This window comes from Coptis chinensis, unplaced genomic scaffold (assembly GCF_015680905.1).
Source record: "Coptis chinensis isolate HL-2020 unplaced genomic scaffold, ASM1568090v1 utg2290_pilon_pilon, whole genome shotgun sequence".
Classification (NCBI taxonomy): Eukaryota; Viridiplantae; Streptophyta; class Magnoliopsida; order Ranunculales; family Ranunculaceae; genus Coptis; species Coptis chinensis.
In genome coordinates this window covers 181,376-289,992 of record NW_028238124.1, presented here as the reverse complement: position 1 = coordinate 289,992, position 108,617 = coordinate 181,376, and the positions used below count along the sequence as shown (strand labels likewise).

Here is a 108,617-nt window from a genome sequence, read left to right as displayed (position 1 = left end):
ATATATTTAGGAAAGAGCCGTGAAAGAATGCAAAACACAAGAAGTTGGTTGAGTGAGCCTTAAAACGATACAAGAAGCATTGTAAGAAAACATAGGCTTCTAGGTTTTATTTTATTCCATAGAAATGGTATGGGCATCCTATTTCTAATTTTAATTGTTCCAATCACACGTAGACTCAAAGTCTTGCAACCGGCAGTTGTTTGATCCTTACATAGACTTTGTTATGTTTCATATTTAATTTTCTTTTCCAGTATGCTTAAGACTATACTTTTCATGGTTTGTCGTGTTGTTTCTACATGGGTCAGATTTTCTTAATTATATCTGTTTGCAAAAATAGTATGGTTTGAACTAAAAGAACTATGCCCTTTGGGTTGCCATAGTATATAGTGGTCGTGTTTGCATACTAAATTGTGTATTCATGAGAGGCAAGTTGGTAGTTGAAAAGGTTGGCAAACATATAAGCGATACTACCTAAGCAGAGGCGGACAACACAAAGCATGGGGTGGTAACCTTAAAACAATAATAGCTTAAGCGGGGTGAGCAGGAAGATAATAGGAGAGGATTATTGTTGTACAAGGGATACTCGATCTCATCTCCTAATAATTGTAGTGGCCGCCATTGTTTCATGTTTAAACCAGTAGGTCTCCGTAGGCAAATTGTTATCAAAAACACAATTTGGAGAGCCTAGAACACCAGGCATTCCCTTTCACCTGATAATATTGGATAGAAATACTCATGTTCCTTATCTCAATATGTTATTTTCTAATATACATATAGCTTAGTGGGGTTGAGGCATTTGGGTGTCATTTATATTAGTTTGTTTTATGTGGTTCACATATGGTTGAAGAATGAATTTGTTTATTCATAATATGACCAATTTTGTACTTCGTGTTTTTGTGGTTTAGCATTTTTTTGTGTGTGGATGTTCATTCTAAACTTTTGTTGAATCATATACTTTCAGGCATAGTACAAAATATCAGGATATGGGTATTTATCGATATTCAATTTCTGGATATGTATCGTGGATATATCCCTCTCTTTGGGGATATTTGACATTGTTTCACATGCAAATATCATGGATATATCTAAAATATCGACAAATATCGTGGATATTGTGGATATTTCTTGATATATCATGATACATTATTTATATTTATTTGAAATATAATGGTAAATATTAAATAAAATTGTTATATACACAAAATATCGCCAAATATCTCTAAATATCCCCAAATATCATAAATATCGTCGAAATATCACTGATATTTACAGTCGTATATATCTCTGAACATATCGTGATATTTATATATCTTTTTCTAAAATCTGGATAGATATCCCCAAATATCGCGATATATCGGGATATTTTGTACTATGCTTTCAGGTCCACATCTTTAAGAATAATAGTTTATGTATGCGTTTAAGATTACAATCGCGAAGTGTTCATGCATTGAGTGCTGACATACTGTGTTTGGTCGAGGTTAGCACCAACCTATTATTGATGAATAGAGTTATGATCCTAAATTAATTGCAAATGTTTTGACTTTGTTTTTATATAGCATGTATCCAAGAAAATGGTAGGAAGTACTTTTGTTTTCTTTGTCAGCACATTTTCAATTTTAATTGCATTGAGGGTCATCATATAAGCATAATGGTTTGCCCTGATTTAGTTAGAATTTGTTCGTGGAAGAAGTAGTGGCTAGCATGGTAGGTGTTAATGATTCTTTCTAGGGTATTTTGAGTAGTAGAATATTATATGGACCAGAGATATATAAGAAGCTAGCAATGGCAACATGTCTATAAAACCAATTTTTGGTTCGGGAATGATTTGTGTGTATTCATTGTAGTCACTCTTCACCATTTGAAGTCAGACTTTTTATTTTCCTATTTTTTTACAGGTATGTTTGTGACTTCCACAATAGTGGTTTTCAAGATAAGGGTCATTTTCTTTTCTTTATAGATTTTGAAATGGAATGAATGTGTTTTTTTTATCGTATATGCTAACTAATTTGTTGAAAGGATTTCATTTTTGTGTTGTTGTCGTTACTCATCCTCCATTGTTGGATTAAATGGTTTCATGAGTGGTGTCATGTAGAACCAAAATTTTCAGAAGGTAGTGTAAATAGGTTTTCACAATCCCCATACCTAATTTGGGACTAAAGGTACACATTTGCATCTCTTTTTCACAATACAATAAGAATCCCTAGGGCTCTTCTCAAGAAAGTCGGGAAAAAAATCTATGAATTATAGAATTCTTATGGTATTTGAAATCGATACAATTTTCGAATCAACTGGGAACAAAAAACAGTTATTGTAGTGCAGACTTTTTGAGATTTGACTAAGTTGATGGCTAGGAAGAAAGACAACACTATTGTTGATGGCTAGATCTATTTTTATAAGTACTTTCAAATAGTGGAAATTTCACTAAGCTAAGTTGACTTGATCGAGCTTAAAGTCGAGCGATGTTAAATTGCTCTTTTTTTCCCGATAATCCTAGATGAGAAATTTAGCCTCCTAAAGTCTAACATTATTCTTTTCCACAGGACTGCAACACCTAGCTAATGCATATATTGGAATGGGTATTCACCCAGTTGCATCAAACACACGTCTCAATAAAAAATGCCCAAGAGAAATTAGTATAAGGTGTTTGCATTGGCTTGACAACAAGGTACCACCAACCTTATAGTCCATCTAATACAAGTGGATTGTGGAAATTGAGTGGGTTTAACTTAATGCATATTTGGTTAACATTGTATTGTTGTGTATTTTATTTCATCACAGTTTTTTACTTTTATCTGTACAAAGAGTAGACACATCTTTAATGAAGTTTATTGAAGGTGATATTTGGTGGGAGTCATAGTTGTACAAGTTGCATTGCTTGCAAATTGTAAGCATTAAGTAGCTCCTTAACCATATATTGTGTCTTTGTATGCAATATATTTAATTAAAGAGGTCTATTTTGCAAAATACATATACCATTGTCAAGTTTCTAGACATATTCTATGATTTAAAAAACTATACCAATAAGCATGGCCACTAGAGATGTAGATCAATTGGATATAATAACATCATTAACAATTAGCTATATTTTTTTTATTTAAAAAAAATCCTACTAAAGTATCTAAATAAAAATATGTACTGTGTTGACCATAAGAGCTCATATTAATATAATTAAAAATTATTCAATTAAGTCAAAAACTGCAACTACACATGTTAAAGTTGACATGTCTTATAGGAATATATGTTTTTTTTTTTGTGAACATTAAACAAATTATATTGAGTAATTATATATATTAACTTTGTTTTTTTAAGAAACCTAAAGACAACCGTGCCGAAGGCACGGGTTATACCTAGTGTATTAAATAGATAAAAATGGTTACCGTAAAAGATAATCCGATTATAAGATTCAAATTTCCAATTTTCTTCTAAATTTTGCCGACTCTGAATTTTACGATTTTTTTTTTCCAATTTTTTGAAATTTCCAAATATGGAGAAAAAATTTGTATATCCGAAAAACAATTAGTTCATAATTGGAAAGAATATTGACATCCGAATTAAAAGAATAAAAACAAAATAGAAATTAAAAAATTAGAAATTTTGGAAAAGATATTGCCATTCGAAACAAATCGAATTTTTTTCGGAAAGACCTTGATCCGATCCAAAGTCAACCTAAGGGTTTCTTATATCCCTATAGAATTCAATTCTCACTCTTAAATTTAAGCATATATGGGACCGGACGGATAATGACGGGCAATTGGGCATATTTAAAGGATATATACGGGACCGGACATATAATGAGCAATGACGGGCAAGTGGGGATGTTACCCAACTGTCCAAAAATGAAAACCGCCCACTGAAAACTATTTTCCCACACAACTAACTAACCTGTAAAAAGAGGCAAGGGAAAAAAGGGTTTATGAAAAACCCTAACTTCCAAACCAAAAAAAAATGGAGAAGTCTCTGATAAATTTAGATAAAGGAACAAACTGCTCAGCATGGAACTATTGCGGGCAGAGACTAGCAACGGGCTCAACAGATGGGTCTCTCTCCATTTTCGATTCCATTGACCCAAACTCCTCTTCTTTCTCCTGCACTTCCAAATCCAAGGTTTGTCCAATTTGTTTGCTTTTCTTTTTAAAATTTGATTCTAATTTTGTGAAATTATTATGTAGGCCATATAAAGATGTTTCATTTGCTTATTGTGTTGGTTACACTTTGTTCATTCTGAGTTACACTAATTTTGACCAGGTAAGTGAAGCAGGTATTTTGAAAGTTGTTTGGGTTCCTCCGGAGTATGGTGACGCTGTTGCATGCATTTGCGCGGACGGAACTTTATTACTGTGGGAAGAAGTTGGAGAAGGTATTGTAATCCAACTCAATTTCTGGACATGGTTAACACTGTATATTTTATATTGTTAAGATACAGTATTGTCATGAATCTGATGATACTCACAATTATAGTAGTGATGCTGCTGTTGAGATTGTGAATACAGAGTTAAGTATCGTGAACATTTGCTTAAAACTAGGAATCCACTCTAGAGTTGTTGATGCAAATTAAAGTCTGCTTTGTGCATAAACTCGTACTCTTTTAATGTTTTGGGTCGTGGATAAAAAACATCGGACTACTTTGTGTGCTCTATCGAACACAATGGGAAGGGTGCGAGGTGAGGTGAGCATGAGTTATCAAGTAGCATAATATCACTGCAAAAGATCAGACAAAAAGGTAATGTTGGCTTTTTTATTCTTGTTTTTCTCCTCTCTATAAGCTTCACATAATCTGCTTACCCTGTAGAACTGTATAAGTGGAACCTAGTGTTCTATTTAATTACAGTAATAAGTTTATGCTGCTCGAATATGATATGCCGGTCTGTACTTTGGAATTACTATAAAAAGGCACTCATGATGTTATTATTTTGTAGATTCTCAATCAATCAAATGGATTAAGTGCAAACACTTTGAGAACAATGAATCTAAGGCTTTGGATCTTCAATTTGGAGCTTCTTTTACAAGTTTGAAATTGGTGAGTACAAGCACTGAAAATTCTGTAGGTTCCTTCAATATTATTCACTAGGAACTGCTGAAAGACTTTGCTGCCAATTGGTAATGAGTAGAGCAAACCCAGGAAGTATATGTAGTAATTCCCCCAGGAAGTATATGTAGTAATGCAAGTCTTTGATTATTCCATGTAGAGCCTAACATGTGGACAACATACTTGGGTAACGTGGAGTAATTAAATGGGCCCTTTTGGCCCAAAGACATTATCCTGCTTTGATACAATCGTAAACTATAAAGCATCCAACTGAAAACCAATTGGTGATGTGTGGAGCGGCCCCAAGAACTATACAATAAAGTGATGGCTTTAACTACCCCATGTGGGACTATACTAGCATCTCAACAGTAGTACTTGTAGTCTATGCCTTAGAATAAGCATTATGTTGTATTTTTGCTTACTGATGTATAGCATGGGTTTCACTTTTTATAGGTTGCTGCATATTCAAACGGTTTTGTAAAGGTGTACGAGCTCCAAGATCCTTTGGATCTGAAAAAGTGGCAACTTCAGGTTATATCCAGATCTGTCTTATGATTTATATATACTTTATTTGTTTGGCCCAATTATCTACCTTTGTTTTTCTTTTTGGCTTGATCTCATGTGCATTGCTCCCGTTTGTAGGTTTTATTCTTTTCTCTGACATAGTGACATGCATACTCCTTTTGTTCTAACTGTTCTTTTTCTTTGTCATCTTGTTGTCTTACAAAATCTTTGACGAAACTTGATGTGCGTTCTTAGTTTCATTGCATTTCGTGGTTTCTCCCAACATCATACAATTTGTTTTCTGTTTTTATTTATTTATTTTTTTCTTCCTTTTGAATGTTCTTTTCTTCAAAAAAAGAAACAGAGAAAAAAAAACTTTGTTTAGGAGATTGAAATCTGCTCCAATGTTTTTCACTTTCTCCTATACCCCTTGATTCATCATTTGCTATTAATCAATATAACATTGAGCAAATGTTGAAGTACATTTCAAGATAGTATAATGCCTAACTATTTTTCAATCTTCAGTATGAATGTTTCTTTTATCACTAAAGATGTATTATATTACCTTGGCCATGGAGGAAGTAGTAGGATGAAATGTCCTAAATTTCTGAAAGTCAGAAACAGCAGAACACAAGCACAGAAAACAGCCTTTTGTATAATTTTGATGACTGGATATTACTTAACAAGTTTGAATGATATATTTCATCGATTAATATCAAGTGTTACAACAGTTTACAAAAGTGTGTCTTGTAGCAAGATGCCACTTGACCATTCAAGCGTGCAGATTCCCCTCATTACATTGAAACTGTTATCCTTCGCGCTTTTATTATCATGATTATATTATTATTGTTTTTAATTTCTTCTGTATTGATTATTTTGATTTATATTTCTTTTCTACATGGTAGAATATTGTAAATGAGACTGACCTGTCACCTTCAAATTGATACCTTACTCAGTTGAGTTGGATCTGATTCTTAGAATTTCTGTTTTTTAAGTCACCGCACCTTTACTTTAGAGTTATGGGATGGGAGGGATGTTCATATATAAGCATGACATACTGGCTTTCAGACATCAATGCTGCATTTATTCCATTGGTTGAGACAAAATATTGTTCATTGACAGTGTTGTCCTTGTTGTCAGGCAGAATTTCAAAATGTTATTGATTCAGTACCAATGATGGGGAAGCCTTCATGCCTATCTGCATCAATTTCTTGGAACCCACAAAGAGGTGAAAACAATCAATCAAGTTTTTCCCTGGGATTTAATTCCGAACTTCCCCAGTTTAATTCCTCTAAGGTACAGGAAGCTTAATATATTTATTTATTGTTCTAGCAGACCTTTCCTTGCTTCACTAGCATATGATAAATTGATTTTTTTGGAGAAATTTTGGTACCCTTATTTACGGAAATATCAAGAGTCGCTGGAAATTGGATAGTGAAGTTTTGTTTCCTGCATCGATTTTCTATATGCCAGCATGTATTGCTACAATGGAAAATTTTGTGTCATTTGTTCTGTGTGCTGGATGGCAACACCTTCAAATAAGCATATTATAGCTAAATTACATTGACACGAATAGGTGTGTCTGTTTTCGACACGGATACAGAGTCTCTGACATGGCGAAATATAAAAAAATTGAGGTATATCACTTGCAATATGTGTCTGATATGTGTCTGACATGGATTATTTTCAGAATATGGTGTGTCCATGTAACATAGTATTATAGGGGTCGATCATCTTAGGTGTTCATTTTTTAACCATTGTAATTCCACCTTATATGTGTTCACATAATTCATCTTTTTAGTTGTTATGTTGAAAAGGATCTCGGCATAATGGTTGGAAGAACCTTTCATCCATGCCTAAACTATACCTAACGGGACCTGTTGTTGAGTGTGTCTAATTAAGTGCTCATGTTGTCTAGCCATGACAATGGAATAGACACCTCTATTTTCGGCACTGTTTGTATACCTGCACTTTTATGTCAAGGACTTAAAGTATATCATCTTTAATATGTTAAAGTGGCTTACTGGTTAAGACTTGGGAGGTTGGACCCAAGGTCTTAGGTTGAAATAAAAAAGTTCATTTTTATCAAATCCAACTCCCTTTTATTTGCTTTATGAATGATATATTTGAGTTTACAGGTTTGGGAATTTGATGAGGCCCACCAGCGGTGGCTTCCAGTTGCAGAGCTAGCTCTACCTGGAGACAAAGGTGACCAGGTTTATGTTGTTGCATGGGCACCGAATATTGGCAGGTATCGACCTATTTAATGGTGATCTTTTCATACGGCTAGCAGCTATAATCAATATCCAAAACCACTTAATAGCTAATACCGGTAATTTGACTTTCGGTTTTCGGACCTTGATTTCTGAACCAGATAGCAATATCTGCTGAACTTACCTGACCTCGAGTTATTTTTTCTTTAGTTATCTTAAATTTTCCTTCAATATACGACAATCTTCCTTCATGCAAATAAGTGAACGAGCAAATTGGGATAATTTTAAAGTAGTTTGAGCTATTCAACTGGCAGTAGTGCTTTACCTGTTGTGACTTCTTGTAATGTAGTGGGTGAAAAAAGGGACAATTCATGTACCCGCTGTGAATTTAAGAAGGCAGATTTCCGCCAGTCAATGCTTTAAGAGATAGTCTTCCCTTATGATATAGGTTTACAAAGTAATCGGGATTTCAGCAGTTCATATTGCAATCTTCAGTATTGTTGGATCTGGCAACCTAGTCCACTGAAAGTTCTTTTTCCCGTTATTTTGGGCATGCAGTACCTGAATTGTTCCCTAGTCAACTTTAAGATGCGACACCTATAGGAGAAGCCCTAAACTGCAGCTCCATGTTGTCAATCCTAGGATTCTTCATTCTGGTACCATGAAGTTTTTAACGCTGAATCAGTTAAGTTCAGAAACATATTGCAGAGCAGAAGAGATGCTGAAAAAGGAGAAGTTTGCTAACAACTAGGGTCTATTTTGTTTTTAATGTAATTTATTGTTATTTCATAAAGCTGGTTACTGTACTCCAGGTCTTTGTTTAATATGTATCACTGGGAATTTTCAAAACTTCCCTGAGCTTATCATGCTACAGTGCTACACCAAAGACGATATAGAAGCCTTATTCCAATGTCAGAGGAAAAGATTAATTATTTACATAATGCTCTTGATATATTGTCCATGAACTTTGTCTGCCCAGTAACTGATACTCAATTAAATTGATATATAACTATACATTCTAAATTTGTTAACTTTCTATCAGACCATATGAGGTAATAGCGGTTGCAACGAGCAAAGGGATTGCAATATGGCATATTGGGCTGATGCCTGACACAGATGGAAAGCTCTCGGTGGAGAAGGTTGCTTTACTCTCTGGTCATGAAGGCGAGGTGATTTTTTTTGAAATAGCATGTTTATGTTCCTCTTACATTCGAAAGATTAATATGGGGCTATGGACGCCACTACTTGTCGTAATTGCCACCTCCCTGATTGTTGGCATTCTTTTGGGCACACAATTGTATTCATTCTACTTCAAAACCTCTATCTTGGAAACAATTTTCAATAATGTTGAAAATTAATTAAGACATTAACCTCTGTTTTTAAGGTATGGCAAATGGAGTGGGACATGGGAGGAATGACACTGGCAACAACTGGAAGTGATGGGGTGGTAAGATTGTGGCAGTCTAATCTAAATGGGGTGTGGCATGAGCAAGCTACCCTTGAAACTGCATCCTCTTAGACATAAAAATTGAGTGGGGTATCTGCTGTATCTGTAGTTTGATTGGGGTATCTACTGTATTTGTAATTGATGAATGATGAAATGCCTCATTTTCTGCTTTTACACTATCACACATGGATCTAAGTATCAAAATATCACTCCTAATTTTCTTTTTAAATAGTAGATTAGTAGTCTGTGTTAGGTAGGGATTTTCTAATTTTTTGGCACAATTGCAGTAAATCACTGTGTTAACGTAAATTTGATGATAAGAATATACTTATCATTATACTTTGTTCTAATTTTCTAGATCCTTTGAATTAGTTCTTCAAAAGATGAGTAACAAAGGTTGGGCCTACTAGGCCGTGCCGTCAGGGTGTATTGTGGTCCTTTTAGATCAAGTTAGGCAACTTTAACGTGCGCTGTCAGGTAGTATGCTATCTGACCCGGCATTTTATAAAATTTAATTGCAAATGAAAATTGGATTGGCATAATCAATTTTCAGTTAATCATGAACAAAATTACTACAGATGTTTTACTGCAAAATGGATTTGCATTGTAGGATTTGACAGTTAAATTGATAAACAAGCACTTTTACAATTTTACTACAAAAGCATTGAAAATAAAGTCCCTGTTAAAATGATGTGGCCACATCGCGAACAGTGGAAACGATCATCCCTGAAAAATTCCTGAAAGAGTGCTAATCTCAGAGCCACATATAAAAGTTTTATAATAAAACCAAACTGTTTTGCCGTAATACCGTGTGCATGCTGCATAGTTGAAAATGCTGTGATATTGTGGAAATTTCTACAATAGATGCTAAGAAATTCGCCATCAACTTTCCCTGTGTTGACTGTGCAATCTGCTTACGCTCTCTTTGAGTATAACTGATATGATTTCAAGGGTCGGCAGAAAGATTCTCAACTGTGTCAGTGTGTGTTCGAAAAGGGGCCGGTTCTAGAGACTCAAATTTTTTGGACTCAAAGTTTACTCAATTTTTTGGACGGCTGGATTAACATCATCTAACGGTAAACATGCAAAAACCAATCTATTATCTCTGTTGGTTGACGTAATGTGGGACTCACCAATTTTACTTACTTCAATTTGTATTGTTTGTTTGACTTGTTACACGTAACTGTTCTGAACTCCATACACTTCTTCCTATTTTCTCGCACCTTCATTCTACTATTTGCCTTGGGTGCTGTTCGCTCCTTAGCACCTAACTCTCGCATATCTTGCCTTGAGACACCCCAACGCTCACTCATGACGTCGACCAATTCCACATCCAGACTACTTCATCTGTAACAAATTACTTGAATGAGGTTCATAAAAAAAATGATTGGGTACGAGGCAAGGCCCAAAATTTCGATATCGGTTAATATATCGCTGTACCCAAAAATCGAGATATATCGGATATATCTTTTTTTGGTGACCAGTCCAAAGTTTCTAAAATATCGGATATCTCACCGATATATCTCGGATATCTCGCCGATATATCTCGGATATATCGGATATTTCGGAAATTTCAATATTAAATTATTAACAATTGGTCAAAAAGTCAACTGATATATATCGATTATATCGGCGATATAAACTTTCATATCGGAAATTCCGATATATCTCGAAAAAAAAAGGGATTCAATATTCGGTGGATATATGTCGGAAATATCGATATCGGTGTACCAATTTACCGAGATATCTCGGTGATATTTTGGGCCATGGTACGAGGTATCAAGCCCCTAAAACCCGTAAAAGTCATTTTTTAATATTCAAAAGCTAAAAACCTAAAATGAAGTCTCAATACAAAGGAATAAACAATAATCAAATCATAACACCAAAAAAAGAAAGTAATCGTGATTCTCTCGGTTGGTTGTTGTTTTTTTTTTTGTTATTTTCCATTAATAGTGATACTGAAAGGGTAAGGTGTTGTGACAGAAAGAAAAGTGGGAGTGGTTGGCTGGTTGCGTGGTGCTGTAATAGTAATGGGAGCGGAGTGAGCATGAGAGAGAAGGAGAAGAACTCTGTTGCAACTTTTGTTAGCAATTTGCCGAATTATTCGCGAATAATTCAAGAATCGAATTTTTGAAGGGCAAAACATATAATACTTCCGAAGGTTTGAAAGATTCGCAATAATTCGCGATTTTTTGTCTTGAAACGAATAATACGGATTTTGCCGAATTTTTCAAATTCGGCTAAAAAAATATATATATAATAATGAAAATTTGATTGCGTTTTTATTATTTTTTTATATACTTTATGTTCTCACTCTTACTTTAAGTTCCTCATTCTTACATTTTTAGTGATAAATTAATCCAAAAGCTTAACTTTTATATTTTTTGGGCAATATTTAAATTGTCATGTTGTGTGTGTATTTTGAAATTTGAACGGTAATTTTAATATAAAAACAAATAAATGAAAGTACTTATGTGGACCATTCAATTGGTTTCAATGTTTTTGTAGCTAAATTGTTTAGATATATTTGTTATGTTGTAAAGAATGACAACTATTATTAATATTTACTAACATAATATCACGAATTTTTGACTTTTGAATTTTTGCAACCAAACGTTTAAAACGCGTATTAATTAAACACCGTATAATTGCTGTATTGCGAATTTTTTACCAAATATTTGACCATACCGTTTTTTTGAATCACCGAATAATTCTCAAATTATTTCCGTACTGAATTTTTGCCGTATCCCGAATTGCTAACAAGGGTTGCAACCAATTAAGTGTGACGTGTAAATATGTAAATAAGTGATAGAAAAGAAAATGAGTAAACAAAGAAAAATAAATTGGGTGAGTCCCACATGACATTATCCAGAAAGAGGAAATAGAATTGTTTTACCTATGTAATTGAGAACCATTAGATGATGTTAATATGGCGGTCAAAACATTGAGTAAATTTTGAGTCAAACAAACTTGAGTCCCTAGAACCGGACCGTTCGAAAATGTCTAAAGGTTTGATTGTCTGCCATAGCCGAATTTTGATCTATGGTTATTTTTCGCAATAAGGAATATATATAACTAGTTGGGAATAACACATTGACATCGTATTATCGTAATAAAACTATTGCTCTTGTATTAGTAGAGCGGAAGATATATTGGATTAATTTTTATAATTTTTAAGAAACCAACACCCTCTCTTCACACAAAAAAAAGATAAAAAAATAAATGAACAAATGTGATATCGCCAATATATCAATCCATTTTATCTCTGTTTTACAAGAATTTGCCTTGACCATGAATGTACTGTTTCATGAATGAATGATGGGGTGTTTAACGCAAACGAAAACTGAATTTGATATATATCAGAAATATATGTCTAAATTTCAATAGTCAAATATATCGGATGATATTTATATTTGGCACTTTGAATTACAAGAAAATGGAGCATGCGTCTGTAGATTTAGGATTTCAGTACAAATATGATATGAAGATGACATTAGATGACAACGTGGATCACACCAGAAAGCTTGGTGCACTTCTATAGCATATCGTGTGCTCACAGACTATGCCACTTCAGAAACACTGCTGGATTTAAATTAGAAAAGGGCAACAAGTACTTGGCACTTACAGAAAATGATATATAAAGTTATTTGATATTTTGATCCACAGATGATGATGTGTGTTCCATTCCAGCGATTTGGACTTAAAGTCCTTTCCGCACGAATCAAAGAATTTGGCATATTACAAAGAACAGTCCGACATATTTGTCAGCCAACAAAGAAAAACGACTACAATCAAAACTGATAACAGTACACCAAGGCCCAAAATATCGATATCAATGAATATATCGGTGTACCCAAAAACCGATATATATCGGATATATCGGAAATATCGGATATATCTATTTTTTTTGTGACTAGTCAAAATTTTGTTTTGTATGTCGATATATCGGAAATATCATCGATTATATCGGAAATATTGTCTATTATATCGGAAATATCAACAATATATCGGTCAAAGTCAACAATTTATATCAGATATATCGGATATATCGGTCAATATATATCGTCATATCAGAAATTCCGATATATATCGGGAAAAAAGGGTTCTATATTCAGTGGATATATATATCGGAAATATCGATGTCGGTGTACCAAAATACCGATATATATCGAATATATCGGCGATATTTTGGTCCATACCATACACTACTAAAAAAAAGAGTAAGCACAACTAAAAAGTGAGATATTAGAGTTTTTACCTCGGTTTTCTAGTACACAGAAAACTGAGATAACATCCACCGAAATAATAGAGTTCTCTAAAACCGAGATAATAAACTACTAAATTATCTCATAAGTTTGACATCTTAGCTAAATCTACTATCTCAGTTTTCTAAATAAAACCGAAATTATATAGAAGAAAACTGAGATGAATTGTGGTTGAAACCAATTAGTATAGAAAGAATCTGAGATGTTTTCATTGAAACCGAGATAATATACACAACCTTTTATCTCATCTCTTTATTTAGCCGACATAGTTTGTAATTTTTTTATTTTTTATTTTTCAATTGTGTTTGCACTGTTCATTTTATTATGAGAAGCTGACAACCTGCATATACAAACCACTCCCCAAACAACCACATTCCCTTTCATGTTTATAAACATTAACACCAATCAACAAAAGCAAGCCAACACAAGTAAATTTCTGTGAAGAATCTAATTCCATTAAGATAACAATTGAATGAACAATGTCAAACACTAACAGAACTAATTGTTACATCAAGTCATAAAGTAGCTAAGCTAAAAAGTTATTCACATATTTTCCAAAAAAGCTAATAGAAGCTCCAACATCTTCTCTTTAAAATTGGCACGCATGGAACCTATCAAGCCAAGATGAAGATATTAAATGATTAGTTTGACAATTAACATATTTCAATAATCTAAATACCAAAATAAGTTTTATTTCTCTCACTCTTTAACAACATATAATAAAGTATAACAAATATTTACTCTTTGGTAATTGAAGTATAACAGATAAAACCAGTGTAAAAAATGCTCACCATAAACCGAAAGTTTATCATGCCCAAACGCCTTCCACCACTTCAAATTTAAGTACCTTTTGTTCTTGATTTTTATGCATGATCATCATTGCAAAGTTCTTGACTTGGTTACTGTGCACAAGGAGAAATCTCAAGTCTAGCCTCATGCATATATGCTCTTGCTCTCATTATCCATTTCAATTTGAAAAACAAAGATAGACTAATTAAACTTTGATGGTTGTGTGTTAAATAAAACTTTTTGATTAACCAATGACTAGCAGGGGAAGCTAATATTATGTATATGTACGAAAATAGAAAGTTGACCTGTTTGCCTATTTTGATAGCATCCCTTCTAGTCTTCTTTGATGCAAAAAAATCATCCGTTTCCTCCTACAAGAATAAAAAGAAGTCAAAAAATAAAGAATTCGATAAATGCAAGTCAACATGAAATATCATTATTTTTCATCAAATACTTTACCATGCATATTGCTACGGTATGCATGTAGAGAAACCTAACTTGAGAAAAAAAGTTATACCCAATTGTTACAATTAGGCAAATTAAGTCGTGGCTTATAAAATACGGTGTTCACATGCCTTTACCTCGATAGTCGCTTTTAACTTGTGTGTGTGCCTTGAGAGCTAGTCCTTAACCCATCTGTACGTGTTTAATGCACTAGAAGCAAAAACCTGCATGTCAGATGTTGGTTAATATGTCACCTGATGAAAATTTTGTTTATATAACAATGGCAATAAACTAACTAGAAATGAAGTAAAAACTAAAATCAGTGTCACACCGTACCCCAATTTTTCAGACAAATGTTCAGATAAAATTGCTCGATCCGTATATTCAACAATATAATAAACCAAGACGTGAGTGGGTTTGACTCACACGAGTCCAAACTAGAACTAAAATATAAAGCAACCTCCGAACATCGCATTTTAAAAAAATTCGATAGAGTTTTCTCTGTATTTCCAACATTTTATAAATTTAAAATCAGTCAGAACCAGAAAATCAAATAATATACTTCCATTTAATATATTAAAACCTCAGCCGTAAACCTAACTACTAAAAGATACTGATTCGTAGAATCGGCTACTTAACCATCTCGACAAATGCTAGTTAAATCAAGTAGCCAATCCTCGAATAAAAAGAAAACAATTTATATACGAACAACATCCCAGATACCCTTATATATGTCTTATACAATACAAATAGAATTATGAAAACAATAAACCATTATTCAAACATAATATAACTTTCTCCAATTTCATTCTCCATGAGCCGTTAGAGAAAGTGGAAATTGTAGGTGGTAGCTCGCCAAAAACCACTTTCATCGGCACCTTGTTGAGTTCTGAAGAGCGCCAAGCTCTAATACAGTTCCTCCGAAAGCACAGAGATGTGTTTGCTTGGTCATTCGAAGAAATGCCAGGAATTGACCCCCACGTGGCATGCCACCAGCTCAATGTCTGCAGTGATGCAGTAGTAGTCAAGCAGAAACTAAGAAGGATAGGTGCTGACAGATCCAAAGTAGTAAAAGCTGAAGTTGAAAAACTAAGGGCAGCTAATTTTGTTAGGGAAATCAATTTCCCCACCTGGATTTCTAATATTGTCCAAGTAAGAAAGAAGAAAGGGTCGTGGAGAATCTGTATTGACTTCACAGATCTGAACCGTGCATGTCCGAAAGACATCTACCCTCTGCCACAAATTGACAAGTTGGTGGATGCGACGGTTGGACATGAACTGTTATCCTTCACAGATGGGTCGTCATGCTATAACTAGATCCCCTTACATGAGGTGCCAGTTTCACAACCGAGGATGACCTGTACTGCTATCAGGTCATGCCATTCGGATTGAAAAATGCAGGAGCCACATACCAGCGTTTGGTAAACAAGATGTTCGAAAGATTAATAGGCGACATTGTGGAGGTGTATGTGGATGATCTCCTGATCAAGAGTCTGAAACGGGGAGATCACCTCTCCCACTTGAAACGTACATTTGACGTTCTTCGAGAATATCGTATGAAGCTCAACCCTGCGAAATATGCTTTCCCTGTATCCACCAACCCTGCGACAAGTTGGTGGATGCGACGGCTGGACATGAACTGTTATCCTTCACAGATGGGTCATCAGGCTTCAACCAGATCCCCTTACATGAGGAGGACCACAAGCATGCTAGTTTCATAATCGAGGATGGCATGTACTACTATCAGGTCATGCCATTCGGATTGAAAAATGCAGGAACCACATACCAGCGTTTGGTAAACAATATGTTCGAAAGATTAATAGGCAACATTGTGGAGGTGTATGTGGACAATCTCTTGATCAAGAGTCTGAAATGAGGAGATCACCTCTCCCACTTGAAACGTGCATTTGACATTCTTCGAGAATATCGCATGAAGCTCAACCTTGTGAAATGTGCTTTCGTTGTATCATCAGTTACTGCGAAAGAACACCTCCTTCACATGGACGGAAGAGTGCCAAAAGGTGTTTGATCAACTCAAAACATACCTGGGGGCACTGCCAATCCTTTCAAAGCCTATTGAGGGAGAAGTCCTGGGTCTTTATCTATGTTCATCTGACTACGGTATCAGTTCTGTACTGATACGCATGGATGAAAAGAAGGTTGAAAAACCTATCTATTTCTTGAGCCGGACGCTCCTACCAGCAGAAACAAGGTACCCTAAAATCGAAAGAGTCGCTTTAGCACTTGTTTTTGCCGCAGAGAAATTACGACCGTACTTCCAGTCCCATACCATCAGAGTGATCACAGAGTACCAATTGCGATTAGTTCTAGAACGATTGAACAGGTCAGGAAGGCTAGCTAAATGGTTTGTGCAACTGTCATAATATGATATTATTTATGTCCCCAGAATCTTAGAGAAGGGTCAGGCACTAGCAGAATTCTTGGGAGATTTCCCAATGACCTACACAGGGTACGATTCAACCACCCCGAGTTCCGATGATAGCATCCTTCCTGAATCTCCAAACTCCCGTCTAGACCCATGGGAGTCGAGCTCCGGATGGCGACTATTTGTGGATGGATTAGAGGTGCAGGAGTTGGAGCTGTGTTAGTTACTCCCAACAATATGTGGCTGGAGAAATCCATCTGATTAGGTTGGAGCACCTCTAACAATGAGGCAGAGTATGAGGCGACACTTGCTGGCCTCACAATGGCCCTTGACCTGGGCCTAACACACCTCACAGTTTTTAGTGGCTCACAGCTGGTTGTGTTCCAAGTTGATGGAGGGTATGAGGCCAGGGATGAACGAATGGCCAAATACCTGGAACTGGTAAGGGGTCTTCAAGGAAAGTTTGAGAACATTCAGTTCTATCAGCTACCTCGATCCGAAAATCGACATGCAGATGCTTTGGCATATGTTGCCTCAATCTTTCGGGCAACTTGGTGAGTTACGTTCCATCCCTATAGATTTCGGGGAGAAATCTAGCATTGAATCGATTACAACAGTTTGTGTTGTTCCAGCCATTACTTCAAGTTGGATGGATCCATATAAGTCCTACCTCAAAGACGGAACACTCCCTGAGGATAAAAATATAGCAAGGCGTCTGCTTGCAAAAATACAAAGATTCACCCTCATTGGAGATGAACTGTACAAGAAGTCCTTTATGGGACCTCATCTCAGATGTCTCTCCCCACACCTCGCTGAACAGGTTATGCGAGAAGTTCATGAAGGAATTTATGGCAACCATGCTGGGGGCAGAACACTAGCTCTCAAGATCCTATGGCAATGATACTTTTGGCCTTATATGCAAAAGGATGCACATATTTTTTCCCGCAAATGTGAAAAATGTCAACGATATACTCCGCGCTCCAACAACAGAACTGCACCCATTGGCCAGTCTATGGCCATTTGCACAGTGGGGAACTGGCATCATGGGACCTCTACCACCTGCTCCTGGCAATGTCCGATTCCTACTAGTTGCGATGGATTACTTCACCAAGTGGATAGAAGCAGTTCCCCTTGTCTTCATTTGAGAACATGATGTCAGAAAGTTCATTTGGAACAACATTGTCTGCAGGTTCGGCATACCCAAAGTTATCATCTCAGATAATGGGCAACAGTTCGCTAGAGGATTGGTCGCTGAACTCTGTGAGAAGTTTCACATTACCCATCTGTTCTCAACTCCAAGGTACCCACAAGGCAATGGCCAGGCTGAAGCCTCTAACGGGGTCATCTTGGATAACATGAAGCATAAATTAGATGACACAAAAGGTTTATGGGTTGAAGAACTGCCTAAGGTCCTATGGGCATACTGAACTACACCCAGACGATTAACTGGTGAATCCCCATTTTTGCTGACCTACGGAACTGAAGCTGTCATACCTCCAGAGCTGGTAGCTCCCACTCAGAAGTCTAATGTTGTGCACACTCTAGACAATGAGGAGTTGTTATGTAAAGAAATGGATCTCCTAGATGAAAAACGAGAAGGTGTCGCACTTTGCTTAGCTGCTAACCAGCAGATTCTAAAGAGATCATACGACAAGAGAGTGCGGATTCGATCTTTCAGATCAGGAGATCTAGTTTTGCGTGAGATCCCAGAGCCCAACGGCAAGCTTGGGCCTAACTGGGAATGACCATACATCATCGACAAGGTTGGTCGAACTTGTTTTTATTATCTACGCACTATTGATGGGGACGTTCTTGTCAAACCATGGAACGCGCAGCACCTTCGCAAGTACTATCAGTAAATTGTTATTTTATGATTTTCTATACATTGTTCACTCCTCTCCAAGTCATCAATAAAGTGCTTCATATTGCCTTCGAATTTATTCCTTGCATTAGTTCTTTATTTATGATCCACAATGGACTAAGCCTTTAGGAAATTATCTTCTCACTATCTGTTCAAGAATATTGTATGCCAATTTGCTTTAGAACCAGTGATACTGAGTATGAGAAAGTTGAACTGTACGCTAGATCCTTTTCCATTCCCACGCAGCTGGAACTGTACGCCTTTTCTTTCAAACTGCGATTATCCTCGATGGGTTAAGCCTTTAGAGAATCCGAACACACTAACTGTTCAGTAAACTGTATGCCAGTTTGACTTAGAGCAAGAGATAGTGTTCTTGAGAACCTGAACTGTATGCCAGTTTTTACCACTCTCGAAACATCAACACAGGAGTTGTTGGAAAGATCTGGGTTGGATCCAGATCCTAGCAAGCAAATCATGGGCCTGGAACTGTATCGGCATGATGGCGATGAGGAAGACTCCCCCACTTATGTTCTGGTGATAACCTATTTATTTTTTTTAATAAATAGAACCTATCGTTATTAAACTGCTCATGGCACCAAGTTACTTTCGCAAAAACATATGACTATCTTGCGATCGAACTCCTAATTACAGTTAACTTGAATGGCTCTCATGATATCCTGATCAGATTCTGGTCATGCCTCATTTTAATCTGTTTAGCCTACTAAGGTCACCTATTGTTGTTCCAAATGAACTTTGGGGGCATCAGGGGTAGAGTATGCATAGTAACACATGTCATATAACATAAAGTGCTTCTAATGTATACATAAACTAGAAGAACTACAAAGCTCAGTAAGTAAATATTACGCATGCATAAAATAGAAGAGCTGCAGAGCTCAATAAGTAAATTATATATGAGCTACATAGCTCAATATTATAGATCCATAGAATAATTGTTTAAAAATAATTGTTTATGTGAATCATCAACTGAAAAGCTTATGAAGTAGGGGTAAAATCAAACTTCGGTTCACCATCAGTGCTTGCTGTTGCACCATCGTTAGGAACTCGTGTTTCACTCTCAAGAACAGACTGTGTGGTTAGATTAGCTGGAACGGATGAAGGCTGAATAGAACACTCACCTAAAACTGGAACTGGCAGAAAAAGAAGTTGAACGGGAGGCATGTCATCATCGGTGTCTTCTTCAGAGGATGAGGAGGCTTCAGGCATAAGTTCTTCCTGGATAGCTGAGATACTGGTGTCTAGATCAGGTAACAAGATGAAATGGTTGGTTACTCGCCCCTGAGCATCCAATTGAGAGACATATCCAGTAGCCTCAATAGCCTCCTCAAACTTAACTTGTCTGGCAGGATCGAAGGACTCTCGAGAAACATCAAGTACACTTAGAGCAAAGGGAATGACATTTTCAGCTGACCTTTTCTTCACCTCCTTCACCACTTGAGAATAGAACTTAGAGGTCTCCGCCAAGAGGTCATTTGCCTTCTTATCAGAGCGAAGACGTTTCTCTTTTAGAGCCATCTCATAGCCTGACATGACCTCATTTGCATGGGCAATGGCTTGCCCAAGGGTCCTTATCTCGGTGTTCCTATGGTTAAGTTCCCCTTGGACTTGGTCATGTTTTGCTTGCAGGGTAGTGAAGTGGGCGCGCAGTTCCAAAAACTTCACTTTCCAAGTGGTAACATCAGCATCTCCTTTTTGGGCTTTCTCTAGAGAGCTCTGAAGGTTGGAGATAGTGTCTCTCATATTCTTGAAGCCAGTATTAGATTTCTTCTCTTTCGCCAAAAGCTGGTCAACCTGGATCTGCAGCTCCGTAGTTCTCTTCTCAGCAGCCTCTTTCACCCAGATCAGCTCACCGATAGCCATGACATCAGTGGATGAATAGGTGGAGTCCGTAAAGAAGGGTTCTTTCATAGCCAAAAAGTTATTCACTAACTAGCGGAGGAAGAAGTCCGGCATCCTGATCAACAGGAGGAGGAAGTGTTGTGCGCCCAGAATTCACAGTATTTATCCCAAAAAGGGAAAAGCCAGGGACAAGTTGCAGCAATTCTTCATTAGACATGTTGAAATATTCAAAAAGATGGGTGGGATCAAGAACTATCACCCAAGGCATCCTCTGTTCCTTGGGGATCTTCTTGATAATATCCACCGTAGCAGCATCAGTTGCAGTTAGTTGATTCCAAGGGGAAGAGTCATCTAAGGAATAATAGTAAAGATATTCAGGCGAAAGACTCTTATATCAAATTATAAAGTACCTGAGTAAGAAGACTTATTGGTTGGAGCATTGGTGTGTTTTCTGGGAACAGGAATTCATTGGCTCACCATCAGTATCGGAGGGGCGAACGTCCCACGCATCACCCAACACACGAAGGTGGTGATCAGCCCAGCCTTCGTCACTCTGTTTCCCCTCAAAAATGACGATTGGAGAATTCTTATCTCTGGTCACGAGGTAATAGTACGATTGGCCTTGAATACGCTGGACCTCATAAAAGTAACCGAACACCCAACGGTTTAGAACAAATCCATGTCTCTTGGCAAGAAGGGCAGAGTACATAATAGTTCTGTAAAACAAGAGTGCTGCCTAACCAAGAGCAAGATTGAAGTGAATCAGACACTCTCGTAGCAATGGGTGGAGAGGAAGAGTGAGTCCGGCCCTAAGCTGACTAATAGTGATGAGCACTACCTCTTTGTAGGCCAACTCATTAGATAACCTCCCCCACTCTAGGCCGATATCTTCAGGGATGTGAAATTTCTCGCTGATCAGTTCCAGGGAGGAAAGATCTCCAAAGTTTACAAGTGACCACTTGGGATTCATGATCGAAGAAGAGGAAAAGTTTCAAGCTTTGGTTAAACCCTAACGGGAGATCAAAAGGTTCAGTATGCAGAAAAAAGTAGTAGAAGATATAATGAAAGTTCTCTCACCAGATCCCTTATACACAAATAAGATGGACGGTTAGGATGAGCCCAAGCGGTGCGTCTTTCCGGGATGGAACTGCCATCATTACCTTTTTCAGGAAACGGCGTGTCTATTCGAGCCGTCTTTTCATAGCCTTAATTAGTTGGGTACGTCAGCAGTTCTAATAACAGTTTTGGAAAAGGATTCTCGCGCCAAAAGCAGCGTCGCTTCAAGCGCCCACGTGCTAGATGGCATGAGAGGGGGCATCTGTAGTGGGGATTTTCCATCACTGAACAGATGACACGTGTATGTGAAATAACCTAAGACTATAGGTGTCTAGAATGAGACAAGGACTGTAACGCCCGTATTTTTAAATACGTATTTTTCTATTTATAAATTAATTTAATTTATTTATTTTCAAAATTCGTCGGATTGGACTCGGGATACGTGGGCCTGGTTTTTGGGCTCGAGTCGGTGTTGGGCTTGGGTTTCGGACCCAAGTATATAAACACATTGTTCTAGAAAATAGGGTTCAGAGATAATAAAAATAATAAAAATGGAGGCAGAGAGAGAAGTTTGTTTGCTGGAGCGTGGAGCGCGACGGCTCGGACTCGGAGAAATTCGTAGGAGCTGTTCATTATTGTGAGTAGTTAGTTTTCTACTTCACCGGTATACAGTAGCTTATTATATTTTTGATATTTCTTTTGTTGTGGAGTTTCAATAATCATAGATCTTTTTGTGGTGTTCGTCTTTTACAGTATAGTGCATTTTCCTATATACATCTTGTAGTAATTCTTGTTGTGGTTTTTTTGTGTTTGCTGGTTCTCCACAAAGTTTGTTTTTATTGTTTAGTTGTTTGTTACATAACACTACATTAAGTCTCTTCGTTTTTGTGGACATTACAAGTTAAGTAAATTCTTTGTTGGTGGGGTTGTTTGAAACAATAAATTTAATTCTTTTCTTTTGGATCATCCTCAAAGAAGCTTCAGGTTGTTTGGAACTAAGTAATTCTTGATGGTTGATAAGACTAGAAAGAATTTTTCAATCCCTTGCTTATACGCCAATAGGAGTTTTACTTAACTATATATATAGTCAAAGGCGATCATGCGGGGAAAAAGAATGCATGATTACATTAAGAGTGAAGATCTAGCTCTTATTCATTAATTACGAATATGGATGTGATTTGGTTTGATGAAATTTGTATGGATGGTCGCATTACTAGTATTGTGGCGGGTCGGATCCGGGATTTGAGGGATGGCTTAAAACCGGAAATCCGGGAGCTTGGGGGAAAGCCATTAATGGAGGCGAAATTAGTTCCGGATCTAGTTCGCGATGTTGGATTTAAGGATTGGTGATTTTCGGTTTCTTTAAAGTGGTATGGGTTGTTATGGGGAGTAAAACCGCTTGGTTAGATTGGTGGTTGTGTGGAGGAGTGGTGGCCGGATTTTTGGTGGCTGTTGGTGGAGGGGAAGATGAACAGTAACCATTTCGGTTTGGGCCTTGGGCCAAAACCTTTTGGTTTTTGTTTGGGCCGGTTTAGATGGTTGGGCTTTAGGTGATAGTTGGGCCGAAATGTTTAAGTGTTTGGTTTGGGCCAAATTCTAGTAGTGGCTTGGCCGAAATTTCGATAGTGGTTGGCCGAAATTTCAGTTTAGTTTTATGTGGGCCAAAATCTAATTTAAGTGGTTGGGCCCTTTTCTTTTTGTTTTGAAAATTTTGGACCGAACCACTTAACTGTTTTTGGGCCCGTATCTAATATTGCATGGACCAGTCCATAGGACTTAAAATAGTTCTAATTGAGTCTTTAAATGTTTAGACTTTCGGGTTCTAAGGTTGGGCTTAGCCAGTTGGGTCCGAACCAGGACCGTGGTCATGAGCCCATGAGCCATGCACCTTTGCCTTTAGCCATGAACCATGGCTATGGCCTGAACTGTCGAACACCTTAAACGGCGGTTGGACTTTGACAATGATGGCCGGTTTGACCGACCATGGCGTGTTGAGTTTGGCGTTGACCATGATGTGTTGACTTTGACCATGATGGGTTGACTTTGATTTTGACCATGATGTGTTGACTTTGAACATGATGGGTTGACTTTGATTTTGACCATGATGGGTTGACTTTGACCGTTGACATTGGACTTTGACTTTGACCATGATGTGTTGGCTTTGACCATGATGTGTTGACTTTGACCATGATGGGTTGACTTTGATTTTGACCATGATGTGTTGACTTTGACCATGATGTGTTGACTTTGACTTTGACCATGATGTGTTGACTTTGGCTTTGACCGTCGACTTTGACCGTTGACTTTTCCAGTTTTTCACATATTTGACTATATGGATAAATGTAATAATAAAACGTTGTCGAATATTATATAATTTGGGTTTGTCATTATCTAATTTAGATTTGACGTGAGTAGTGGGTAAAGCATATATATATTGGGCTTTGATTGTGGGACCGTGGATTTGTTTATTTGTCTTCGTTTATGTGTATATTATATGGACACATATAGTAATAAAATGTTGTGGAAGCTGGTATAATTTGGTGGTCATTATCTAAGAAAGATTTGACCTTGATGTTGTGTATTTTTGACACGTGACGATATTGAGATATTAGGAGATATTATATTCCTAATACGTTATAATAAAAATGTATGTGATACGTTGAAGCATTGTGACATGAGATAATATGCTGGGATATTTATATTAATGCAATATCTTGGAGAAATGTATATACACTCCATTATTTTATATGTGAGATGCTAATATAGTATTGGTGAATATTTGCCCACGGGAGTGTGGTGTAGTGCAATAATATATTGGCACGTGAAAGAACGAAAGTGACTATGAGATATAATTGAGATGTTTCTAGATATTATGGCTTAGTGCAATAAGGTAATTGACCTGCACGTGATATAGTAGAAATGTTTATGAGTCATTAATGTATGACACCTGAATAAATTACATAACGAAAATCCTAGAACCCCGACTACCACAACTCATGTGATTGGCCCTTCCGGCGTTTGATTAATGGAATGGCCGGCCCTTTCCGGCGTTCAGTTAAAATTTGAATGGCCTTCGGGCGGCCCTCCTGGCGTAGCCGAATAGTGGCTTGATTATTCCGTTCGCAAAATAGAACGATGATGCGCAATATTTTATGCCGAATAGTGGCAGTGCTTACATAGATTTGGCTTCCGTGTGAGGATTTACGGTGGTGCGGCATCCATTTCCGGTGGTTACGCACGGAGTGGCTCATTATGTAAGGGAGGCATGTGGATGTACATGTTCGGCGTTGGGTTGCGATTGTGGTAGCCAGGGAAACTAGGTAAGACATAGATACGACGTGATTTTAGGGACACGCAAAGAAAGTCTGAAATAATCTAATTATGGTAATATGTTGGTTAATGACGTATCTTTATATAGATGATTGTATATGCTTGGCTGGTTATAGTTTAGTTAGAACCTAAGACGCCTCGATGGAGGAACTACATGCCTTATTTATTATGAGTATAGTTTGTTGTGTGGTTAGGGGAAGTTAAAAGCCTCGATTGGAGGAACTACACGCCTTTAGTTATTGAATTTAAGGATGTTGTATTAGTCGTTGAAAGTTAAAGGCTTCCGGTGGAGGAACTAAGCGCATTATGGATTATGTATATATTTGTATAAGTATATGTTGTTTTTAGGGCTACTCACACCAGCATTTTTATAATGCTGACCCGATTTGCATGTTTGCTTATCGGGTGTGTTCATTCAATGAACATAGTTGATAAGTTTTGACAGGTTTAGTGTTGAAGAAGGTTGGCTGCTGCTTGTGGTTTGCATTAGCGTTACATCTCCGGATACGTTTTGTTTTTCCCTTGAGGTGATATAGCTTTTCAGTCTAGACAATGTTTTTGTATTCTCATTTGTATATTTTAATTAAAGAGTTATTGAAAAGAGATTTGTAACCTAATCTTAATTGGGAATTTTTGTATTGAAGAGGACTTATGTATAATTGAAATTTTTATTGGTTTTTAATTATCCGCATATTTTAAACTGTTTATGGGTTTTTGGAAGTGGAGAGTGCGTCACACCTCGGAGATCGAAGAGTCGGGGACAAATAATGTTTTTCCGAATTCTGTCGAAATTCGGGGTGTGACAAGGACCATCAGATCAGTTCTGTAAATAAGTGATCTCGTGCTTAGCACGAGTGTTTAGTGGACATGTGCCAGGCACATAATTGACCGCCTTCAAGCATAACAGTTACCCCAGTCGTTAGGAACTAATATAGACAGTTCCTGAACAGAAGGAAACTGAAGATGGCGATCTTTGAGATAAGGAAGGAATCGTGATGACATATCTTAGGAGTTTCCTTTTAGATATAATCTTCCCATACACGATGGGACATTATGATCAACAAGGAAACTTACCTCTCATAAGATATGGTCTAGATTCAGACTTCCATAAGAAGAGAAATCCTAATAGGAAGGCATAGTCCAAAGATGGAAGAGAACTTACAAGCGGTGAGGACAGCCCTAACCTTAGGACTCTCGTTGCCCTTCCTATATAAACTATAGGGATTCGCTCTTAGGAACTGTGTAAAATAGGGTTTGATTCTCCAATAGAACAAAGGAGATACGTAGGCAGCCGTCAGACGGTTAAACCCTGAACTCACCATCATCTTATCCCTTCTCTATTCAGCAAAGGATTCCATATCACAAGGCACAGAGGAAGATCAGGGGATACTTAGAATTTCCCCTACACTGACCTTTGCGAGATGTTATGGGAATAAATTCGATGTGATGTTCTCCGAGTTCTTCAGGCCATTTGGCCATGCAGGCTATTTTATTGTTAGAACTCATAACCTGCATGATGGGTACATCTGTTATGACCTTGATGCTGTGAGCCTAGAAGTAAGGTCAAAACTTGCGAGTAGAGTATAACAGAGATAACATTGTTTTCTCAAGTGGAGAGTAATTCTTTTCTGAATCTACCAATATTTTACTGGTGAAATAGACTGGTTTTTCGATTCCGTCGTTTTTGCGAAAAGGGACCAAGCTGATGGCAAAGTCGGTAGTCGCAAGGTAAAGCCACAATGTTTCTCCTTCATTTGGTTTGGACAGGACGGGCGGAGTTGATAGATAAGCCTTCAAGTTGTTGAAGGCTTTGTGACATTCGTCTATCTATGTGAAATTTAAGCCCCTTTTAGTATTCGTGAACGGCAGTGCATTTTTCAGATGCACGTGAGATGAATCTGTTGAGGGCTGAAACCATGCCAGATAGCTTGTGAATTTGATGTTTGGAAGCTGGTTCTGGCATTTTGATAAGAGCCCAAAACTGTAGTTTAAACCCTTTAATAGTATTTCTATTTAGCCAATTATGTTATTAATAATATAGGTTTAACACTAATTACGTGTTTTTGAGTATTTCAGGCTTTGGAGTTGAATAAATATAAATTCATTACTAATTAGGCGCTAAAAGGAGCTAAAGTGATTGCTATAAAAGTTCTATGAAGAAAGCCCAAGTTTCATGGAGAAAAAGCCCTTAAAAAGCCCAAGTCAAAGCTGTTAAGTGAAAGTCAAACCGGATTAGAAAGCTGAAGAAAAGTTAACAGAACTTCAAAAGGCCATATCTTTGGACTCAGACCTCGGATTTGGGACCATTTTATATCAAAATGACCAGATCAGAAAGCTCTTTCCAATGGTCCAGACATTGACTCAATAAAACTAGTATAAGTTAGTGAAAACTCATACTATAGTAACACGATCAGAATTGGAAGTCTTGGATTCAACAAATTGGGTTTTGGACTTGATTTATGGGTCCATAACCTAGCCTAAAAGCCCATACACGAAATTGTAAACCTAACCCTCTCCTATATAAAGAGGGTTAAGGCAAAACAAAACTTGGCTACTCCCCTCTTAGTTTAATTAAATTAGCTCTCTCTCTCTCTCTCTCTCTCTCTCTCTCTCTCTCTCTCTCTCTCTCTCTCTCTCTCTCTCTCTCTCTCTCTCTCTCTCTCTCTCTCTCTCTCTCTCTCTCTCTCTCTCTCTCTCTCTCTCTCTCTCTCTCTAGTATAACCTAATTTATGTTTTCTTTAGCATAGCCACCATTATTTTAATCCAATTCAAGTTATTATTATGTCTTATTTTTCTTGCTTTAGTTTAATTAATCCAATGATATTAGGCTAATCCCTCCAATTAGAGGGAGTGATTATGAAGTCTAATGAGGAATAAATTGCTTAGTAGAATTATTTAATTATGTATGTATTTCAATGAGTTTAGTTTATTGTATGACTTCTAAAATAAGCATATAATAAATTAAACTAGAGATTATTATAATTAAGTCGAGAGACTTGGATGTAATAATCCTACATGCTAGTAATAATGACTATAGAGATGTAGGTTGTTGCTAGGGATGATAAAGGTTGAGGCTTTAGGTTGAATCATTGTGTGAAAACCTAAATATGATCTCTTTTCAATGAATAATTCGATTCTTGCATGAAACTAGTTATTAGGTGGATTGATTACTCTTCTCTATAACTTTCTCGTCCATCAAAACCCTATTTTTATTAGTTTAGTTAATTTAGATTTATTTGAATCCATAGTATAATCGTAGAATAGAAATGTCTCAACATAACATTACTCTCACCATTGTTTCTTTGTGTTAGATTAATTGGATTCTATTTAGTCTTGATAGATTAAGAGTGGAACGAATCCTGACTCTCTATATTGTATAATGAATTGAGAGTAGGAATATTGATTTAAGCACTTATTTATGTGATTAATTATTTGTGTTTACACATTAGATAGTTAGTCTACATAAATTTGTAGTTATCAAATGGCGCCGCTGCCATCTTAAACTCTTTCATGATAAGAATTCAATTGGTTGAATCCAAGGGGCAATCCCCCATTCTCAACCCACCCACCCTTTTAATTTTTCTTTCTTATTTCTTGCATTTTTGGTACTGTTCACTGTTTTAAGCACAGGGGCGCCCGTCCTCCATTTTGCCTTGTTCAAAGCGCCCCCGCCCTCCCTTGTGTTTGCAGAGTCACAGTGAAGAACACTATGGTAAAGGTATTTGTAAATTTCTAAAAATTCTGAAAATTTTCAGGCATAATCCTCAAGGTGTTATGGATTTACTTGAATATTTTCAGATTTTCCAAGTTATTTTACCTAGCAAACTAATATCATCTTTACAGTGCTGCATTTCGGCTTTCAAACCGTAAGTTTCTGGAAAAATAGATGAGTAGGGTTACTTAGGCAGTTCTAAAAATTCTAAATTTTTTACAGAAGTATCTATCATAAGTCAGGAGTTTGCAGGAAATATTTGATGAGTTTTTGATTTGCTTTGACCATCTAACTAGTGGATTGTTTCCAGTGTGTTTCTGCAGTTTTGCAACACTTAATTTCTGGAACAATAGCCGATAAGGAGAGTTTGTAGAACTCCAATTGCTCTAAAAGTTTTACAGGAACACGCATGATCTGTCAGAAGTCTCCAATAAAATGTTGGAGATTTTTGGCTCTGTTTTGATTGGTTAACCATTCGGTTGTTTGTATTGTATCCAAAAACTATTTCACAAACTTTGCAGGGCAGTAGAAGGCCTTTTATAGCTCCGATTGTTCTAAAATTTTACAGGCTATTTATTGGACGTCTTAGCAACCTACTGTACAAATTTCAAATTTTTTGGAGCGCGTGCCCATGCCCTAGATAGCCTATTTCTAAGCGTGCCCCGCGCTCAAACGCCTAGACATTGTGTCAAGCAAGCAGCCCCCTCAAGTGCACGGACTTCGAAGTCAAGCAAAGCCCAGCCTTTTATAGGCCAATTCCAAGCGCGCCCACCCTCTTCTGAATAAGCCCGATTTCACAGGTTAGTTCAAACTTTCGTTTGTTCAAGTTATTCAGTGTTTCTATCTTCTTAAATACACTGAGATCGCGTATACAAGACGCTATTCAAACGCGTAGTAAGGAGGCATTCAGGTACTCCTTCTTTCACTCCTCATTTCTTCTATCAGAGGAGTTTAATTCTAGTATAATCAGGCTTGTTTTTTATAGACATAAATACCACACACCTATCTAGAATTTCACACACTACACCTGCATCTATGGCTAAAGAACAAGAGACTCCTCTCTCTGATTTTTATAAAGTCCTAAACGATGGCCCTAAGTCGTGCATCATTCTTGCAGACCTAGTGGGGGATTTTTGAATTCCCCCTAATATATTTAACTTGTTACCAGTTTTTCATGGTTTAGAGCACGAGAAGCCTTACCAGCATATGCGTAGGATAGAACAAGTTCTCACTACATTCCATCATCCTAGCGTAAGTCTGGATCAAGTTAAACTTAGGGTGCTTCCTTTCACCCTAGCCGACAAGGCGGCATCTTGGTTAACTGCCCAAATGCCAAACTCGGTGGACTCATGGGCCAATCTTGTTCAATTGTTCATGGAATAGTTTTACCTACCACTGAAGACAGATAAAATACTTTAAAAGATTCATTTCTTCCGTCAGAATCCTCATGAATCCTTTTCAGAGGCCTAGAATCGTTTCACTGATCTTCTCATTAAATGCCCGCATCATAATCTTGCGAAAGATACGCTTGTTCGTGCCTTCTTCAAGGGGCTTTTACATCGTCATAAGGAGGTTCTAGATATCATGACTGGGGGTAGTTTTCTTAGTAAAGGAGCCTTGGAGGCTTATAAATTCTTAGAAGATTAATCTAAGAGGAACAACAATTGGGGAGGTCACGACTCTTCCCACTCCTCTCCTTCTTCTCTTGAGGTTAAACATGATCCCGAGCTTAAAACACTTATCGATGCCCTCACTAAAAAGGTAGATGTTCTCTCTGTTCAACAACAACCCACTCCAGTCATGAACATTAAATCTACTCGCTGTAATGTTTGTTTTAGTCTTGAGCATTCCGACTTCTATTGTCCTCTTGTCTATGCACAACCACCACCACCACCACAACCATCAAACTTCAACCAGTTAACTAAACCTCAAGGACAAGGAAACTTAAGTGACAAGAATAAAGGTTTAGTGCCCATGACCAGAACTATCAACATCAAGACATGAACGCTCAACAAGTCTTCATTCTAGTTCAACCATCTACAGACAAAGTAGTAATGACCTTGTTGGAAAAACAAAATCAAATTATACAACAAAACTCCAACTTGATGAAAGATCAGCATGATCAAAACTCTAAAATGATGCAACAAACGATGCAAATGATGCAATCTTTGTGCCAAAAGGTTATTGACATGTCTCCTAACCAAAATAATAACCAAACAGGCGTGTTTCCAGGTCAAGCAGTGCCTAATCCTAAGTCAACAAACACCGCCTGTGAAATAAACAATATTCAATGTAATGGTAATATAAACCAAAGGGACCTACATGCAGTCACTACCCTTCGTTCAGGGAAAGTAGTTGATAACAAAGTGACTATGCTTAAAAATCGCCGCAAACGGAAGCTGAAAATGAAACCATACCAAATATTGTCATAGAAACTGAAGATCCTACACCTGTAGAGGTTCCAATATGGACACCTAGATGGAAAATGGCTAAAAATAACGCAAAGACTAATAATACTTTTGAACCTTATGCTAAATATAGAGATAAACCACCGTATCCCCAGAGACTAGTTATGTCTAAAAAGGACGAGAATTTTGATGAGATTAGGAAAGTGTTTAAAAATCTGACTATAAACCTACCTTTTCTAGATGGTATAAAAAGTCTACCTGGACATGCTAAGTTTCTAAAAGAGTTGTGCACCAAGAAGAGAAAAACCAACATACCCAATGAAGCCTTCTTAACTGAACAATATCCCTATTTATCCGAACATAATGAGAATTGTTAAAGTACAAGGACCACGGTCGCCCCATCGCACAATGCACCTTAGGTGATACCTTCATAACAACTGCTTTATTAGACTTGGGAGCGAGTGTTAACTTACTCCATTTTTATTTATATAAACAACTAGGTCTAACAAAACTTCAACCAACCAAAATGACTTTGCAGTTAGCCGATCGTTCTATTAAGTATCCCAAGGGTGTAGTTGAAAACATTCTCGTTAAAGTTCAGGATTTTTACTATCCAGCCGACTTTGTTATTCTCGATACAGAAGTTGCTCATGATTCCATTCCAATCATCTTAGGGCGTCCTTTCTTGGCAACCGCCAATGCCCAAATCAATTGTCGGGATGGCTTAATGACTCTTTCTTTTGGGAATCTTTATGTGGAAGTTAACATGTTTAGACAAAAGTAGGGACAACTAGGTTTGCCTGTAGAAGGAGAAGTGAGGTCCATTGAGAGTTTTGTACCTCACATTAGTGCGGCTGACGCTTTAGTCCCCACACTAGTAGATACCCCTCTTATGGAAGAAGACAAGGATAACAATTTATACTCCCTAGACGTAGATAACATCGAGGAAGATTTCCTTCGACTCTTTTGTAACCCTTCTTTGCCACCTCGCGAGTCCCCTCCTATTGACATCCACTCATCTCTTGACGCCATGACGGAAGAAGAAATTTTCACCCTCTATCCTAATGATTCTTCTTACCCACCTATTGAGGAATGTCTTGCATATCTCAAGGCCTCTGATGATATAGAACGAAGAACACTAGTTGAGCACCATTCACCCACCTCATATCCTCATGTCACTCATTCACCTTCCATCACGAATGTTCCTCGCCCTTTACCTTTTCAAAGAACCATTGAGTTTGTACTTTAGCTTCTTGTTTCTCCTATGCTTCATAACTTTTTAAACCCATCTGGTGAAGAAGTAACACCCAAAGACAATCCCCCTGACACTTTTTCATCCACATCCTACGTATCTTCCACAACCATCTATTTTCTCATGTTCATTCACTTGGCATCCCTTTCGTAGGAGGAAAAAGAAGAAACTGTCTGCTCGATTAGGTTCTAGATCCATCAGAATTCACTCCCATTCCACTAAGCCATGTCATAGGAAATCTAGGTGCTTAATTCTGTTTGATGGTGCATTTTGTGTTAAATATTTATGGAAAGATCCCCAATTATTTAGATATGGTAAACTGCATGTTAATATATATATATATATATATATATATATATATATATATATATATATATATATATATATATATATATATATATATATATATATATCACATTAAGTCTAGGGAATCTGACTTTAAAATACCCATATAATTTTTGTAACATACCACCTTTCTGGAGTATAGGCCAAACAAAAATTTTCAAACTTAAAAAGAGTTTTCCAATTTTGTTTGGGGGTGGCGTATTTTGGTATTTTATTTCAAAACATTTTGCCACCCTTTATCTGTCATGTTTACTCTAATTTAGTTAGTACGTAACAATTTAATTGTGTTTCATGTTATCATATCATCTTTACAATATTTCTGTTACAGGTACTGCCAATTTTTGCCACGTTTCTATGGTAAATTCTTTCCTTATCTCTTTACACTTTGAGGACAAAGCGTTCGATTGTTTGGGAGTGGGATATAAACATTTGCGAAAATTAGACACTTTTAGGATGTAAATTACGCACTTTTCTTTATAAAATATTTAAAAAATCATAAATATTGTGTATACTAGGCACTTAGTGATAATGTTATTGTTCCCTTTTCCATGATAATATTAATCTAGAAATCTCACGTAGTACTTGAATTAGGATTTAATTTTTGAAACTTAGATTAATATATATGTAATAGTCATTGCATCTTTTCACGAACATCTTTGATTGTACTTGATAGTATTTTTCTGAGACCTAGGTTAGAGTACTTAATACATATCATGTGAGCATCTAGCCTAAAAGCCTCATAAGAGTGAAATATCTGAGTGATAACACAAGGGAGAAGTAAATTCCGAGTAGAGAAATTCACACCTATATGAAATTTATTATCCGCTAGTCGCCCCACTGAGCCTTTCATTAGCCTTTTCACAAACCAAAAATCCTTTACCCAATAAAACAAAATAAAAAAAATAAAATCAGCCTATCTAGTTGGATAAGTCTGAGAAATAGGATGAAAGAAGAAAAGCGAAGAGAAAAACCTGTGTAAACAAAAATTAGTTAGTTGTTTCAGAAAATAAAAAGAAAAGAAGTTTTCATCCAAATAAAATAAAAGAAAAGAAAAATAAAAACTCCAAAAATAGAATAAAAAGAGTAAAAAAACCAAAATAAAAAGGCTAAGAATGGAAAGAAAGTGTAGAAGCAAAAGAACAAGGTTTTCTCTAGTTACATAATATGAATACCCTATTTTCTCAGACTTGTCTTTTTGAATATACATTTCCTTCCTTCTTTAACGAACACCTACGCCCCGTGTCACCTAATAAAGACCTCTAGCTCAATTAGGAAAATGTTGGTGTGATAGTAAGTGGTAGATATGTTTGTCGACCTCGGCTTTCTTGGATTGTCATTGAGATTGTAAGGAAACGTGTGCCCACTGCACACTGGAGTTAGCAAATTTGAGTGGAAAAATTAGAGTGTTATGTGTTTTGACACATTCCTTGTGAGAACCTACTTAGGCACGCTACCCAAAAGTTTTAAAAATGGACATTCCATTGCATTTCATATCATAGTTCATTGTATAGTTGTTTATCTTAAGAGGATTTGATTATTATGCATGTATTAGTTTAAGTTTTAGAATGATCATCATTGTTTAAATACTAGTAAGATGTATAGATTTTGAGATAAAATTAGGGAACAATTACTGTTATTTCTTAGTCGTTGTAGTATAAATGAAGTTTGTGAGTACTTTCTCTAGAAAACTCTTACGAGGCTATAACTCGTGCACTAGAGAATTCTTAGTGGTTTAAGGCCTTATTGCATATGGTCAATGCAGTCGCACTCAGCGAAACGAGACTAGTTAAAAATATATTTTTGGCCACTTATTTTAATTTCACATATTTGCTTGAGGACAAGCAAAATACTGTTTGGGGGTGGTTTGATAAGAGCCCAAAACTGTAGTTTAAACTCTTTAATAGTATTTCTATTTAGCCAATTATGTTATTAATAATATAGGTTTAGCACTAATTACGTGCTTTTGAGTATTTCAGGCTTCAGAGTTGAATAAATGTAAATTCGTTACTAATTAGGCGCTAAAAGGAGCTAAAGTGATTGCTATGAAAGTTCTATGAAGAAAGCCCAAGTTTCATGGAGAAAAAGCCCTTAAAAAGCTCAAGTCAAAGCTGTTAAGTGAAAGTCAAACCTGATTAGAAAGTTGAAGAAAAGTCAACAAAACTTTAAAAGGCCATATCTTTGGACTCATACATCAGATTTGGGCTCATTTTATATCAAAATAACCGGCTCAGAAAGCTCTTTCCAATGGTTCATACCTTGACTCAATTAGAGTAGTATAAGTTAATGAAAAATCGCGCTACAGTAACACGACTAGAATTAGAAATCTTGGATTCAACAAATTGGGTTTTGGACTTGATTTATGGGTCCATAACCTAGCCTAAAAGCCCATGCATGAAATTATAAACCTAACCCTCTCCTATATAAAGAGGGTTAAGGCAAAACAAAACTTGGCTACTCCCCTCTTAGTTTAATTAAATTAGCTCTCTCTCTCTCTTTAATATAACCTAATTTATGTTTTTTTTAGCCTATCCACCATTACTTCAATCTAATTCAAGTTATTATTATCTCTTCTTTTTCTTACTTTAGTTTAATTAATCTAATGATATTAGGCTAATCCCCCCCCCCCATTAGAGGGAGTGATTATGAAGTCTAATGAAGAATAGATTGCTTAGTATAATTATTTAATTATGTATATATTTTAATGAGTTTAGTTTATTGTATAACTTCCAAAATAAGCATATAGTAAATTAAACGAGAAATTATTATAATTAAGTCCAGAGACTTGGTTGTAATAATCCTACATGCTAGTAATAATGACTATAGAGATGTAGGTTGTTGCTAGGGATGATAAAGGTTGAATCGTTGCGTGAAAACCTAAATATGATCTCTTTTTAATGAATAATTTGATTCTTGCATGAAACTAGTTATTAGGTGGATTGATTACTCTTCTCTATAACTTTCTCGTCCATCAAAACCCTATTTTTATTAGTTTAGTTAATTTAGATTTATTTGAATCCATAGTATAATTGTAGAATAGAAATCTCTCAACATAACATTACTCTCACCATTATTTTTTTGTGTTAGATTAATTTGATTCTATTTAGTCTTGATAGATTAAGAGTGGAACAAATCCTGACTCTCTATATTGTATAATGAATTGAGAGTAGGAATATTGATTTAAGTACTTGTTTATGTAATTGATTATTTGTGTTTACGCATTAGATAGTTAGTCTACATAAATTTGTAGTTATCACATTTCAAGGAGAGTTCGTATTTGTTTTGGGTTTGCTTCAATGCGTCTTTGTGAAACCAGGTATCCCAAGAATTTCCCTAAGGCTACCCCAAATACACATTTTGCTGGGTTGAACTTCATCTTGTTTTGGCGCAATCGTTCGAAGGCTTCTTGCATGTGAGAAATGTGATATCCAACCTTTGCGCTTTTAACTACCATGTCGTCTATGTAGACTTTCATGGTGTCGCCCTTTAGGTCTTTGAACATTTAGGTGACAAGTCTTTGGTAGGTCGCACCAGCGTTCTTCAAGTCAAATGGTAGGACATTGTAGCAGAACGTTCCTTGTTCGGTTATGAAGGATGTTTTTCCTGGTCTTCTTCTGCAAGTGGTATCTGATTGTATTCGCTATATGTGTCCATAACTGATAGAAGTTCATGTCCGCAAGTTTGATCTACTAGTATGTCTTGGGTAGGGGGAAACTGTGCTTGGGGCAATGCTTGTTGACGTTGGTGAAGTCTATGCAGAGTCGTACTTGACCATTTTTCTTAGAAACGGCTACAATGTTAACTAACTAGGTCGGGTATTCAAGCTCTCTGATGAATCCAATATTTTTTAGCTTTTCTATCTCTTCATTGATGGCTTTTTGAAATTTGAGTGCTAGTTTCCTAGCTCGTTGTTTAATAGGCTTTATAGTCGGATCTATATTCAATTTGTGGCAAGCGACCTGAGGGTCGATTCCTGGTATATCAATATACGACCAAGCAAAAACATCTTTATTGAGAGATAGAAAATTGACAAGTTGCTCCTTGAGCTTGGGGTCTAAATCAACCCCAACATAAACATATTTTGGGTCATCATTTGTGTCCAAATTGACTTTTTCTCCAATTTTAATTTGTGCTTGTTTTCCCTTGAGTTTGTCTATTGCTGATGCTAGAGGGTTGGAATCTTGAGGATCTTGCGGCTTTGGGATGTCTTTGGTTTGGATGACCTGAGTTTTGGCCGTGGTTGTTGCGTTAACTTGATTGCACCAATGAGCTTCTAGTTGGTTGCTTCTGAGCTCCATGATTCCTCGGGGTCCGGGGAACCGCAAGACTTGGTGTAAGGATCTTGTGAATCCATCTGCGTCCTAAGATGGCAGTGTATGATGACTTGACATCAATCACACTGAAGCGTGTTGATATGATGTCTTGACCATGTCCTCTTTTTCTCCAATGGAGACTGGTAGGATGATGTCTCCAATGGCATTTGTGCGGTCTCCACTGAACCCGTAGAGTGGTGCATTTGACTCTATCATTACCGAATCTGGCAGGTGCATATCCTTGTATGTTTGGTAGAAAAGGATGTCTAGATCGATTAGGACCCATTTGACTGTCCATCCATTGATCTTGACGTGCACTACCAGGGAATCATTATGGGGTAGGCACACATTGTCCAGATCATCATCGGTAAATGATATGGAGGTTGTAGATTGATAGCTGGTAGGAGTGATCACTTCAGCTTTGTGGGAGAGGTGGTAGATTTCTTGCAGTGCTCTACACGCCTGCGCTTTTCACAACTTGAGGTTTCGTTGTTGGAGGTGTGTGTAATTATGTGGATTACTTTTTACTCGTTGTGATCGGAGGAGTGTTGTCTCTTGTTGTGCCTCGACCGACCTAGAGATTTAGATTGTCGGGCTGTTATGCTTCTACTCTTTCTGTGAGCAAGTCGTTCATGGCTACGACTCCTACTTCTGTGGCGGTTGGCATTTAGTTTGTGCATGAGGTCGCTTTCTGGCAAGAACTCTTTTAGCTTTCCCTCCTCTACTAAGTCTTGGAGGTAGTGCTTGAGGCTTCAACATTCATCGATGTCATGGTGGTGGAGTTTGTGGAAGTGGCAGTATGGACGTCCTAATATTGCAATCACCTTGTTGATGTTTGGTTTGAAATAAGGTGTTGTATATATCTTCTTCAGGATATGGCTTGGTGTCTTGGAGAAGTTGGAGAATTCTCTTTTGGTGTATGATGGCTTGTAGGTGGTGGTGCCCGGCCTTGTTGTTGTTGTTGTTGTTGTTGTTTTCTTTGGGTCCCCGTTTGTCGCTGACTGCGAGGACTTCTTTGCCTTTGCGCTGGGCCATCCATTCTTCATATTTCATGTACTTGTCGACTCTATGGTACAAGTCGTCTAGGTGTTCTGGCTTGTTGCGCATGAGAGACCCACGCTAGATCGAGTCGTCTAGGAGTTCGTTGGTGAACGCAGACGTTGTGCAGTTTAAGCGTTAATCAGCAGCAAATCGCTCCAAGAGCTTATAACGATTAATCGTATTACACTACACCATAAATGGTGTTTAGCAACAATTATAATCGTTACTTATATTTTTACTAACGCTTATATCCGTTACTTCTGGGGTGTTACAGTCATTTAGGCAAATTTAGTAACGGATATATTCATTACGTATATTTATTTAGTAACAGTTATATTCGTTGGTAATTATTTTGTAACAGATAGTCAACTGTTGATTGTCCACAGAAATATTTCATTTCTAACGGATATAAGTGTTAGTGAAGCTTGGGGCCCTTTCATTACTAACATTTAGCGTAACAGATATAACCGTTACTAAAAAACAGTCCAGTGCAAAAAAAATTATTTTTTCTGGTGCCAAAAGATTTTCACCCTGTATGGAGCTACATCACATCTGATTATCCACAATCCATCTTACATACAAAAATATTACATTACATTACAACTCAAGTAACAAGTGAATAAAAGAAAACCCGACTTGGTTAACATTATAGAATTAAAGCCACCAATCCAAATCCAAATTTACAGAATAGACACTTGTAAAAATGAATTAACCTAATTGTATCCATCCAAAGTTACAACAACAATTGTAAGACAATATAATAGAAACTGACAAACACTAACAAGCTGACTACCAACTCGACCATAGAGAATATGCCAAGTACCAGTCAGAAGTAGCACCACCATCTTCACCCTTACATTGTTGGATGTGTATACTTGTTTTTACTAAAAAAATGTCGCCTTAATCTCATACTTCCCACATAAAAGAATAGACCACAAAAAGTTGAAGCCTAAAATGTAGTTTAATACCACAAAATGACGTAACGGGCATATTATTACCTCATTGAAGGCACTAGGATGTGCATAGTTCCATTTCTCTGATAATCTCAAAGTGTATTATGCAGCAATGCCACAATATCAAATGTACTTCTCGTATTGCTTTGAGAACAGCTATGTCTGCATTCAAATTCCTACGTGCCAAAGAAGTGTTTATCCATCATAAAGTAATCCGTTGATTACTAACAAATAAGGATACAAGCAAGCAATTAAACTCATGCACCTAAGAAATTAAACAATTGAAATTCAGATGTCTAAACTTGTATTGTGAAAAATAAATATCCTTGTTCGATCACTTAGGAAGCTTAACCTACACATAACCAAATCTATTTTACTTGATTCACCCTCCCTAAAAGATCACATGGATTCAGCATGCATACCATGAGTCTGCCATGGTAGAAAAGAAATTAGACAAAAAGGTTCTCTGACCAAGGTTTAAAACATAATCTAAAAAGCACTACCTCAACATTATCACACAATTCTTATAACACCTTAACAACACCTCGTCCTTACCACGATGATTTCCCACAGCGTATTAGAAATGTAGAACAACTACCACTCAAACACCATAATGCTAATGAGTCATCCATTTTCCAAGTGAATTAAATGCAAAAACAATATCTAAACACTACCAACAACCCATTTCCTTCATAAGAACAAATTTAGTTTGTAATAATTTCTTTTCAATAAAGGCAAGTGATTTTCTTTTTCTAATGACAAAAAAAAAAGAGTACACAAAAACTAACCTTTTAAGGGTATTAAAAGAACTTAGCTACACACCCAAGATTTGAGCAAGAACAATACGAAGGTGAACTTGGATTTTATTCTTCTAAATCTGATGACTCAAAACTAAAATTACCATGTCTAGACAAAATAGATTATATCAATGTTAGAAGTAAATGTACCATGTCTTTGGATTTCATTCTTTGAATCGATGATTTCGAAACTAAAATTTTGCCTTGCCGTCATCACGAGAAATAATCATTGTTTCCCACACCCTTTAAAACATAAGGAAGTCAGTCAGTGTGCCAATTCTTCATCCTCTTCAGGAATGAAATAAGAGAAAGAAAAACAAATATTAGAGGCACACACACACTAAATCATTCATAACAAGTTATTGTAGTGTAAGGAATTTCATACGGTCATAATAAATGAATACCAAAAGGAACAGTACATAATGACGGAATATCAAGTACTCAAATTGCAAATAAAACAAACTACTGAAACTGACATTGATACAAACCCGTTACTTGCTAAATGAAATTGACTAGTCTACAGAAAGTTATATAACCCCGTTACTTGCTAAATTCATTGCAGAATACCAGACTAGCTAGTAACATACTAACATGGTCCATAGACATACTTCACTGACAAACTAGTGGCATACGGTCAAGTCGCTCCGAAGTTGTCTATGTACAAAAAATCAAAGCAGACACGACTGAGCCATTACTGCACACTACTCGAGCTGTGTTCACACTAATAAGGCACTCGATGTCTAAATTACTTGAAATTCAAATCTCAGTCTTGGCAATTGCTAGCAACTTGTTATTGAATCATTGCAATAAGCATTAAATTAAATAAATATGCTGGAAAATCGTAAACAATGATCTTAAAGCATGGTCCAATTTTGTATGGAATTGATTTCATGACCATACAGGCATAGGACTAATTAGTTACAACTTACAACTTACAACTTACAACTACATGTCGATGTGTAATCAAGTAAACTAGACAAAAATCAGCTGCAAAGGTATAAATACATATACATTGAAAATGAAATTAACATATAAATAAAAGAGGAACCAAGCGATTCATTATATTGAAAGGAAGTTACCCGATCTTCGCGTACACTACTTCAAGTCCCAAAAATCAAAATCAAAATAGGAAAGAATGAAGAAAGCAAAGCGAGTTGCATATGTGTCCTACAACAAAAAATATAAAAATTTTAGTGAGTAAAACTTTTAGCCATTCAATGACATATGTGTCAAGTTCTACATGGCGAAGTGAACATGGATCCAATTTATTTGAATAGGCTACTTAGCTTAGTTCAATCAATAAAGCAACCACAAGCTATTAAGTATTAAACCAACATAGATTTAACCTTTTACCTCAGAGTTAAACTTAGAATACTCGGTGAAGATTCCCCTGATTAACCTAGAGATGGATTTATCTTCTTCTACCTTGAATGTGCCACCACAAAAAAAAAAAAAAAAGAGAAGAGAAGAGGGTTTGGTGAGAAGTAAATGAGATGAGTGTTTGATGATTAAGAAAAACATAGGGGTTTTGAACGATTCTTCTTCAGTTCAGAAGTTATCCCTATGATAGCAAATGATAGTTATTCACCCAAATCTAGGGTTAATTGGGTGGCCCGAAAGAAAGGGAAAAAAGTTGAGTTTTTAGGTTGCTTTGTTGAAGTGAAGCAATGCATAGAAAGGGGGATTTTGGATGGCGACGAAAAATGGTAAAGATTACAAAAGCTTTGATTTGTGTGAAGATGGGAAATGCAGGTTTGAAAGAGGATTAAAGAGATCGAGATAGACGGACCATAAAAAAAAAAGAGATAGACGAGAATGTGGAATTTTGATCCGAGCAGGTCACTTAAATTTATCTTATGTTTTTTGTCACAAAAAAACAACTAGGGTTGCTGCCCATAATCGAACTGGGGACGTTGACCAAGTAAACTATCGGTGTGACCAGTGCTACAAAATTCGTTGTACTTTCAGTGTTTTCTAACGGATATTAACGTTAGGTTATATAAGAAAAAGTTTATAAAATAATTTAAAGAGTAAAAAGAAATAAAGTAACGGATAACCTTATCACTAACACTTATATCTGTGACAACACTACTTACGAATATATCCGTTAGTAATGAAAATTTTGGTCTGTTACAAATTTACTATTCTGGTGTAGTGTTAATTGGAATTAATCGGGGATTAATCAGAATTAATCGGACATTAGTTTTAATTTTAGTTTAATTTATGTACCTCTTAACCATGTCAGTGTTTCACATCCTAAGATTCTCTCTAATAAAAAAATAAGGAAAAAGAAAAGGTAGTAAGGTATCCCTTGTTTCTCCACGCGTGGACTTGTGTTTAAAAAAAGTGTTGCAACTCTTATACACACTTGAATTTGGATCAAAACTCTGCTTTTCTTCTTTGGTATGTTAGATTTGGTTTTATAGAGAACTCTCTCTCTCTCTCTCTCTCTCTCTCTCTCTCTCTCTCTCTCTCTCTCTCTCTCTCTCTCTCTCTCCATTATTACTAATTTCTCTCTATCTCCATTAATTACTAAATTTGATATGGGAATAATAGATCAGACCATCGATTTTTGGCTAAAGAAAACTTTGATTTTGATTTTCAATTCTCAAAGTTGGGAAAGACAGATGCAAGGGCAAGAAGGGACCACACTTTGGCATCTATATTTTCAGCATTTAGCGACTAAGCGGCGCTTTTTTGAAATCGATTTATCGAAAATTGTCCGATTAATCAATCAAAATCGCCCATTTTTTCGCTCCCGCTCAGACCTCCCAATTTTTGTCAAATCGGATCTGTAAAGTAGCGCATAACGCTTACTCGCTTATTAATCACCGATTAATTGGCGCTTAAACTGCACAGCGCAGAAGTTGCAGAGCCGTCCTGGAGGCCTGGCTCCATTTATAGGAGTTCTTTCTTGAACCGTCCTAGGAAAGCGCGGATAGCTTTGCCGTGTGCTTGCTTCAGCTGGAACAAGGAGTCTAGGTCGACTTGCTTCTTTCTGTTGTGGACGAACTCTACTGTGAATGTCTTAGCCAACTTGTCGATGTTATTAATTGAATTAGGAGTGAGTGTGTAGAACCAGTCTAATGCTCCGTCTTTCAAGCTGACTGGAAAGAGTTTGCACTTTATGTAGTCATACTTTGGAGCACTGTAAAGCGCCAGGATTTGGCTGAAACGGGCTATGTCTTTGGCTTGGACACGATTTCTGATCATATAATGGGAACTGTGGTTGGATAAAGTCGGTGGGAGAATTTTGCTTATCCGATTTCTGTGGTGAATGGTGACGTCTTGTATGATTGTAGCATCTTTTGAACGATCTAGGCTGCGCTGGCTTTTTTGCCTATTTTGTCCAGTCGTTGGGTAAGATCGTCGAGGCGTTGATTAGTGGTTGTAGTGAGTGTTATAACCGCATTGTTGTCGATGGTGTCTGGAGTCACGTTGTTGGTGTTGGAAGTAGTTTGTTCGCGCATAGCTTGGTTCTCTTGCTGGAGTGTGGTGAATGATTCGTGGAGGAACTTGACTTGATCTACGAGAGCTTGTAGTTGTGCTTCCATGGTGGATTTTTTTAACCAGCTTCGTGGGCTTGAGAAAATAGTGTGGGTGTTTTCTCAAAGAAATGAACTGGCAGACGGTGCCAATGTAGATGTGTTGTTTTATGCCTACGACCTGATATTGAGGTTGAAGGGGAATGGCTGCACTCTTGTTTGGGATTAGAGTTGCCTACGTATCATATTTCTTGGGTAAACTTGAATCAAGCCTTACGTAATTCATCTCTCTCTACTTATAGATGTTTGAGCTAACTTTCCTTATTTGCTTCAAGCCATTATCAGGTGTAGATCCATATTTTGTGCTATCTTGATGATTCGTCATTACTTCTGATGTTACAAAGTCAATGTCTCCTTGATTAGTGCATTGACTAAGCTTCAGGATCGCGGTAGATCATTTGCTTCCATATATGGTTGTGTTTGATATTTGGGACGGCCTGAGTCTTGGTCGTTGTTACATCCTAGTGGCATGGTACGAGCTATGAAGATGCGACCTGGGGTGTGGACACGTGTGTTGTAGTGATATGTTTGAGAACGGAGGGACTTACATCGCAAGTGCCATCTTAATGGTACATCATCGACCATGATTTTTTGCGTGCCACACTAACTACCAAGGGATTCCTATGTTAGCTGTCCTAAGTTTTTCTTGAGTTCATGCACATTCCTTTCACCACATTGTTGTTAGTTTGGAGATCGGTTTCAACTGTTTGGGTGTTACTCATTATTGATTAATGTAGGTGTATTGTTAGCTGAAGCTTGTTTTTTCTCTTTTGTCTTGTACGTGTAGGTTATAACCTACTTATGCTTGGTCATCTTAATTAATAGAAGCTTCCATCTTAAACGATCAAATTAAAGTCAACGATTAAATTACTTAAAATACAATGATTGTACCCATTGCTACAAATGTAGTTAGGGTGGGTGTAGGTGGTATGTGTGTGGTGATGTGTGAATTTCTAGAGCGATTATTTTTGCGTCTATGATAAACTAATAAGGCAGGTTTATGCGTACCAGATCTTAATCTCATGCAAGTTTTAAGTCTAATAGGCAATTCCTAATGAGCATGCAAAAATAGCCTGATTATTACTAGAAATATAATGCTTTTATAGTAGATTCGAGGATGTAAAGAGGTACGGTGTTACCTAGAGCGTCCTTGCTATGCGTATAAATAGCGCCTTCAGCAGCCTTGAAACACATCTACTAAAAACTTTTCAAACCAACGGCCAAGCCACTTAAGAATTGAGGGAGGTTGTCCGTGCATGCACATTCCTTAATTAGAGAACCCCAATTCTTTCAGTTTTCTAGACACCGTATAGTATGAAAAAAAAAATTATACAATTATTAGAGTGGGTGGGCATACGAGTGATGTACTGTACCTATGACGTAATATTGCAGTTAATATTAAAATGATAATAATAATAATTATTTAGGGTGCAGCATCTTTAGAAGAATAGGGTAAATTTGGTAGCGATCTATACTTACTTCTTCTTCTTTCTTTTAAGTAAAATTAAGTGAGCGCAGGGAGCGCTCTATACAGGCAAAATGAGGGCGCTGGTGCGCTCTTAAGTAAAAACAGTATGGTGAATTTTTTAGGGTTAGGTCTCGGGAATGCAGGGAGTTGGTTTCTCAACTCGTATGCACTTAGGCAATAGTAGAAAAATTTTGAGAATTTGTGAATAGTGAAAATAGTAGAGAAACCGGAAAACAGTGAACAATTTTTTCTATTCTAAATTCACAATACGTGAGCAAACAAGATGGCCAGCAGCGCCATTTGATGTAAATAAAAGTAATGCTTCCAAAACAGTAATAAGAATATGAAGAAACAGTAATTTAATTGATGAGAAAAGATTAGAGATGGGTCAATCCACCACGCGATTCAAATGGCTATTAGTTAGTCATTGAATCGATTTTATTGGTCCCTAGCAAACCTATGATTATCTCTAATCATAGTTTTGCTAGCTAGAGAGATTACACCCCCACAAATCTCTTTGATGGGGCTATAAATATCTAGCCCATTGTTATGAGGTTTATCTCTAAACCACATACCAATGGACTTGAAGCACTAATTAAAAACAACAACCATTCTAAATAGTTATCATCCTCATGCGGCTTCATAAACAACCTGTGTAAAGGCTCGTTTTGGTGTGAATCTTTACAGACCTTGATGGGATAGGGAAATGTGGATTGCATGTGATTTGACTGAGTTCGGTTAGATGCGAACTGCCTACGTATCAAGTTCTTTTGCTCCACTTGAATCAAGTCAGTCGTAGTTCCTCTTCTCTTTATATAGGCAAGATGCCCGCGCTTCCTTCTCTCCCTCATCAGGTCAAGTTTAGGACTTGAGGTCATTTAATGAGCAATGATGGCGAGTTGTGTGGAGTAATGGACCACGCATATGGAGCTTGATCTGGTCTTGATGGTGACAGCTATGGCGTCCGTTACTATCCGTTGTTGCACGAGCAAGTGTGGACCTTCTGGAGGTCGTTGTAGTAGTCGAATTGGTCGGACGATCTCTCTGAAGAGATCGTGCTTTTGGTTCGAGTTGTTACGAAACAATCTGGATTCATGTGGTGCAATGAAGCGACCTTGAGGAAATCGGCTGGTGGTTTCACTTTTGCCGAACATGTGTATAATACTCATAGGATGTGGGTATTAGTCCCTCACAATCTCCATAGTTATTTTCTTCGTTTGAAATCTGTGGCATGTGTTCAGTTTGTACATGTTGTTAGGGTATTGTCCATCCCTTGTAAGGATGTTGTCCAAATAATATCTATAGTTTGGTTACTCTTGTATCAGTTGTATGGCAGAGGAATTTCAATGATATTCGTCTGGTGTCTCCCAGATGAAGAATATGGCATTTATGTATGCAACTTGCAACTTGTAGTTGCACATGTATTAAGCTTAGTTTCTTCCAAGCTAGATGTTTCAACCTTTCTTAGCTTAGAAGATTCAAGATGTGCTTATAAGACCTTTGGGCATTGGTAGGGATAGAATGGTGTGGAGTGCTGAAAAGACAGGAGAGTATAGTGTGAAATCTACCTACAAGTTTATTTCTAAAATAAATGATGTAGGTCAGAGTTCTAGTTTTAATTCCCAAACTATAAAACACTTATGGAAATCCAAGCTCCCAGCCAATGTCCAAATGTTTTTATGGAAGATATACATGAATGTTTTACCCATGGGTGATAGGTTGGCTGCAAGGAAAATACTTGGTGACTTCTCTTGCCACTTTTGTTTTAGGACCCTGGAAACTGATCGTCACTTGTTCTTTGATTGTGAATGGTCAAGAGCTATATGGTTCTCATCAAACTTGGGTCTCAAAATGGAGAGTCTAGGCAGTACTCAGGTGAAACATTGGGTTACAAGGTTTATGACATGGTGTCACAACAAAGACAAAGATACATCTCAGGCTGGTATCAAGGCATGCTACTTGTTATATAACATATGGATTACAAGGAATGAAACCAGGTTTGAGCATAGAATGCCTAATAGGGAAAGGACTATCAGGAGGAGTACTCTGGAAGTAGAGAAATGCTTAAAAGTTTTCTCAACAAGAAACCCTAAAACCCTAAACTTTATTACTCAATTGAGCATTCTAATTTTGATTCGATTTTTCATGTTATCCCTAATGATTGTATTACTATCAGGTTCGATGCCTCTTTCCAGTCAACATTAAGAGGGGCAACAGCTGGATGCATAGCTTGGGACACTATGGGGAAGGTAGTAGGAGCAGCATTTAGAAGATTCAAAGCTAGATCTGCAGAGGAAGTAGAAATGGTGGCGGCTGAAATTGCAATTTTCCTTGTTATCTCTTCTAGGTGGACTGAAGTACTTTTAGAAGGAGACTGTGCAAAAGTTATCAAAGCCTTTAATAGCTCTACCTATTCATTGCTTTTAGAGAACTTGAGAGTTTTATGTAAGAAACCTTTTAACTTTCTTTACCTTTTGTAAGTTTAAGTAGACTAGTAGGACCTCTAATGGAGTTGCACACTTGATTGCTAGATGGACTAACCACTAGTTTCAAGTCTGTAATCTACCTAGTTGTATGTTGGAACAAAATATCATGCATGTAGTCCTTTAGATTTATTATTAATATACATGGTATTATCGAAAAAAATTAAAGGTTGCTACACGTCTACACAACACATAACAACAAATACTTTCTTTATTAAGCACAAAAATATACACTAAACTTTCTGACTTTTAAGTGTGAAAAAAGCTACTGAGTACACAGCCATAGCTAAAAAGACGGATTGAAAAATAACCATTTTATGCATTCTTCCTCTATCAACCCTTAAGATTATGGCCTCATAAATTGGCCAGCAATTGACCGCCACAAACCCAGACATGATTAATTGAACAAAAACGTTCTCCCAGTTTCCATATGTGAATATTTCACTGAGCCCTACAATAAATGCTACCAAATTGATTAGTGCAATCGTCGTTATTGGCACAAATAAGGGAGACGCAACTCCAAATTCGAATAGTCCCTGTTCATACCGCTTGCTTTCTTCGTCATCTACCACTTTACTAGTTACATTGAATCCAATAGCAGAAATGCCTAGTGATTTTAATACGTAATCTATAAATCCAAATAGGTAGCACGACACACTTCTGATCAGCCACATCCTTTGATCACTATACCATTGACGAAATGTTCCTCCTCCTATAATGTAATCTAGAAAATCTTGTCCATATGCCCCAAGAAACAAGAACATGTGCACGTAAAACCAAGGGCTTGATACCTGCATTACATTTTTTACCAGCAAGGAGAAACATGTCAAAGATATATGACTTCAAGCACCTTTTAATAATACTAGTTTTGAGCACGTAGCCACACATGCAAGTAGGGGTGCAAAAACCATGCCCCATTGATCCGGTGGTAGTGAGGTTGACTATTGGCTAGTTTGGTCATGGGATCAAGTGGTGGTGTATTAAAAAAAAACCAACAAAAAGAAACAACAAAAAAGTAAGGGTTTAAAAAAGGCCCTCAAGCCCTTGGCCCGACAGACACATGGGCCGAAAAAGTCATCAAATTTATAGTAATAGCCTAGATATGAAAGCATGAGAGTGGCCCTCAGCCCGACCCTCTAAGGCCCCGCAGTTAAGGCCATCATAAGTCACAACTTCTTTATGTAATTTTATTTACATTTTGTTAAAAAGTAACTGTATAAATAGCAAAATGGAAAGTATATTTTACATGAGTTAGTGCCTTGTGTAAGCTCCTCCAATGTTACATGAAAAACCTAGTTCAAAAGAACAAATTGTTCCATTGCCGAGATATGAACCCAAGTTACTTCTCTATGTATAAGCTAGAATCAAATATAAATTAGAGTGATGTGATATGATCATTGGTATATGGTAATGAAGTTTTTAATCAACTTCAACTAATCAAACTCAAATTATTTTACAACCTACAACACCACATCATATTTGGTCTCACATACACTTTTTATTGATTCATGGAATACATCGGCACATATAGAACCTAATAACAAAACTTTTGAATTTTATTATTTTACAAATTTTAACTAAATTATTAATTAAGTACATTAACCCAAGTCAAGATTGAGAAAAGCTATTATTTAAACCTAATAAATTTAGCAAGATTATACTATAAATAAAGAGTTTAAGAGAGTAATCAAATCCGGCTCTCAATTCTCTAAAGAGAGGGCTGAGGTGAGGGTTATGGTTTCACAATTTTAGCATTGGTTGGGCCGGCCCGTTTTATACTCCTACACGCGATTTAGTTAGATGTGTTGGGCCTTATGAGAAAATAATAATAATAATCAAGATTTGATTTTGGGTGGGGCCATGAGAGAAATTCGGAGAAAACAATAAGACGGGTTTTTTTTGGGGGTGGGACCAATAGGAGAAAGTTGAATAAAAATAAAAGGGGGTGGTTATATGAACTCCACTTAAAATACTCCAAAAAAACTCCACCACAAATACAATGGAATTAAAAAAGCTAATTTTTAGTGAAGATGTTCTCTACACAATAGAGATTATCCTCACAAGAAATTATAAATCAATTCATTTGAAGATATATAGTTTTGTCAAAAATCGTTTATAATGTTATGAAATGATCCAACGGCTCATATTTTTTTAATTTCGATATAACTTTTGACAATGTGAAACATATTCAATTGAGTTGATTTTTTGTATGAGTGTTCTCTATCATGTGATATATATATCTCCACAAAAATTTAGCTCTCAATTCATCTTGTAAGTCTATTGTTAAAATTGGAGTAACTTTGGAGTCAGTACAAGGTGAAGTTCATATAACCATTCCCAATAAAAAGAGGTGGCGAACGATGTTTTTGGAATCACTATAAGGTGGAGTTTATATAGCCATTCCCAATAAAAAGAGTTGGCGAACGGTGTCTGGTGTCTGTGATAGTTAATTGGTTGGCTCCCCATGCTGCCCATTACAAATAGAATATATTTTTTTTTTGTGAAAAAAGACTTTGTAATAGTTGGCAAACAAAAAGAGGGTTTTCACACGGAACATTTCGTTCATTTCGTTTATGCATCAAATACGCCATTTGTCTATTTCCTTCGCAGGGTGTTGTTGAGTTCCTAAAAATATCTATGACATATATAAGTTACTAGATATGGCGATACATATCGGAAACATATTTAATATTTGGATTCTTGGTGACTTCACTATCATTCCACCAATCTCGTAGTTCGTATTTAATGATTAGTTAATGAGATATAAACGTACCTTGGGGAACATGGATACTCCGTTGATGAGAGCTAAGGGTGGGAGAATCCCATAGATAATGATGGGGACGGAGTAAATGGGCCAGAAAGATAAGTGAGCAAAGGCTAAGCCCATGAATAAGCCCATCGACCGTACTCCAAACGTTATCGGACAGTATTTGGAAAATGTAACCTCTAACAGGCCCACACACCACCGCCGGGTCTGGCTAAGCGAATCGTTGAGAGTGATTGGCACATCACCAAGGAATGCTGGTCTATCTGGATCACAGAACACTGATTTCCATCCTTCGCATAGTAGTCGATAACCTGAGAAATAGTCTTCAACCAAAGACCCATATCTAAAGCCCATCTGTGCAGCAATTCATAGTCCAAACCATAAGTATCATAACATGCAATCTTGTGCATTTAGTAAGCAGGGTCACAAACTCACAATGGAAATTTTGTACATGCAAGAAATGTAAAATGCGCAGTACCTTGGATCCCCAATTAGTCTGATCCTCAAACTTGCAACTTGCTACGTTATGAGCTAGTGCCATAACTGCTTCAGATTGAATAGACTTATCTACCACATGATTTGGATTCAATTCTGGAATTTCAGGAGATAGTGCAGACAATGGACCTCCAAATAGAGCTCGACGAAGAAAGAAACACCCACTCCCGACATAATTAGGACCTGCTAACCCATCCATTCCTCTAGGGTTAATTTGAAACAATCTTTTTAGTTCGCTGGCGTAGATATCGTTTTTGTTAATCCCATGGAAGCGCTGTGGAAATTGAATGTAGGCCAGATCTGATGATGCCTTAGTAGGATCCAATATATAACAAAGTGCGCGGAGGGGTGTCTGTGGATCATTCGAGTACATATCGCAGTCTTGGGTTAGGACTATTGGTGCATTCGTCATGGTCGCAGAAACTCGAAGCTTGGGTACGTGCAACATTGAAATAGTTTAGGAAGTTAATTCTGTTTTGTGGAATTTAACTTTAACATGCATATATGATGCATTAATGATATATACTAATAATAGGTAATTGACATGTACATTATATTAAAACTGACTCTGCATAATAATTGGGTGAGGTAACGATGTGGAGTCAAGGAACAGAAGTTAGCATGTGCGATATCAAACTTTAGAAAGACAACGACTGAAAATAAAGCAAACAGTCGTACTTGAGACTCTAATATCAGATTTAGAACATTCAAAGAACATTTTAGTAAAAGGAATTTTGCAGATTTCTACTATCTATATACTAAAGCAGAGACCTTTAAAGGAGGATTTTCTCTCTCCTATGTGGCACTCTAATATGAGAGTTAGCCTTTTTTTCTATCCTGTGGCAGACTCTAATATAAAAAAGATAGTATTTTCTAATAGTCCCATCGCGTGGAACCTCTTTGAAGAGTTTAAGTGTATTTATAATTTTTATATTTGGAGAGTTTGAGAGTATTTCCATTTCTTATATATTTGATCAAATAAAAAAAAAAAAATCTTTAAAAAATTGGTGATTCTATTATTTAATCAAACACTTTTAGTGTTCAAATTCTTATATATTAGATCAAATAAAAAAAAATTGCTAAAAATAGGTGATTTGTATAAACTAATTCCTATTACAAATCATCTGATTTTAGTGTCTATGATAAATCTGGAACTTATTTTGAATATATCCTTAAAACGGCCTCAAAATATAGTAAAAAACAATTATACAAAAAAATAACATCACAAAATATATAATAGAAAATGAAAAAAAATAACGGTAAAGTAATAATGACAAATATTTTAAAATATGTATAATCTTGAATGAAACTAACGTTAAAAACAATTAATGGAAAACCAAAACCTGGATGCAAATGTATCGAATTAACCTCAAATAATATTTAACGGAAAATCGGAAACTGGATGCAAATGCAAAGTATTATACTAATCTTAAAAAGTAATTAATAGAAAATCGAAATATAGATACATTTGCATTAAACTAACCAAAAAAGAATAATTAACGGAAAATCAAAATGTGGATGCAAATACATCAAACAAGATAAAAAATAATTGTCGGAAAATCGGAAACCTGGATGCAAATGCATTGAGCTAACCCTCAAAGATTAAATTAACGGAAATCGAATTTGGATCGATCGCATTGAACTAACCTCAAAGAAAAATTATTTATAAATTGGAAAACATAATGCAAATGCGTGGAACTAATGTTAAAAAATAATTAACGGAAATCGAAACCGGTTGCAGAAAGCGAGATTGAACTAATCTAAAAAATACATCAGATACAAAACCTCAAGAAATAATTAACAAGAAATCGAAGGCGGTTGCAAATTCATTGAACTAACCTCAAACAATAATTAACGGAAATCGAAACTATATGCAAATGCAACTTTATCAAATAATAAACGAGAAATCTAAAACTGGATGCAAATGCATTAAACTAATCTCATATAATAATTAACGGAAATCGAAAGCAGGGATGCAAATGCATTGAACTAACCTCGAAGAACAATTACCAAGAAATTGGAAATTGGATGCAAATGTATTGAACTACCGAAAAGAATAATTAACGAGAAATCATAAAACTGGATGCAAACCGCATTGAACCGATATCAAAAAATAAATAACGGGGAATGGAAATTAGATGCATTGCATTGAACTAACCTCAAAATATAAATAACGGAAAATCGAACCTGGATGCAAATACATTGAACTAACCTCAAAAAACATAGTTGGGTTATATGTTGTGGGAATGTCTCGATAAGTATAGTTTTACACTTAAAATGGTGTTTATCTTATCTCTTTCAGTATGATTGGGAACTCCTTGCTATTCAAATTTCAAAGTAGTCCAATATATATGAACTTCGCCTTATTAGGCAATATCACAAAATTTCAATTAAATTTCTATTATTAAACAACAAAATGAAGTTGAAGAGTTTTATCAAAGGTGAGTTCATTTTTTTTTTAATGGAAGTGGAGGTTTTCGCGTTATAAGAAATCTGGTTGAGTGATTAATATAATGTTAATATATATAATAGTTCTGCATATTTGCAAATATTTTTCAGAATAATTAATATAACAACACCCGTTCGTAGATAATCTTTGAAGATTCCACATAGTGAGTCATGCATAATTTAAAGAATAATTAGTGAGAAATTGGGAACTGGATAATCTTCGATGATCTCACATAGTAAATTAAGCATAATTTACTTTTTATGTCATGTTTGTAATGACACTACAGATGAATCAGTAGAAATTGGTATTACATACCATATTGGATAATTATAATGAAATCAGAAATTGGATTCAAATACATAACTGAGCTCAAAGAGTGATTAACGGGAAATCGGAAACTTTATACAAATTGCATTAAACTAACGACAAAGAATAATTAACGGGAAATTAGGAATTGGATGCAAATCATTGAAAAATATTTAACGGAAAATCGGAAACGGTATGCAAATACATCAAACAAATCTCAAATAATAATTAATGGGAAACCGGAAACTGGATGCAAATGCATTGAACTTTACTCAAAAAATAATTAACATAAAATCAAAAACCGAATGCAACTGCATTGAACTAACCTCATAGAATAATTGGTGGGAAATCGAAAATTAAATGCAAATGCATTGAAAAACCTCAAAGAATAGTTAGCGGGAAATCAGAAACCGGATAGAATTGTATCGAACTAACCTCGAAGTATAAATAATCAGAAACTAGATGCAGATGTATTGAACTAACTTTAAAGAGTTATTAATGGGAAATCGAAAACTTGATCCAAATGCAATGAACTAATCTCAAAGACTCATTAACGAAACATTGAAAAATGGATGAAATTGCACTGAACTAACCTAAATTAATAATTAACGGGAAAATATAAATTTGATGTAACTGCATTGAACTAACCTAAAAAAATAATTGCGGTAAAATCGAAACTTGATGCAAATGCATTGAACTAACCTCAGAGAACAATTAACATAAAATTGGAAGTTGGATGCAACTGCATTGAACTAACCTCAAAGAATAATTAACGGAAAACCAAAAACTGGATGCAACTGCATTAAACTAAAATAAGAGATTAAGTAGTGGGAAATCGAAATTGGATGCAAATGCATTGAAATAACTTAAAAAAATAGTTAACTAGAAATCGTAAGTCGGATGTAACTACATCGCATTGACCTCGATCAAAGCATAAATGTCCACTTTTTTAGCCTTCTCACATGAGTAATTACGAATAATTAGGAACCAAAACGCGAAAGTGAGTTTATAAAAACAGAGACTTTACATGTATACAAATTGTATAGAAATTGTAAACTATCGAACTAACCAACAATTATTAGGAAAATCGAAACTGGATCACGGATGTATTGAACTAACCTCAAAAAGTAATTAACGGGTGATTGGAATCGGATGCAAATGCTATGAACTAATCTCAAAGACTAATTAAAAACATCGAAAATTGGATGCAATCATCTTGAATTAACCTTAATGAATAACTAACGGAAATCATAAAGTGGATGCAATTGCAGATTTGAATTAACTTCAAATAATAATTAATGGGAAATTAGAAACTTGATCTAATTTGCGATTGAACTAATCTCAAAGAATAATTAATGAGAAATTGGAAACTTGATGCAACGTCTACATTAAACTAACCTCAAATAATAATTAATGGAAAATCGAAACTTGATGCAAATGCATTGAACTAATAACCCTAAAACATATTTGTATTATATGTAAGGGGAATAAATGTCTCAACAAATATAGTTTTGCATTTTAAGTAGTGTTTATTATAATTCTTTTATTGTGATTGGGAATGCCTTTCATATTCAAGTAACTTCAATATTATATTTAGCCACATTAGGTATTCTCACAAAACTTCAATCAAACTTCATTATTAAACCTAACAATAAAAGAAGTCGATGAGTTTTATCAAGTTTTGGTGCTTCTTTTTATAGAGAGTGGTGCAAGAAATTTAAATGAGTAATTAATATAATTTTCATATCTCATAGCTATGCATAGTTACTAATATTTTTTAGAATAATTTAATATAACGGCACCCGTTAAGTAGGACACGTTTCATGTGATAATCTTTTTAAGTGAGAGTAGTGTATTCTTTGAGGGATATGGAAAACAATCAATCTGTTTTGATGATTTGTACACATTAGTAAGCCGAGCGGTGATGATTTACCGCTAAATCACTATAAATCTAATAAAACTATTATACAAGCTAGATCGAGTTTAAGATAATTTGAAAATTATGGATTAATATTATAAACCACAAAGTGAAGAGGGTATCTCAATTTGATCCCTTAGTTTCCAAATACTTATGCACCATAATTGTTGCTTTCATTAACGTATTTGGTTTATTTTCAATAAAATATATATTCTTATTCAAAATTTGCCGCTAAATCACCATAAATCTCTAAAAACTATTATACAAATTTAGATCGAAGTTTAAGATAATTCTATTTGAAAATTATGGATTAATATCCTAAACCACAAAGTGAATAGGCTATCTCAATTTGATCTCTTAGTTTAAAGACTTATGCACCATAATCACGCTTTCATTAACATATTTCGGTTTATTTTCAATAAAAATATATTACGATTCGAAAATTTCTTCGCTAAATCACCATAAATCTAAGAAAACTATTATATAAAATTTAGATCGAGTTTAAGATAGTTCTATTTGAAAATTACGGATTAATACCCTAAACCACAAAGTGAAGATCTTTATCTCAATTTGATCCCTTAGTTTTAAGTTCTTATATACCATAATCATTGGTCATTAACGTATTTCGATTTATTTTCAATAAAAATATATTCTGATTCGATAATTTGTGCGAGACATTTTATAAAGCCTTTTCAGCACACAAAATATTTAATAGATCCCGGGCGTATGCCCGGGTCCAAAATCTAGTTTTGGTCTAAAAGGCGTACCAGAACGTTAAGTGCACCAGCCTTGAAGCGGTGTGGTGATGTCTTATTTTTTTCTCTGGAAATGTACACAAGATTTGGCATGCGATGTCCTGTGATGTCCTTCACTTTGGCACTCTCTAGCAAAACCTAATGAAGAGAAATAAGATTCTTGTTATAATTTGGAGGACTTTCAAGACTTCAATTCTTCAACTACTTAAATTGATTGAGAACATACAAACAAAACCTCATGAGAACGAAACCTGAATTATTGTAGGGTGATCATTCCGTGTAAACTCGGTCGTCCATTTCTTAAACGCCTCGGAGTCTTTTTCGCCTGTGATGAACTCATCCTCAATACTCCCTCTATCAACAACACTTTCCACCTTCATTTTCATGCTTTCGTACATCATCTGCAACACATAATTAACGAATTGGACCCAGGAAATAAAAAGCGGCCGGCTGGTAAATACAAACTCAAATTGATGACGCATGAATTCGATTTTATGTAATTAGTTGCCATGATTATGAATTTATGATCAACTTATCTATCTACCCCGTAATTAGTTGCCATGAGTATGAATTTATTATCAACTTATCTATCTACCACATGAAATAAAATATGTCGTCAAATTGCCAACTTCCTTTTGAATATCTCAATATCATTGCATGGCCAATAACTTATTACGTTGAATGGTGACGATGGGTTTCAAGGTACAGGTTTCAGGACTGACACAACATTTTTGGACTTTCTAAAAAGTCCAAAAATTCCATCTTCCCTGGCACAATTCCCTGATCACTTGTCCTCCCCAGCAGCAGCACAACTCCAACCCCACAATACAATCAATCACAGTCCAAATTTCATAACCCCAACACCAATAACTTACCCAATTTTAAGTAAATCCAATAATATTCAATTTCAATCTCCAAATAATTAATTCATCTGATTATTAGTCCAAAACAAATTAGATTGAGTGAGTTTACTGCTAAGGAAATTGGTGTATATCCAATGTCTATATCTTCGTCTAGCTAACTTATTTGGCTAATTACCTTTATTTCCTCTGTTTTAGAGCTGCGGATATGGGCATGAGTCGATTGAAAATACGCCGCAGGGCATCTGTCAACTATGTTGTTCGCTCTACAAAATGGCAACCAATGAGTTGCAAACTTCGCAGCCTCCATGAAAGCAAAGAGAGTCAACATTGAACCTCCATCGTCCGATACATAGACCGAAACCTTGTCAGTTGGATAATCATAAGCCATAACTGATAAAGCAGTATTTATAACGTTTATGGGAGGTTCTTTGTATGGATCAGCTGTGCATATAAACACATCCAAGGATGGATAGTCCTTATAATCAACAATACTAGGAAGGTTTTCTAGATACTCTTTACGTTTAATTGGACGCATACGAAAGGCTTGTGTTGTAGCCCACATGAAGGTTAATATGGCATCAGAGACTAGTAAGGAAAGGTGAAGAAAGATGGAGAGCAAGGTGGTGGAATAGATGAGAGTGAGGATATGGTGATAGAAGAGTGCTAAAGTAGCACAAGTGTAAACTACTACAAATGCACGGTTTAGAGTTGTGAGAGGGAGGGGTTGATATGTGTGCAGTGGAGAGATTGTATTTTTGCTCTCTCTTGAGGTTTTCATCTTTGTTGCTCGATCTAGCTACTAGCCTACTACTCTCCACTCTATAGCATGGATGAGTGAGGACTGAGGAGTACATATTTATAGACCAAACGATTAACAAATAACAAGTACTTATCGATGATACAATCATCACGTACGTATACATAACACGGAGATTATTATACTGTATGTCATGGCATATAATTAGTAAGGGTGACTTGCAAGCAGGTTTTGTGATATATATATATATATATATATATATATATATATAGATGTGTGTGTGTGTGGATCTTGATATATGTGTGGGATCGATGTAGTTATGGCAAAAAAACAAGCATCATGTGGCAAAACATCATCAAATCAAATTAAATTGAGGCACAATAAAATAACCTCACGCATTCAAACTCTTGTAAGAACTGATGTCAAAGTCAAACGAGGCAACTTAGCTTGCAAACTGCCAAAGTTTATGTAAGACAATATTTCTTAGAACAAACAAAAAATTTGTAGTATAAGTCAGAATTCACCATTTAGATATTTATATTTATTTAAGTCCGACAATATATTTTCTTCCCAACAATCATTAGTCTTTGGGGAAATTGAGTTACATTATTGTATGCAAAATTATTGCATTGTTGTCAATCTATAGGAGAATTAAAAGATGCGACACCTATAGGAGAAGCCCTAAACTGCAGCTCCATGTTGTCAATCCTAGGATTCTTCATTCTGGTACCATGAAGTTTTTAACGCTGAATCAGTTAAGTTCAGAAACATATTGCAGAGCGGAAGAGATGCTGAAAAAGGAGAAGTTTGCTAACAACTAGGGTCTATTTTGTTTTTAATGTAATTTATTGTTATTTCATAAAGCTGGTTACTGTACTCCAGATCTTTGTTTAATATGTATCACTGGGAATTTTCAAAACTTCCCTGAGCTTATCATGCTACACCAAAGACGATATAGAAGCCTTATTCCAATGTCAGAGGAAAAGATTAATTATTTACATAATGCTCTTGATATATTGTCCATGAACTTGGTCCGCCCAGTAACTGATACTCGATTAAATTGATATACATTCTAAACTTGTTAACTTTCTATCAGACCATATGAGGTAATAGCGGTTGCAACGAGCAAAGGGATTGCAATATGGCATATTGGGCTGATGCCTGACACAGATGGAAAGCTCTCGGTGGAGAAGGTTGCATTACTCTCTGGTCATGAAGGCGAGGTGATTTTTTTTGAAATAGCATGTTTATGTTCCTCTTACATTCGAAAGATTAATATGGGGCTATGGACGCCACTACTTGTCGTAATTGCCACCTCCCTGATTGTTGGCATTCTTTTGGGCACACGATTGCATTCATTCTACTTCAAAACCTCTATCTTGGAAACAATTTTCAATAATGTTGAAAATTAATTAAGACATTAACCTCTGTTTTTAAGGTATGGCAAATGGAGTGGGACATGGGAGGAATGACACTGGCAACAACTGGAAGTGATGGGGTGGTAAGATTGTGGCAGTCTAATCTAAATGGGGTGTGGCATGAGCAAGCTACCCTTGAAACTGCATCCTCTTAGACATAAAAATTGAGTGGGGTATCTGCTGTATCTGTAGTTTGATTGGGGTATCTACTATATTTGTAATTGATGAATGATGAAATGCCTCATTTTCTGCTTTTGTTGAGTATCACACTATCACACATGGATCTAAGTATCAAAATATCACTCCTATCTTTTTAAATAGTAGATTAGTAGTCTGTGTTAGGTAGGGATTTTCTAATTTTTTGGCACAATTGCAGTAAATCACTGTGTTAACGTAAATTTGATGATAAGAATATACTTATTATTATACTTTGTTCTAATTTTCTAGATCCTTTGAATTAGTTCTTCAAAAGATGAGTAACAAAGGTTAGGCCTGCTAGACCGTGCACGTCAGGGTGTATTGTGGTCCTTTTACATCAAGTTAGGCAACTTTACGTGCGCTGTCAGGCAGTATGTTATCTGACTATAACACCCCGTGTTTTTTTTATACGTATTTTTCTATTTAATTAATTAATTTAATTGTTTATTTTAAAATTTAATTCGGATTGGATTTCGGGATACGTGAAACGGTTTTGGGCAGTCATACGTGATTGAGGCTTGGGTTTTGGGGCCCAAGATATATAAAACACTTTTTCTGTAAAATAGGGTTGAAGATAATATAATATAATATATTAAAATGGGAGAAGAAATTTTGGTTTCTTTGGAAGATTGGAATGACGAATCGGAAATTTAGGAGGATTCGTCGAAATTTGTTCAAATGCTGTAAGTAAAATTTATTTTCTTTATTTCACCGAACTTATGGTTTTCTGTGTATTGATACTGTTCATTTTCCGCTGTGTTGGACTTCGTATAATTTGTTTTATTAAATTTTATTAAATTTCGAATTTGGAATTAAACTGTCGAACTGTGAATTGTGGTTTTGGATGAGCTGTTCAAGCTCTGACGAAACGTTAATGGCGGCGTGGGCTTTGAACTTAAATACTGTTGTAGCTCTGTTCACGCTCTGAACAGGCGCTAATGGCGTCGCGAGGAAGCGCCCAGTTTTGTTTGGAAACCGTACTGATGGTGGTTGTGAAACCGTACTGATGGTGGCGGGTTGAACTCGTTTTTGTGTGGTGATGAACTGTTTTGTTGATAGTGGTGTTGTTGGGTTGTGTAGTGCGTGATGTCGGGGCTGCCAAAGCTTGGTTGGAGGCGGTAATGGCGGTGGCCGAATCGGTGGTGGGGCTGTTTTTGGTCGATTTTGGTTGGTTGAGTGGCAATGGGTTGAAGTGGTTAGTGTAGTGTGGGTATTGATGTTCGAATGGGGGCTGTTAGAAGCTCCCAAAACTCTTTAATGGCGGTTCGAAATTTGGCTAGATCTAGTTTTTAGAAGATATATATTGAAGGAGTTGGGGTTTTCGGTTTTGTAAATGTTGTGGGGGTTTTTCCCCTGAGCATTTTCGAGTAGATTGGGAGGAGTGGCGATCGGATTTGGTGGTGGTCGGTTTTGGTGGTGGTGGAGAACTGTGGGAAGGAGATGATGAACAGTAAAGTTCGGTTTGGGCCTTGGGCCAAACCTTTGGTTTTGGTTGGGCCGATCTTGTTTTGTTTTGTTTGGGCCTAGTTTGTTTAGTTGGTTGGGCCGAAATTTCATTTGTTGTTTGGGCCAAATTCTTTTAGTGGCTAGGCCAAAATTTCAGGGGTGGTTGGCCGAAATTTCAGAATTTGTTTTATGTGGGCCGAAATCTAACTTAAGTGGTTGGGCCCTTTTCTATTTGTTTTGTAATCTTTGGACCAGTGTAATTAAGTTTAGTTTGGGCCCAGTTTAAGTAAGTTTTGGGACCAGTTCTAATATTAGTCTATGGGCCCGTTTCTAATATTGCTTGGGCCAGTCCATATAATTTAATATAGATCCAATTAGATTCGGAGTAGAATAAATAAAGTGGACTTTTTAGACTTAGGGTTAAGGTTTGGAACTTGGCGGTTAGGTCCGAACCATTACCTTAGTCGCGGCAAGTGAACCATGCACCTTTGACCTTAGCCATGAACCATGGCTATGAACTCAAAACAACAAAAAACGTAGGTTTGACTTTACTAGAGACAGTTGGACTTTGACCATCGACCATGGGCGGTTGACTTTCACCTTTGACTTTGACTTGGACGGTTTGACTTTGACTAGGACAGTTTGACTTTGACCATGACATGTTGAGTTTGACCTTGACCATGACATGTTGAGTTTGACCTTGACCATGAGGTGTTGACCTTTGACCGTTATTTATTGACTTTGGTATTGGCCAGATTGACTTTGACCGCCGATGAATGTTGACTTTTCAGTTTTTTCATATGTTTGCTTATATGGATATATATATAGTAATAAAAATCTTGTCGGATATTGTATATAACTTGGTTGGTAAATTATCTAATTTAGATTTTGGCGTGAGTAGTGTGTAAAAGCATATTGGGCTTTGATTGTGGGTATGGATTGTTTAATTATCACTACGTTTTATGTGTATATTATATGGACACATATATAGTAATAAAATCTTTGTGGAAGCTTGTATAACTTTGGTTGTCATTTATAAAAAGATTTGACCTTGATGATTGGGTATTTTTGTTAAACAAGAAAGTAAGTTACGTCGTCGACTTTGCAACACAAAAAGCGATCGTTTGGATACACAGGGGAAAGAGTTGTTCCATTCGAAGATATCCCGTCGGAAATCCAATTTCTTTGAAATTAGGATTTTACCGTTTTCAACCTAAATTTTCTTTTAGATGAAATTTAAGGTTGGGACTTGAGTTCTACATGAAAAAGTATATCTAAATACCTTAGTTTCTAAATAATTAAGTTACATGTCATTTGGATGAATGTAGGAAAAACCTTAGCATTTATTTTGTGGTGATAAGAACTACTGAAGGCTTGATTCCAATCTTGAAAAGATTTGGATCGTTAAGCTGACTTTGAGCAAAAGTCACCACTACACTATATCTATAATATATATATTAGTTTGTGTGATAACTATGTGATTATGTTAGAAAATTTGTTGTTTTGAGACTACATAAATATATATGTGGGAGATAGAAGTTGTATATGAATATAGACTTTTAGTATATGTGGATATGTTTTAGACATTAGTGTGTGTGTGGACTTGAATTTGGGAAATTTAATGAACTATTTGTTTTACGATATTGTATATATGAGTATGGTTATATAAATTGTATTTGTTTGATTATAAGTCACATTTTACATTTAATGATATTTAAGTGCTTGATTTGCCTTTGTGAAAGTGACTCTTTCGTGTGTGGTCTATTTTGACATGAGTAATGCTTAAGTATAATTATAAGTGATAATAATGTTTTAATGTGTAGCCCACATCTTTAGAACTCTCCACCTCAGGATTTGGTAATGAAAAGAAATGTTTATGACTTGTGATGTCATGTGATAGATGGGTATTCATTGAATGTGCCATGAATGGCCGGTATTCATTGAATGCCATGAATGAATGACGTTTCGTTTGGCCCTATAGAGGAACTAAGGTATTAAATCTTGCGGGGTTGGTCGTATTCCTTGAATGTCTGGGAATGTAGGTTTGGGTATTCCTTGAATGTGGCGGGAATGACTCGGGGCATTTATTGAATGTGCCATGAATGGCCCGATTAGTGTTATGATGGGTATTCCTTGAATGTGGCGGGAATGACCCAAGGTATTCATTGAATGTGCCATGAATGACGATATTTTGTTATGCCCAAAAGAGGCTTTGTGATTTTGTGTATGGAAAGCCCGAGATGGTTGTGACTCTGAAGTTACGAGTTTACAAGATGAAAGTATGTTTCACGGAAGCGATATCGCTTGGGGCGTATGTCTTGTAAGTAATTTTCGGTGTGAGTGAAAGTAGACCGGATATGTGTGATTGGCAAATGTGTGTAGTGCAAATCGTGGAGTAGGAACTAAAAGGTTGAAATTTGTGTCTTTGAATAAATGAGTCAGCCGAGATAAGTAATAAGCAAAGTAAAATATTGATTTTTCGTGTGATGGAGTTATTGCATATGATGTATATGATTTCTTATGATAAATGTTTACTTGGTTTGTATGAGTTGATACTCACAAAGGGATGAATGTACTCCTTGGTTTGTGACTTTTCCTCGTTCTCATAAGTAGACGAGTGATACTAAAAGTAAAAGTATATGAATTGTGTGATGTTATGGATATGAAGTGTGTGGTGAATAATATTAGTAAATGATTGTAATTTCTATGTGAATGTGAAATGACTATTACTTGATATGTTATTACGAAAATATTAATGACTTGTGATAGTCGAGATCTATGGTTATGCCTTGAAACTTTATGGCGTAATGATGTCATATGAATGACTATCATTGATATAGGTATTATGATAAGTGGTATTCCTCAAAATCACGGAATGAACCGGGTTATATCAATTAGACTTCAATGTCTTAAATGAGGTTGGGTCATGAATAGAATTTTGGTATTTGAGATAAATCAATTTATTGTGATGTCTAACTCTGTTTTTTGCGGGGAGGGTAGGATCTATTAATCTTTTTCTGAGGGGGCGTAAATATCCTACCCTAAGGCGGCGTGTTGGCTTAAAGGTAAAGGTATACCAAACTCATATTTAATTAGGTTATCATATGTGCGGTTAATAAATGAAATGTAAGTGGTATTGTATTGTGAGTTATTTTTGGAAAGTGGGAATGACGAGTAATATTATATGAGATTCTTGGAATTTGTATGTTGGGGGTGAAATCTTACTTGGGAAGAAACTACTGCCGCCGTTTTGGAAAACGGAACTATATTGTCTTCAAGTTGAAATTGTTTGTAATGTTATATTTATTCATTTTGAAATATTATTTATATATTTTTGTTGTTAGTTTACTCATACCGGCAAATTGATTTCTTTGACCCGTGTTCTTTGTTTTGAAAGCGTGGGTGTGTTCTTAGGAACATAGATGGTGGAGTCACGATGGATGAAGACACGTGATTTGGATTTGCTCTTGGAGTCTTACGGTTTAAGTTTTTCGAAAGTGTATAGTTTTGAATTGAAACAAAGGTAATAGAGTTGGTTAGTAAAAAATTTTATTTGTAAATGAAGCGTTGTTCTTTCAGGTTTAATTTGATCTTAGATTTTAAATATTGTGGTTGATAATATGTTAGTGGATTTTGTTTCACCACAGGTTTCGGATGATTGAATATCAGTTTTAAATTTTTACGGAAATTTGGGGTGTGACATTTAAGTATCGAGCTTAGGTTAGCTAGAATGAGAAGGTCTAGGTGATCCCCGGATTAATGGTAATGGGTGGTAAGAGTGTTTTTTTGTGTTAAGTTTAGATGTTGTTTTTCGTGTTTGTTTTGTTCCATTTTGGATTTTGGTCTTATACATTGTTTTAAAGGGTGGTGCATCTCATTATGTGGTTTGTATCTACGTATGTCTACATGTAAGATTATACGATATTGTATATCGTGTATTCCTTTTAAGGTGTGTATACTTGGGGTATATATACACTTATATTTTTTTTTTTAATATTTGTTTACAATGACCTTTGGGGCAAGCTATAAATAACATGTTTAATTAATTTTGATGACATGTTTTAGATTATTTCTTGAAGCTTAGTGGTTGGGATATAATCCATTAACTTTAGAGCTTTTGAAGATTTATTGTTTGGCGTAGTGTTTGCTTGGTTGATCTACTCTCACTTGAATCTGGGGGCGAGATCCTTTTAAAAATGTGTATATTATAACACCAGGTGTTTTTATCGTATTTTTATTTAATTAATTAATTTAATTGTTTATTTTAAAAATTTGGATTGGATTTCGGGATCACGGAATGGTTTGGTTTGGGCCGAAGTCGTGTTGAGAACTGGGTTTGGACCCAAGATATATAAACACTTTTTCAGAAAATAGGGTTGAGAAGATAATATAATATATTAAAAATGGAAGTGAGAGTTTGGTTTCTTTGGAGGCGTTAGAAATGACGAATCGAAATTTAGGAGGATTCGTCGAAGTCATTCATACAAAGTAAAGTTTATTTCTTTATTTCAATGAACTTATGATTTTTACATTATTATTGATACTGTTCATTTTCCGCTGTGTTGGACTTCGTATAATTTGTTTTATTAAATTTTATTAAATTTCGAATTTGGAATTAAACTGTCGAACTGTGAATTGTGGTTTTGGATGAGCTGTTCAAGCTCTGACGAAACGTTAATGGCGGCGTGGGCTTTGAACTTAAATACTGTTGTAGCTCTGTTCACGCTCTGAACAGGCGCTAATGGCGTCGCGAGGAAGCGCCAGTTTTGTTTGGAAACCGTACTGATGGTGGTTGTGAAACCGTACTGATGGTGGCGGGTTGAACTCGTTTTTGTGTGGTGATGAACTGTTTTGTTGATAGTGGTGTTGTTGGGTTGTGTAGTGCGTGATGTCGGGGCTGCCAAAGCTTGGTTGGAGGCGGTAATGGCGGTGGCCGAATCGGTGGTGGGGCTGTTTTGGTCGATTTTGGTTGGTTGAGTGGCAATGGGTTGAAGTGGTTAGTGTAGTGTGGGTATTGATGTTCGAATGGGGGCTGTTAGAAGCTCCCAAAACTCTTTAATGGCGGTTCGAAATTTGGCTAGATCTAGTTTTTAGAAGATATATATTGAAGGAGTTGGGGTTTTCGGTTTTGTAAATGTTGTGGGGGTTTTTCCCCTGAGCATTTTCGAGTAGATTGGGAGGAGTGGCGATCGGATTTGGTGGTGGTCGGTTTTGGTGGTGGTGGAGAACTGTGGGAAGGAGATGATGAACAGTAAAGTTCGGTTTGGGCCTTGGGCCAAACCTTTGGTTTTGGTTGGGCCGATCTTGTTTTGTTTTGTTTGGGCCTAGTTTGTTTAGTTGGTTGGGCCGAAATTTCATTTGTTGTTTGGGCCAAATTCTTTTAGTGGCTAGGCCAAAATTTCAGGGGTGGTTGGCCGAAATTTCAGAATTTGTTTTATGTGGGCCGAAATCTAACTTAAGTGGTTGGGCCCTTTTCTATTTGTTTTGTAATCTTTGGACCAGTGTAATTAAGTTTAGTTTGGGCCCAGTTTAAGTAAGTTTTGGGACCAGTTCTAATATTAGTCTATGGGCCCGTTTAATATTCTTGGTAGGTCATATAATTTAATATAGATCCGATTGGATTCGAAGTAGAATAAATAAGTGGACTTTTAGACTTCAGGGTTTAAGGTTTGAAACGGTGGAGGTTAGGTCCGAACAATTACCTTAGTCGCGAGCAGTGATGAAAATGCGCTAGATTTTAGCATGAACCATTTATGATTTCTGAACACAAAAACACGAAAGCAGGTTTGACTTTGACTAGACGGTTGGACTTTGACCATCGACCATGGCCGGTTGACTTTCACCTTTGACTTTGGCTTGGGCGGTTTGACTTTGATTTAGGACGGTTTGACTTTGACCATGACATGTTGAGTTTGACCTTGACCATGACATGTTGAGTTTGACCTTGACCATGAGGGTTGACCTTTTGTGGATTATTTATTGACTTTGACCATTGATTGTAGATTGACTTTGTGATTCGTGAATGTTGACTTTTCAGGTTTTCATATGTTTGCTTATATGGATATATATATATAGTAATAAAAATCTTGTCCGGGATATCAGATAACTTTGGTTAGTAAATTATCTAATTTAGATTTTTTGGCGAAGAGTAGTGTGTAAAGCATATTGGGCTTTGATTGTGGGTATGGATTGTTTAATAATCATGCTACGTTTTATGTGTATATTATATATAGCATATAGTAATAAAATCTTTGTGGAAGCTTGTATAACTTTGGTTGTCATTTATCTAAGAAAGATTTGACCTTGATGATTGGGTATTTTTTGTTAAGAAAGTAAGTTACGTGCGTCGACTTTCAACAACAAAAAGCTTCGATCGTTTGGATACACAGGGGAAAAGAGTTGTTCCATTCGAAGATATCCCAGCGGAAATCAATTTCTTTGAAATTAGGATTTTTACCGTTTTCAACCTAAATTTTTCTTTTAGATGAAATTTAAGGTTGGGACTTGAAGTTCTACATGAAAAAGTATATCTAAATACCTTAGTTTTAAATAATTAAGTTACATGTCATTTGGATGAATGTAGGAAAAACATAGCATTTATTTTGTGGTGATAAAACTACGAAGGCTTGATTCCAATCTTGAAAGATTTGGGATCGTAAAGACTTTGAGCAAAAGTCACGTACCATTACACTATATCTATAATATATATATTAGTTTGTGTGATAACTATGTGATTATGTTAGAAATTCTTGTTGTTTTGAGACTACATAAATATATATGTGGGAGATAGAAGTTGTATATGAATATAGACTTTAGTATATGTGGATATGTTTTAGACATTAGTGTGTGTGGACTTGAATTTGGAATTTAATGAACTATTTGTTTACGATATTGTATATATGAGTATGGTTATATAAATTGTATTTGTTTGATTATAAGTCTGTTTACATTTAATGATATTTAAGTGCTTGATTTGCCTTGGACGAAAGTGACTCTTTGCTGTATGTGGTCTATTTTGACATGAGTAATCTTAGTATAATTATAAGTGATAATAATGTTTTAATGTGTGCCCACATCTTTAGAACTCTCCCTCGAGATTTGGTAATGAAAAGAAATGTTTATGACTTGTGATGTCGTGTGATAGATGGGTATTCATTGAATGTGCCATGAATGACCCGGAATTATTCATGAATGTGCCATGAATGACCCAATCGTTTGGCCTTTATAGAGGAACTAAGGTATTCGCTCTGCGGGTTGGTCGTATTCCTTGAATGTCTGGGAATGTAGGTTTGGGTATTCCTTGAATGTGGCAAGGGAATGACTCGGGGCATTTATTGAATGTGCCATGAATGGCGATTAGTGTTATGATGGGTATTCCTGAATGTGGCGGGGGAATGACCCAAGGTATTCATTGAATGTCTTGTGAATGACCGATATTTTGTTATGCCCAAAAGAGGCTTTGTGATTTTGTGTATGGAAAGCCGAGAGAGGATGTGACTCACAAGTTCTGAGTTTACAAGATGAAAGTATATGTTTCACGGAGGCGATATCCCGCTTGGGGCGTATGTCTTGTAGTGGTTTTCGGTGTGAGAAGAGCGACGGATATATGTGTGATTTGGCAAATGTGTGTAGTGCAAAATCGTGGAGTAGGAACTAAAAGGTTGGTGTGTCTTTGAATAAATGAGTCAATGAGATAAGTAATAAGCAAAGTAAAATATTGATTTTACGTGTGATGGAGTTATTGCATATGATGTATATGATTTCTTATGATAAATGTTTACGCGGTTTGTATGAGTTGATACTCACGAGGGATGAATGTCTTTCCTTGGTTGTGACTTTTCCTCGTTCTCATAAGTAGCGAAAGTGATACTAAAGTAAAAGTATATGAATTTGTGTGATGTTATGGATATGAAGTGTGATGATTGAATAATATTAGTAAATGATTGTAATTTCTATGTGAATGTGAAATGACTATTACTTGATATGTTATTCTGAAAATATTAATGACTTGTGATAGTCCGAGATCTATGGTTATGCACTTTGAAACTTTATGGCGTAATGATGTCATATGAATGACTATCATTGATATAGGTATTATGATAAGTGGTATTCCTCAAAGATCTGGGATGAACAGGGTTATATCAATTAGACTTCAATGTTTTAAATGAGGTTGGGTCATGAATAGAATTTTATTTGAGATAAATCAATTTATTGTGATGTCTAACTCTGTTTTGCGGGGAGGGTAGGATCTATTAATCTTTTCTGCGAGGGGCGTAAATATCCTACCCTAAGGCGGCGTGTTGGCTTAAAGGTAAAGGTATACCAAACTCATATTTAATTAGGTTATCATATGTGAGTTAATAAATGAAATGTAAGTGGTATTGTATTGTGAGTTATTTTGGAAAGTGGGAATGACGAAAGTAATATTATATGAGATTCTTGGAATTTGTATGTTGGGGTGAAATCTTACTTGGGAAGAAACTACGCCGTTTTTGGAAAACGGAACTATATTGTCTTCCAAGTTGAAATTGTTTGTAATGTTATATTTATTCATTTGAAATATTATTATATATATTTTTGTTGTTAGTTTACTCATATGAAACCAAATTCAATTTTGACAATGTATTCTTTGTTTTGCAAGCGTGGGTGTGTTCTTAGGAACATAGATGGTGGAGTCGATGGATGAAGACCGTGATTTGGATTTGCTCTTGGAGTCTTGGTTTAAGTTTTTGAAAGTGTATAGTTTTGAATTGAAACAAAGGTAATAGAGTTGGTTAGTAAAAATTTTATTTGTAAATGAAGCGTTGTTCTTCGGTTTTAATTTGATCTTAGATTTTAAATATTGTGGTTGATAATATGTTAGTGGATTTTGTTTCACCCTGGGTTTCCAGATGATTGAATATCAGTTTTAAATTTTTCTGGAAATTTGGGGTGTGACACTGACATTCTGACCCGGCATTTTATAAAATTTAATTGCAAATGAAAATTGGATTGGCATAATCAATTTTCAGTTAATCATGAACAAAATTACTACAGATTTTTTACTGCTAAATGGATTTGCTTTGTAGGATTTGACAGTTAAATTGATAAACAAGCACTTTTACAATATTACTACAAAAGCATTGAAAATAAAGTCCCTGTTAAAATGATGTGGCCACATCACGAACAGTGGAAACGATCATCCTCGATAGGGAAGGTAGGTTCAAAAAAATTCCTGAAAGAGTGTGCTAAGAGTCTCAGAGCCACATATAAAACCAAACTGTTTTGCCGTAATGCCGTGTGCATGCTGCATAGTTGAAAGTGCTGTGATATTGTGGAAATTTCTACATGCTAAGAAATTCGGCATCAACTTTCCCTGTGTTGAATGTGCAATCTGCTTACGCTGTCTTTGACGCACAAGTGATATGATTTCTAGGGTTGGCAGAAAGATTCTCAACTATGCCAGTGTGTTCGAAAATGTCTAAAGATTTGATTGTCTGCCATAGCCGAATTTTGATCTATGGTTCTTTTTCGCAATAAGGAATATATATAGCTAGTTCGGAATAACACATTGACATCGTATTATCGTAATAAAACTATTGCTCTTGTATTAGTAGAGCGGAAGATATATTGGATTAATTTTTATAATTTTTAAGAAACCAACACCCTCTCCTCAGCACGCACACAAAAAAAGAAAAAAAAGAAATGAACAAATGTGATATCGCCAATATATCAATCCATTTTATCTCTGTTTTACAAGAATTTGCCTTGACCATGAATATACTGTTTCATGATGAATGAATGATGGGGTGTTTAACGCAAACACAAACTGAATTTGATATATATCAGAAATATATATGTCTAAATTTCAGTAGTCAAATATATCAGATGATATTTATATTTGGCACTTTGAATTACAAGAACATGGAGCATGCGTGTGATAGCTAATAAGTCGGACGACTGAAGATTACGTTTCATTATAAGTGGTTCTCATTATTCAATATATATACAGTATAAAACCATTTCAATGGACAGGAACAGCAGCAACTTCAGAATGGAGATAGAAAAGAACACCAAAGTGAAGGTCTGTGTTACAGGTGGTGCCGGATTTATAGCTTCCTGGCTTGTTATGAAGCTCTTGGCCAAAGGGTACATCGTCCATGCTACCCTCAGAAATCTAGGTACTAGCTACGTAATTATAAGTTGTTTATCTCGAACGTACAGTTCATTTTTCCAACTAACAAGATTTCCTAACCTTGACATAAAAGCATAGTGATTCAAGTAAATGTCTCATGTGGTGTCACTTTTCCCTAGCAACGAACAGAGTTTAATTCGCTGTCAGATAGGATCAAAGCACTATGTTTCTTTGTTACAGATGATTTATCAAAGGTTGGCCTTCTTAAAGGACTTCCAAATGCAGAAGAAAGATTAAAGTTGTTTAAGGCTGACATATATGAACCTGATTCATTTCAATCGGCAATTGAGGGCTGTGAGTATGTGTTTCATGCTGCTACACCCATGCAACATAACAGCGAAAGCACTGTGGTAGGTTTTTTTAATCCTTGTGTTTAACTGACAGTGTACAGGATACACTGAATACATTCAACCAAAATCACAATAGCCTGAACCGTTTGATATGATCTAGTTGTTGGCACAACACCTGCATAACTAAGCTTCAATTTCGTAGCGGAGATTCTTGTATGATTTTTAAAAACTCTCGTGTTTGATATGTTTAATGTTCAATGATGAATTTCTTAATTTTGCTCGTCGTATACAACACGAACATGAAAATTTTCTCATGCATGCAACTTCTCCACGCAGTCTACAAAAATTTTCCTTTTCTATCAAGTACCAGATAATTCTTTAGTCGCCTATTAAAAGTATTCATTGTAAACAGTTCAAAGACACTACTGAAGCAGCCATAGCTGGGGTCAAGAGTATATTAGGATCCTGTATAAAATCAGGAACAATTAAACGACTCGTCTACACTGCCAGTGTGGTGTCCGTATCACCAATGAAAGAGGATGGAACTGGTTATAATGGCTTCATTGACGAATTCTGCTGGACACCTGTAGATCACTCAATTGTCTACGGCGACAAATTCTTTTCAGTAAGTACTTCTTAACGTACTGGACATATTCAGCTATACCTTGTCCGAGGCCTGTTATTAAGTTTGGTTGAAGTAGAAACTTCAAAATGATTTCACAACATACATGATCATTCTCCTGAGAAATACAAAAGTCGTATTTTTTTTTCTATGTTAGTTTTTGAAAATTACAACTTGCATGTGTTATAGAATAGTAGGAAGCCTGTTTTAAGCATTCTGTACTTGTGGCGTTGATGTTTGCAGGATTATACAACTTCAAAAACACTAGCAGAGAAGGAGGTGTTGAGGTTTAACGACAAGGAGAAGTTTGGTTTGGATGTGGTAACTCTTGCCTGTGGTTTAGTAGTAGGAGATACAGTTCTTCCGCACCTTGGACAATCCCAAGAAGCGATTCTATCACCGGTTCTAAACAATACCGCGCATTTCAACCACTTGAAACTTTTACAAGAAATGTTAGGTTCAATACCTTTACTTCATATAGATGATGTCTGTGATGCTCATATCTTCTGCATCGAGAAACCATTAATGAACGGCAGATTCATATGTGCAAATGATTACCCAACTTTGGGGCAGGTCACAGATTACTATCGACAAAATTACCCGGATCTTACGGTTACAACAGAAGGGTAAGAAATTGTCTCGGATTAATGAAAAGTTTTATTTCGGTATATCGTGTGAATTACAAGAATGAACTTTTAAGCTCAGTAGTGTAACCTGTGAAGTACATGCACTGGTTAGCACTTAATCGTTGCTGCCACAACGAATTGAGCATTTTCAAAAAACAAAATTGGGTACTTTGTGTTGTATGCAGATAAAAGAAACTTATAGAAGACAAGGACAGAATAACAGGTAATAACCAAGGCGCGGATTAGGCTGTCCTTAAGGAAAGATTTCGCCCCTTCCAATGGTGCAGAAAGGCACGGTGGCGTCTTCTCCACGAGGATTCAATGGTTAACAGTGATCTAACTTTGCACTAGAATAGACTACCCTCAGAGAAACGGAAATATAACTCTCTCTGGCGGTGGCGGAAGAAAAGAAGAAGATTGAAGCAATCAAAGACTTATCTGTATCTGTTTCGTGTATGGTGAGATGAAAGGATAGTATGCACAAGTTCTGTTTCTGTAGTAGCAGCAGCTTGCACGACTTCTGTCTTAGTCGATATAGAAGCAGCAGCAACAACACGAGTTCTATCTCTCTGCGTCCTCTCTCTCTCTGTTCTGTGATTAATCCCCTCTAATGAACACAGCGTGTTTATATAGAGGTATGATCGAATCATAGATGGAGAAGGACACCTCTCTAATTCTGTTTCACAAAACCAAATCAAAGAACTCTCAAGAGTTCAGGCTATTGATAATCCACTACCCACTAGACTAACAGCCCAAGCCCACGACACGGCTCGGTGCGGGGCGGGTGGGCGCGCGTGTGTGGTTTTGGGTGAGTCCTCCCTCCTAACACAAAAGCCTTTGTACCCTAAGGGCACGCTCTTATGCTAGAGGTTCACCTCAAATACCTCACTAGCTAGTGGTGGTTCATCAATGTGGGACTAAACAACACACAAGTATTTGAAATACACATGAAGATTCCAACACTTTGTTCGCTCTATATATTCCTAATTGGCTTACTGAGTCTACATACATTCAAGTCTAGTCAAGTTAAGCACCAGTTCATACTGTTTCTGTGCTCTAAATCAACCCACAAGTTCTCTAGTCTGTCAGTCTGAAAGATTTATGGGAAGATTTATTGTGTGCTAACAAAAGTATCAGTCTTTTTAAGTTGCATACATGGTGAAGTCACTTCATTCAACTTTCTGTTAGACTATTTCCTTTAGAGGACTACTCTATGGACTATTTCCTTTATAGACTATTTTATCCATTTAACAGCAGTTTTATTCCTGATGCAATCTACTCTGTTTCTCTGGTTTGAAATTTTATTTCAGAGTGAGAGAAGAACAGGACATGAGAGTAAGAGGTGGATCTACAAAGCTAACAGATCTAGGTTTTCAGTATAAATATGATATACAGAAAATGTTAGATGACAATGTCAAATGTGCGAGAAAGCTGGGTGCACTTCATTAGTCTTCTCTCAAACTACACGACGCTCATGCATATCGAGATGTTACTTTATTGTTCTTTGTGGGTAAAATAAGGTGAAGGTTGGCTTGGATGTTGTAACTCTTGATTGTGGCCTAGTGATTAAAGATATACACTTTCCTACCTCGCATTGAGCAATTATTACTACTCTTGAGCAACTCTCCCTTGCAGTTTATGCCAGAACTCTTGAGCAATTATTAGAACTCTGTTTTTTCATTTTTTGCTGGGCTACTAGAACTCTGAATTACTCTTACTATGAGTCAAAGAAAGCACTTATTCCTAATTCTATGTAATCTGTCGCTGACTCCAGAATTGTCGAAGAATAAGACGGGAGTCAAAAGGTGGCTCTACAAAGCTGTAGATTTAGGATATCAGTACAAATAGGATATGAAGATGACATTAGATGACAACGTGAATTACACCAGAAAGCTTGGTGCACTTCTATAGCATATCGTGTGCTCACAGATTGTGTGCCATTTCAGAGAGACTGTGCCATTTCAGAGACACTGCTGGATTTAAATTAGAAAAGGGCAACAAGTACTTGGCACTTGCAGAAAATGATATATAAAGTTATTTGATCCACAGATGATGTGTGTTCCATTCCAGTGATTTGGATTTAAAGTCCTTTCCGCACGAATCAAAGAATTTGGCATATTACAAAGAACAATCCCTGTCATCTTTGTCTGCCAACAAAGAAAAACAACTACAGTCAAAACTGATAACCGTACAACAGTAAATTACAAACTTGGAAGTTTAAATCACCTCACACTGAGCTCTTACATGCAGCACACTAGCCTCCTGTACAACTACCTCAGCACAAGAACAAAACAATTCTCTTGTATGAATCGCCAACCTAGTACCATTAGCTACTCATTTGGCTCGTTGACATCAGGTTTTCTTCCTCTTTGGCTTCCTGGTATGGAATTTTCCTTTCTTGAAGTTTCTCTAGATGGTTTCCGTTTCCTGCTCACCTGCTTTGGAGGAGCTGATTTTGCTTTATCCTCCATATCCAAAGAGGAGGTGTCACTCACTGATTCCTCTTCATCCGAACTTAGGATCAGTTCCTCCACAATATCCTCATTGTGAGCTACCACATCCTGCTGTTCCTTTTGCTTCTTCTTAACCTTCTTCTTTTTAGTTTTTCAGTCCTAGGACACAAAACATTTAGATAGTTCAGTCCTAACTATGGTAGACATACAGCTTAATATCTAATCGACACATAAGCACTATGCTAATACCAACATCTCACCTGGAATCTTTTCCTGGTAACCAGGATGAATTAAAGACAGTGGCACCTTCTTCCATAGCTCTGCTATCATCTTCTTCATCATTATCTGATATTTTACTTCCAAACACAGATGATCGAGCTCCAACAACAACACTGAATACAAGAAGAGTGTCAGCATTCTAAACAAAATATAAATGTTAAATCCACCAAACGACAATGATACAGACCTGGACTCCACCATTGAATCATTTCTTTGTTGGGCCCTTTGGTGAAGACTAACAAGATATTGAGAAATTGGGCTATTCCTCGACTTCTTCTCATCCTATAATGACAGATTAGGTTGGTAAGTTCAATAGGAAAAACAAAAGAAAACAAATTGGATTGCAATCTTTAATCAATTAGATGGCATTTTTATTCCTATCCAAGGATGCTTTGCAGATGACACATATCAGACAACATTCCAGCTGTTTTAAATTTTTTAAGGAAATTAGCACTCACCTTGAGACTCGAGAGTAACCCACGTGAAGGCCCAAAGATACAGTCCTTTTGTTAATCAAATTTAATAATGCCACTATTTGTTTCTAAGGCTTTTATATTCATTTGGTAGAACTGCGTTCTCTCTGCCAGGATCTTCCCCCTATGTTCAATTTGTAGAAGTAACTCAAGTGACCTCACACATCACAATTTAGCCAAATCTTACGACATAGAATGAAGGTTGGGAACACATATTTCTGCCCCATGAAAAATATGTCCGCATAGTGTAAAGGACGCAGAGTGAATTGCAGAAGACATGATTGTATTGCATTAAACCATTGAGTACACTATTATCAAGAAAAGGGATAGAATTTCCAGTATAAACAAACCTCTAGAAACGATGAAGCTGCAGTATCATTAGGCAAAAATGTAACAGTTGCACGTTTCGCGTTTGTAAACTCGGCATTGACCTCAATCTGTACCAGGAACCTTTTTATACGAAAAATATATAAACCAACAAAATCTCACTATATTGAAAGACATCGGGCTAGAAATCACCTGGTGAATGAGTTGCTTTATTTCACGCAGGAACCTTTCAACCTTGGTAGATTTGTAGAAGCATCGCAGTCGTACTAAAGGAATAAAAGCCATCTCAAAGAATGCTACGGAATAGCTCCATTGAACTAAATGTTCAGCAAGCTCCTCAACCACGGAAAACACGCATGCCTCTTGAAATGCTCTAGTCTTCAAAGTTGGTTTGCTTACCTGGAAAAGCATAGCCGAAAGCCCATGAAAAACAATGGATTAAACAAGCCATGAATAATAAATTTCGACCCATTTAGCTCGAACAAACAGCAACAAGGGAGAACTATACTTTCAATGTTGTATGTAAATCTACGGCTTTGCCCACACCACCAGTTGGTTTTTTATTCAGTTCTTTCATCTCCAGCATATCAAGCAGCAACAATGAGACGGGGATAAAAGTATCCGTGGCAGCAGCAATGCGGTTAAGCATTCTAACACATCTCAACCTGAGTGGGAAGTACTTTGCAGTTGGAACCAAACGGGCCGCCCCAGAAATTATTTGAGTCAATGGATATGCCAAGGGGCGGAAATCAGCTACAGAACTATAGGCACAGATAGCTGCAGTCCAGAGCTCGAGGCAATTCATGAACTTCCATTCATAAACCTTTCTAAATGCTTCCTGAAAACAAGTATGCAGTGCAACAAAAAATAGATTAATCATGGATCTGGGATTTCTAAAGAAGTTACAAATTGAAGATGATGGATAAAAAACATGGATAGATACATACAGCACTGTCATTACGATGTAACAAAAATCTTGATATAAGATGCAGAGTAAAGGAACACAATATCACCAAGACCCCAGAGCCCCAGTAGAAAGGTTCCATAATGGTAGAAATTATCTTGCCCTAGTTATGGGTGATACAAATGCTCTAGTCCCTCAGTGTATGCTTTATAAGAATGACAGTTCTGATGAAACTAAAGAAGAGGTATCCTTTTGCTTGAAGAGAAGCACTGAGAGTTAAGAATTTGATCAGCAAACCATCCTTTTACTTTTGCTTTACTCATCTATACTTATCTTTTCTGTCATGGTTACAGTGTTCAACCAAGATGACACTGTCGAAAACTGAATATATTTCTTCCAAAACAAAACAAGAAAGCCCCTGAAAAGCTAATAATGAAACATGGCCTTTCAGCATACTGCAGGACTTGTAAAACTTTAACTGATTCATTATATTCCTGTCATTGTCCAATTGAATAAACCAGGGATTCCATCGCTTCAATCAAGCCCAACTCTTACATCACTAGATTTGTAATCAACCTACGGCTTTCAATTAAACAATTAGAGTCATGTCATTGCCACTTAAACGTTATAACCACGTGTTAACTGAAAAGTCTGAAATATTTATTCTTCCTCTTATTTCAAGAAGAGGAAAAATCCAGGAATCCCAGGACACAGGATGTGTCTGCTAATTTACTTTGGTAGATGATAAGCATTGGAAGATCTAACGGATAAATAAATTAATAGTATGGAATTGTAGTAAAGAAAGATAGAAATATCCGGATATTTCTCACAAGTCAAAAGCAACCGGCACAAGATAGGAATCAGTACACATTTCACACCAATTGACTCCTATTACATATCCGTGGGTATGTTCAATTCTTAGTCATTACTTAAAAGTATTTTTCTGACTAATTATTCTTGGTTATTAAAAAGAAGGTTAAGAACGAAAACGGTCCATCTGAAGAGTAGTAACATGACATAAGACCCCTAGTTAAAGACCGTAGGATATCGTAATTAAGCTAGGTTACATGGACACGCCATATTTTGAAAAAAATCTGTGTCGGATACGTATCCATGTGTCCGTGTCCGTATCCGTGTTGGACACACACGGACACATATTGTATTTAATTTACCTCGAATTTCTGATTTACCATCTAATTTAATAAATTTATAATTATTAAAAAATTAATTAATTATTCCTATCCGTGTCCCCGTGTCGATCTTCAACTGCTCGCCGTATCCGACACCCCGTATCCGTGTCGGACACCGACACGCGTGCCCGTGTCAATGTAACCTAGTAATTAAGGCATCATGTAATTGCTATTCTTTAGCATTATTTTATATTGTAATGTCTAAGGCTAAGTGGAGCAATAGTAGGCTTGATCAGAACTAGCATCGGTTGAGAGTAGTCACGTACTTCTAAAAAGACCTTGGTCTAGGTTCTGCATTCATTTCGAGCAGAACAAAAAAATGAGCATTTCATATTTTTCTTTCCGATCTTAATACTATTTGTATGCATCATATAGATATTTATAGTTTCCTTTAGGATAAGGCAAAAAGGATTACCCACGAAAAAAGTACAACTGTACAAGTGCCATCTTAATGGTACATCTGTCAGCCATGATTTACTGCGTGCCACACTAACTACCAAGGGATTCCTATGCTAGCGGTCCTAAGTTTTTCTTGAGTTCATGCACATTCCTTTCACCACATTGTTGCTAGTTTGGAGATCAGTTTCAACTTTTTGGGTGTTACTCATTATTGAAGAATGTAGGTGTATTGTTGACTGAAGCTTGTTTTTTCTCTTTTTATCTTGTACGTGTAGGTTATCTCAACCTACTTATGCTTGTTCATCTTAATTAATAGAAGCTTCCATCTTAAACGATCAAATTAAAGTCAACGATTACATTACTTAAAATACAATGATTAAGTACAAGGTTTAAGCAAGTCAGACCAGAACAAAAAAGAACCATGGTGAATTACCTTAGTCTTATTATTAAGTGCCTCCCCAAGAGAATCATTGCCAACTGTCTAATGAAAACAAAGGCATGTTGGTAAGCAGTTGGTAGGTCCACCCCATAAAGTTCCACGACACAGTTTCCAAGAAATTGGATGTGCTGAAGTTTTGAAGCATTTACAAAAGGACAATTCATAACATATGCCTTATAAATACCCTTAAAGCACTCATCCACACAATCAGATCCAATCCGAATGCACAAATCCCTTAGAAATAGAAAGGAGGCAACTGGAAGAGCACCGCCTCCTGTGCCCCAAAAGTGAAGAGAGACCTGCAAAATTAAATAAAACATTTTACCTCTGAAATGCAGTTACAAGTCGGCGTCATATTTGAAACTACTAGATTCACAGTATTTCTTTATTTTGACTCGATTTTTATCAATAAAAAGTATCATTGAATCGAAATACTATGGTAAAGCTGCCTCATAGTGAGATCCTGAAGGGGGATATAGTCAAATGTTTTAAAAGATGCTGCATTGAACCTTCACACAATAACCTCTAACACTCATAAATCAACATAATTTGGTACTTAGAAAAGGCTTCTAGCAACAAAAGGGAAAAAAAACAAAAAATTGACCAACAAATAAAAGCATCAATCATCTCAATATCAAATTCATAACGACTTTTCTGCTGGACGATGAGAAAGAAAAACAACCACTGCCAGATTTCAAATACAATATGAACAGATTATGATTACAATAGATGAATCCTCAATAGCATTCGTCAATTAAATGAAAAAGATAAATAATAATAATTATGAAGAAGAAGATGAAGAAGAAGCTGCATATATTTTTAATTATTTCGAATTAACAAATTAGAGTTAAATTTGTTAGATCCACAGTCATCAACAAGCTCAACCCACATAAAATCCAGTAACCACTAAGGCAAGTAGGCACAAAGCTGAAATAGAACTGAAATGTATTTTCTGGCATACCTTAACATACTTCCTCAAGAGGCTTGGAAATGCAGCCAAAAATAAGGCCGAGAATCTGAGGCGCCTTAAAGTGAATGAGATCATCTGTGTGTCGGTCATTTGGTTTAGGACGTGGAGAGCATTTCCAAGATACGATTTCACTAGATGGTTATAATTCTTCCACAGTTTAGTGCTCATAAGTTTTATTATAGTTTCTTTCTTTCCTCCAGCTGTGGGTAATTTTAGCAACTCTCGAAGAATACCGTCCATTTCAGTAAGGACAACCAACATTACTTTATTAAAGACACTGCTAGACATGGTGCTAAACTTCAATGAAGACTCATCTTCACGGTCATCACCATAGTGGCAAGCAGTACGGAAAGCCCGCAAAAGAGAACGGACCGCACTCAACTTGGCACTTTCTAGAATTTCTTTACGCCAAGAATCAACCATTGCAGCTGTAATAACATTCTTTGATGGCTTTTGTGTCTCCTCTTGAACAGTTTCATTATCTTTCGTGTCATTATCCTACACATATATGCAATATTAGACTAGGCATCATAACTAATATATACATTAGTGTATACAGCAGCACTCACATCAATGTCGTCGTCATCATCTTCATCGAATTCTAGAAGGTCCTTGTCATGCTCTTTCAAAAACTCATAAAACTCTGGGTCCTGTCCATGTCAAAACATGAAGAAAAAAAAATTAAAAACTCATAATTTTTATGTTAATAAAAAGGGGTGGGGGGAAATTATTACTTTTTCTTGAAGCCTTTGCAATTGCTGTACGTGTCCTTTGGCATTAACGATTTGTTGTTTTCCATTTTCTTCTTCTTCTTTAAGTAGTCCTTCATCACTGTTATTATCTGAAACCATAAAACAGCCCAATCAATCACAGTAACAAAAAAAGGTAAAAAATGTAACAAGAATAGATTTGTTAATGAAGAGGGGCATAGTACTAGTTCGTTTGTTTCTTTTTTTGTGAGATTCCATTGGTAAAAATGATCAAGGGAAAAGTGATAAACCCTAGAAGAGAAGAGAACGAAACTCAATAGGGTTTTGACTTTTCAACGTTTTGTGTGCTGGTCAAATGAATTTTGACTCTCTTGGGCCGGGCTGCAGTTTTGCTACTTTCTGGATGATCGTATATGGAGGACCATTAGACCTTTGATTTCACCGGGGTCCAAAGTGAAAACAAAACCCGACTGTACAAAATAAGTTAGGCGTTCCGATTCTATTTATTTATTGTCAATATATAAACATATATTACAGAAAAATTGTTTTTGAAATTATTTTGATAATCTATTTCATGATAAATTATCTATTATGAGTCCCATAATCAATTTTGGATATATAAAAAAATATTGTTTAGTAATTTTTTTAAAAAACTATTATCTCAAAATGAAATAATCCATGAGAACTTAAACAAAAAAAAAAATGAGTTTAAAGAATGAGAAACAAAAATTGTGGAGTTTTCCCCATTCTTTTTAGTTTTTGGTAATTTTCATTTTCATTTTTGGTCTAGTCACTAGATCAAAAATTGATTTGTGTTTGGTTGTTTGGTATCAATTATTTGTGTTAGATTTGGTTTTAAACACATAATTATTTGGCCCTTTTGGTTTTAATAAACATGTTTAACTGTTTTTTAGAATAAAATATTCTTTTTCTAAAAAATAATTCTTATGTTATAATTAAACTGATTTAGAGAGAACACCATACTAACTTAACATGTATTGAATCATTGAGAGAATGAGATAGAGATAATTCTTATTCATTGAGGTAAATATGAATGGGAGGATACCTTTATATACAACTAGGTAACCTCCTTTCTAAGATAAAAGATTAACATGATAAAACAGTAAGATAGATGATGATCAGGATAAACATCAAGATAGAAGATTATCAGGATAAATACCAAGATAGGGGATTATCAGGATAACACATATCAATGGTGGGCATCCATATAAGCCCACAGATTTCATAACACTCCCCCTTGGATGTCCACCATTCTTGTGGAAATTATGGTGGATGCATCTTTTGTAGCGTTCTTCTAGATGCTCTATAACTATCCAATGACAGTTGTCTCATTAAAATCTTGCTAAAAAAACCCATTGGGAAAAAACCAAAGCGAAGGAAAAATAGTACAACATTACTCAGAATCATTGTGACTTGCTTAATACTGCCTCATTAAAACCTTTACTAGGAAAACCCTGTGGGATAAAACCTGGATAAAGGAAAAGAGTACAATGCATATGTCCTGGGACACATACTTCAGGATGCTCCCCCTGTTCTATTACTCTCCTTGATAAAGACAAGTCTTTATATGTCTTGGTGGTGCTTGGTGGTGAACTCTGCGCATGCCGATCCCATATACAAGCTTTTGAAATGTATGCTTCGGTAGTGATTTAGTGAAGAGATCAGTAAAGTTATCACTAGAACGAACTTGCTCAACCTTAATCTGCTTCTTCTTCTGAAGCTGATGAGTGCAAAAGAATTTTGGCGCAATGTGTTTTGTCTTGTCTTCTTTTCTAAATCTTTCTTGAATCTGGGCTATACAAGCTACATTATCCTCATAAATAATGTTGGGAACACCTGTTATAGAAGGTAATTGACAAGAACTACGAATATGCCTAATTAATAACCTTAACCATACACATTCACGACTAGCTTCATGAAGAGCTAAAATTTCAGAGTGGTTAGAGGAAGTTGTCACTAAAGTTTGTTTAGTGCAATGCCAACAAATGGCAGCATTACCACTAAGAAATGCATACCTGTTTGGGAGTGACCCTTCTGATGGTCAGATAGATAACCAAAGACTGTATAGCCAACTAGATCATAGTCATTAGTGGAACCATAAGAATAAAATAGTTTCATACAAGTTATTCCATACAAATATCTCGACATAATTCTAGTGTCTAAGTGTATGTGCACAATTATATCTTGATAAGAAACTAATAATAGAAAATGCAATGTATGATCTTGTGCACGTATTGTGCTAGATATATAAATGCACCAATTACACAAGTATGGTACTTTAGGACCCAATACTTTTTCATTTTCTTCTTTGGGGCGATATGGGTCTTTCTCTGTATTCAGTGACCAAACGACCATTGGGGTACTTAATGGATGTGCCTTGTCCATATAAAAATGTTTCAAAATATTATTGATGTAATTAGTCTGGTGGACTAATACACCACTAGAACTTCTCTTGATCTGCAAGCCGAGACAAAGTCTTGTTTCCCCAAGGTCTTTCATCTCAAATTCCTTCTTTAGGTATTGAGCAGTTATCTCGAGCTCTTCCGGAGTTCCAATCAAATTTATGCCATCCACATAAACGGCTAGTATTGCAAATCCATTTAATGATTTCTTTATGAAGACACATGGGCCAATTTCATTATTTGCATACCCTTCCTTAGACAAATATTCACTAAGACGATTATACCACAATCTTCCGGATTGTTTCAAACCATACAATGAACGTCTTAGTTTAATTGAGTACGTACTCCTTGATTTTGCTTCAGGCAAACCAAATCCTTCAGGGATTTTCATGTAAATATATTTGTCTATGTCCCTATACAAGTAGGCAGTCACTACATCCATGAGTCTCATATCTAAGCTTTTGGAAATAGCTAAACTTATTAGATATCTGAAAGTTGCAGTGTCCATAACAGGAGAGTGTGTTTATTCATAATCAATCCCAGGTTTCTGCAGAAAACCTTGTGCCACAAAGCGTGCCTTATATCAAGGAATTTCATTTTTCTCATTTCGTTTCCAAACAAACACCCATTTGTAACCTACAGGGTTAACACCTTATGGGGTTTGTACTATAGGTCCAAATACACCACGTTTATTGAGAGACTCTAATTCTACTTTGATAGCAACTTCCCATTTTGGTCAATCAGATCTTTGTCGACATTTTTTTATACTACGTGGTTCAGTATTGCCCTTGGATATTTTAGTAGCTACTGTATATGTAAATACATCATCGATGGTCATATCCTTTCTGGCCCACACTTCTCCCGAATACGCATGGAATATTGAGATCTCATCATTTTTACGGTACGGTTTCTCTTGAGGGGGTTTCCATAGTTAATTCGTTCATAACCTCTTCCGGGGTTTTAGAGGAAATGGGTGTTTCATGCATAACCTCTTCTGGAGTGTTGTGCACAACTTCTTCTAGAGTATTTTTGGGGCATAATTTTTCAGTGGACCTCCTCTTCCGGGGAGCCGAGTCTTTTGAGCCTATAGGTCTGCCACGCTTCTGGCATGCAACAGATTCATTTGCAGCTATATTCAAATTTTGTCCAACGGGGACATTAATTTTAGCAGGTGTATTTATAGCTGGAACATGTGACCTAGTCACTTTTTCTGCATCATTGAATGCATCAGGCAATTTATTTGCAATTTCTTGTAGATGTAATATTCTCCTAACCTCATATTCACACTGAGGAGTTCTAGGATTTAGATGAGACAGAGTGGGAATATTCCACTTCAATTCCCGTCGTTCTTCTGGAACGGGTTGTCCTACTAGGACAAGGCGTTCTTCAAGAACTTTATTATCTCCCCCTAACAGCGGGAATAATGTCTCATCAAAATTGACAATTATGTAATATAGACTGTCTAAGTGAGTTTCTTGCTCCCAACGTTAGATATGATACACAATGTCTTTCTCATTTATGGGTATAGTCTACCGGACATATATCCATAATACTTTTCTCCATTTATATATCCATACATTTTAACATAAAGCAAAATAAATTTGTAAAGATTGATACTAGCACAAGTATATTAAGAAAAATAAAACTTGAGATTCATAATAAAGAAATTCAAAATATTAACGACAATCCTGGCCTATACTATCCATGAAGAAAACACAATATTAACGGTAAACGTTCTATAAACTGGTAATAAAAATATAATTAACTAAATAAATCATTCCAAGGATGAAAGTTTGCTCATCAAACTTTCCCATTGCATTTGGTAGTATGACCATCTTCTGGTGATCATACCTATCCTTCAGGGATTTCCAAAGACCTGCTGGGTCTTCCTCTGTTAGGTACTCATTCTTTAAGTCGTCATGAATATGATGACGTAGGAATATGAGAGTTGTGGCCTTTAACATACATGATTTTAGAACTTCAAGTTCTTGAAAACAAAATAGCTATAAAAACGAATTGTGCCTACATAAATGGGTAATGGGCCAAAACCGGACCAGTCCTTATGGGTTGGATCGACCTGACCAAGTCGATATAGTAAACCAGACAATCTTGGAACTTCAGGTTCCTAAAAATTGAATCTTTGGAACTTCAGGTTCTTTAAAAAAATAGATCTTGGAACTTCAGGTTCCTAAAAATTCGACTTTAGAACTTCTGGTTCCTAAAAATTAGATCTTGAAACGTCAGGTTTCTAAAAATAATAGATCTTAGAACTTCAAGTTCCTAAAAAAAATATATATTTTGGAACTTCGGATTCCTAACAATTTAATTCTTGGAACTTCAGGTTCCTAAAAAAAATCGATCGTGGAACTTCGGGTTCCAAATTTACCGGGTTCCAAATTTATCGTAGAACTTTAGGGTCTACATCATTGTTCAATAGTATACATAAAAAAAAAAAAAAAAAAAAAAAATGAAAAGAAAAAAATTTCCTTAAATTAAAAACCCTAACATGTAACTCAATGTTTTAATCCATCTCACAATATAAAATAAATAATTGCATAGATTTGGTAAGGAATACAATACCTATCCGATTGAAAAATCAGATTACCACGTTTCGCTATTCGATGAGAAATTAGTCCATAAAGAACTATAAAATTGAATCAGCTCTGGATGAATTAGGCTCCAAGCCATACACCGTTGGAAACATCTCTGAGTTAGCTTTCTAATGCAATAAGCGGATTGCAAAACCGATCACCGAGTAAAAAGTTACAACTGTTTTCGTCAGAAGTGTCTTTCTATTCCGAATTTTAAACTTTTTTTTTTTTTTTTTTTTTTTTTTTTTTTCCTGGTAATCTGTGAACCTCGAGCTCAGACGTTGCTCACATGCAGGTGAAACCAATTGAGAGAGTTATAAAATAAATAATCATATCATCAAATAAAATATATAGATTTTAACATGAGACTCGCAAATGCAATTAGGAAGGAGCCAGGTCAAACCGCTATAACACTTCATAGGCAAAATAACAAAAAAATATAGCAACAAAATAACACCAAAGAAGAGGTTAATAATGCACCTTGGTGATTTTAGACAATGACGCTGCTTCTCAAAGTAGGATTGGGAGGTCACATTTTTCCAGGCTTAAAAAATTAAAGTTTTCACTTAAGGCCTTAAGGGTGACTGGGCAGTAGCGCTGATGGTCGAAGATAAATCAGAACTACTAACCTAGCACCTTCCATATACAAAAAAAAATAAGAAGCACTGTTTGTCTGTTTCTACTTACAGAATTATTATTCACAGCTTACGACTAGCGATACCGCTAATTGCCAGCACACCTCTACTGAAGTTTAAAGCTCTCATAAAAGAGACAATCTAAATGGCTAAACAGTAGAGGATGAAATGGGTCACCATGAATTTAAGGAGGTTTATTTCTTCGTGTCAAGGTATGAGATATGTTGAAACTTAGACCACCTCCAAGTGCAGCACAATGTTCCACCTAAAGAAAACAAACATCTTTAGATTATGGCAACACATAACATCCACCACTTTAGTTTAGTGCTCCAGTAAGCGATTATCAAATGGCTTCATAGTAGCGGATGACATGGGCCACATACTGAACCAAGGACGTTGATTTCTTTAACTAAAAGCATGTCTGCTAAGAGCAACCAATATCCAAAAGTCTGGTTGTAGAATCTAACGGAGGGTCTCAACTTCATGTTGGAGATGTAACCAGAATTACTGTGGGAAGGCCCAGTCAGAAGAGACATACCATTAATCCATTAATCCTAAGTAAATCACATACCTTTAATCTAAAATTAGAGACTATCGTACTGATAGTGTGTTAGAATTAAACCGATTTGGAGAGAACACTATACTAACTTAACATTTTGGAGAGAACACTATACTAACTTAACATGTATTATCATTGAGAGAATGAGATAGAGATAATTTTTATTCATTGAGGTAAATCTGAATGGGAGGAGGTTACCTTTATATACAACTAGCTAACATACTTTCTACAATAAAGGATTAACATGATAAACAGTAAGATAGATGATGATCAGGATAAACACCTAGAAGATTATTAGGATAAATACCAAGATAGAGAATTATCAGGATAATGGTGGACATCCATATAAGATTTCATAACATCTTAAGATTTTTTTTTTTTTTTTTTTTTTTGAAACAATGAGATCCAAACACCATTTTATTCCATGCTTATTACCTATTTATTGATGATAGTTGATTTGTATAATGTATGTGCCCGTGTGTATATCAAGATCAACGTAAGTAGGAACTAGGAAATTATTCTCGAAAAAAAAACGTAGGAACTAGTAATTTAGAAAACTAGAAATAGTAGGGTCGGAAAAATAGATAGTTTTGAAGTGTGGAAAGAGTCGAAAAAAAAAAAAAAAAAAAAAAAACTAGTGACAGTGTATTTTAAGCGGCTAAAATGCTTCAACGTAGGTGTCAACAAAACAGAGCCCTGAAGGCTCCAGAAGCCAAATTCCCAACAAGAACCACCCACGTGTCACCAACACCATTCACTCAAAATCTCTAAACCGTTCTCAAGCCTCCACGTAAGGTAAAGCAAGCAAACATTCTCTACTCCTGTTCTAAGCCACCACATCCCAACTCGTCAGTCACACATAAAGACAACGTGTGAAATTCCTCACCTTTGATATTTCAGATCAAGTTCTCTCATCCGTCCGATTATTATAGAAAGCTTGTGGACAACGAAATTTGCACACTCCTTACTTAAAACTTCCTTCTCTTTCTTTTCGAATCTCTCTTCAGATTCTTAACTACCTTAAGAACAGTGTTTTTTCACTCAGCTTCATCTCTGTCAACTCATTTCGTTATAACAGGTATGTAATCTGAGCTAAGCTGGTATTCATTTGTTTACTGTTCCATAAAGTTTCGTTGGTTGTGTGTTTTTTACTATGATCAGTTCCCATGTTATCAAATGCCACCCAAGTATTTTTGAATATTTTGACTGATCAAATTATTTAGCAGAATAATGAACTATTGAGGTGAAATATTGTAAGTGTCACTAAAACCTTGATAAATGAGTAGCCAAACACGGTTTCTTGCTTACTCGAGGTGTTGTAAGGTTCGTGTGCTACTCGTCAGTGGTTTATTCAAATAACATGGATCATTTTGGATTTGAAACATAGAGAGAATTTTCCAAGAAATGAAATGTTTTATTTATCGATGCAAGTATATGGAAATGTTAGACTTGAGCAATGCATCCTAATAAATAAATAGTTGCATCCTATAATTGATATCCACCATCTTCATTATCATTCACGAAGGCGTTACCTAATAGTTCTGCCTCCTTCTAATTGCTTGAGCTTTAAGAGGAAGTGTTTGTCACAAACTCACCGAAGTATACAGTTCTAAGGTATGTACTAGACATGTTACAAGAGTTCCAATTTCACCTTCTCTCCCCATCTTATAAATCTATAATCTTGATCAGAGAACAACTCCATACAGCTCAAAATGTGTTTGGCACTTAACTTGCAAAGTTATAATCCCCTTCCTGAACGATTAGAATCCAATGCCAAATGTTACAACAAAAGCTCAACATAGACCAGAATAGCTGGGGAAGAAAATAAAAACACTCTAGTAATAGAAGTTTGCCCATTCCTAAGCTAACATATGAATAAGTGAATAACTATATAAGATTGTAATGAAGTCGAATACCTTAATCCCCTGTCATGAGAGCAATACTTTTTTTTTTTTTTTGGGTAAGCCTGTTTTAAATGAGATCAGTAACTCTTTGATGCTGGCGGGGTTCGAGCCCCAGACCTCTGGTATCATCACCCAAAGGTTTTACTGACTTTGCTAGTCGGCACCTGCATGAGAACAATACTTTACCCACATTATCTCAGTGTTTTTGGTTAATTCTACTGCTTTTCTAACAAATTAGTCTAGTTTATATAACATATATAGGCCGAAGTATGCTTGTCTTTCTCCTTTTATTTTGGGCGGGGTGGGTTGATCTGAATATTGTAGTCAATTACTTGAAGTGAGCATTAATGGACACTCAGTCATCCCTGTTTTGGGAGTTTATTTCTGTACTAGAAAAATACCTGGAAGGATCCCAAAGTGTTGATTGAATTGGAGTTTGACACATGTATCATGATATGTATACTCCCCCCACATTTTGTAAACGGCGATTAAGACTGCGGAAAGAAAATGCTTGTGGGATGTGTATTAAGTAGACATTTTTTTATTGCACTAATGTCTTATTCGATATGCTCAGACTGATCATTTTCATATTGATATCATCCTATTACGTTGTTTCAATTAGATAAGTTTGAAATGATTTAGGAAATTGGTTTGAGTCGTCTTTCTCATTATAATGTTCTTTAAAATATATCTAGGCGTGTATAGATATGGTGGGAGATATAATAATGATACTAAATGTAAATAATGGCCTTTCTCTTTCAACCTTAACTTAGAGTTACAAATGTCTGCAGGTCTTAGACTGTGGAAAGCTCGCAATTCATTACCTCTTTCACAGACAATTTGGCATGGGAGTTGTGACTGTTTCGAGTTCGACTTCACAGACTCCATTAGGTTTGAGTTCAAGATTCTCAATCAATCGCTCCCCATTCAAAAGCCCAGTGTTTTTGGCTTTCAAAACTGATAAAACAGATAATAGATCATTGGTGGTTCACAGTGTGAGACTACTCCATTATCTACAAAGAGTCATAGAGTGCAGAAGAGACTTAAAAAGGCCATCAAATCTTCAAAAATAGTTAAAGCTGTCTCGATTGATGAACCTTTGGCGCTTTTTAGATGTGGACTACAGTGAAGCTGCAGAAAAACTTGAAAATATATACAAGCTTAGTCCTGCAAAAGTTATTTCTGATGTGGAGGACACAGTTCGTGTGGTGCGGAGATGTCGAAGAACTAGGAAGGTGAAAGAAGGCAACGAGAAACCTGATAAGGAACTATCTGATATTGTAGTAAAAAATAACAAGAAGACAGCGAAACGATTGGGCCTCGATAAGAGAATTGAATTAAGAAGGAAGGAGGAGGTAGTTGATTTAACTAAGAGGAAGGTGAATGACACAGCGGATGTTGGATATGCTGATAGGCTTGTTAGGGAGTACTCAGCTTCAACAGATCTGGTCAGTTTGGATTGGAGGAAAATGAAGATACCACCAGTTCTTCCTTCTTCGGAGCATACTTTGTTATTCAAGCTGATGCAGCCTATGAAGGTGAGCTTTTCCATTATCCAGATCGTATTGGAGGTCAACTTTACAGTGGTTTAGTAATAACTAATCAATAAGTAAATAGAAAAAATGAACGTTGCCTATCAGAAACTAATGAAATTCTATGCTTCAAATAATTGGTTATTGTGATCATTATTACAGTGCTCTAACTAACTAGTTTTTGCTTAATTAATAGACACTCCTTAAGGTGAAGGAGGACTTGCATAAAGATTTGGGACGAGAACCCAGTGATGGAGAATTGGCAGCTGCTACAAACATGAGTGCACCAAAAGTTAGAAAACAAATAGAGGTCGGTCGAGCCGCAAGAAACAAGTTAATCAAGGTAATCCTTCACCAGTATCTTACTCCTTATATTCTTATGAAGGAGACATCTAGTGCTTGATCGGAAAATGTGTTCAATTTTATGAGAAAACTTCATGTTAGAATTTGGATTTCATTTGTTTGGTTTGTAGCAATAACATGTAGTAGATTACTTAGAATCTTTTTTACCATATGCTGCAGCACAATCTCCGGTTAGTTTTGTTTGTTATCAACAAGTATTTTCAAGAATTTACCAGTGGCCCAAGATTCCAAGACCTCTGTCAAGCTGGAGCAAAGGGTCTCATAACAGCTATTGATCGTTTTGAACCAAAACGACGATTCCGCCTATCTACCTATGGTCTGTTTTGGATAAGGCATGCCATCATGCGTTCCATGACAACATCAAGCTTCACACGTGTGTCCTTCGGCCTTGAATCGGTACGCTGACTATTTCTACATGCCTATAATATCTTCTTTGTTCTCTATACTGAATATTAGTAGTCTTTGAGTGTCCAAAACCGTAGGTGTTCTGTTTCGAAAGTAATTGAACCACTCCTGTATCCTGATTGAAAATGACCTCCAATATGTAGGAGACACACATTAAAAATTTGCTCTGCAACCTCTTTCACTCTGCATGAAGCACGGTTTCTATTCATTAATAATATGTATTTGCTTACCACTGTATACTGCAAAGATTTCACCATCTTATCAAAATTAATTTTGTGGTATTACATCGGTACATGTTAATTAGGTGAATAATTCTGCTGGAGAAGCATAACGATGTTAGAAACTTTGTGCAGGTTAGGGTAGAAATACAAAGAGTCAAATTGGAATTAATGTTTAAGCTTGGGAGAAAACCGACCGAGGAAGAGATAATAGAAAAAGTAGGAATCTCTCCTGAGAGATACCGTGAAGTTATGAGGGCCTCAAAGTCTGTCCTCTCTCTTCATGCAAGGCATGCAACTACACAAGAGGAGTTCATCAATGGGATTACAGATGATGGTGGTGTAGGAGGTGATAGGAGGAGGCAACCGGCACTTCTCAGATTTGCTCTTGATGATGTGGTAACATTTTTATCAATACCATTTCTAAACCTTGTCAGATTTAAACACGATGAAACATGCTTTGAATTATCTATCCCTTCTTAGATTTGCATGTAGATATGCATAAAGTGTATCTGAATGTGTATAAATTCCAATTTTTCAGCCTCTAGTATTGATAGTTTGATCCTAATTTTCGAAAACAACCTACTTTGTTATGCTTTCTCCAGCTTGATTCGCTAAAGCCTAAGGAGAGCCTGGTGATCAGACAGAGGTATGGGCTTGACGGCAAAGGTGATAGAACGTTGGGAGAGATAGCTGGTAACCTTAATATCTCTAGAGAGATGGTTAGGAAGCATGAAGTGAAAGCACTAATGAAGCTCAAGCACCCAACCAGAGTCGACTATCTTCGCAGATATATCCTCTAAACTAAGAACTTTGATGTTCTGCACTTGGAGTCACGCTTGAAAGTCTCGTGTATGGTTTCCTCGTCTGCCATATTTTTTTTCATTCCACTGCCCTTGCTGTATATAAGTGATCTATAACACAGTTCCATTAACTATAAGATATCTTATACCACATATACTTCATAGTGGAAGACCATGTATACAACTATACACAATTAATATTTGTACCAAAACGATGATGCTTCAGATAATCAAAATAGTGCAAGTCGGAGCAGATTCATCCTTAACTTGTTCACTTGCTTATTTGTTGCATGGGGAGATTTTTACAGCTTATGGTTACGAATATAATTCATTTTTATTACATCTTTATGGGTACGTACAATTTCTTAGTTCAATCCCATGGCACACTTAAAGATCAGTAAATCAGTTTATACTAGATTTGGACTCGGGCATACGCCCGGGATCTATTAAATATTTTGTATGCTGAAAAGGCTTTACAAAATGTCTCACACAAATTTTGTATGCTGAATAGGCTATCTCAATTTGATCCCTTAGTTTCCAAGTACTTATGCACCATAATCGTTGGTCATTAACGTATTTCGATTTATTTCCAATAAAAATATATTATGATTCGAAAATTTGCCACCGTAATTTTTAAATAGAATTATCTTAAACTCGATCTAGCTTGTATAATAGTTTTATTAGATTTATGATGATTTAGCAAGCAAATTTTGAATCGTAATATATTTTTATCAAAAAATAAACCCAAGACGTTAATGAGCAACGATTATGCATAAAGATTTGAAACTAAGGATCAAATTGAGATAGCCTCTTCACTTTGTGGTTTAGAATATTAATCTGTAATTTTCAAATGAAATTATCTTAAACTCGATCTAGCTTGTATAATAGTTTTATTATATTTATGGTGATTTAGCGGTAAATCATCACCATTCGGCTTACGTACTAATGTGTACAAATCACTAAAACAGATTGATTGTTTCTATATCCTCAAAGAATATACTACTCCCACTTGAAAAGATTTATCACATGAACGTGTCTTACGAATGGGTGTCGTTATATTAAATTATTCTAAAAAATATTAGCAACTATGCATAGCTATGAAATATGAAAATTATATTAATTACTCATTTAAATTTCTTGCACTACTCTATAAAAATGAAGCATCAAACATTGATAAAACTAATCGACTTCTTTTTATTGTTAGGTTTAATATTAGAAGTTTGATTGAAGTTTTGTGAGAATGCCCAATGTGGCGAAGATAATATTAAAGCTACTTGAATAGCAAGACATTCACAATCACAATAAAAGAATTATAATAAACACTACTTGAAATGCAAAACTATATTTGTCGAAACATTTATTCCCCATACATATAATACAAATATGTTTTAGGGTTATTAGTTCAATGCATTTGCATCAAATTTCTGATTTTTCTTTAATTATTATTTGATGTTAGTTTAATGTATTACGTTGCATCCAGTTTCCAATTTCTCATTAATGATTCTTTGGGGTTAGTTCAATATAGTTTCATTAAGTTTCCGATTTTCTGTTAATTATTATTTTAGGTTAGTTCAGTGCAATTGCATCCACTTTATGATTTCTCGTTAGTTATTCATTAAAAGGTTAATTCAGTATAGTTGCATCTAGTTTTCGATGTTTCATTAATTAGTGTTTGAGATTAGTTTATTGCATTTGCATCCAGGTTCTAATCTCCCGTTAATTACTCTTTGAGGTTAGTTCAATACATCTGCATCCAGTTTCTTATTTCTCGTTAATTGTTTTTCTAGGTTAGTTTGATAGTTTACAATTTCTATATAGTTTGCATACATGTAAGAGCCTATTTTTATAAACTCACTTTTGTTTTGGGTTCCTAATTACTCGTAATTATTCATGTGAGGAGGCTAAAAAAGTGAACATTTATGCTTTGAGGTCAGTGCGATGCAGTTACATCCGACTTCCGATTTCTAGTTAACTATTTTTTTAGGTTATTTCAATGCATTTGCATCCAATTTTGGATTTCCCGTTAGTTAATATCTGATTTTAGTTTAATGCAGTTGCATCAAATTTTTAGTTTTCCGTTAATTATTCTTTGAGGTTAGTTTAATGCAGTTGCATCCAATTTTCGATCATCAAGTTTTCAATTTCCCGTTAATTATTTTTTGAGGTTAGTTCAATGCAGTTACATTAAATTTATAATTTCCCGTTAAATATTCATTTGGGTTAGTTCAGTACAGTTTCATCTATTTTTTAATGTGTCGTTAATTAGTCTATGAGATTAGTTTATTGCATTTGGATCCAGTTTCTGATTTCCCATTAATAACTCATTAAGGTTAGTTCAATACATTTGCATATAGTTTTTGATTATTTATGCTTTTAGGTTAGTTCGATATAATTATATCCGGTTTCTGATTTCTCGTTAACTATTCTTTGAGGTTATTTCAATGCATTTGCATTTAGTTTCCGATTTCCCACCAATTATTCTATGAGATTAGCTCAATGCAGTTGCATTCGGTTTTTGATTTTTTGTTAATTATTTTTTGAGTTAAGTTCAATGCATTTGCATCCAGTTTTCAGTTTCCCATTAATTATTATTTGAGGTTTCTTTGATGTATTTGCATATCGTTTCCGATTTTCCATTAAATTTTTTTCAAAGATTTGCATCCAATTTCTAATTTCCCGTTAGTTACTCTCTGTCGTTAGCTTAATGCAATTTGCATAAAGCTTCTAATTTCCCGTTAACTACTCTTTAAGCTCAGTTATGTATTTGAATCTAGTTTCTGATTTCTTTATAATTATCCAATGTGGTGTATAATACCAACTTCTACTGATCCATCTATAGTGTCCTTGCAAACATGACATAAAAAGTAAATTATGCGTAATTTACTATGTGCATGGGATCATTGAAGATTATCCAGTTCCCGATTTTCCGTTAATTATTATTTAAATTATGCATGACTCACTATGTGGAATCTTCAAATATTATCTATGAACGGGTGTTGTTATATTAATTATTCTGAAAACTATTTGCAAATATGCATAACTATTATATATTAATATTATATTGATCACTCAACCAAATTTCTTATAACGTGAAAACCTCACTTTCCATTAAAAAAAAAAACTCACCTTTGATAAAACCATTCAACTTCATTTTGTTGTTTAGTAATAGAAGTTTGATTGAAGTTTTGTGAGATTGCCTAATAAGGCGAAGTTCATATATATTGAAGCTACTTGAATAACAAAGAGTTTCCAATCATACGGAAAGAGATAAGATAAATACAATTTTAAATGTAAAACTATACTTATCGAGACATTCCCACAACATATAATCCAACTGTGTTTTGAGGTTAGTTTAATGCATTTGTATTCAGTTTCTGATTTTCTGTTATTTATATTTTGAGGTTAGTTCAATGCAGTTGTATCTAATTTCCAATTCCCGTTATTTATTTTTTGAGATCAGTTCAATGAAGTTGCATCCAGTTTCTGATTTATCGTTAATTATTCTTTTTAGTTAGTTCAATACATTTATATCTAATTTCCAATTTCCTGTTGTTAATTGTTATATTATTTGAGGTCAGTTCAATGCATTTGCATCCAGTTTCTGATTTTCCGTTAATTATTCTATGAGATTAGTTTAATATATTTGTATCCAGTTTTCGATTTCTCGTTTATTATTTGATAAAGTTGCATTTTCATCTAGTTTCCGATTTCCCGTTAATTATTGTTTGAGGTTAGTTCAATGAGTTTGCATTCAGTTTCTGATTTTCTGTTAATTATTTCTAGAGGTTTTGCATCCAATTTATTTTTTTAGATTAGTTCAGTGCAGTTGCATCCGATTTCCGATTTCTCGTTATTTATTTTTTAAGATTAGTTCCACACATTTGCATTATGTTTCCAATTTATAATTAATTTTACTTTGAAGTTAGTTTAATGTAGCTACATCCAGTTTCTGATTTTCTGTTAATTTAATCTTTGAGGATTAGCTCAATGCATTTTCATCCAATTTTTGATTTTACGACAATTATTTTTTGATGTTAGTTTGATATATTTGCATCCAATATTTAATTTTCAGTTAATTATTCTTTGAGGTTAGTTTGATGCAGTTCTATCCATATTCTGATTTTCTATTAATTAATTTTTAAGATTAGTTTAATGTTTACATTTGCATCCAGTTTTCAATTTTCCGTTAAATATTATTTAAGGTTAGTTCAATGCATTTGCATCCAGTTTTTAGTTCCCCATTAATTGTTTTTTTATGTTAGTTTCAATCAATATTATATATATTTTAAAATATTTGTCATTATTGCTTTGCTGTTATTTTATTTTTTTCATTTTTCATTATATATTTTGTGATGTTATTTTTTGTATAATTGTTTTTAACTATATTTTGAAGCCGTGTTAAGGATATATTCGAAATAAGTCGGTGTTTTATCATAGACACTAAAATTGTATGATTTGTAATAGGAAATTAGTTTATACAAATCACCTATTTTTTTGCAATTGTTTTTATTTGATCAAATATATAAAAATTGGAACTCTAAAAGTGTTTGATTTGTAATAGAAAATTATTTTCTACAAATCACCTATTTTTTTTTAGTAATTTTGTTTTATTTTATCAAATATATAAGAATTGAAAATACACTCAAACTCTCTAAATACAAGAATTATAAATATACTCAAATTGTCCAAAGAGATTCAATGTACGTAGGATTATAGGCTATTAGAAAATACTATCTTTCATATTAAAGTGCCACATAGGATAGAGAAAAAACTAACTCTCATATTAGAGTGTCACATAGGAGAGAGAAAATATTCTTTTAAAGGTCTCTGCTTTAGTATATAGATAGTAGATTAGAGTCAGTAAAGCTTTCAAACATTTAGCAGCTTATTGTTAATGTATTGGATCCTATCACTGAGTGTCGATCCTTAGTGTCACTCCTCGTTATGATAGTGTTAGTTAACATATACCACTTTACTTTTTTAGTTTTTACATCAAATTTCTGTTTGCAATGTTGTCAACACACTTTTTCAAGTTTCATTTGAAATTTTGTAATTACTTCACAAGTTTCATCGCATTGTTTGGAGGTAATGAAACCTTTCGAGTTTTTGCAAAGATTTATGCCCAAAAAAAAAGAGTGAAAATTGCTATATAATTTTTTTATTTAGTTTTTTTTTTTTCTTGTTGAGTGATTATCTTTAGTAGTCACTTTAGACGAGATCATAAAGCATAGCATGTATGTCCCAACTGCTGTCAAATTCGCGAACATATTGAAAAAGATGAAAACAGCATTATGCCTTATCCCTTCTTTAGAATTATACACATTGTAGAATTGTGTGAACTTGCGTATATTAAAATTGATGGAATGAATCGCGGCCATATTATTATTCCTTCCAACCCTTCAGGAGACTTGAAACTTTAGGACTTAATTGTAGCTTCTCCTTACCTTTATTGCCTTGCTAGTAATGGAAGGTGCTCATAAATCAAGACCCCCTGAGTTGTAATATGAACTTTGATAATGTGCATAATTTAGTACTAGTTGTTGAATTTCACAAGCAACATAATGGGAGCATGGCATACATATTATTAGAGTGGATATAAGGCTTTTACCATTTAATAGTATTATTAGATTTATATCCAGTAATATGCATGGGATCCTTTTCGAGTGTATTGCATAGCACGTGCATTCAAAACCGTACTCTGTTTCTAATATTCACACAAATCATTAAACAAGACGTCATATCAAGATTATTTTCTATAGCTCGGAAAATAGTCTTTTGTATTTATATTAATAACCCGTAACAAATTGAAGCATTTTGAAAGTGCCAACTGTGTGTTTCTCCTTAGTTTTACTTTTTATTTTCTGATTACTGTATAATCACCATCGTAGTACTTTTGATTTTGTATTGCATTTTGTATTTAATTCTTTTTATGAGGTTATAAAAGCATAACAAATTGAAACCTTTTGCTAGTGCCAACCGTGTGTTTTTCCTTACTTTTACTTTTTTATTTTATGATTATTGTATAATCACCATCATAGTATTTTTGGTTTTGTATTGCAATTTGTCTCTAAATCTTTTTATAGGGTTATCTGGCTCATTAATTAGTTATATTACCTACTCTTCTAAACAACTAGAACTTGATTCACAACTAGAGTGTAATGCGGCTGATGAGCGTGTTAGAATATTGGCTTCTGAAGTCATTGACTTAGAAGAAAAGGTATTGTGTTTAATGGAGGGGTGCAATGTCTTGGAATTGGTCAAAGAGGTGCCAATCCCATAAAGTGGGGTGTAAATACTGCGACCCCAAACACTGTTAGCGAGCACTAAACGGGGACGAATGTTAGAAATATCGTAATAATGGACACCATAGTTGCTGCGAACATGAAATTACCTGTGCCCCTCACTCTCAATGGTGCCTTCCCACCATGCATTGTCATGTACAACTTCAACCATTTGATGCATTCTATAATAGCGGTCTGCTACTAGTATAGCAATAGGACATCGATGTCTAAGCTGGTTTCGGTGAACACTCTCTCTTAGCCTTCCAGAGTTATCTGGCTCCATCACGTCTTCATGAACAATAAGGTGTTGATCACCTTGCAATCCCCCTCCTGTACGAGCAATAACAACAACATTACGATGACCTCCGTTGTCTCCTACTACTAACTCTATTTCACTATTATCTATGTATATATCCTCCAAGATCCAGATAATCAGCCATTACAATAAGTAAATTTATACTAGAAATTCTATGTGAGAAGTGTTTTTTGGAATAAGAAGTGTAAGGTACTTGTAGAAATGCCAAGTGTAAAAGGAAAATTAGGTACCAACATTGAATGATGGTTGAAAGAGTATATATTTGGAATATTTCTTAAATTAAGTGATGTACGTACTTAACTTTAATTTGGAATGAACTAACCACATTTTTGTTGGTATCTTAGCTAGGGATTCCTTGTATGAAATGAAAATAGAAGGGAAAAAAGGTAAAGATTGGGATGAATATGTTCCTTCCCCATATGAATATGAACTGACCAATGAGTAGCTCGAGGGCAAAATGTGAAGCGGGCCAGACTATAAACGCAATGAAACAAATGCAACGCCTTGTAAAGGTTCAATCTCAAATACAGTCAAGCTAGAAGGATTTAAGATTGCAAGTACTAGTAAATGATCGTCACACTTTTTTCGAGTTCGTCACATTTTATAATTGCAACTCTTTGACATTCATTTTTTGTCGGGAATTGTGTTGCATCATAGATGTCGGTAATAAAAACCGTCGTATTGTTATCCTCAATAGTTTTTTGAAGTTTGATCGATGTACTTTAGCCGTCAGAACTAGTAATTGTTCCAAATTTTTGTGGAAACTATCACAAATAAATATTCTAATATCATATTGTCTTATCTCGATTTCTTTTAACTGAAATTAAAACCTTTTTCATTATTAGTTTTTTTTATTGTTTTTCAAAGAGAAAAAACATAATTGTAATAATTTTGAAAATGGGACGAGGTTTAAAATGACAAATATTATTGTTGAGATTACAAATACAACTTTAGACTCTTTTAAATATATTCAACCAAATTAACATTACAACAACTTTATGATATGACAATACTTTTTTAACATTATTTTTAAAAATATGATATTGTACATAGAATTTGATATCACTTTTTCCATGAGTGATGTTAGAAGTTTGTGATAATAATCTTGTTTTAAAATTATTTTTTCTCAAAAGTGACTTAGTAAAAGTCTACAACCTCACTTTCAGAAGTGATGTGGTTTAATCATTTACATCACTTGTTAATCACTTTATAAATTATGTGAAAATTAGAAATATTAAATCACTTTAAAAGTTATTTCCCCTTGTTGTTAATAGATGGACACGTTGTGTACACGGGACCATTAGGAGTTCTATCGAGATGAACAAAAATTGAGATTTAAAATCACTAATGAACTTATGAAGTGATATTTTATTTTTCAATATTTCGTTTAAAAAAAAATTCAAACATATTGAAAATTAAAGAATTCTCGTTAGGGGTAATTTGGTAAATTACACTATAAATTTAGGGACACTTACCTAACGAGTAGTAGTTAAACAATTGGGTTAACGTTTTAGTTTTGTGTAGTTTAAAACTTTAAATATAGTTAACACAGATTTAGAAGTTTAGAAGTCTAGTCACCCATTTCAGTGCTCAGACAATTCTGCCAAGGCTTTAAATCCAAATGAGAGATAGGCAGCAACGCAAACTCTAAAGTAATAAGATGTGAAAATGTCAAAGAAGGATGTCATTGTTATTAAGATGCCATCACAGAAAAGAGAGAGTCGAGCACTTGCAGTAGTTATTAAGAAGAAACAAGTAATAACCAGTAATTTTAAACCTCTTAATAAAGTGAACAAGTTTCAATCAGCTTCTTTGTTTCATGAAATGCGAGTGTAAGGGAGTAATATTCTCATTAAGGAATATTAAGCACGCGTTAAGCATAAGCAGAGATCGTAGCGAACTCATGTCATCGACCTCCAAGATCGAGTCCTGAGCAGCTTGCTTCATGTAGGTGGTACACTTCAGCTCGCTCAGGAATACCTCAAGACGAATGAACGACCTGAGGTAGAACACTTCAAATAAAGACACCATCCCTAATCCAGATGTAATCATCATCAGAGCCTTACCTGTACTTCCAATCACCGTGAAATATGAACTACTGCACCCACTCCCAATCATCACACAATTCCTACCCAAAACCAATCTAACACACGTTCATAATCTCCACCCTACATATGTATATGTCCAGTACACGTGTCTCGAAGATCAACACTCCATTGTGCCTATAAATACCACCTACATGAACTACGTGAGACCTGATTCTTCTCTCCCCCCGGAATCAAGAGAAGATACGTAGGCAGCTCGCTCCTTAGCGAACTCGGTCTTTCCTAAATCCAATCCCATTCCTCTTCCTCCCTTGTATGTAAAGGAAAAACGCACATTTACATTGGCGCCGTCTGTGGTCTCGATTACTTGAGAAACTACTTTCACACAAATCAAAAACCAAAAACCAAAAATTTCAAGCCCACAAAGCATGGCAAGCCTCGAAGCTCAAGTTCAAAGCCTCGCAAACCAGCTAGGTTTAACGAATGAGAGCATTTCTTTGCTCATGCAGGAAAATGCTGCTCTACGCGCACAAATAGACGCACAACAACAACCAGTTGGGAACGTCGCTGAGAATGGCATCAACGAAGTTAATCAACATATTAACGAACTGTCGCAAAGGATCGGCCAGAGTGCAGTAAGAAAAGACGCAACCCAGATCGTTCAAAAAATGCTCAAGACGTACCGCGCATCGCCATTCATTACTGAGGTACTCAGTAAACCCTCTCCTCAAGATTTCGTTCAGCCACGTTTTTCGATGTACGATGGCAGCACGTGCCTTGGTCAGCACGTGGCTCGCTACATTCAAAGTCTTGCACTTTACAGTTCACCAGAGTTTGATCACCTCCACTGTCGTTTGTTTCCCGCCAGTCTCAAAGATGGCGCACTCGATTGGTTTTTCTCATTCGAGCCAGACTCGATAAAGACCTTCGAGCAGCTCACCGATTCCTTTTGCTAGTCAATACGTCCATAACAGGCGTAAGAAATCTGATCTTGATTCGCTGTTCCAGCTCTCACTTGGCGAAGATAAAATAATTCGTGAATTTCTAGGGCGGTTCAAAGCCGAACTACTGTCCATGGAAACAGGTCTGAAAGAGTCCTTCGCTACCCTAGCATTCTCCAACGCTTGCCGTGTGCGCAACACGACACTCGCCAGATCGCTGATGAAAAAATGCCCCGAGACTTTATTTGAGCTGTACACTCAAGTCGACAAGTACATTAAGCTGCAGGAAGGCCTGAAACGCCAAGGCCTACCAGAAGAAGAAGAGGTCGCAGCAATATCCGACGACCCCCCAGCTTCCAAAAAGCGACCCCAACAATAAGAACACAAGTCGGGAAACAGAATGAACAATGACCGCGAGTTCGCTGTTCTCACGCGATCTTCCAGTTACATATTGGAAAGGATCAAGCGAGCTTCATATTTCCGACATGATGTGCGGCAACCAGTAGATCGACCTAACAAACCGTATTGCACGATTCACCGAGCCAAATGTCACGAAAGTGATGCATGGTGGGGGCTAAAGCACTACCTCCAGGACCTCATTGAAGCAGGACATATCAAACAATACACCAACATTGGAGACGGGGATTTGCACCATAAGCTCATGGCTCGCAGAGTGCGCAAGTAGATCCCCACCTCGCCATGACCGCCACAATGTTCAAGCTCTCTCCCGCAGCAGAGGACGTCCCAGAGACTGTTCTCGCCATGAACGGTGTCAGCACTCATCAGATGATTTCGTGTCATCTCCAAGAGAAAAACGAAGGCGTGTCGGTGCTCTTCAAGCAGTTTATCAATTTTCTTCACAGGCAGCACATGCCCCGCGAAGTTCAAGTCGCAGTGCAGGTGATATCACTTTCACAGAGGACGACCTCAACAAGGTCTGCCTCCCTCACAACGATGCACTTGTCGTCCATGTCAAGATCAGTGACTGGACAGTCAAGCGCATCCTGATAGACCCTGGTAGTTCGTGCGACATTTTGTTCTACCATACCATCCAAGAGATGAACTTACCCAAATCAGTCTTTATAGATTCGATTGCTCCTCTTTATGGGTTCAATGGCTCCAGAGCCGACCCAATCGGTGATATTATACTCCCAGTGTTTGTGGGATCACTAGAAGACAAAGTTAGCTTCAATATATGGTTCAGCATTTTAGACATCAAGTCATCCTACAACGCCATCCTAGGACGACGATGGATTCATCAAATGCAAGTTGTACCGTCAACATTGCACTAGGTTCTCCGCTTCCCAGGCCTAAGAGGCATAATGGAGCTTCGAAGCAATCAGCTCAAAGCTTATCACTGTAACCAAATCCTCTCAGCGAATAAGACCGCCGACCCACCTCTCAGCATAAGGAACGAGGCTACCAGCTATACCATGGCCAAAGATTTGGTCGCCGAGGTCAAGACCAGAGAACCAAAACAATACGTTGGGGGCTCCAGCAAGAAGGTCTATTCGTCTGTTCAAACCCCAGAAGTCAATCAAACTATTGTTGCTCCACCAGTAAGGCAGAGGTTGCTTCAGTTGTTGTTGCTCCACCAGTCAGTACACCCGAGGTTGCACCATCATATTTCGCACAACCAGTACCGATTCCAAAGGTCACTCCAGCCCCTGTTGTCATGACCACAGAGGCCACCTCAGCCCTTGTTGTCGTCGCCACAGAGGTCGCTCAAGATCCTACTGCCAATTCCACTCTCCCTCAGATCGACAAAGTATCTCAAGAGATTAATCCAATTGAGGAAGCATCAGCGTCAAAGACAGCATCTTAACCTGCAGACAGAGAGCGAGTGAACCTAGGAACAGAAGATGATCCTAAGTTCGTCTATGTAGGGGCTAACCTTGACCCCACACTCAAGGCCCAACTTGTAAACTTTTTGGCCATGAATAAAGATGTTTTCGCTTAGTCGTATGCCGATGTTCCGGAATAGATCCTAATGTTGCGTGTCATATACTACATGTAAATCCTAATGCTAGGCCAGTTCGTCAGCAACCTAGACGGTTATCTTTGAGATTTCAAAAAACAATCAATAATGAGGTTGACAAACTGAAGCAAGTCGGTTTCATCAGAAAAGTAGATTATCCAGATTAGATCACTAACATCGTCGTAGTTCCAAAGAAGAATGGCACAAGTTTGACTCTGTGTCGACTTCACGAATGTCAATCATGAAACGCCAAAGGATAGCTTCCCTTTATCTCGCATTAATCGACTTGTGGACCATACCTTTGGCCAAGAACTCCTCTCCTTCATGGATGCGTACACAGTAGGTACAACCAAATCCTACTTGTGGGAGAAGATCAAGAGAAAACATCATTCATCACAGAGCAAGGAATCTATTGTTACAACGTTCTCCCGTTCGACCTTAAGAATGCTGGCACAACTTATCAGTGTCTCGTTACTGACATGTTCCAGGACATGTTGGGTGACACCATGGAAGTCTACATCAACGACATGGTGGTTAAAAGTAAGAAAATGGAAGACCACCTCACTCATCTCTAGAAAGTGTTCTCCAGGTTGCGCCGAACTCGAATGAAGCTTAATCTAGAGAAGTGCCTCTTTGGAGTGTCCTTTGGGAAGTTCCTTGGATACCAAGTATCACAAAGAGGGATCGAAGCTAATCCAGACCAAATCAGAGCGTTCTTGGACATGCCCAACCCTCAGACAAAAAAGCAAATTCAGAAGTTGTCAGGAATGGTAGCAGCACTCAACCGATTCATATCAATGGCATCAGATAAATGCCGACCGTTCTTGCAACTTCTTAAAAAGGGTGAGCAGTTCTCATGGAACAATCAGTGCCACCAAGCGTTCTCCACCCTCAAAGAGTACCTGACTACACCTCCCGTCCTGGCAAAACCAAAGGATGGCAAAATGCTGGGGTTATATTTAGCAATATCAGACTTTGCCATTAGCTCGGTTCTTTTCAAAGAGGAAAACAACTCAAAGAAACCGATCTATTTTACAAGTAAGATGCTCACTTCAGCTGAAAAGAATTATTCGTACATTGAAAGAGCAGTACTCGCATTGTTATACTCAGCAAGAAAGTTCATGCCCTACTTTCAAGCGCATCCAATCAAAATACTCACCGACTTTCCCTTGAAGAAAATTCTTCACAAGGAAAACAAGATAACTCGCATGGCAGTATGGGCCGAAGAACTCGAAGAACACCACATGGAGTTCGTCTCCTCGCACTTCTCAGAAAGGTTAGGTCGTGGCAGATTTCCTAGCAGATTTCTCGGTCGATGACCCAAATTGGGAACCAGAAATAGAGATCGCACCCACAAAGGAAAGTACCAAGTCAGTATGGTCTCTCTTTTTGTCGATGGTTCTAGTAACCCTAGAGGAAGTGGAATTGGAGTCATCTTAGTGTCCCCAGATGGAGCCATGGTAGAGAAATCAGTTCGCATCGACTTCGCGACCTCCAATAACGAGGCGGAATACGAGGCATTAATCATGGAATTCCGAATGGCGCTACAACTTGGTGTTAAGGAGCTTCAAGTCTTTACTGACTCGCAACTGGTTGTTCGCAAGATTGCAAAATAGTACACTACCCATGAAGGTAACCTTTCTAAGTATCTCTAAGTTGTTTATCATTTACTACCTTCTTTTAAGAAAGCTACCATACACTATTTTTTGCGCGCCATGCCGACAATTTAGCTTACTTAGCCACTCAAACACCGAACTGCGCCCCTAGACAACTACTCATTGAGGTAGTTAACCGACCTGCCTACCAAGTGGAGCATGCCCTAGCAATCACGATCTGTGCCCACTCTCTGATAATCAGCTGAGTCAAACTTGGATGCAGCCCATCATAGAATACATCCAACACAGCACGCTCCCAGAAGAGCGTACCAAAGCCAGGCAAATCCCATATTAGGCACGCCGTTACTGCTTAGTCCATAACAAGTTATTCAGGAAATATGCTGGTGGACCTCACTTGAGATGCATTAGTCCAGAACAAGGTCAATTGATCTTTGCTGAGATTTATGAAGGGGAGTGTGGAAACCATGCGGGAGGTCGCTCTTTGGGTCACAAAGCCATTTCCCAAGGATACTTTTGGCCTCACATGCAAATTGATGCCAAAGTATACGTCCTCAAGTGTATAAAATGCCAAACATTTGGCCACAACATCATCCAACCAGCTCGCAAGTTGATCAGCATCGTGAGCCCATGGTCATTTCACATGTGGGGAATGGACATCATGGGATTGTTCATCCCACATAAAAGCACTGGTTTCCGCTTCGTCTTAGCTGCAACCGACTATTTCACTAAGTGGGTCGAAGCAATTCCACTAGCACATGTCAAAGAGTCACATATCAGAAACTTCATCTGGACTCACATCATCACCAGATTTGGTTTGCCACACACACTGGTGATGGACAATGACTCTCAGTTCAAGGGCAAAACAGTCAAAGAATTTCTGGCCAAGTGGAAGATTGTTCATGCATTTTCCACTCCCCAGTACGCCTAGAGTAATGGTCAAGCTAAAGCCAGCAATAAAGCAATCTTAGAAAATTTGAAGAAAAAGATTGAAAAGAACAAAATCCAATAGCCAAATCAGTTAGAGAACATTTTGTGGGCTCATCGCACCACAGCTCGCTCCAGTACAGGCGAATCTCCATTCTCCTTGTGTTATAGCACAGAAGCCGTTATTCCCACCGAACTGACAGTCACTACCACTCAGTCAAAACTCGTAGAGTCGGGGCACAATGACTCCATCCTAGCACGAGAGGTCGACTTGTTAGAAGAACGGCGTGACCTAGCCGCCATCAGAGTCGCATCTTATCAACAAATTATGAAGAAATCCTACAACAAGCGAGTGCATCCTTAATCTTTTCAACACGACAATCTAGTTCTGAAAAAGATTCAAGATGACTCCAAACTAGCACCAACATGGGAAGGCCCATACATAGTGGAACGCGTTATATGCAATGGAGCGTACTGGATCAAAATCTAAGAGGGAAAATTATTGCCTCGCTCTTGGAACACTTGTTGAAGAAGTTTTATCAATAAAACTACATTGTTGTATATTCCATATTTTCATTTGCTGTAAATTCAAGTTTAATTTACTTATGTTTGTTATTACAATCTACTCCATTTACTTGCATCGACAAGTCATGCAATTCGCACCGCAAGCACGACCAGTACACTTGCATACTGTCTGAAGTTTCAACGCTCTCAGTGAGCAATACGCTTTCATAAGCTAACACGCTCTCCGCGAGCAACACGCTCTCTTGAGCTTACATGCTCTAGAGCCTCCCCAATTCTCACTAGTTAAGGACATATACTTCTAGGATCAACTCAGTGAGAACGCTCTCAGTGAGCAATACGCTTTCATAAGCCAACACGCTCTCCGTGAGCATAACGCTCTCTTGAGCTTACAAGCTCCTTAGCCTCTCCGAGTCTCGCTAGTTGAAGACCTATACTTCTAGGATCGACTCAGCGAGGGGACGCTCTCAGTGAGCAATACGCTTTCATAAGCTATCACGCTCTTCGTGAGCAGCACGGTCTCTTGAGCCTACATGTTCTATAGCCTCTCCGAGTCTCGCTAGTTGATGACCTATACTTCTAGGATCGACTCAGTGAGAACGCTTTCAGTGAGCAATACGCTTTCATAAGCTACCACGCTCTCTGTGAGCAGTACGCTCTCTTGAGCTTACATGCTCCATAGCCTCTCCAAGCCTCACTAGTTGAGGACCTATACTTCTAGGATCGACTCAGCGAGAACGCTCTCAGCGAGCAATACGCTTTCTTAACCTAACACGCTCTAGCGCCTCCCCAATTCAGCCAGCTGAAAACCCTTAATTTTAGGGTCAGATCAACGAGAACGCTCTCAACGAGTCTTACGCTATAACATACTGGTACGCTCACCTAAGCTACCAGGCTTCACAGTCTATATGGTTATTGCATACTGGCAACTCACATACCAAAACGTTGCCAACCTCTCTATACTATATTTATTTGCAGGCAGGCCACAAAACAAAACGATGTTTACGACCCAAATGCTTCCTTAAGCTAAGTCTCAAGCTCCTTAGCCAATTCACACCATAAGCATAATAAACAGAATACTGACTACAAGAAATCAAGCAAAAACATGCATTCCATACAATTTACCATTGGAACTGCCCGACTAACGCCAGGAAACCAGTTCACAAATCCATCGATTTGCTGGGTCTACCCAGGAAATCTAGATCGGTAGCTCATACAATCTTAGCAAAATATCAAACTGCCACTTTCGTGGGAACTAGTTCTCTATATCAAAATGGCGAACTGCTCAGGCAAGCCTGAAAACACAACTCTATTGTTTAACTCTCATGATAAGTGTAACGCCCGTATTTAAAATACGTATTTATCTATTGATTAATTAATTAATTTAATTATTTATTTAAAAATCGGCTGGATTAGATTTGGGATACGCGGGCCTGATTTATGGGCCCGAGTCTGTGTTGGGCTTGGGTTTCGGACCCAAGTATATAAACACATTTTTCTAGAGAATAGGGTTTTGAAAATAATAAAATAATGAAAATGGAGGCAGAGCTTGAAGCTCGTTTGCTTTCGGCGGTGGTGGGTAGCGATGGCTCGGACTTCGGAACAATTTTGTTCATCTGGTGAGTAGTTATATTTTTACTCTATTTCGCAAAAAGCATTACTGTCAGTTCTCGCTCCGTATCTGTTTTTCGTTATTTTTTCGCATCCTGTGGAATTATTGTGTATGGTTAGATGTTAGTATAGTTGAAAACGTTGGTTTTCTGTAATTAATTGAAAACGTTGGTTTTGAATACGCTGGAGCTCGGAACAAGCATTAAGGGCGGTGCGAGCTCCAAAATAGT

The 108,617-nt window shown here is 36.3% G+C and overlaps 6 protein-coding genes, 2 long non-coding RNA genes and 1 pseudogene across 11 annotated transcripts; 7 read left to right on the top strand and 2 right to left on the bottom strand.

Moving 5' to 3' along the window:
* The first annotated feature begins 3,793 nt into the window (after positions 1-3,793).
* On the top strand, positions 3,794-9,419 carry LOC147473596 (protein SEH1-like). Its single transcript, XM_086587271.1, has 8 exons — positions 3,794-4,104; positions 4,246-4,357; positions 4,917-5,017; positions 5,480-5,557; positions 6,671-6,826; positions 7,669-7,781; positions 8,786-8,912; positions 9,128-9,419. Exons 1-8 carry the CDS (start codon positions 3,946-3,948, stop codon positions 9,260-9,262), a joined length of 981 nt encoding a protein of 326 aa, XP_086443397.1. The 5' UTR covers positions 3,794-3,945; the 3' UTR covers positions 9,263-9,419.
* Positions 9,420-17,227: 7,808 nt separating this feature from the next.
* Positions 17,228-18,819, top strand: LOC147473595 (uncharacterized). The gene is made up of 2 exons (XM_086587269.1): positions 17,228-17,292; positions 18,513-18,819. Exons 1-2 carry the CDS (start codon positions 17,228-17,230, stop codon positions 18,817-18,819), a joined length of 372 nt encoding a protein of 123 aa, XP_086443395.1.
* Positions 18,820-22,375: 3,556 nt separating this feature from the next.
* On the top strand, positions 22,376-25,860 carry LOC147473594 (uncharacterized). The gene is made up of 2 exons (XR_015210387.1): positions 22,376-22,485; positions 25,607-25,860. It is a non-coding gene; the product is annotated as an uncharacterized LOC147473594 (long non-coding RNA).
* Positions 25,861-46,701: 20,841 nt separating this feature from the next.
* LOC147473593 (uncharacterized) lies at positions 46,702-47,489 on the top strand. The gene is made up of 2 exons (XM_086587266.1): positions 46,702-47,006; positions 47,186-47,489. The coding sequence occupies exons 1-2, from the start codon at positions 46,702-46,704 to the stop codon at positions 47,487-47,489; spliced, it is 609 nt and encodes a 202-aa protein (XP_086443392.1).
* Positions 47,490-47,685: 196 nt separating this feature from the next.
* On the bottom strand, positions 47,686-57,884 carry LOC147473592 (cellulose synthase-like protein G3). Its single transcript, XM_086587278.1, has 6 exons — positions 57,221-57,884; positions 56,434-56,583; positions 56,195-56,320; positions 50,738-51,184; positions 50,266-50,613; positions 47,686-48,283 (listed from the first exon to the last, which is right to left on the bottom strand). Exons 1-6 carry the CDS (start codon positions 57,821-57,823, stop codon positions 47,726-47,728), a joined length of 2,232 nt encoding a protein of 743 aa, XP_086443404.1. The 5' UTR covers positions 57,824-57,884; the 3' UTR covers positions 47,686-47,725.
* Positions 57,885-58,893: 1,009 nt separating this feature from the next.
* Positions 58,894-59,526, top strand: LOC147473591 (uncharacterized). Its single transcript, XR_015210385.1, has 2 exons — positions 58,894-59,025; positions 59,241-59,526. It is a non-coding gene; the product is annotated as an uncharacterized LOC147473591 (long non-coding RNA).
* An 11,315-nt stretch (positions 59,527-70,841) lies between these two features.
* On the top strand, positions 70,842-74,198 carry LOC147473590 (NADPH HC-toxin reductase 1-like). Of its 3 annotated transcripts, none has more exons than XM_086587277.1 (5): positions 70,842-71,024; positions 71,168-71,388; positions 71,741-71,953; positions 72,194-72,576; positions 72,762-72,780. In XM_086587277.1, exons 1-5 carry the CDS (start codon positions 70,871-70,873, stop codon positions 72,763-72,765), a joined length of 975 nt encoding a protein of 324 aa, XP_086443403.1. In that variant the 5' UTR covers positions 70,842-70,870; the 3' UTR covers positions 72,766-72,780. The 3 variants fall into 3 exon arrangements, with proteins under 3 accessions (XP_086443403.1, XP_086443401.1, XP_086443402.1); XM_086587275.1 differs by lacking the exon at positions 72,762-72,780 and adding an exon at positions 73,887-74,198 and having other exon boundaries at positions 70,843-71,024; XM_086587276.1 differs by lacking the exon at positions 72,762-72,780 and adding an exon at positions 73,887-74,198 and having other exon boundaries at positions 70,848-71,024; positions 71,219-71,388.
* Positions 74,199-74,649: 451 nt separating this feature from the next.
* LOC147473589 (nucleolar complex-associated protein 2-like) lies at positions 74,650-81,100 on the bottom strand (annotated as a pseudogene). Its single transcript, XR_015210386.1, has 11 exons — positions 80,945-81,100; positions 80,745-80,851; positions 80,580-80,660; positions 80,002-80,508; positions 79,035-79,339; positions 76,617-76,946; positions 76,301-76,507; positions 76,132-76,218; positions 75,496-75,590; positions 75,283-75,421; positions 74,650-75,188 (listed from the first exon to the last, which is right to left on the bottom strand). The product of XR_015210386.1 is annotated as a nucleolar complex-associated protein 2-like (transcript).
* A 6,767-nt stretch (positions 81,101-87,867) lies between these two features.
* On the top strand, positions 87,868-92,419 carry LOC147473588 (RNA polymerase sigma factor sigE, chloroplastic/mitochondrial-like). The gene is given in 8 exon segments (XM_086587279.1): positions 87,868-88,006; positions 89,624-89,827; positions 89,830-89,940; positions 89,942-90,370; positions 90,561-90,707; positions 90,887-91,123; positions 91,486-91,749; positions 91,956-92,419. Coding segments are annotated over 7 exon segments (1,536 nt in total). The 5' UTR covers positions 87,868-88,006; positions 89,624-89,677; the 3' UTR covers positions 92,154-92,419.
* The last annotated feature ends 16,198 nt before the right edge of the window (positions 92,420-108,617 follow it).

What these genes read in the sequence shown, in the direction of transcription:
- LOC147473593 (XM_086587266.1), top strand. Translation starts at nt 46,702, where the DNA reads ATGAATGTTTTACCCATGGGTGATAGGTTGGCTGCAAGGAAAATACTT. An exon ending in ATTACAAGGAATGAAACCAG is followed by an intron (nt 47,007 to 47,185) that starts GTTTGAGCATAG and finishes TATTACTATCAG; the next exon opens with GTTCGATGCCTCTTTCCAGT.
- LOC147473596 (XM_086587271.1), top strand. Translation starts at nt 3,946, where the DNA reads ATGGAGAAGTCTCTGATAAATTTAGATAAAGGAACAAACTGCTCAGCA. An exon ending in GTGGGAAGAAGTTGGAGAAG is followed by an intron (nt 4,358 to 4,916) that starts GTATTGTAATCC and finishes ATTATTTTGTAG; the next exon opens with ATTCTCAATCAATCAAATGG. An exon ending in TCTCTGGTCATGAAGGCGAG is followed by an intron (nt 8,913 to 9,127) that starts GTGATTTTTTTT and finishes TCTGTTTTTAAG; the next exon opens with GTATGGCAAATGGAGTGGGA.
- LOC147473595 (XM_086587269.1), top strand. Translation starts at nt 17,228, where the DNA reads ATGGGAGTCGAGCTCCGGATGGCGACTATTTGTGGATGGATTAGAGGT. An exon ending in GGTGCAGGAGTTGGAGCTGT is followed by an intron (nt 17,293 to 18,512) that starts GTTAGTTACTCC and finishes AACTACACCCAG; the next exon opens with ACGATTAACTGGTGAATCCC.
- LOC147473592 (XM_086587278.1), bottom strand. Translation starts at nt 57,823, where the DNA reads ATGAAAACCTCAAGAGAGAGCAAAAATACAATCTCTCCACTGCACACA. An exon ending in CTGGTGCACTTAACGTTCTG is followed by an intron (nt 51,185 to 56,194) that starts GTACGCCTTTTA and finishes CACGTACCCAAG; the next exon opens with CTTCGAGTTTCTGCGACCAT. An exon ending in AGACTAATTGGGGATCCAAG is followed by an intron (nt 50,614 to 50,737) that starts GTACTGCGCATT and finishes ATTGCTGCACAG; the next exon opens with ATGGGCTTTAGATATGGGTC.
- LOC147473590 (XM_086587275.1), top strand. Translation starts at nt 70,871, where the DNA reads ATGGACAGGAACAGCAGCAACTTCAGAATGGAGATAGAAAAGAACACC. An exon ending in ATAACAGCGAAAGCACTGTG is followed by an intron (nt 71,389 to 71,740) that starts GTAGGTTTTTTT and finishes CATTGTAAACAG; the next exon opens with TTCAAAGACACTACTGAAGC. An exon ending in ACGGCGACAAATTCTTTTCA is followed by an intron (nt 71,954 to 72,193) that starts GTAAGTACTTCT and finishes TGATGTTTGCAG; the next exon opens with GATTATACAACTTCAAAAAC.